Source organism: Adiantum capillus-veneris, chromosome 27 (genome assembly GCF_014529385.1).
Source record: "Adiantum capillus-veneris isolate H3 chromosome 27, ASM1452938v2, whole genome shotgun sequence".
NCBI lineage: Eukaryota > Viridiplantae > Streptophyta > Polypodiopsida > Polypodiales > Pteridaceae > Adiantum > Adiantum capillus-veneris.
In genome coordinates, this window is record NC_140957.1 from 110,367,348 (window position 1) to 110,511,526 (window position 144,179).

The 144,179-nt window shown below is 42.5% G+C and overlaps 1 protein-coding gene across 2 annotated transcripts; it reads left to right on the forward strand.

Annotated features, from left to right (window-relative positions):
* The first annotated feature begins 52,927 nt into the window (after positions 1 to 52,927).
* Positions 52,928 to 120,893, forward strand: LOC147422562 (uncharacterized). 2 transcript variants are annotated; one of them, XM_086502554.1, is made up of 3 exons: positions 52,928 to 53,350; positions 120,121 to 120,337; positions 120,420 to 120,893. In XM_086502554.1, exons 2-3 carry the CDS (start codon positions 120,274 to 120,276, stop codon positions 120,743 to 120,745), a joined length of 390 nt encoding a protein of 129 aa, XP_086358680.1. In that variant the 5' UTR covers positions 52,928 to 53,350; positions 120,121 to 120,273; the 3' UTR covers positions 120,746 to 120,893. The 2 variants fall into 2 exon arrangements, with proteins under 2 accessions (XP_086358680.1, XP_086358679.1); XM_086502553.1 differs by having other exon boundaries at positions 52,928 to 53,287.
* Positions 120,894 to 144,179: the final 23,286 nt, after the last annotated feature.

A 144,179-nucleotide genomic window follows, 5' to 3' on the forward strand; every position in this document is an offset into this window, starting at 1 on the left:
AAGTGACTATCTAAAGTTTTTTTAGCTCTGGAAGTGGTTATCGAAAGTGAGTACTGAAAGTGTATTGAAAGTGAGTACTAACTTTTGAATGTAAGTATTGAATGTGTACCTATTTTTTAGTACAAGAAGTGGGTATTGAAAGTGTATCTATTTTTTAAGTATTGGAAGTGGGTATTGAACGTGACTATTTTCTTTTGAACACACAATGCAATTCACAAGTATAGACAATCCAAATTTTACTTTCATATTGAATAAATGTCACCAAAAAAATCTCAATCTCATGTGGTAGCCATGTTATTCAAACCATCTTTGTTTCCTTGAGCATTGCAAAGTTTCATCTATCTCTAAATTTTCCTCTATCTCTTCTAATGTGCACATCTAGGTTGATTGTCCAAGCTCCTCTTCTAGCCCTTCAGATGTCTCGTCATTACCACTCACATCATATGTCCACTTTGGCATTTTCTCATTGTAGTCCTTGCTTTCAAGCCTGCTAATAACTTGGTGGTTACAATACATGTACACAAGCTTCTTAGTCCTTATGCTCAAAAGTCAATTTCTTGTGGAGTGCACATATTTGTATGTACTCTAATGCCTCTTTGAGCTTGAGTTTGAGGCACATTGACCTAGCACTCTTATAGCTAGGCAATGTAAAGTTGGTGCAAACCCTTCATTCAACACCCATCACTTCCATGCAAGCTGCTTGGTCACAAGCTTTTGCACAAAACCTAAGCTAAACCTTCCTTCCTTGAGTTTGTATCTTGTGAGCTCGTGACATACCAATGCTTGCTCGTCTAATTCATACTAAAATCTTCCAAACACATCATATAATTTGTCTAACATCTCTCGTCGAGCTCATTTGCATCCATTGCCCAATATCTAATATAAATGCAACACTATGAAGTGGACTACGCGCACCAACCCAACAAGCATGGACCAACTTACCCAAAGTATCTCACTTTGCTCTATTGAATGGAGCTTCCATGGTTTCATAATGCAATCTTTTGGAACCTATGGCTTTTGCATGATCTCTTGGATCCATCCACACATTTCCTATGTTTGGAAACTTGGAATCTAGTTGTTGCAAAGCAAGCATGATGGGCATCATGATGTGATAAATGTAACATTTTATGGTCTAGTAACTTGTGTGTAGCGGAAAATAGCATGAACATAGTGAGCATTTCATTATAATAGCTTCCTAATGAGAATAACAAGAGTGCTTGGGTGGAGAGAGCAACAAAAAGTGTAACACCTAGTTAGATAGCATGAACAATACTTCAAAAGAGAGATAAATTAAGCAATTGACAACAATTGAGGACCGGATTTGCATGGAGCCAGTCCCCCCTCCAAAAGGCTATGTATTATGGTTTCTCCCATCAAGAGAGACATTTTACAATACAATTCTTTGTGTTCCTTCAATACTAGCTAGTGCAATGAAGATGGAAACTTCAAGCACTAAGCAAAACACTTATCAAACACAACATCAATTCCCTCACGGTCTCAAACACAAGATCTCACACACCTTCAAAGATGGTGAGAGCTAGCGAGGTATGAGAGTAGATTGAGAGGAAGAAGGAGTAGTCTTACAAGATAGATATACATCTCCTCACATAATCCCTCAGATTAGCATAGCTTAGCTTAGTAATTAGCATGGTAGACGAGATGAGCATGCATTGAAGCTTGGTTCTTGGTTGGTGTGCACGTGTTGCACGAGTTAATGCAAGGAACTTGCCGATACACTGTGTGCGAGCCACAAATGGCTCCAAGCATGCAACTAGCATAAACTAGTAAGCTCAAAGATGGCGATGGTGTGTCACTCACCGCTCTACGCTTGCTGTCATGGAGGATTCCTCGCCGCGAAGAAGAAGGAGATGCCGCTACGCCGTGCTCAACCGCCTCGCCGCCATCGTACCGTCGTCGCAATGCTCGATCGTACTCTCTCTCTCTCTCTCTCTCTCTCTCTCTCTCTCTCTCTCTCTCTCTCTCTCTCACACACACACACACACACACACACACACACACACACATACACGCACACACAAGGAGATGAAGTAGAAGAAGATAGAGATGGAGCAAGAGCACTCTTCAATTGCACAAATGAGAGAATAAGTGAATTTTAGGTTTAGTTGACTTTTATATGACCTTGCCCAATTCACACGTGGGCGCCCATGCTTAGCCAACTAATCCCTTGAATGTTCCAGTTAGAGTGCACCTCTCATCGGCGATCACTCTTACCCTTTTCCTATTGGACCAACAAGCCCAATACTTGAATCTACCAAATAAATGATAGGAATGTGCGTGAGGGTTAACATGCCCCTCTTCCTGATGTAGATTCCGTCCTCAGAAGGTATTGAGTTGAAGCTCGTTCGTTGAGGTGGAAGAGTATTTGAGATGAATGTCCTTAGCCCTCTTCAGTCACTGCAAAATCAAACAACATTGGCACAGTAATTGCATTCTCATATACAATTAAAAAGCATATGCAGTTTTAGGCAGACAAATTGATTGGTAGCATAATTCTAAACCATTTGTAAGCAATAAACATTAAATTGCAATATAATCAAACGCATAACCAGTTGTAAAGGTAAAAAAATAAACAAGTCTGGGGTCGCTAATTTAACGATCGAAAGGAACTAAATATCGACTATTAATACCATGGGCAAGCTTCTCAATTTTCTCTGGTCAATTAAGTTGTTTAATTGCGAGAGCCAAGTATTTCATGTCCGAGGGCTGACTAGAGGCTATACCTAGATGACCTTGTAGTTAAGCTACGCTAAAAGGAATTTCTCATGAAATCATCGCTTGACTGATTACCGTTTCTTTGACCCCCCAAAGTCTTTTCACAGTGATTCAATTTTGATGTGTGTGTTTATTTTGTATGCCTTGGGTTTTTTGCTTTTCAAGGAAAAGCGCCCACACTGGGAACCTCTAGGGCTCTAGTACCATAGGTGATACATGTGAGTGGAGTACCAAATCAAGCTAAGGTTTCTCTTCCAGCTTAAGATTTTACATTGTGGCGCTTTGATTTTTTGTCTTGTTTTGTTTTTTCTTTTGGTTCATTTTCAGCATGTTAATTTTGTAACTTTGGGGGGTCATATAACACTGTTACACCTCCCCAAGCTCATCACACTAGTAAACTCCCTTTATAATAATTAAGCTAAAGGTCAATAGAGACTAAGCCCACTAGAAATCCCTAGTACATTTCACACAATGCTGTCTAAATCGGATTAAGAACCTAAGTAACCATTGATTATTAGGAAGGCATTCCCCATGGTATTAAGAGAAGATCTCTAACGCCTAACTTGGTCAAACTAGCTTAGTCGGACTGCTTGATTTTTAAACCTAGACAAGTGCTTATGACAAAAAATTACATTGAATTCAATGTTTGATACTAAGCAAATGCGTTGAATATTATGCTACCAATCACAATTAAAGCAAACAAACATGGATGCAAAAAGATAAGGGCAATGCTAATGGACAAGAAACACCTGTTTGTGTTGATGATCGTGCTTGATTTGAAGTGTGAACGAGAGAAAGATTCCATGAAGGTCCAAATCCTAACAACAGCAACACGTTCCTATACACACTAGGAAACACAAAGAATACCTCTAGGAGGCACATCAGTGAGAAGAAAGAACTTTGCTAATCACTAAAATCTAAAAGAAAAACACTCCTATCGTACTAATCCTACCTACCCTCCATCACTCTAGTGATGAGGATCAAAGGTGTTTTATGACATAGGTTTCTGTTTCAGTGTACCGGATGCGAATGTGTAGGTCTGAGTCAATGTTTTGACCTTTATTGTGCATACTCGTTTGCTAATTGCTCTTGCTCTTTATTTTTTTTTGTTTTTTGTGAGTATAAGGCTTTATATGTACATTCCCTAAGATTGGGAGATTGAGAGGTCAAGGAGGAAGGTTGAGAGGGAGTGAGTGAATGATGACTGTCAGCAAACACTCCCCCCTTCCTTGGGTAGATCATACCGTTTGAAATGTGCTCGTCACCCTTTGAAACCAATTGTTCCAGTTGGTAATAGGTGAGGATTTTTGCCAGTAGTTTTCTATTACCTTAGGTGCCTCGTCGAGTTGCAAGGGTGGTAAGGTATTCTCCCAGGATCGAACTTGAAGTGGTTCATCAGGCAATTCTTGAACATTGGGAGGTGTGGATTGCTTTGTAGCTTCATGGAGGTCCACTATTATGGGTGGAGGCTATGGAGAAGCTTTTACCTCTATGGATGCATTACATGAGGAGCTAGAAGCTTCATGGGACTCCCCCCTTCTTGAACTAAGTGGAACAAATTATTCTTTCTTCGGTACCCAAACTAGCTCTGGAGCGGGTGTGTAGCATTTTGTAATTTTTTTCTTTCCACGATCGTCAATTCGTTTTGGAGCTATATAATTGGGCTCACATGGGTCAGGTGATAGGTAAGAACACAATCTACGTTTTGGCACCCAGATTTGATCATTTCCTTGATAGTAGCCTTGGGCTTCCAATAGTCGTTTAGAAATCCACCGCCACGTTTCCTTACATTTCTTGGAGCGAGTGGGATGTTTCTTACATGGCTTCTGTTTTTTAGCATCAGCCCTGGTCACTAAAGAAGATTTAGAGACCCACTTGTATGTTTTCTTTGTTATATTAGGATGAGTCTTGTCAGAAGCTATATGCATTGCTTGTAGCATATTTAAGGGTACGGCATTTCATCCCCCTCAGGTGTTATCCAGGTCGTCCCCCTATTTCCCCAAGTGTCTATGGTTGTTGCTAGGTGGACCCAATCCACATTGTCCGATTCAGTCATCCCAGGTAGTACATCCATATAAGGAGAATCTTCCCCAACATCCGTGTCCGCTTTACACGTGTAATAATACTGCAATGGGGCCGAGTGAACTGTGGTGTCGGATCTATGATCGATTATAACCCTGTTTCCTAGAGGATGTGCTCGACCAGTCACAAGATCCACTCGAATGACAAAATCTTGGAACTGCAAGTAGACATGGTTTTTAAACCAGTCATGCACCATTTTTGCTTCCCTCATAAAAGGACTCCTAAGATCATCTCCGATGCCATAGTGTTTTTGGAGAAATCCATAACAATAAAGGTAATCCTTATTTTATGTCCAAAGACCTTGATCTTGAGATCTTCTAGCATCCAATAGGTTTAACAATAGACCCATTGGCCATCTTCACTAATATGGTGTGGTCGCAAGGTGAGGTATTCCCATAGTTTCCCAACAATTTTTAGTAACAATGCTAACCCCAGCGCCACCATCAAGGATTCCCTTCACAATTAATCCCTTAGTAGTGATTGGTATGGTCTCATTGGATTCATCACCCTCAAAGTATTGTCCCAACTTGTTAACAAGTATTTCTATAACAAGGTTCTCATCTAGGTTGGGTTATGGATCTAAGTGTTCCTCGTCTATTGGCATCTCCCCAGCTCTATCCATCTGTGCAAATTGTGGTAGCCCATAATTTAGTTCTTCATTGAGGAAGGCTCAAAGAGCTGAGACTAGCTCAGGGTCTTTATATAGTTTGGACATGATGGCGGTCCTAACTTCTGAAGACATGAAATCCATCAATTTGGCAATATTTAACGGCACCTTTTGGGATTCGGTCCCTTGATGTGGGGAAGATGGGATCTCCATTTCTTCTATAAGATCAAGTAGTCCCTCTGTAAACATTCTTTCCATCAAGAAGTGAGTACGACTAGTTTCCCATGACTTTAAGTCACTTTCTTCTTGGATGACACTAGGTATGGCTAAGGGTCTATGGACTTGGTGAGGTTGTTGTTGCGTAGGGAACACTGTGTCTGTAATCTGGATCTTCCTAGGTGCTGGTTCTAGATCCCTTTGGGTATCTTCTACCAAACTCCTTAATTGCTTGCCTCGCTCAATCTCCTCTATAGGGTTTGGATAAGTTCCTATCTTCTTCTTGGATCCTGGCCATTGTGGCTCATGAAGATCTTCCTTGTTGGTTTCTATCTTAGTGGTCCTTTTGGTCTTTATGACTTCACCTGAATCAGAATCCTCTTCAGTGTCGTTCATATATACGGGGTCGTCACCAATCCCTATGTTGGTCTATGAACTGGGCGCTGACTTCGCTGCTTTTTGTGATCTCTTCCTTCACGTTTTCTTCTTTTTTTGAGATTGGGCAATTGATGCCGTGTCTCTTTCCTCAAGAATATAATTTTGTTTTTGTAGCATCGATCGTGTGAGTACGTTTACTGGTACCACAGGTGTACTTTGTGATGGCTCCTCGATAACTTCAATCAAGTTTAATGGTGTGATCTTTGGTGCATTTGGATTATTTGGACATTGAGCAATCAAATGATCTATGCCACATCGATTACACATGAGTATCGGCATTGTAGACGTGCTCGCTTGGTTGGTTTGCATTAGTGTGGCGTTCTTTTGTAGCCTAATAGGACACTCGGATACACGATGTGGACCTCCACACTCATAGCATTGAAGAGGTGGTCTCTTAGCAGTGTAATTGATATTTTGGCCTCTTGCCGCAAGAGCATCTACTTGATAGACAGGTTTGACTTGTCCCCAATAGTCCTCCATGTAGTATTGTGGACTTTCTTCAAGCACATCCATGCCATAGGCAATATTAGGGTCCATATCTTCCTCACAGCCTCCCAAACAAGCAATAGATGACTCACAACCCACTTGATTCACAGAAGTGATTCTCGGATGTGGTGGTTGCGGTCCTAGCATTGGAGGTGGTAAGGGTGTTGTTTGAACAACATTTTGGGCCCTACGGACCATGTGTTGTGTTGTTTGTTCAAGACGTGGGGCCGGCATTAATGCAGGCACTCGAGGTGTGTCTAGCCATGCTAAGGTTGGTCTATTGGCAATCGCGCGCTTAAATACTATGCAATCCTTAGCTTGATGACTATACCTTCCACAGGCATTGCAATTCCCATTGAATTTTACTCTAAAAGTAGGGCATTCACTAGTACTATGCAGTCCATAGCATACTGAGCACCATTGTTGCTCCCTTCTTGGATACATATGATTGTTTTGCGGAGCACGATTATCTCTAAGACTCTCTTGAATGGCCTTGGTGAGATCTGCTAAAGTCATTTCAGATATCTTTGGCTCCTTAGCAATAGGCTTTAGGGTCATTGGTTGATGCCCCGATGCTTGCGAGCTAATAGATTTAGGCTCAACAGACACTATTTCTCCTTGAATCATTAAATTATCCTCCAATTGGATCGCATTGGTGGTGATTGCTTCCCAAGTGGTGATACCTTTAATGACTAGGCCATTGTAGATATCCCCATGTCGTAATACCCTAATGAATCTATCAAGCAATTGATTATTATTGAAGCGCTCATTTGGATTACAACAAGAATTCAAGTGCTTTAAGCGACTAATAAAGTCTCTCACCGACTCTCCTTCCTCTCGTTGGACTTTTTGGAGCTGAGAGGCTACACCCCAAAGTACTCCCTCTCGTATGTATTCTTTCAAGAACATTCTCCTAAGAGTAGGGTAAATCGTTTTTCCTTCCACCCTTAGGGTTCTATACCAATCCCCTGCCTTCCCACTTAAGGTTAGGCTTAAAGCATTACTCTTATGCAGGTCATTATGTTCTCCTAGAGAATCGCATATTTGTTCAAACACTTCGATATGCTTTCTCACATCCCCGTCTCCACTAAATTTTTGTATGAGCTCGGCTATTTGTACTGCCTTACTTCTAGGCTCTCTATCAGGCGTGTTACGCATATTCTCAACAATAGATCGACCAATAGCTTGAGCAAATTTTTCCAAGTCACCTAAGTGAGCAGGCAGCATGGGTGAAGGCGCTCCAGAGACTACATGTGGAGTAGGTATTGGCATTGGGCTTGGCGCATAGGAAGCCCTTGGGTTCCACGTTGGGTACGATGTTGTGCCATGTGGTGGCCCAAAGTTCATATGTGTGGCCCTAGGCATAGCAGACGTTGGATGTGACATGCTAATGCTAGCCGGTATAGTCCCATGGAAATAAGAACTTGGGTGTTGTGGTTGTGGAGCATAGGTTGTTGAAACAATGGGAGGGGTAGGAACTACATGAGTACGAGGACCCATGGGTGTATACGATTACACACTTGTAAGTACTCTTGCAGGCATTGAGCTACCATGTAGCGGTGCTTTACTAACAAATGAGTTCCATGGCGTGTTTCTTAGCATGCCCATCATTGGGGTAGGCATGGTAGCTGTGGTGTCACCAAGAGAAAGATGAGCTAGACTTGGAAAGGTAAAGCTATCACTTGTGGGCTCAGATTGCACTGAGACCCCTGGGGAAACAACATATGGAGGATCCATTGGACTTACCGAGGGAGTCTCCATTTGCAATAAGGTCGGTTGTTTAGCCTTTCCTGTATCCAAGAATCTCATAAGACCCGTTGAAGGCATGTGGATCCCCTTGTTCTGTCTCTCTAACTCAATGACTTTATGGATGACCTCACAAACTCTTTGTTGTTGATCCTCCACACTAGTAGCACCCATTGTGGATTGTAGGACATCTAACCTCTAACCAACCCACGTGATAGGTGTGACCTGTGTATAGGTTGGTTAGAGTTTCGGTTTGTAGTTCGTATTCCCAGTTCTCATTTAAGAATGCTCCATCTAGGATTGAGGTGCTAGGGGTGTCCTTTGAGCTAGATGCTATGTTGCTCTCTATGGGTTGACCCTTAGTGGTCACTAATTCAAGAGCACTCAATTGCTCTCCTAGTAAGGATATTGACATAGGAGCTTTTGATTTTAACTCTCTTCGTTGCTCCACCTTGCGTAAGCTCTCGATTTCCTTTTCCCTTGCTGTAAGAATATACCGCTCAACCTCTTGCACTTCGGCAAGGCTTCTATCATCAGGTAATATAACCTCAGAGGGGAATAGTTCTGAAGAGTCGAGGGGTGCAGTGAAATGAAGTATTCACGTGCACATTCTCTAAGGGCATAGGCTCTACATTGGTCATGAATGGAGAATTTACTTTCCCACCCCCTCATTTACATCATTAGCTCCATGTTCGGAGCGAGTGGCTGTACTAAAGGTTTCCTTCAAGCGGCTAAGCACGCTCGGCCTAGACCGCGGGCCCATGGCATGCATGTCTTGGCTTGAGCTTCGGGATTAGGCATTAGGAAACCCTCCATGACATCGTAGTCAGAGGAAGAGTCACTAGCCGCTATGTTTGGGTCTTGGTTTGTACTACCTTGGGTCCCCGCCAAGGGCCCGGAACCTAAGGTAGGTGGATATTGAGAACTCGCGTAAGTAGAAATTCTCTCTAGTTGCTCCGTCTCTAGCACACGACCAGAGCGTAGATGCATGTGCCTTTGGCACCCTACAAGCATCGGTGAATAACCTCGAAGGTTAACCGCTTACTTTTTTAGGCGTCAGTTTTCACTCGTTTTTTTAAAAATATTTTTTAATGTTTTTAATGATCGGTTTTTTTATTAAAGTGTGTGATAGCTCAAAACAAGCGTATCACTTAGAGGGTCACGGTGTGCTTTACAGCACAACGTTCGGTCACCTAAAGCTCCGTTGGTCCTCAAAAAAGTCGATTTTTAGCTACTTGTGAAGCTAAAATACGTAATTTTAAAGGGCGACTGAGGCCTGAGCCTGAGTGTGAGCTTGGGCTTGGGTCTGGGAGATATTCCTGATCCCGGTCCTACCTTTAAAAAAATAAATTTTTTTTATTTTTTATTTTTGGAGGATAAGGTCGCCGCGGCCTGCGCTCGGGCACACACACACTCTACCTACCTACTTACAATTAATACACCTATTGTTACACATTAACACACTTCATTAGCTCTCAGAGAACTACCATAGTACCTTTTTGCTAACTTAGCATAGTACTTTTGGTGTCCCGTAGGATTCTTGCCAGTCGCGTGCTTTAATTGAGCCTTGGGAAATTTGAGCGAGACCTAATCATTTAAAGGCTTGGGCTCTTCTGTGCTTATCCATGGATATGCTCTCCCATGGTAAATTAGGGATTGGAAAAGGTTGAAGCAATCCAAGTTGCTTCCCTCTATCAAACTTTGTCTTTTGGCATATCACACATTTAAAAACATACTCTTGTATGTTTTCTTTCATGGTAGGCCAATAGAAATATGTTTCAATCCCCTTTAGGGTAAACTGAATCCCGCTATGCCCTGCATAAGGAGGAGCATGAGATTCATACATTACTTTCTCACGTAGTGAGCTAGTAACGCATAGTCTATTGCCATGGGGAAGATAGCATCTTGTAAAGTAAATGGTTCCTCTTTCTTCCCTAGTGCAAGGGCTGAAATCACATCTCTAAAATTGGGATCAATAGCATACTCATCTATCATAGAAGATAGATCATTGTGAGTTGCTATGGAAACCGCATTCACTCTCGGCCGTCTTGAGAGTGCATCGGCTACTTGATTATGCTTGCCAGCAATGTGAGCAATATGAAAATGAAATTGCGAAAGAAAGTTTTCCCACCTCATTTGTTTGTTGGAGAGCTTGGTTTGCGTCATGAAGTACTTAAGACTTTGGTGATCCGTTCGCAAAATGAAAGGAGTCCCCAATAAATAGTGCTTCCATGAGTCTAAGGCATGTAGAACTGCAAGGAGTTCCTTTTCATATATGCCTAGATCTTGCTCAAGGGTCAAGCATTCGACTTTCATAGCCTATGGCGTGCCCTTCTTGGAGCAAAACAGCTCCAAGACTATCACCACAAGCATCACATTGGACCGCAAATGGCTTTGAGAGATCCGGTAGTGTAAGCACAGGTTGAGAGATAAGCTTTTCTTTAAGATTTTTGAAAGCATTGTTCTCCTTGGCAGACCATGTGTACCTAATGTTTTTCTTTGTTAGGTCATGTAATGGTCCTTCTATTAGTGAGAACTTTTCTATGAAGCGTCTATAGTATGCAGACATACCTATAAAGCTTCTTAACTCATGAAAACTCCTTGGTTTAGGCCATCCTTTTATTACCTCTAACTTTGATGGATCCATTTGGATGCCATCTTGAGAGATAATGTGACCTAAATACTGAATCTCTTGTAAGAAAAATTCACTTTTCTTTTTATTAACATAAAGTTTATTCTCTCTTAGAACTTGAAATATTACCTGGAGGTGTTGCTTGTGTTCGTCTAATGAATTAGAGTAGATAATGATATCATCAAAGAAAACTCCAGTAAAGGTTTGGTGAGGCTTGAATAGCTTCTCCATCAAGTGGTTGAATGTGGCTGGTGCATTGGTCAAGCCAAAAGGCATAACAATGTATTCGTAAAGACCAAACGTAGTGTGAAATGCGGTCTTTACAATGTCTTGATCAACTATCCTTATTTGATGATAGCCACTTTTTAGGTCAATCCTATTGAAGTAGGTGGACCCTTGTAGCTTATCAAATAGGTCTTCTACCTGTGGAACGGGAAACCTATTCTTGATAGTGATCCTATTTAGTGCTCTATAGTCGACACACATACGATATGTCCCGTCTTTCTTTTGCACTAGTAGCACAGGAGAACAAAATGGACATGAGCTAGGCCTAACCATGCCCTTCTCAACTAACTCATGCACTTGACGCATAATCTCCTCTTGTTGAGCTTGAGAAACTTTCTTCCACCCTTAGGGTTCTATACCAATCCCCAGCCTTTCCACTTAAGGTTAGGCTTAAAGCATTGCTCTTATGTAGGTCATTGTGTTCTCCTAGAGAATCGCATATTTGTTCAAACACTTCGATATGCTTTCTCACATCCCCGTCTCCACTAAATTTTTGTGTGAGCTTGGCTATTTGTACTGCCTTACTTCTAGGCTCTCTATCAGGCCTGTTACGCATATTCTCAGCAATAGATCGACCAATAGCTTGAGCAAATGCTGCCAAGTCACCTAAGTGAGCAGGCACCGTGGGTGAAGGCGTAACAGAGACTACATGTGGAGTAGGTATTGGCATTGGTCTTGGCGCATAGGAATCCCTTGGGTTCCACGTTAAGTACGATGTTGTGCCATGTGGTGGTCCATAGTTCATATGAGTGGCCCTAGGCATAGCAGACGTCGGATGTGACATGCTAATGCTAGCCGGTATAGTCCCATGGAAATAAGAACTTGTGTATTGTGGTTGTGGAGCATAGGTAGTTGAAACAATGGGAGGGGTAGGGACTACATGAGTACGTGGACCCATAGGTGCATACGATTGGTACGCACTTGTAGGTACTATTGCAGGCATTGAGCTACCATGTAGCGGTGCTTTACTAACAAACGAGGTCCATGGTGTGTTTCTTGGCATGCCCATCATTGGGGTAGGCATGGTATCCGTGGTGTCATCCAAGGAAAGATGAGCTAGACTTGGAAAAGTAAAGCTCACTTGTGGGCTCAGATTGCATTGAGACCCCTGGCGAAACAACGTATGGGGGATCGATGGGACTCAGTGGGGGAGTCTCCATTTGTGATAGAGTGGGTTGTTTCCCTTTGTCCGTGTCTAAAAATTGCATAGGACCCGTCGAAGGTATGTTCATTCCTTAATTTTGCCTCTCGGACTGGATAATCCTATGGATGACATTGCAGATCATGTGTTGTTGTTCCTCTAGACTAGTGGCACTAGATGTGGATTCTACAACTTCTAACCAACCCACATGGTATGTGTAGCCCATGTATAGGTCGGTCAAAGTCTCCATGTGTAGGTCATATTCCCAATTTTCATTGAGAAATACCCCATCCAAACTTGGTGTACTAGAGGTTTGCCGTGAGGTGGATGCAATGTTGCTTCCCGTGTTTTGACTTTTAGTCACCGCTACCTTAGAGGCGACTTTGGAAGGTGATAGCTCGGTAGGGCCCTCATTAAATGAGGTAGGTAGAATGTCCATGTGGACACTCTGAGGGAGTGTGGGGTCTACAGGAGATGTGAATGGTGATTCTACTTCTCCACCCCCTTTGTTTACTTCACTAGCCGCAGGTTCAGAGCGCGTAGCTCTACTAAAAGTTTCCATCAAACGGCTAAAAATACTAGTTCCAGGTTGTTGGGCCCAGCTAGGTACGGTTTCATTTGTTCCCCCGGGGCTTTGTGTAAGATGCTCTTCCATAATATCATAGTCAGAGGAAGAGTCGCTAGCCGCTATATTTGGGTCTTGGGTTGCACTACCTTGGGTCCCTGTCGAGGGCCCAGACCGTAGCGTGGAAGGATAGTGAGTACCCCCGTAAATCGAAGCACTAGCTAGTTGTTCGGACTCTAGCACATGACTAGAGCGTAGATACATATGCTTTGGGCGCCCTATAAGTGTCGGCAAGTATCCTCAAAGGTTACTTGCTTTGTTTTGTGGGTGTTTTGCACCCCGTTTTCTACTTGAATTTTTCTTGTTTTTGATGTTTTTTGAGGTTCGAAAAACGGATTGGGACGTGTGATAGCTCGAAACAAGCGTATCACTTAGGAGATCTAGTCGTACTTTACAGAACACTGTTTGACTATCGGAAGCTCCCAAAGTCCCTAAAACAATCAATTTCTCCTAGTTTCTACTTAGGCACATGGCTTAAAATAGAAAGTTAAAGGGTGACTTGTGGAGGGAAAGGTGAAGGCTTTGCCCCACATGCTTTCTCCTTTCACTTGAGCACTAGCCTATATATAGTGAATAGAATTTTCCTTATATCATAAGACCAAGACCAAGCCCAAGCTCAAGCTCAAGCTCATCAAATGATCCCGATCTACCTTTTTGGACAAACATAAAATATTCCCCCCGCCAATAAATCAAATTTATTTTTTAGCCATTGCATTTTTTACGTTTTCTGTCATTTTTGTTTTTTATTTTCTGTTTTTCTGTGCAGAAAACAAAATATTCTCTGTTTTTGGCAGAAATCGAAATGGACTAGCTGTGCAGAGAACGAAATGAACTAGCTGTGTAGAAAACGAAATGAACAAATATTCTTTGTTTTTGTGCAGAAACCAAAATGAGCTAACTGTGCAAAAAACGAAATGAGCGAACCCACGACACAGCACAACCTTCCTATTTAAGCTTGGTGTCTCCACAGGGTAGCACAGAGTGCTTCTCGGAGATTGGTGCAGGGCAACTCTCCGGCAGCGGCGCCAAAAATGTGCGTGTCTGCCACACATGTCGGAGCTAGGGACTTGCCGAGCACCGTGTGCGAGCCACGAAGGCTGCAAGCACACAACTAGCAGGCCTAGCAAGCTCACAGAGAGCAGGGGTGTGTCACTCACCTCCCTGCGCTTGTCGCCGTGAAAGATTCCTCGCCGCGAAGAAGAGGGAGCCGCCGCCGTACTACGCTCAACCGCCTCGCCGTCGCGATGCTCGATCATACACACACTCTCTCCCTCTCTCCCTCAAGCGCGCACACACACACACGCACACACTTGTGAGCACACAATGGAGATGGGGATGGAGATAGGGCAAGAGCACTTCTTCTATTGCACACTGAGAGAATAGGTCAATTTTAGGTTTAGGTGACTTTTATATGAGCTCGCCCCATTCACATTTGGGCGCCCATGCTTAGCCAACTAACCCTTGCGTGTTCTAGTTAGAGTGCGCCTCTCATCGACAATCACTCTACCCTTTTCCTATTGGACCGACAAGCCCGGTGCCTGACTCTACTAAATAAATAATACGGCGTCCGTCGTAGGCGATAGGGTGTCCGTGAGCCACAAGGGTTAACATAAGACTCGATACTTAGTATCCAAATGACGAGCCAAATGACAAATTTAATACCTAAGATTATGTCTGCAATGCTTTTATTTTCAGACTTCTCATTGTCTAGAGACTTTTTATCTTTATCTATTTCCATCATTTATTTATCCATCATGGTGTCTAGAAGTATATTTGGTGATAAATTTGACTCTCTGTATGTATTTTGTAGCTCTACAACACATGTCTCATTCTCCATTGCTCTATCTTGCTGCATTGGATGATATTCATAATCATCTTTTGAGAAGCTCTTGATATCTTTTTCCTATTGAATATCTACAATAGAGAATTATGGTAGTCAAGCTTTGTATCTTTTTCATGGTGACATGCAATAATACATCCACATTCTAGACAATTCATCTTCATAGTCTTTGTGATGCCTACACAAGGCACTTTTGGGTGGCCTAGGTGCCCCTCTAAAGCCTCTAGATATCAGGTCCATAGAATGTCATCCATGTTAATAAGGAACCCTATCTCCCTAAGGACATAGGGCGAGAAAGGTAACCTTTAAGAGCAGATTGTATAACCTATAAAGAGGACTAAAGACGGTACCTTGTGGCCCCTATGAAGCCTCTACGTATTAAGTTTTTATTTAAGATCAGATTGTATAACCTACAAAGAGGACTAAAGAGGGTACCATGTGGCCTTAGGGCCATAGGGCACCCTTTATGTGAAAAAGAAATCCTATGGTCCTAAGTCCAAATGGTGGTCAAGGTGCCTCTACCTTGGCACCCCTATGGTCGTAGGGCCATAGGGTACCCTCGTTGTGAATAAGGAACCCTATGGCGGGCCTATGGCCCTAGTACCATAGGGTTGCCAAGGTGCCCTAATAGAGCATCTACCTTGGCACCTATGGCCCTAGGGCCATAGGGTACCCTCTATGTAAGGCCATAAAGTGGCCAAGCTCCCTTAAGGTGCCCTCATAGAGCCTATACCTTGGCACTCCATGGATGCAAGGCCATAAGGTACCTTCTATGTGTTTACTGAACCCTATGGCCCTAGAGCCATAGGGTGATCAAGGTACCCCAATAACTAGGGCCATTGGGTGACCAAGGTACCCCAATAAAGCCTCTACCTTGTCACCTTGTGGCCCTAGGGCTATAGGGTGGCTAAGGTGCCCCCAAAGAGCCTATACTTTGGAACCCTGTGGCCCTAGCGCCATAGGGGACCCTCTATGTGAATAAGGAATCCGTTTGACATGAGGAAATAGAGTGGACAAGGTGCCCTTGTAAAGCCTCTACTTTGGCATCCTATGGCCCTAGGAACATAGGGTAGCTAAAGTACCCTAAACCACCCCAAAAGAGCCTTTATGGCCATAGGTAGCCAAGGTGCACTAAAGTGCCACCATAGAGCCTATAACTTGGAACCCTATGGACCTAGGACCATAGGTTACCCTCTATGTGAATAAAAAAATCATATAGCTCAAAGGCCATAGGGTGGGGAAGGTGCTCCTATAGACTCTATACTTTGGCACCCTATGGCCCTAAGTGGCCAAGGTGGTCAAGGCTCCCAAAAAGAGCCTCTATTTTTGCACCTAGTGGCCCTAGGACATAGGGTACCATCTATATGAATAAGGAACCTTTTGTCACTATAAGGACATTGTGGCCAGGGTGCCCTAAGGTGCCCCTATAGAGCATCTACCTTGGCACCCTATGTCCCTAGGGACATAGGGTACCCTCTATGTAAATAAGAAACCCTATGGCCTTAGGAGGGCCAAGATGCCTTGAGGTGCCCATGGGGTGGCCTAGGTGCCCCTGTGAAGCCTCTATATTGAAACGCTATGGCCCTATGGCCATAGGATTCCCTCCATGTTGGTTAAAAGATCCTAGGTTCCTAATGCCATAGGGAGGATAAGGTGCCCATTAGGATTAGATTGTATAACCTAGAAAGAGCACCCAATGGCCCCAAAGTCATTGAATAGATAGGTGTCCCTAAGGAGACTCTATCTTAACACTATATAACCCTACGGCGATATGGTGCTCTCTATAATAATAAGAAAGGCCATAGGGTTTCAAGGTGCTCTTTTATAAGTAGGTTGTATCACCTACAAGGAGGATCAAATGGCCCCTAGGGCCATAGGGTGTCATCCCTGTTAATAAAAACCATGTGGAGCCCTAAGGCCATAAAGTGTCCAAGGTTCCCTTTAATAGCAAATTGTTTAACCTTTAGAGAGCATCCAATGGACCCAAGGCCATTGGGTGTCCTAGGTGCCCTTGTGAAGCCTATATCTTGGCACCCTATGTCCCTAGGGCAATAGGGTGCCCTCTATGTTAATAGGAACCCTATGGCCCTAGGGCCATAAGTTTGCCAAGGTGCCCTTTTAAGAGCAGACTATATAAGATACAAGGAGAATCAAATGGTCCCAAGGCCTAGGTGCCCATGTGGAGCCTCTATCCTTGCACCATATGGCCCTAGGGCCCTGGGATGCCCTCTATGTTAATAAGGAACCCTATGGCCATAGGGCCATAAAGTAGCCAAGGAACCATTTAAGAGCATATTATGTAACCCAAAAAGACGACCAAATTGCCCCAATTCCATTAGGTGGCCCAGGTGCCCTCCATGTTAGTTAAAGAACCCTTTGGCCCTAAGTCCAGAAGGTGCCCATGGTGCCTTTTGAGAGTAGATTGTATAACCTACAAAGAGCACCCAATAGTTTCAAGGCTATTGAGTGGACTAGGTGCCCCAACAAAGCCTCTATCTTGGAACCCTATGGCTCTAGGGCCATAAGGTACCCTCTATGTGAATAAGGAACCCTATGGTCCTAAGGCCATAGGGTGGCCAAGGTTCCCTTTAAGAGTAGATTGTATAATTTACAAAGAGGACAAAATGGCCCCAAGGCCATTGGTGGCTTAGGAGCCCTATGAAGCGTCTATATTTGCACCTATGGCCCTAGGATGCCCTTTATATTAACAAGGAGCCTTATGACCCTAAGACCATATTTTTGTTTGGAATAGTAGTAGCAATAGCTGTAGCTATTAAAGGTCCAAGTCTTCTTTGGCCTTTTTTTAAAAGATAAAGTTAATCAAACGGCAATGGATGGTATAGTAGTAATAGTCATATATTTTACACCATTCATGGGTTGGAACTTATCCAACGATAATTTCAAGTTTTCATTGTCAGATATTAATGACTTCCCTTCTGAGGGGTGTTTAGGTGCCATTTAACAGCAGATTGTTTGACCTACAAAGAAGACCAAATGGCCCCAAGGCCATTGGGTGGCTTAGGTGGCCCTAAGGTCATAAGAAGCTATTACTAGGTTTCTTGAATATATTGATTTATATCCTATGGCCTAAGGGTTCTCTTATTAAGTGCCTTATAGAACACCTTGAAACACCATATTTCCTTTAGGCCATAAGACTCCTTGGCCTTTTTATGGCCCAAGGGGAACATAATATCTTGAATGTTTGCCATAAGACATATCCTATATTATATTTTTAGAGTCAAATAGTGCTTAATAAATCTTTGTGCATCTGTATAAAGACGTTGTAACATCTTTGTCATTGAACACGGAGGTGCTTTTTTAAAAATATTCTTAGTTTGTGATTGCCTACATTTTAAGACTTTTAAAGATTGTAAAATCTAACTTCTAAGGTTAGCATAGGGTGCAAGTGCTCATTTTTTAATATGTATAGATTGTCATGTCATTAGTTTCAATTATTTTTTTATCATGAAAATGTAGACACACATAGCATTCCTTAAAATATTGATAAAATGAAAGTATTCATTTATTTCATTATCTTATTCACCCGGTATGTAATTTTGGTTATTAGACATTTTCTTCAAAAGATATGGACATTGAAAGTTTTTATAAAAAATACTAAATTTTTAAGGGTGGTATATTTAACTACAACATACAAACATAGCCATGAAGCAAATCAAGGACTAACTTCAACAACAAAAAGAATTGCATTCACAATTTTCATTAATAGATCAACATTTTTCACTTCATTGTGGATAACAATCTTTGACTCAAAGCACTGATTATGCAGTCGACTACACAAACTTGAATAATCATCAAACATTACAATAAACCCTAATACAATTATTTTTCTATGAGATACAAGATGACGTGGAATGTACTTGTTGTTACATGACAAACTAAAAAAATTGCACTAGGCTTAGCTTTTCTTTCACTAAAACTAATTCCAAATTTCCATCCCAATTGTCTATATCATCCAAAAGAATCTTTTGGATGTTCCAAACAATGTTTCCATTTGGAAACAAACAGTGTTGCTCTTGCCAAGGCCTGTGCATTTTTTGTTGTTTAATAAAATCCTGTTGTAATTGATAAACTATATCTTCATGCAGACCACAAGACCAAAGGTCTATGAACCACTTGCACTCTAATACAAGATCTTCATTGCTTTGATAGATGTTTGACATTTATGACAAATGCTGGAAAAAAATTTGACTTTAGTTATGTGCAAATCCAAGATAACTATTTCAAATACTCACAGCATCAAATCACACATTAAGAAATCAACTTACATTGGAATTAAAATGTGATATAAGATAACTATGAAAATTATATAGTCATATCTCAACTTTTCAGGACATAGGGTGGACAAGGTGCCCTTTAAGAGCAGATTGTATAACCTATAAAGAGGACAAAATGGTCCCAAGGCCATTGGGTGGCCTAGCTTGGCACCCTATGGCCCTAGGGCCTAGGGCCATAGGGTGCCCTCTATGTTAATAAGAAACTCTATGGATCTAAGAATATAGGGTAGCCAAGGTTGCCTTTAAGAGCACATTGTTTAACCTACAAAGATCACCTAATGCCCTCAAGGCCATTGGGTGGCCTGGGTGCCCCTGTGGAACCTCTATCTTGGCATCCTAAGGCCATAAGGTTCCCTCTACGTTGATAGAAACCCTATGGCCCTAAGGCCATAGGGTGGTCAAGGTGCTCATTAAAGAGCATATTGTATAACCTACAAAGAGGACCAAATGGCCTCAAGGCCACTAGGTTGCCTAGGTTCCCCTGTGAAGCCTCTACATTGGAACCCTATGGCCGTAGGGTCATAGGGTGCCCTCTATCTTAGTTAAAGAACCCTATGGCCCTAAGAACATAGGGTGGCCAAGATTCCCTTTAAGAGCATAATTTAGCACCTACAAGGAGCAAGCACTGGCCCTAAGGCCATTTGGTGGCCTAGGTGCCCCTGTGGAGCCTCTACACTGGTACCCATGGCCTGTATAAAATTTAAACACTAATATCTTAACTCATCTATTTTGAAAATACTCTTATTCACAAGCATACTTAAACATTTTTTCAAAGAAAAGAAAATGAGTCAATCTTGACAAATGTCCAAGCTTACAAAATTTGAAGAAAAACAACGATCTAAACATCAATGGTCTAAGTGTCATGGGTGGATTACGAATAGAAAAAAAATGACCTAAACATCAATGATCTAAGTGTCACGGGTGGATAAGAATGGGTAGCTTAACCTGTTAATAGTAGACTTTCCAAAACGGCATCATCACTTGCATCCAATGGCTCTATAATTTTTTCTTCTTTTGATTCTATGCCATTATCATCGTGTGTAGTAGAGGCATCAATTTTCTCCTTGGTTTCCAGACTTGCCCACCTTCTAAGCTCAACATTTTCGTCCACCGTAGAATGGCAAAGAGTTTCCAAATCCATATGCTGGTCATTGGTGTAGGCTACTAATAGAACCCTTCGTTGTTGTTGAAGTGCCTCTCTATTCCCGTAGCCCAATAAACATATGTCTACCACTTGATCATCTTCTTTGACACAGATACACTTGATTGTGTGACAAATAAAAGAAGTTTTGGCCATGAGCACAACATCAAACTCTTCTTTGTCAACACAAAGAGAATGCATTGGCTATAAGAGAGACTCTTCAACAGTAGAGTAATTGGTGTATTGCTCTCCTTGACTAAAGAATGCCCAAATCCCAAAAATTACATCGCAAGAAGAGCACTAATTTGGACAATCTCTAATGCTATCAAAGAGCTAAGAGGCAAAGCATGCATTTCATACCATTTAGATTTTTCAAAAATTGCCTTCTCTATGGAAGCAACATGTTGATACATGACCAAGCCAGCAATTATAAATTTTGATGGTTGATGAGCTAACCCACTGTCTCCATCAATTACCTTACCAAACTAGATAGCACTCCAACCACTATATATCACATTTTTGTGCGTTGTATCTATGATACAGACACCAACACGCATTGTAGAACTGTTCTCACCACATAGAAACTCAATGCCCTCCAAATTCCTTCCAGTGCACTTTATTGTCTATGGTAAACTAAACTACAAATTTGAAGTACCATTCTTTTGGGCAATGATCCATTGCACATACCCCTTGGTGACTTTTGGAAGTGCCAGTGTCTCCTTTGTTTGTTGCAGCTTGAGATGTAGCCATTGAGTACAATTGGTGAAGAGAGATTTTTAGATCTCATCCATAATGTTATAATGAGACCTACATTACTCCCATGAACTATGTCAAGATCAGCCAGTCAGTAGCATATTTGGAAGGCCAGCATAGCAGCGATTCCATAGCATTTACAGCCAGCATACCCAACATTTTTAAGAGCCTTATTAGCATTTTTGAAGCAGTGCAGATCAGCATTTTGGGACAGCTTTAGGGCAGCGTTTTTGCACATGCTGTCTAGCATTTTCAAGCCATAAGAAAACAGCAATTTTAGCCATAGGAAGGAGCGAGTTCAGCCATCAAGTTCGCAGATCATCCTTCGACTTGGTGACACAGATACCGACTCAAAGCACTCAGTTTTCAGCCATGGTCTCGTCGTCCACACCGTCGGCCTCGACATAGCCCCATAGATTTGCATCAGCATCTTGTACTAGATTGTGCAATCAATCGTAGACCACTGTCGCCATCGAGAGTGGGGCCTTTGGAGGAGGGTTTTACAATGTCTCTAGTGTCATATTCTCTTTTCTCTCTATCTCTCAGTCTCATGCATCTTCACGCACAGTGTCTATTCACTTTGTTTGTGATCACTTGCACTCTCTCATTAAAGAACGGAAGGCTCTCCCTTCCCTAAGTAAAGGAACAAGAATGGAAAGCTGGTTGCGCAAGGAAAGAAGATGGGTAGAATGTTTACTCTTGATGTAAATGTGCCTGAGATGAATGCTGCAATGTTTGCACAAGGTTCAGGTGTTGTTGCAGATGTAGAAATCTGGCATAAAAGAATTGGACATGTAAATGTGCAAAGGCTTGAAAACAGTGCAAATCCGAGAACTTGTAACAGGTTTGCCCATGTTTAAGGTTGCTGATATGCAAAAGGTTTGTGAATCATGTCGGTTTGGAAAGGAATCAAGAGGTCCATTTCCAAAGGACATGCATGTAAGCAACAATGTGCTAGAGTTGGTACACTCAGATGTATGGGGTCCAGCAGCTAGAAATCTCGATAAGCTGCTTCACTTCAATGGTCGTTTAAAAGAGAAAATGCGCGTTGTGCCTCACGTAGCCATCACACTGTTGAGCACATCAAAGGACACTTATGCAATTAGGATCAGGATATATATATATATATATATATATTGCTTTTGAAGGAGAGAGAAGTCTTGTTGGATGTTTCGTATGACAAACCAAAATGCAAGTTTTGTAAGAGTCATAGGAAATTCCGTAAGCGAGCTATCAAATAAAAGAAGTAATTAACAAGAATGGAAAGAGTCGGAAGATGTGGATAAAGAACACTTTATCCCACCTACTAAGTTTTTGGGAGAAATGAGTATTTGTACTATGTGGGAGCAGAAGATTGTGTCAAGGACAAAGTAAAATGGAGATGTGGCTAGTGCAAAAAATAAACAAAAACGAGAGCAATAATCACAAAATGAAGAAAAAGAAAGTGAAGCAGCTTGAGCAAATCAAGATTTGTGTCTTGATTGTTAGCATTTTTGTAGTATTAATTTTCCAAGGTTGAAGGACTCTTCTAGATGTGTAATGTAATTCCCATTGGAAACTCTACACCTATCCTTCTTGAAATGATTTTGACTATCCTTATACAATATATATGTTGGGTCATCTAGTCGGACTTTATGCACAAGCACAAAACGGAAGGCTCTCCCTTCGCTAAGTAAAAGGAACCTTGAGCAAAGTTCAACATTCATTCCGTTGCACCTACATACATACATTTATATATATACATATACATACATACATACATACATACATACATATATATATATATATATATACATATATACATAGAAATATTTATTTATTTATTTATTTAACGTGTAAGGTTAAGGCTATGTCATTATAAATTGTATACTTTTTAAAGATACCATATAAAAAATAAAATTTAAAAATATTTTTATCTATATATTTAATTAATGTACAAGGTTAAGGCTTTGCCATTATAGTTTGCATTTTCAATAAAATAAAAAAGTAAATTTAAAATGTTTGTATCTTTATTGCGCTTAAAATTAAGGCTTTTCACTTAAAGATCACACTTGTTATTTTAATCAAAGTTATAGAGAATATTATATATTTTAAATCTAATCTTACGTCTTTGAGCATCAACTTTATGAGTATATTATAAATATAATTAAAGAAACCTTTATCTTATTGTGTATAGCATTAATGCATTGTGCTTGAAGAATATGTTCTTTAAAAAACCAATTTTTTAAAAATCTTTATTGTGCTTAAGGTCAAGGGTTTGCGCTTAAAGATTATGTTCTTTGATAATAATAATAATAATAATTTTTTAATGTTTATAATATGTAATGTTAATTCTTTTGCGTAAAGAATTAGGAAGTGAAGTATTAAAATTTAAAAAAATAAACAAATATGTAATATATATTTATGGTATATTTTGATAAAATTTTATCTTCGGGTTAAAATGGAGAAAGGTCTTGAGTGTTAATTTATGAAAACATCATCATTTAATAAATGGCCAGCTTGCGAGAAAAAAATTCATGGGAGTGCTATAAGAGTGAAGCTTTGGGGGTGCACCTTCAAAAATGTAAGTGTATCACATGATTTTATGAAGAGGGGTTGTTACATTTACAAGAGGGGTTTTTTCAATGCACTTTGAAAAAAACTTATAAGTTTCTTAAGAAAGAGGGGTCATGTTATTAATCTCTTGAACGCTTGTGATATGTAGTATTTTTACAAATACAACCCCCAAGAAAAGATACAAGATGCATTTGATAATGCATCAATGTTGGAGCTTCATCTAAAGTGAACACAAGGTTTTATTGCTTAGGGTATTTCATTCAACACAATTCAACATCCATTAAGCCAGGATCTACTAATGAGTACGACAAAGAAGGTATTTATGTTACTTGACTACAATAAAATGAAGACATAATACTTATAGAAAGTTAAATGTATAACACAATCGTTACTTAAAATGTCGAGTACTTGACTATGTGCTAGCATTTGGTTGTACAACTACCATGAATGTACGGACTAGTATACATAAGAAACCATTGATAAGTATTATGTGTATTTTTCCAAAAGGGATTGTATTTCTTGAGGATTTTTCAAAAGGGGATGAGTGTAAGTGTTGGTACATGGTTGGTTTATGCACTCAATTTCATAAGACTATCAAAAAAATTCATCATGCATCAAGTGCATTATCATCTAGCAAGATGAAGAGAGCTAATGAGAGGCTAGATGCATTTGAGATCAATCTTGAGGATGCATATGCATACTATGAGGAGCATGAGAGTAAAAGAAGAAAATATTGCTCTAATTTGAAGAAAGTAGGCAAATGCAAAAAGCATGTGTGAGGTTGAGGGAGAAGTATGAGGATGACTTTGATTCTAGTGATGATGATGATGATTTTTTCATATATTACCAAATGGAGATGCCAATGATTAAGGTGAAGGGAGTGCAAAAGGGAGTGGGCCAAGAGAGCCAAGAAGAGCCCCTAGATACCCCTAGCCCAACATTAGAGCTAGCTCATGGTGTGGTTGAAGATCACCTGTTAAATGACATAAATGATGAGGTTGTTGAGTTTGAGTTTGATGTTGATGATAAGCATGTGTGTGATGAAGATGATGTGGTTGACAATTTTCTACTTTGCCTTACAGATGATGATTTAAATTTTGATGTAATGGATGATGCAATTGGATATAATGATGATGACAATTATTGCTATTGGGATGGGATAGAGTTGTTGGGAAACGAGGGTGCAAAAGAGGACCTAAAGAGCCAAAAGAGCTAGACAGTGTCCCTAGATAACCCTAATGCTATATCAAAAAATACCCATCATGATGAGTTTCTAGATGGAAATCACAAAATTGGGAAGTGGAAGAAGGTGTAAGCCAAAAGTGTGAAGAAACCCTAAGTGCCCAAAGAGAAATCAGAAAGGAGAAGCATCTTGTTGTAAGAGATGATGTCAATGAAAATGATTTTTGCATTGTTACATGATGATTTGCACATGGGTAAGAGTGCTGGGAAATTCCATGATGAATCTAAGTTGTCACTGGGTCCCTTATACTTGAAAAACACAAAAGAATTTCAACAAGATACAACCAACATCAATCAGGTTGCATTCCCTGAAGTTTAGGAAGCTTGTAAAATAGTGAAATTGATATTATATAAAGAATTGAATGCTCAAAATAGTCATAATTAGATGCAAGAGAAGCAAAATTTTGCACCACTTGAAGGGTACAAAATTAGATCTTGTCATACTTGTTGAAGGGTACACTCTCTCCCAATGGAGATAACTGTATATGTACTTTTGATTATTAACTTATATGCCTATATGTATAATGTGCTTGATCTGTATGTCACCTTGGTTACTATCTAATACAGCTAGATTTCCATCAATCAAATGTGATCGCTTATTAAAAAAGGATAATATAAAATTTTGGGTCCAAATCATGTATTTTGCTGACACATTTTTTGAATCTACCTCACATAGTATATTATAAGAAAACCTCCCGCCCTTTGTTCAAGAACTCTAAAATTATATTTGTCAAGGTTCTTACATAAACACATTGCATTTTTTGGGGCTATGGGGTAGCAAGCAAAAAATTCCACAAAAGCATCTATAGGCATAGAAATGTTAATCTTTACAAATCTTAATAGATTTTTAGGTTTAAGATTTTTCTAAACCTCATTGAAGAGATTGCATCGAAAAGCTTCACTAAATATTTGAGCTAGGAAGGGGCCAAGGAAGTTTGGTAGGGCAAGATATTCTAGTTTCCCAGGAGTGAGACTAGCATTCACATTGTATAAATGATCATAGAAGAATTTACGTAACCTTGCTTACCCAATGTGTATCTCAACTATAAATGCATGAATAGCATTAATGACTCCCATAATAATTTGCACAAGCTACCATTATTCATACGAGGAAGGGTACATGTTTACAAAAAAAAAGACACAATTAATAAAATGCAAAAAATATGATTAATCTACACACATGTAATACTAGAGAAGGCCTAAGATACTTAGAATTTGGTTTGCGTTATGGTAATCCTTTTAGCCTTTTAGAGAATGAGAGTTCTTTGTGTATGTAGACATGCTACACCAAAACCTCCTTTATTGTCCTCTGGGTACCCATTACAGTGAAGCCCTCACTCTAGCCTTCCAATGACCTAAAAATTCATTGAAGCTAGGCTTCTTATGATTCCTTGTTTAAAGTAGAACCCAACTACCCTTACTAATATCTTCAATAGAGTCCAGTGATTGTGTTCATCTAAGTGTTTGCAATAGTTTTTGCCTCCATTTGAGAATAGGGCCTCCTAGACCGTTGCAATAAGACCATGGTGGCAGTAGAAGTGGATTTGATGCATTGAGAAATTTAATAAGAGATAATACATGGCAATAGTGTGAAGCTTTTGCTTTGTGAGGGAAAATGAGATTCAAGCATGTGAGAGATTATAAAGAAGAGGATTAGTCAATATTCTATGTTTCTATAGTTAGTAAGATTGCTTGTTCATTTTGTCTAATGTCCTTGTCAAAACAGGCTGCCTTTTTATTCCATTCCTTGCTTTGATGCAGCATCCATCTTGCAGCCACATATCTTTTCCAATGTATTTACAAATGATAAATTTAATTTCTTTCATATATATTTCACCAAATTTTTATTTTTAAGGCAAGTTTTTTCCCTTTTTACAAATAAGACATTCTAAATTTTAATGAGATGGAACATAATGGTAGCCTCTTTCTCATTGGAGGAGAGACTCTTTTCCAAACCCTTAAAGGCCCTCCAACCCCCTCTTGAATTCCCCAAATAAGTGCCCCCCTAAGGCTATGCAAAGTGTACCTTAGATTGCATTGTACTAGTCTAGGTAACTAGTAGTGGATTAGTGCTCATAGCAGTGGTCTATAAACCCTCCATGCATTGATGTAACTCGCAAAGAAGAAAGAAGGATTTTTTCAAGATAAAGGGCATGTCTTACAAGAATATTATCAATCTCTTCAGGAGGTACATCATTTGCATGTGTGTTCTAGGCACTAGGGTTGGGATTAGTAAAAATCATATCAAGGTCCTCATCCTCAACTACCAAAAAATCATCCTCGAAAACATATGCACCACTCCTTTGCTTGAGCAAAACTATTAGATACATGTAAATCAGGTTGGGTCTTGGGTTCTAGATCGAGCCTTCAAAAACACGAGCTTTTTTGACACTAGAACATAGAATAAGACTAGGTTTATGGCCTTTGTCTGTCTAATCAAATCTTTTAGATGTTCAATTTCCCTTTGAGTCTCATGCGTGAGCTGCATGTGGTGCTCATAATCCTCACTACCTCCACTTGAAGACATGCTTGCATGCAAACAAAACACAAAGAAATAGAATTAAAGTGGTGAGAGATGGCCAACTTATCTGTATGATATGGATATGGTCAACATAGTAGATAGAACTACACTAAAATTTGATTAACAATTGTAATGCAAACTAGAAGCACAATACTTAATAGTAGGCAATCACAAGTTGGCACACGTATGAAGACACACATGTACCCATTTGCGTAAGATTGATGCTTGCATGTGCTTCCATGCAGGTTGTAGTTGATCCAAATAGTATCTTGGCTTTAAAAAAGATCACCATATACTCCTATGTACAAACCACGGGTGCATAAGCATCAAAGTCTTTGAAGGGTGAACTTGGGCTCAATTGTTTCCAAAAGGGCTTATTTGTTTCCAAAACCATACACCAAAGAAATTTGTCAAGGTAAATCCGTTGAAACTTAAGGCATGCATCATCCACATGTAAATTGAAACTCCCTCTTTGCTCTCCTTGCTTTAAGACTTGAAGATTCAAGTTGGGAAGGAAGATAATTGATAGTTTTTAGTGGGAACCGACTTGAAGAAAGACAAGGTTTCAATTAGGATTTAGAAAAAGTTAAGCCTTTTTTAAAAGAACTTCAAAAAATAACTATGAAAAATGAACATGGGCAGAGAGAGAGAGAGAGAGAGAGAGAGAGAGAGAGAGACTTATGGTAGGCTATAACACATGGGACTGACTACTCTCTAGAAGCAAAAAAGTTGTAGCAAGATGGGGCACACCTATTTGGTACAACTCCCACCCATTTTCAGTGCCTCACGTCCACTTCCTCTCTTCTTTTCTTATTGGCAATGGTTCATGCGTGGCTCAAATGCTAGAAAAAGGCACCAAGGTTGCTTGATTTGAGCTTTGAGACCCTTCTCTTGAAGACAAGGAGCATCAGAGAGGAAGGCCAAGCTTTGATATCATTGCAAGGAGGAAAGGATACACGACCTAAAAACCAAAGAGGGAAGGATACAAAATATAACCCACATTACCTAGAGGGTCGGCTATAAGTAGTCCCTAGACCTAACCGTAGTGCATGACCACACTAGGCCAATTGGACACTACCAGTGCTTGGGCTACCCACATCTTTGTACCCTAGTGCTTGCATGCAAAGCCTCCCTCTACTCATACTTCAACACACTTGCTAGACACTTGGTCATTCTTGTGAGTTACTCTCTCTATAGTGTACATAAAAATAGGGGTTCACTTGGTCATTTTTGTGAGTTACTCTTATTGAGAGCTCTAGCTCTTGTAATCTCTTCAGATATCCATGCTTGCATGATCGTGTAACTTTTGGTTAATCAATCAATCTACTTCTCTCTCATTATCTTTAATAATTTAGGTGTATGTGATTAGCTTAAGATTGCCATTGATTCTATGCATGCTTTTATCTGTGTGTAAATGAATGGTTTAGCCCAAGACCTCCTCTTCTCTTTGCTTGAGCTTTCTTGTGTGTTAGTTAGTTTGAGATATGTGTTCTTGCTTATGGTTAATGGTGATTAATTAGTGGATTTAAGCACCATTCTTATGTTCCTGGGTTCATGGGTGTATTAGGTAATGTGTGCGCATTGCTTGCTTCTTTCTTCCATGCGAATGGAGAAATGTGTGTGTGTGTGTGTGCGTGCGCGCGCATGAGTAGAGATTATGCTCACATTATGGATGCAAACTCATAGCCTACTGATTGAGTAGTTAATTGAGAAGAGATTGAGGAAAGCTTGAGTAGATAGATCAGGTTAATGAGTATGCATTTGCAATAGCATGATATTGAGAAGACATTGAGGAAATCTTGAGTAGATAGATCAGGTTAATGAGTATGCATTTGCAATAGCATGATATTGAGAAGACATTGAGGAAATCTTGAGTAGATAGATCAGGTTAATGAGTATGCATTTGCAATAGCATGATATTGAGCATAGAGTTGAAAGTGGGTAGGTTTGTGTGTGTGTGTGTGTGTGTGACACTCTCTCATAAGGGTTAAGCCTTCATGCACTAATCGGGGTTAGGCTCCACAAGTTGACATAAGAGTAGCAATAATTTATTGATAGCTTGTGTGTAATCTATGTTATCAATGTATTGTAGGGACTCGAATAACATGTAATATATTATATCAAGACAGGGGTAGAGATTGTGGCAACAATATGATTTCCAAGAGTGCAGATTATCGGATCACTTGGAAAGGTATCACATACACTCAAACCCAATGGTTGTGGTAAGCAAGCTGGCATGGAGGTTTTGGTCTTGAGAGAGGTGGTTGCTAGCTTGAATCTAGTGATATCCAGGAGAGTGGTTGTGGTGGGTTTCAACAAGAGATCACCCCCAAGACTCCCTTCTTTTAGTATCATAATGTAGTGCCACCACCGATAGATACAAACAATACATATTGATGCTACCAATGGATATAAACATATGTATTGGTGGCACCTTGTCTAATAATAAAGCATTGGAAAAGATAAGGCTTCTTTAGAGAGTTTCTCATAGACATGTGGTATAGATTGTGGAGTAGCTAGAAACCCTATAGGATTATGATTTCTATTTGAAGTCTCTCACATAAAAAACTAGTATTTGTGGCAGTATTTTTGGCCCACGGGGGGACATTCGACAACATGGCCTTGTTGTGGATACATTTAGGAGACACAACCCATTGCATTTAGAGCATGATCATACAATAGATTTCGGGGAGCGTGCTCAGGCTTATGAATCCGTCTTTAAATGAGGGGCAATATCATGGTGCATTGACTCAAGGTAGAAGATGGGTATAAGATAATGGAGAAGAAAACAACCCTTTATTCTTAGGGAGACCGGATCACCACTATCATTTCCCCAAGATTTGCCTCTCTTAGCCATGGAGTAGTGAGAGAGGCAAGAGACTAGATATGATTGGTACTTTGGCTGCTTGGGATGTATAGAGAGTTGGATGTATGAGGATCTTTGAGACTCGAGCAATGCCAAAAGAATTTTGGTTTGAGCGCATACATACTTGAGGGATAGTTTGATAGAATTCTAGGGAGCTTAGACAAGATGTAGTGGTGTCCACAACTTTCTTGCGACTTTAGTGGAGGACCCTTTGTTACAAATACCAGTGGCAACATACACTAGCACTATAGGCCACATGGTTTCCCTTATGATAAAGCATAGAGATGGGATGGGTTGTGTTTTCCTAGGGATATCCCCCCTATTTTATATTAATCCCTATAGAGTGTGGGAGATTTTTAGCCTTTGGGCAATATTTTTAAAACTAATATGTGGATCTCTTTTAGGGAAAAAAAAATTACCGTAGTGATGCGACCCATGGATGTAACAATTAACTAGTGATGATGAAGCAAAGGTTGGGAAGCTAAAGTAAAACTAGGGTCTTAACATATGATTGGATTTGCAATTTCCTATAGATTATAACAAGACCTTTAAATATTGAAACTAGAAACTAGTTTTGTTGCAAAATTGGCCACATGAGTTTAAGTCATTTTTGTGACAAAATGATGCTCTTTTCAAATAATCAATCAACTCATGCTTCTGAAGATATGTGTAAGAACACTTTCCTAGATGTGGCGAGAAAAGTTAACTCTACCCTATGGTTGATGTCACGAGACAAGGAGACAAAGCTTAGGGATTATCTTTCCATGCTTCAATTTATGGGGAAAGACAAAGTTTTGAAAAATTGCCTCTTTGGGCCAAGTTGCAACATGTGGACTATCTGATCCTTGAATTTTTGGCATAAAAATTAAACATGACTCGTTGAAAATTAAACATGGCCAAGCCTAAAACACAAGAAAGTGACACTAAACATGGCAAAGTCCCCCAGGACACCCACTAAGCTGTGTGTGCTAGCCAACCCACCGGTGTGCCCATGGTGTTGAAGGCCACCTTGGCCATGTTTATTTCGACTTTTAACCTCCCTCCCGCCCAAACCCTGAAAACAAAGGTTATGGCATGATTGATGTCCATGTTTAGCATGACAAGACCAATGGTTGAAAAGAGGTGTTGCGTGTGTCAACGATTGATCCTCCTCTTAAACGAGCATGGTGTTTAAAGGAGTGTTAGGGTTGAAATACCTGTGGCATGACTAACTTAGATTGGGCAGGCTGAAAAAGGAGAAAGGAAAGAGAGTAAAGTAGATAGGAAAGAGGAAAAGGAGAAGAAAAAGGAAAAGAAAATTACATATGGATAGCTTGATTGAGGATAACACCATGAAGACTTCATTAGGTTGGGTTGTTGCATAAGTTAAACACCATGGTCCTTGGGCATTAAAGATGAGGATCAATTCTTGAAAAGACTAGGCCTTTGTTCAATTGTTGATCCTTGTGTTTTGCCTTAAATTCAAGAATCATCCATTACAAAGTTCACATTGGGCTTTATAGTGGCCGTAAAAATGATCACGGGCGTCCATACTATGGACACGGGTGCTTTTTGACACTAAATGGCGCTCATAGCTCACTATTTTGGCCTCGGAAGATGCGAACATGCCTCATGAATAATTGGCAGTGTTGGATTACATTTGTGAATAAATAATTATATACGAGGGCTTACTCACGAGAAAAAGTAGAAAATGGGAAAACTAAAAAATAGTGAAAATTACATCTAGTAGGTAACCAATGTTGATTTCACGAGGATTTAAGAAAGTGATTAAGAGCTTGATTAACAACTAATTACTTGCTTAATTATATTCCTAACTAAGAGTCCACACACACACACACTTAAAGGCTACATTTGCACAGCTTGTTACTCACAAAGTATAGACCCAAAAAGTGTTATTTTTTATTCATTAGAAGAGCCTTTAAATAGGTTTGTTATTTTTTATTTATTAGAAGAGCCTTTAAATAGGCTTTAAAAGTGACTTCATCACAAGGAATAATCAAAGCTAAAATCATGCAATCAATCAACTGCTTTCCACCTACTCTAGCTAACTCATGTAAGAGCTAGTTCTTGCCTACTAAACTTCTCTTACTCGTAGACCTCATTCATATGAGGTTGCGAGACTTAACCCCAACAATCCTCCCCTTAAGCCGAAGCTTATCATTCATTCATATATCCCTTACATGGAAGGGTCATGCATCATTTATTATATCATTCATAATCATTTATTACAAAGTTTAACAGATATCATCATCGATAGTTTCATTGTCGGTGTCGTTGTAATCTTGTATGTGCGAGTGGTCTTACCGAGACTCTCGGCAGTGCCTAAAACCCATTACAAAAAAGAAAAAAAAGACTTGTGGCTAGCCACTTAACATCATACATTCATAATTATTTTATCCGTCACTTCAAATACAAGCTTCGTGGAAGTCGGAATCGCTTCGTTGAGAGTAAAAAACTTCGAGAGCCGTTGCTTGTAGACCTTCCGGGAGCGGGAAAGCAAAGCTTGAATAAGACCTTCGGAAGCTTGAAAGGAAAAGGCTTACAAAACTTGTACTTGAACCATGTGAGTTCCCTCTAAGCAAAGTGTATAGCAAAAGTCTTCAATTAAGCTTCAAAAGAAGAAAAAGAGTGGAGTTGAATCAACGTGAGCCAATTGGAGCCATTGAAATTCCCATCACGTCTTTTCTTCATTGTTTGCCGCACTTGTGGGCTGTAGATTTTAAAGAAATTCGAGGGCAATCCATCCGCGGTGGTCGATCTTAGTGAAAGTGACCCACACTGCTACTATTTCTTGTGTATGAAGGAGTATTAGTGTTGAAGATTAGCTTCTAATCAACAAATTAAGGCATGAATTGAGCAATTGATTGCATAAAGGAAGCCTAGAGATGATTGCTACACACGCTCTGATACCAATTGTTGGGTTTTATGAGGATTTAGAAAGCGATTAAGAGCTTGATTAACAACTAATTACTTGCCTAATTATATTCCTAACTAAGAGGCCACACACACACACACACACTCAAAGGCTACATTTGCACGGCTTATTACACACAAAGTATAGACCCAAAAAGTGTTATTTTTTATTCATTAGAAGAGACTTTAGATAGGCTTTACAAGCGGCTTCATCACAAGGAATAATCAAGGCTAGAATCATGCAATCAATCAACCGCTTTCCACCTACTCTAGCTAACTCATGTAAGAGCTAGTTCTTGCCTACTAAACTTCTCTTACTCATAGACCTCATTCATATGAGGTTGCGAGGCTTAACTCCAACAGCCAATGCTTATGCTTGATGATATCCGATTTGTTGGTGTTGGTCTTGGTGATTTTACTCCGTAGCTTAGCACTGGTCCATATTCAATTGTTGATGGCCAACGAAAATGTCGTTATTTTAGTGGTGGCGAACGAGAATGTCGTTATTTAATGTGGCGAGTGAGAATGTCGTTAACCCAGAATATGGTTAATAAGTCCTTATGTTTTGTTGGTGTAGAAGGTTGAACCAATGATTGTTTTGGAAGACACTATCATGCTTTCTCTCCCTTAATCATATGAAGAAGTTAACAAGAGAGAGACATCATGAGATTATTGATTTTAGAAATCTTGAGCTTTTAATTGATTTTAGCCATCCTGTTGAACAGAAGAGTCCAAGGATTGAGGAATGTAAGCCCATTAGGATGACATCAAAAGACGTCGCTTGATGCAATCCATTGATTGGAAGGATATGTAAGATATGATGCTACTATGAATGGTAGTTTAAATTCTACACCATTAAAAGGAGGGCATTCATCTCTTGACACACGTATAACCACTCTTAGCCTCAAGAATAGTACCTAGGACTGACTCTACATTCCATAGTCTTGAACACCTCTTAATCACAAAAGACCATTTGTCCCTACATAGATATTGTTTATCCCTATAATGCAACAAAGAACGTATGGTCAATCACTAAGCATGTAATTACACGATGAATCAATTGATACATACATGTCTAACATGTAGTTGTTAACAAAAATAGGAACTAGGAATGTCAAGTGATGTCACTTGGACTTTTTGGATACAAATATTATAGATAAAATTATTTTTTTAGTATGTAAAGTGAAATCATTGGATCATGGATTCATTAAACAAACTTTGCTTGTACTGTTTTCCTCATTGTATAAACTTCAGCGATGCGTCTCAAGAGAAAAAGACAAGCTAAGAAGCAACTTGTCTTGGAATCCTCAACGGTGAGAACCACGATTGTTTGGTTTCATTTTCTCTCTCTCTCTCTCTCTCTCTCTCTCTCTCTCTCTCTCTCTAAACTTGTTCTTACATACTCATTGCCTTTTCGATCTCAAATGTAGCCAATAAACTAAGAAAATATTTGTGTGGACCCATCGGCATTGGATGACCACAGTGATAGTGATGACTTTATCACCTTGCAGGTAGTAGTATAAAGGATTGCTTTTTGGTATGACTATTATCATGGGTTGCTTCTTTACATTAGGAAGCAATGTTCATTAATTTTATTGTCTTTCAGGGTTCAAAGAAAAAACAAATTATAGATGATTCCATTGTAGAGCCTCCCCTCGTGGAAAATTGAGTCGAACCTAAAGAGGCACCCAAAAGAGGGAATATGAAAGCAAGGGAATCAAAGGATTGAAAATCCAAGGGCATTGAATTTGCAGAGAATGTTGAAGGTAGTTACATTTCTTATTAATGCATTAATAAAATAAATGTAGGCTGGTAAGTTCATGCATATGGGATTGATTAATGTGATGCATATGAGAGTGGTAGATTTTTGCATAGTATGGGGATCGACATTCGATGCCACATCATTGCTCACTATTTTTCTGAGGAGGCAAGGGAATCCAAGGTTGGAGAGGGAGAATCTTCTCAAGTTGATGCTCAGCATGGTGTTAGATTTATTAGGTGCTTCTTGAAGCTACTCTATCCTCCACGTGGTTTGGTTCTTGAGATAGGTTGTGGTATTGTCCCCTTGATGCGTGCATGCATGGATTTGGGTACCTTACTACTCCTTTGATAATGATCGAGAGGTTGTGGAGCACATTCTACAACCATTGGTGGCCAGTTTCTTGGTCAAAGGCATACATGATGCCACTTCTGACAGAGATACTTTAGGCAGTGATGATGATGCAGATGCTTATGATTGCCCTTTAGATTAGTATGCCATCTACTCTTGGGTGCTAGAGAGACGTTGGATTTATCTTTGGGCTCACATGTAGATGATACATTGAGATGTAAATATTTTGAATTGTATGTTTTGTGGTACTTGCGTTGTTTTCTTATGGTCACATTTTGGTATTGGTGGTCACGTTGGGTCTTATGGTGGTGTTCACGAGAATATTTAATGACTGAAACATTTTTGTTTTAGTGGCTACTGATACATTGGGACATGTGGATATTGGCTAGCATATTTATTGCAGTTCTTTTCATTTTTCTTTGTGATATTATTATGTTTTGGTAGTAATTTGTGTGATTAAGGTGGGCATGCATAGTATTTGTTTGCTTTATCATTCATTGCATTGCGATTCTTATTTATTTTGAGAATGGTGACTTAACTTTGTCAATTCTTTTTGTAGCACCCTACCTTGTTATGCAGAGAGTGTTGCAAGGAGAATGTGTCATGACAAGCGCTACAATAGTGTGAGGGTAGAAATCAGGGAGAGTGCTTCTAGATGCAAGTTTATTGATTATTAAGCAAAGGAGGTATAGTCATTGCATGTGCATTAGGACCTCTTCTTGTATTTTCTCCTATTAGTATTAGGACATTTTCAAATTCTAGGTAGCACACATAATGTTATATGATTATGTAGCATTTAAATTTAGATTGTTGAAAAGCATGGAAACTATTGTTTTGAACACAACCTTCAGATGTTGTGGAAATTTGAATAAATATTGTTTTTATCAGACATTCATATATTTGGTTGAAGTGGATTTTAATTTTACCTTTTTGTTAGGCCTAGAAGGCTCTTTTCAAGAGAGGTATATGATTTGTGTGGTGTTTGAAGACCAGCAATAAAATTAAGTACTATGTAGGTATTTAAAATTGTGCACCTTCCTTGCGTTAAAATTGTTTAATTTTAAGGTTTCTTGATCCTCCCTTGCTCAGTTTGGAGACCCGCTTAATCCTTCCTTACTCAATTTTGAGACCTGCTCGATCCTTCCTTGCTCGGTTCGTAGCTAAACCGTATTTGGGGTTGACTTGAGGTAGTCTCCTCCATTCGATCTGTGGTCACCAATGAGGGTACTCCACTCAGTATCTTAGCAATATCCTCAGATGCCATTTTGGGAAGGTTTTGTGGATCCAAAGGTGGTAGCTCAGGGATTGTAGGGAGAGTTGCCACCCTTTGGTATTCTTTCTCTCCTGCAGCATCATCTTTAGTGATAGGCTTTGTTGGGGCTACTCTCTCATCCGCACTTGAGTTTCCTTGGGTGTCAATTTCTTGAGAAAAAGAAACAATTTATTTAGACAAAACTGGCTATGGTAGAGTGATGGGAGATGGTTGAGGTTCTAGAGATTGATGTGAATTTTGGGGTTGTGGAGTTGGAGATGAGGGAGGTGTATTATGTGGTGGTGAAGATGGGGTTTGTGATTGTGTTGTTGGAGGTGTAGGTTCTGAGAGAGGCTGTGTGGAAGTAGGTGGTAAAGAAGTTGGTGTACTGAGAGATGGTGGTGTCATAGACATAGATGGTGGTGTGGTAGTCACTTTTTCCCTTCTTTGCTTTTTTGCTTTCTCTTGAGCTACAGCTTCCTTTCGGGCTCTGGCCTCTTCTTTTAATATTCTAGTCCTTTCTTCCATTTGGTTACGATCCTCCTCCATGGCTCTCCTTGTATCCATTTATGGGACAACATCCTTATCCTCTTCATCCTTTTGTTTTTGAGGGGATGGTTCCTTTTCGGACTCTGTTTCTTGTCCTTGCTCCGATCCTGTCTCATGAGACTCTGATGATACATCTTCAAGCTTGATGCCCTCCAAAACTTTCTTCTTATTTATATTCCTTGCTGATTTTTGAGGGCCAGCTAATATAGGTGGAGGCCTTGGCTCTTCTCATCTCTTCATGGAAATAGCTGCTAGCTACTCTGTGTCAGGGCATGGTGGTAAATGGTCAATCACTCCCAAACATAATAGATGATTCTAGTAAGCATCTGTCCTATTGCAAGGAAGGGGTGTTTGTGGATGCTGGTGTGATGGGCATATGCCTTGATATTCCTCAATGTGAAGTCGGCATGATTACCAAAGAGGTCTCTTTGATCTCTATAAGTGGTGGTAAAATGGTCGGCCACTGTCTTTGTTGGCTGGGTATACCGGGGAGCCTTTCCTTGCTCAAAGTTTTGGGTGAAGAGCCGAAGTGGATCTTCCACATCCTCGAGTTGTCCCTTTCCTGTCAGCATCTTAAATACCTTACTCCATTGGAAGGTGCTCACATGTGTCATAATGTCTCTTCTCATTTCCGGCATGTCAAAGGCTTCATGGATGGTCTCTGTATAGAGGATTATCTTTACTTTATGGTTTTGTAGGTCTGAAACCTCGGCCTCCCCTTTCTTTGTGATGGTAAGGAGCACTTCCCAACATCTCTCGTAGTTTATTCCACATAAGGGAAGTCTGAAGTAGGGTTCCAAACTGACTTTTGCAAAGACCTTCATATTATCAAGCATGTGTTTGGATGTTGTGGATTTTTGCAGGCATGATGGTGCTTCCCACCTTCACTGCATGCTCCATCACAATTTCCCTTTGATATACTCCCGTCTGATAGGCACCAAAAGTTTCCTTTGCCAAGTAACAAACTGGCATCAACCTGACTCTTTGCAAGATGTAGGGTTCTACTGTTGTCTCTTGCATTTTCTCCTTGCCTTTAGCAGCCTTGCTTGATGCCACACCTCTTGCAAGTGATATTATTTTAGACTTGTTAGCTTCATAAATCCTTGTCATGCATGTTAGCTGATGATACATCATGTTATGAGTGGAAATGTGTGTGTGTGTGTGTGTGTGTGTGTGTGTGTGTGTGTGTGTGTGTGTGTGTGTGTGTGTGTGAGCATGGTTAGTCTCCAGCAGTGATCCTATGGTTATATGGGTGATATGGTGTATTTGCTTGGTTATTATTACATTGAACCTGTAAATTATGCAGTAGTTTCTTGGATTTGAAGTCAGACTTTATTAGAATTTGGTTCTAGTTGACACATTTTTTGTTCTGATTGCACTAAATTGCTCTGCAGACTCCACATTTGACATAACTAGGATATGATACCGATCTTAAACCACTGACATGTGTACCTCTACTAGGTTAGGGGAACCCACTGGTGCCCTCAAAGGTGAAGAAACCTCCCAAAAAAAGTTGGAGCGCGCCTCAAGAGTTTTACATCTTTGTGGTGTTTTTTGATCTTGGTCCAAATTCGTTTCTGAAGGTATATTTGGGCTGCATGACCCTTGTATAGTCACCGTAGATACTTTGTGTCCAAAAAAGTTCATCCTTTAGTGATGGGAAGTTCGGGTGCAGCCCAACTTTTGGAGAGCTTTTAGTACTCAACTTGTACTCTGGGTTTCTCTTGCCTTCTTAGTGATATTCCCATATGTGGTTTAGGGTTTGGTAGAATTTTGGTGTCCTTAATGCCTCAGACATAAATTTCAAGCTTCAAAGTGATCTTTGAGTTATTAGACCACTTCCAATGTTTCATTCTTAATCTTTCTTGCATAGGGTTGTTGTAGGACTCCTAGTGAGTAGAATTGGGCATTGAAACCGTGTCATCATGAAGACAAAATTTGGGGTGCACCCCAACTTTTGGAGTGATTTCCAAGCTTTGAAGCATTGATTGCATAGCTGGGAGTATCCTAAGACCCTTAGGGTTGGTCTTTTTGGATTTGAACTCTCAAAGATGAGTATAGGCCCTTGATGGCAGTTTCAAAGCGGTTATGTCCCAGTTTGGGCATTGTTGGGGATTTTATAGTCCAAACTTGATGGACTTGCATGCGAGGCTTGTATATGATCATATGAATCCAGCTGGGTGGTCAAATGGGGTCTTTATGTGTAATGAAGTTGGGATGCACCCCAACTTTTGGAGTGATATTGGACTTGTGATGAGCTTGAATGTTTCCCTTGGTTTTGTAGGTCATAGCCATATATCCATTTTTGTATTTGAACTTTTAAAAGTCATCCTAGTGCAAAATGATAGTTTGCACTCTGATCTGTCGTATTTTTGAGTTTTCAAGTCCAAAATAGGTCCTTTTTTGGTCACTTTTGTCTTGTGGTGTTAGTAGTTAGTTGTTAGCTTCAGTTAGAAACCCCGATTTCATTTTTCGGATGTTTTCCCAAGAAACCCTAAAAGTCATAGTGTTGATCTAGGTCGGGGTGAAGCTTTTTGTAGCTCTTGATGGTTGGCCTAATGGGACTCTTGGAACTGTTTCCCAGCATTACCTATGTCTATGTTTTCCTATTAGGTAGTGTAGCTATTGGTGGTCCCAAATGTGTGTTTTGTTTTCTTACTACACTATGTGACCCATGTGTGTGTGAAGTGTATGCATGATGCTATGCATTTCTTTCTAGCTTAAAAGCATCATCAAATAGTAGTGAACTTACCCCTCATAGATGGCCTCCAATGGGTATGTGCATGTGTTGGTGTAGGATGCAGAAAGGTAGCTAGAAGAAGCTCTCAAGAAGCTCTCCAAAGGAAATGAGTTAAGTTTAGCTAGCCTTGACTATATGATCCTAGGGTGTACTAAAAATTTTGTGCACTCATGTTCCCATCCTACCTTAAAATATACTTACAACACCCACGATTTGAGTCGTTCGTGATTTGGACTTCGTATGACCCTGTTCGGCCCTTTTTATCAGATTCGACTGTCGGTGGGGTGGCCCAAAATTTTACCTGTTCCAAATTCTTTGAAACTTGACTCAGTCGTTCCAAATGTCTTTGAGATGAGGCATTTACAACCATAATGAAATTTCGAGTCAATTTGACGTGCTTTTAGATTTTTAGAAGTTTTATTGAAGGAAAATTAAGAAAATTAGGTAATTCAAGCAAGAAACAATCAAATCTGTTCTATAAATAGAAAATCATCATGTTTATTATGCATAAAATATTTGCTCATCATTGGAACCAATTTGGTGATGGTTTGGTCCCAATTAGCCTTATCAGGTGTTGAAATCGATAAAAAGCAAGCAATTTTACATTATTTACATTGTCTTATGGGACTCATATAAGCTTGGTTATCCCATTTTTATGTTGCTTATTAGGTTTAGAACAAAATCCTTGAAGGAATTATTATCAAAAAACCTAAAGACTAGCAAGAAATGGCCAAAATCATTAAAAAATTTGTCCCTTTGTCTTTTTCTTGAACTGGTATGTCTTTGTTTCAAAATATTCCCCCCCTCCTAAAGGGAGTCCTCCGAGACGACTGTGTTATGTGCATGGTCAAAAACAAAGTGCTATGTAGGCCTTGTAATGTAGCCCTATTATGCTCGAGGATATGCATGTTAAACCATGTGCGGTGCTAGAGAAGGGTCAGGGTGTCGAGGTTTTACTTTTTGACATCTTTTCTTCGCGTTGTCAAATACTTAAATAGACTTTGACTCTTATGCTCATCTATGCCAGCATAAGCGACATAACTTAGATAAGCTCAACTTACTACCTTGAACTAAAGGCTATTAACTACGACCTTAACGCAGAATTTAGTACAAATTTGAAGCTCTAGGACTAATGCTTTGCTCATTTAATGGCTGAGTTGCCCGATTTTGCCTATGCAAAGAGTGTTTTTTGCACTCTTGCAACTTGACTTTGATGGATTTGAGCCCAAAGTGATTGGGGAAGATTGAAGGTGACAAAGACACCGAGGTAAGACCAAACTATTGACATGTTGAGACCAATGGAAGAAATGATGAGTTTAGCTAACCAAGAAATTCTAATTTTTAGACGGCTATGGGAATTGACATGTTCGGATCAAGAAAGAGAGGGATGCACATGCCAACAGAGGGAGGACATGACAGTTCCTTGTGGAATTACTTACCTGACCTCAATGCCTCTGTCATGCGGGTTGGGCACATGGAGTAATATGAGCATGGGCATGTTGAGCTCTACAAAACAAAAGCCCTAAGTGCCATTCTCTCCAAGGACTCCCTCAAGTCCAATGCAAAAGAAATGCATTCTTTTAAATAGAGAGGTAGGCATGTATTCCTTTTGCGGCAAACATTCAAGTGTTGTGCTTGCACATTGTGCCCTAAGCTTGGGTGTAGGAATAGATGACACCAAAAAGATCAAGAAAATTAATATGTCACTTCATTTCAATAAATAAAATTTTGCCCGTTCAATTCTTATCTCCTCGTTTTATTCAATATTGTTTAAAATTGTCTTGCACAAAGTCTGTAATCAATAGTTACAAGTGTTAAGTCCGATTCAAATGCAAAAGTGTGTAAGATCAAACGTGGGCCCTTGTGATGTGCTTTTATAGTAAATGAAAGCAATTAATTGTTTTTAATTTTTTCTCCACATCCGCTAAGGCATGATGGGGCCACGTGTCCACAACGGGAAAAGCCATGCCATCATTACAAAGATTTCCTATTTTTTTATTTTTCCATAGGAGGCAGCAGATTTGTATTAATAGAAAAGGCAAAAAGTTACAAAAACAACTTCATCATCTAGCAGTAGTTCAGGGTAGTTCCATCTAGGTGGATTCTTACAAATAATATCTGGGTAACATGGATTGTTAATTACAAAAAATTTGGACCATATGCAGTTTGAGACCTAATCATCCAGGGAATTCAAGACATCATCCAAACTTTGTAGTAGCCTAACCCCATTTCCCCACAACCTCCTTGTAGTCTCCCCTTCAACTCGGCACTTAGCCATCATATCTCTAAGATGATTGAGAGAATCGCTCATCATTACTTCTTGAATTTGATTGATGCCAGCTTTCGTATAGTATTCCCGGCAGTCCAGCAAGACTCTATAATCAGCATTGTATAGAGTCATTCTATCAAGCTTGAGTTGGTTTGCCTGCAAATTCACAAAACAAAACTATTTTCTTAGACTTGGAGTCTGGTAAGCCTGGTCAAAAATTTCGTTGTTCCTATCCATCCAGATGATCCAGAAAAATTCGGCTCTGATTTTGCTCCAAAGAATAGAAAAAGTGCCTATGAAGTCAGCAAGCAGCAATCGTTTCCAGTTAGGAACAAACCCGAGAGCAGTAAACATAGGATTCAACACTTTGAGACTCTCAGAACAGTTACAAAAAATGTGCTGAATATTTTCTATACCCCTTTTGCATTTGACACACATTCCATCCCTCAGCCCTGCAACAGCTCTTTTCTTTCCAGTCCAGATGGCTTTGTGCATAATTAGCCGTAATAACACAGAGTGTTTTGCCTGAATACCTTGGTTCCAAATGTTGGAGAACTTAAATTCTCATTCTTTTTTACTATAGTTGACCCTCCATCTCTTGTTGAGGGTGACATGCAGAGGGGTGGAGACAAGAGGGAAGATCAAGGGGGTGATGCAATTTGCATCTTCCTTTCCAGTAGACACTTTTGACTGAGGGTGATTCATTAAGAGAGAGATTCCAGTTTTGCTCCTTGGGGAAAAGGCTGATCCTACTGTTAATGAGGATGAGTTCCCAAGGAAGTAAGTTAACTCTAGCAATGAGCTCTGTGCTAGTAGCCCATATGTGCTCTGTCTTTTCCCAGAGGTCCTGCTAGGTTCTGATACCCTTGAGATGCATCCTCCTTGCTGATCTGGATTCTCTTTATGAGACTGGTGGGATGGGGGCTAGAGGTAGCCATACTGACTCTATGCTTCTTATGGGAGCACAATGCTTGTTGTCCCAGTTTATTTTGATAAGCCCTCTATATCAGTTCCATGCTACCCACAGAGATTTAAGGAGGTCGGAACCTTTTGGAATGATGAGCTAAGGTCTGAAAAAGATAGTAAACCAGGGGATGTCCACCCACTTTTTGTTATCTTTGACGTGAAACTTTGAAATGTGTCTGAAGAGTAAAGATGCCCATTCCTGCTCAAGATCATCTAGGGCTCTTAAAATGGTCTTAATAGTGAGTTTGTCAGCCCGTTTGGTTATGTCAGTGATCCCCAACCCTCCAGATTCTTTTGGGAGGCAACAGACTGCCCACCCTACTTTAGTTGCACCCCTCTTGTTGGGGTCACCCAACCAGAGGAAGTTCCTACAAATCTTGGTGATATCTTTGAGCTGTACATCTGGTGGCCTCCAGCATGAAAGGAAGTATAGAATATATGCCAACAGGAAATGCTTCACTACCAGTGCTCTGTTGGAATTAGGGTTGCAGAGAAACGCACACAGCTTGGAGAAGACGAAGGAAGCTCAAGGCACACAATAGAGAGTGTGTTACTTAGTGTGCAATGGAAAGATAGATAGCCCTAGAGTGATGGGCGTATATACAATTCTCGGGGGGGAAAATCTCCTAAAGAGGGAAAAAGTGCCCCGGCAGTCCTAGTGTGTTCACACACATCACTACCACATGTATATGGTAACAAATCCCCCTTGGAGTGATGCGGTGAACGAGAGCTGGCACATGAGTAAAGGGAAGTGCCATGCCCTGAGGACATGATCAGTCCACAAAGGGGAGTAAGCCCAAAGCTTTGTGGAAAGATTCAAGCTTCTCACGAGACAATGCCTTTATGAAAAGACCTGCAAGGTTGTCCTGTGTTGGCACATAAGCCAAGTTGATCTCTCTTGCTGAGAGCCTCTCCCTGACATAGTGGTAATGCACCTCAATGTGCTTTGTGCGAGCATGAAAAACTGGGTTCCTCGCAACTGCCAATGCGCTCTGACTGTCAGTGTAGATAGTGTTGGCAGTGTCCTGTCCAACACCCAAATCAGCCATAAGGCGTCTGAGCCATACACACTCAACCATAGCTGTGAAGACTGCCCTGTACTCAGCCTCACAACTCGAAGTGGCCACAGTAGGTTGCTTCTTGCTCAACCATGATATACATGAATTTCCAAGCATGAAACAAAAACCACTTGTGGACACTCGCGTGTCAAAACAACCAACCCAATCTGAGTCCGAAAAAGCATGAAAGTCTGGCGGCAATGATCCCCCCTTGGGATAAAACAAGCCAAGATGTAAAGTGCCACTAAGGTAGCGGAAAATCCTCTTGACAGCCTGCCAATGCTTAGACCCTAGGCTATGCATAAATCTGCTGACCTGTTAGACTGCAAACTGAATATCCGGCCTCGTGTTGCATACATAAATGAGGCAGCCAACAACAGTTTGGTAAAGAGTGACATCAGCAGGATCGCCAGCATCATGTAGACTCAACTTCAAACCTGTTTCCATGGGAATGGCAATACGTTTGCAATCCTCAAGTCCAAACTTACATAGTAATGTCTCTATGTAACTTTTCTGACACAAGGCAATACCACCATCACATTGCTTAAACTGTATACCCAAGTAATGATGCAACAGCCCCAAATCTTTCATCTTGAAAGTAGCATTCAAATCAGCCTTAAATTCAGCAATATGTCTCTCATTTGGTCCAGTAATCAGCAAATCATCGACATAAAGAACCACAATGAGAAGTACATCATCCTCACGCTTTACATACAATGTGCTTTCTGTTGGACTGTTACGAAAGCCTCGTTTAACCAAATGAGTGTCAGCTTTCTCATACCAAGCACGAGGAGATTGCTTCAACCCATAGAAAGCGTTCTTACATCTGCACACTTTGTCCTCTTGTCCTTTTATGACAAAACCGCGAGGCTGCGTTACATAAACTTCCTCAAATATGTCACCATTCAAGAAAGCAGTAACGATGTCTGATTGATGTACATCCCAACCAAAATGAGCTGCCAATGCACATAGAAAACACACAGTAGTCATACGACAAGTGGGAGCAAAAGTCTCTTCATAATCTATGCCTTTTTGCTGTGCATAACCCATTGCAACAAGTCGAGCCTTATGGCGATCGATCTCGCCATCCGGCTTGCGTTTCAACTTGTAAACCCACTTCGTACCAATGGCCTTTTTGCCTGGAGGCAAATCACATAAAGTCCATGTGTCATTTTCTATAAGTGCATCATATTATGATTGCATGGTAGCCATCCAATTTTTTGAATTTTGTGCTTCATCAAAAGACAGAGGTTCCTCAACATCATGTAAGCTAGACACAGCTAAAGCATAACAATCTAATGCATAAGATGCATGGCGAGAGCCTGAACGAGTACGACTAGACAAAGGTGCATCCAATTTACTGTCACGCAAAGTGTGCACCAGCTATTTTGGCATACCTCTAGCCTGCTCATTTTTAGCCCTTTCCTCATCAAGTACATCATGTACATTTGCATCAGTAATAGGATGATCTGTAACATTTTCAGAAACCCCCATAGGCTGTACATTTGCCTCATTGGAACTTACATTCGTATTTCCACCATTTAAAAGAGGCAACAAAGTGTCATAAATGTCCTGTGAGCTTACATTACTGTCTCTAGTACATGACAGCAAGGGCTGAACAGAATCTTCCACAAACACTACATCCCGTGAAACCAGAATACGTTTTTTTTGCGGATGATACAACATGTAACCTTTGCTTTCAGCACTATAACCAACAAAGATACATTTGACAGCCTTATCATCCAATTTTCTGTGTTGTGTTTGTGGGACCAAAGCATATGCCAAATAGCCAAAAACACGCATGTGCTCAATAGAAGGTTTCTATCATGCCATGCTTCATATGGAGTAATAGACTGCAAAGCTTTTGTAGGACACTTGTTTAGTACATAAGTGGCACACATGATGGCCTCAAGACAAAAAGAATGCGATAAAGCTTGACATTTGACCATACAACGTGCCATTTCCGTAAGTGACCTGTTTTTCCTCTTAGCAACACCATTTTGCTGAGGTGTATAAGGCACTGTACATTGGTGTTTTATCCCACGACTAGCCAGAAATGCATTAAATTCATGAGACATATACTCCCCCCCTCGATCGGAACGGAGGGTGCCCATAGTACATTTCGAGACATTTTCAGCCATAGCCAGATATTGTTTGAAGCACATAAAAACTTCGGACTTCGCTTTAACCGGAAATACCCATGCATGCCTGGAGTAATCATCAATGAAAGTCACGAAGTACAAGTAATTGCCCAAGGACGGAGTTTGGATGGGCCCACAAACATTACTATGCACAAGCTGCAACCTGCATGTGGCCCTAATTGAACCATCCTTTGGAAACTTAGAACGATGCATCTTACCCAAAATACAGCCTTCACAAACATGTTTAACAGGTGCTTCAAGAGGCAGCAAAGAAGCAACCATATCAGATTTCTGCAAACGAAGCAAACTGGCAAAATTCAGATGACCAAAACGTGCATGCGAAAGTTTTGCATCTGAAATAGCCCTTGAATCTGCAACAGCATTTGCAAAATTTTGTCCACACTTGTCATACAAAGTGAGCTTATACAGCCCACGACACAAAAGGCCAGATGCAACAATTTCATCACCAAAACTGAGATCATGAACTGTATATCTGTCATCCACAAATTTGACTACAAGTCCAAGTCTAGCAAGTGCGGATAAAGACAAGAGATTCTTCTTGATCCGAGGTACATAAAGTGCATCAACAAGTGTGAAAGAACTGCCATTAACAGCAGTAAGCACAATCTTTCCAACTCCCTGAACTGGATAAGAGGCGTTGTTGGTAGAAGTGACTAAATTCCCATGAGGGACAGACTCGAGAGAGGTAAACAATTCATGATGTGAGGTAATGTGCTTTGTAGCACCACTACTGAAATACCAGACATGTGAATCTGCAGCAACTGACAAGCATGCATCATGGACAACAGGATTGTAAGTGCACTCTGCGCTAAAAGCCCATTCTGCATCAACATCAGCATTACAGTCTCCTTTCACAGAAGACTCAACAATGGTTGCATTTGTAGTGGAACCAGCATTTGCAGTGGAACCACCCTCTTTCTTCTTAGCCTCTTTGGCCTTCAACTTAGGACACGACTTGATCAAGTGATTATTAGCTTTACAATAATGGCAACGCATCTTCTTTTTGCCCTTGTCACCAGAATTGCCCGACGAAGTGCTGCCATCAGAAGCATTAGGAACATAAGTTTTGCCACTCGTAGAAGAACCATAAGAAGTGGCTACATTGCTGTTACCACCCTTTCTTTGAGAAGCCATAAAAGCATGTCCAACTGCACGCTGTCTAGTCCTGTTTTTTCTGAAAAGTGACTCTTGCAACAGCAATGTGCATAATGCATCAAACTTGATAACTTCTAGATTTCCTTGGGTCATAAGTCTCCAAGTACTAGCAAAAGTTTGGTAAGAATCTGGTAAGGCATCAAGAACAGTCTGCTCAAGGGAACTGTTTGAAATGACTTCTCCTGCAGAAATAAGTTGCTCATTGATATCCTTGACACTAGGAAGGAAAGTGTCCATATCATCTTCCTCATGCATAATCTTCGACTCCAGCTCTTTACGCAGCAAAGCAATTTTAGCCTCATTGCGACTTGCATAAAGACCAGCCAAAATATCCTAAGCGTGTTTTGCAGATTTCGCTGAACGGATGTGAGGAACAATGGTGTGCTTTATAGACAACACAATCAATGCATGAGCCTGCGCATCCTTAACATCCCAATGAGCTTGTTTTGCCGCAGGCAAAACAACTCTAATAGCAGCAATCCTTGCAGCTAGACCTGCAACATCCTCAACATCGCGTACATCCTTAGAACCAGGACGTACATCAATGGCCTGCACAATGTTCCAGACGCCCTTTGACACAAGAACATGTTGCATCATATAAGCCCACATAGGGTAGTTGTCCCCATCCAACTTGTCCTCAGCAGCAAACATCTTGAACACATCTGTGTTGTTGTTGTTAGCCATGGTAAATGCTGCACCTGATGTGAAACTGCCCGAAAATAGGAGAAATAGAGCGGGAACAACACGTGCTATATAGCACAAACCGTAGAAGACTATAAGGCACCTGTTATGCAGAAAACGGCACTGACAGAAATTATGCACAAAATGACAAAATAGCCTATGCAGTACTGCCTGTAGTGGAAACGGAGGCTGAAATGAGCCCGAATCAGAAATCTAAGCAGACCGAGCTCTACGAGTTTGCCCGAAGTATTTGTCGACCTGCGAACGCTCGCCAAAGCTCACAGAAATCGAAGAAAGTGAGCAAGCGTGTACTGGAGCAGCTAGCGACTAAGCCCGGGAGGATGCAACCTGCTCTGATACCAATTGTTGGAATTAGGGTTGCAGAGAAACGCACACAGCTTGGAGAAGATGAAGGAAGCTCAAGGCACACAATAGAGAGTGTGTTACTTAGTGTGCAATGGAAAGATAGATAGCCCTAGAGTGATGGGCATATATACAATTCTCGGGGGGAAAAACCTCCTAAAGAGGGAAAAAATGCCCCGGCGGTCCTACTGTGTTCACACACATCACTACCACATGTATATGGTAACATGCTCTCCCTGCTATGGAGGCTTGGAAGCCTAGCCACCTGTTGAGCTTGGTGGAGAACTGGTCCCTTACCCAAGCCCATCTTTGGGCTAACGTGACTTTGAAGACCATAGGTATGCCTAACAGTCTGAAAACTGTACCCTCCTGAATATATAACAGCCTTGTCTTAGCACCTAATCGGGGATAGGTGATTTGTTGGCTCGGATCCCAGTCTTGGCATGGTTGATTCTGGAGCCCGAGGCTTTGCAGAAGATATTCAAACATTCCCATAACACTACAAGGGAGGAATCTTCATTGAGCATTATTGCTTTTGTATCATCTGAAAACTGCAAAAGATATTGCTGCTTCCCGTCTGCCAGTGCTATTCCTTTTATTAGTCCTTTGTCTAGCCGATCTTTCACTAGGTAATTGAGCGCATCTGTTGAGATGGCAAAAAGAAGAGGGGCCAATGGGCAACCTTGATGGACAAATCTGGAGAGATTAAAGGGATCAGAGATATCGTTATTAATTGAAATTATGGCCCTTGCATTACCTAGAAGGGTTTCCACAAAGCTAACTAATATAATGCCAAAGCCCATCATCAAGAGACTTTCTATGATAAAAGACCACTCCAATCTGTTGTAAGCCTTGTCAAAGTCGATTTTGAGAAATACATAGTCCTGATCAATCTCTTCTGCATGGTCAATCCCCTCCCAGAGAGAGATGACAGCTTCCAAGATTTGTCTCCCCTTGATGACGCCTTTCTGCTCACTGCAGAGCCACTTCATGAGCGACGAAAATGAGTGTGGAAAATATGGCATGCACAAATTCAAAGGCTGTTTCAATTGCACAACTTTGACATGCACGTTTTGGTCATTTGAATTTTGCCAGTTTGCCGCGTTTGCAGAAATATGATATTGTTGCTTCGTTGCCCCCTCTTGAAGCGCCATTAAATGTATGTGAGGGCTATATTTTGGGGAAAATGCAGCTTTCTAAGTTTCCAAAAGATGGTACAATGAGGGCTACTCGCAAGTTGTAGCTTGTACACAATGATGTTTGTGGTCCTATGCAAACATTGTCATTTGGGAATCATGCATACTTCGTGACTTTCATTGATGATTACTCTCGGCATGCATGGGTATATCCGTTGCAAAGTATGAATTATTTATGCTCATGGCTGAAAATGTATCTGGATGTACTCTGGGCACCCTCCATTCAGATCGAGGGGGGGAGTATATGTCTAAAGAATTTAATGCATTTATGGCTGGTCATGGGATAAAACACCAATGTACACTGTCATATACCCCTCATCAAAATGGTGTTGCTGAGAGAAAAAACATGTCACTTATGGAGATGGCAAGATGTATGGTCAAGAGTCAAGGTTTACCACATGCTTTTTGGCTTGAGGTTGTCATGTGTGCCACTTATGTGTTAAACATGTGTCCTACTAAAGCTTTGCAGTCTATCACTCCATATGAGGCTTAGAATGGTAGGAAGCCATCCATTGGTCACTTGCGTGTCTTTGGTTGTTTTGGTGCCTATGCAACAACACAAAAAATTGGATGATAAGGCTGTCAAATGTTTTTTTTTTTTGTTACAGAGCTAAAATTAAAGGTTAAAGGTTGTATCATCTACAAAGTAAACGTATCTTAGTTAGCCGAGATGTTGTTTTTGTGGCAGATGCAATTCGGCCTTTGTTAGCATGTGTCAAAGAGATTGATATGAGCTCACATAATGTATATGATACTTTGTTGCCTCTATTCAATAATAATGGGAGTACAAATGGAAGTTTTAATGAGGTACAATTTTAGCCCCTGCAAGTCTCAAATGATGCTATGGATCAGCCATTTTCTGATGTAGACGTGCAAGATGCACTTGATGAGGACAGGTTTGAAAATGAGCAAGCTAGAACTATGCCAAAATGGCTTGTGCAGACTTTGTGTGATAGTAAATTGTATGCTCCTTTATCTACTTGTACTCATTTTGGTTCATGTGATGCCTCTTATGGATCAAATTGGTATGCTATGGCTATGTCTACCTTATGTGATGAGGAAGAGCCATTGTCATTTGATGAAGTACAAAATTCAAAATTTTGGTTGGCTACAATGAAATCAAAATATGATGCTATTATGAAGAATGGCCCTTGGTCTTTATGTGACTTGCATTTTGGCAAGAATTCCATTGGTACAAAGTGGGTATTCAAGTTCAAACGTAAGCCTGATGGTAGCGTTGATCGCTACAAGGCTAGACTTGTTGCAAAAGGTTATGCTCAATCAAGAGAAGGGAATTGACTTTGATGAGACTTTTGGGACAAGTGGGAGCAACCACATCACTTAATGGGTGGAATGTACATCAATTGGACATCAAAATTGCATTTTTGAATGATGACTTGCATGAGGAGGTATATGTATCGCAGCCTCATGATTTTGTTCAAAAAGAGCAGGAACATAAGGTGTGTAGGGTCATCAAACCTTTGCATGGTTTGAAGCAAGCTCCACGAGCTTGATATCAGAAGATACACACTTATTTGACTGCACAAGGTTTTTAGAATGGTCCTATTGAGAGCAGTTTGTATGTAAAACATGCGGATGATGTATTTCTGATCATTGTGCTTTATGTTGATGACATGTTGCTCATTGGACCAAATGAGAGACATATTGCTGATTTGCATGCCTCTTTTGAGATGTCAAATTTGGGGCTATTGCATCATTATTTGGGCATTCAGTTTAAGCATGTTGATGGAGGTATTGCTTTGTGTCAGACAAAGTACATTGAGACATTGTTGCATAGATTTGGCCTTGAGGACAGTAAGCCTATTGCTACTCCTATGGGAGACAAGTTTAAAGTTGAGACTTCATGATGCATTGATGTCACACTCTATCAGCACGCTATTGGATGTTTGATTTATGTATGCATTACGAGGTATGATGTTCAATATGCAGTTTCGAAGGTGAGCATATTTATGCATAGCCCAAGGTCTACACATTAGAAGCAGGTGAAGCGGATCTTTCACTATTTGAGTGGCACTACGCACCTTGGATTGTTTTACCCCAAGGGGGGATCATTCTCACCAAATTTACATGCTTTTTTAGAATCTGATTGGGGTGGTTGCTATGACACAAGAATGTCCACTAGCGGTTTTTGTTTCATGCTCGGCACCTCATGCATATCATGGTTGAGAAAGAAGCAACCTACAGTGGCCACTTCTTGTTGTGAGGCTGATTATAGGGCAATCTTCACAACTACAATTGAGTGCGTTTGGCTCAGACGTCTTATGGATGATTTGAACGTTGGACCGCAATCTGCCACCACTATCTTCATAGACAGTCAGACTGCTTTGGCCATTGCAAGAAACCCAATGTTTCATTCTCGCACAAAGCACATTGAGGTACACTATCACTATGTCAAGGAGAGACTCTTTGAATGAGACATTAGCTTGACCTATGTGCCTATGCAGGACAACCCTGTGGATCTTTTCACAAAGGCTTTACCTCATGAGAAGTTTGAAGCTTTTTGCAAAGCTTTGGGCTCACTCCCCTTGTGAACTGATCACCTAGGGTTTGGGACTTGGGGGTTAGGGTTTAGGGTTTGAGGCTTGGGGTTTAGGGTTTAGGGTTTAGGGTTTAGGGTTTAGGGTTTAAAGGTTTAAGGGGTTTAGGGTTTCGGGGTTGGGGGTTGGGGTTTAGGGGTTGAGGGTTAGGGGTTGGGGTTTAGGGTTTAGAATTGTTACTCTCTTTGCTCCACAAGAAGGGGAAGGGGATGGGAAGGAGGAGAGGGTAGCGTGTGTAAAGAAAGCGGGGGAGAAGAGGAGAGTCTTGCTGTCAACTTTCTTCTTCACACAAAGCAAAGAGGGGAGACACAAGAGGTGAAGGCTAAAAGTCTCTTCTTCTTACTTGCAAAGCAACACAACACGTAACATGAAGGAGGGGTTTATTCTATATCACTAACTATAAAATACATGGTCCATAGTATGAACACAAACCGTATATAACACAATCTAACTATGCCACAACTAGAGTAAACAAGAGTAGCTATCATATACGAGTAGAATAAACAAGAGTAGCCATCATACAATTGTTATTCGGTGGCAACCATGCCACCCCAGGGGTTACATACGGGTTCAGGGCTAGAAAAACACATTTTTTCTAACCGAAAAAAATTAAAGGGAAACTTGAAATTCTCCCGGTTTTCAGGCCAAAATTTGAAGCTTTTGCCGGTAATTACACTAAAAGTAGTGTAAATTTGCCGGTTTTCTTAAAGGCAAGCTCAAAATCTAACCGGGATTGTATAGTTTCAGCCAGGTTTTTTTCTAACACTGTTAAACGGGTTGAGCTTCACCTGAAGCTCAGGATTAACACACAAAGGCTTCAATAGTGTGCGCCATGGACGCGGCCATCGTGGATGCCTTCCTCAAGGATCGCCAATTTTCTTGTCCACACACACACACACACACACACACACACACACACACACACACACAGGATTACTAGAACTCACTTTTTTTGCGTTGTTGTCGACAGGTAGCAGCTTCACTACAAAGGAGCTTGGAACTGTTGTGCGTTTGCTCGGCGTGTATGCCACTGAAGAAGATTATTTGGAAGAAATGGCCAGCAAGCTGCAAACGCCTGAGTTCTTTGGTTGGATCGCCACAAAGAAGGAGGCAAGTTTAGCCCGTCCCATTGCTCAGTTCGGTTACAGATCATGCAATATTGATTAGATCCATGTAACATTTCAACACGACTTTACCATGTGATTGCATTAAGATCTGTTTGATTTGACAATCGTTTGGGGTTAATTGACAACGCTAGTCTGTCTCATTGCTCAGTTCGGTCACAGATCCATCATGAGACTTGTTCATGCAATATATTGATTAGATCCATTTAACATTTCAGCATGTGATTGCATTAAGCAGTTCATTCTTGTCCACAAGCCCAGCACCTGTCAAGCCACGTTGGCTCTTGGTCTGGGTCTTTATGATATATTCTAGTCTTACAAATGTATATATATGAACTTTATTTCCTTATTGTTTGAGGCTGCTTATCATATCAAGAATGATGTCATCCAGGGATTAGTAAATAACTATGCGGTCGCTATATAATACACATACAGGCAAGGAAATATGCAAGTGGCTGAGGCATTGGCTAGTACTTTAAGCCGGCTGACCGACCCTTGGCCTGGTACTCTTATTGAGAATGCTTGATGTATAATATGGAAATCCATAAAGTGCCACCTACTAGTAAAGGTTTGGAGTCTTTAGTCATCCTCCCAAAGCTACTGGCCATGTAGAGCCAGGTTTGCATATTAGCCTGTAAACTATTATATGTTACCTATCCAACCATGGCAAACCCAACCATATCAAAAAACCTTTACCAGGTTACCTTGATCAAGGAAGGATGTAACACCAACCAAAAACGAGGAAACAAGAATTAGCAATAACCCTGTCACTAGCAATTTCTGACAACATTACAATTATTTGCAGGTTCATTGATGTAGGCAATCTGAATGGGGATTTCCATATTAATTACTAGGGGCTTGGAAGGTTTGGGCTCATGCCAGTGATGGTAAACTTTCCTGCCATTGTCGTGATTGGGAGGATTTAGGGTATTCCTCTGTTTATTTAGCACTTCATAACTTGAAAACTTAGAAACTTGAAGTACAAGATTGAACTTGAAAGAGACTTCAGAGATTCAAACTGAGATTGCTTTGTATAATACGAAAATCCATAAAGTGCCATCTACTAGTAAAGGTTTGGAGTCTTTAGTCATCCTCCCAAAGCTACCGGCCAAGTAGAGCCAGGTTCGTATATTAGCCTGTAAACTATTATATGCGACCTATCCAGCCATGGCAAACCCAACCATATAAAAAATCCTTTACCGGGTTAGCTTGATCAAGGAAGGATGTAAACACCACAACCAAAAACGAGGAAACAAGAATGAGCAATAACCTTGCCACTAGCAATTGCTGACAACATTACGATTATTTGCAGGTTCGTTGATGTAGGCAATCTAAATGGGGATTTCCATATTAATTACTAGGGGCCTGTAAGGTTTGGGCTCATGCCAGTAATCGTGATTGTGAGGATTTAGGGTATTCCTGTGTTTATTTAGCACTTCATAACTTGAAAACTTAGAAACTTGAAGTACAAGACTGAACTTGAAGAGACTTCAGAGATTCAAACTGAGATTGCTTTGCATTACACAAGCCACTCTTATATAGACGGCGAAAGGTTACAATGAAGAGTTTTGCCTTTTAATGAATAGGCATGTTTTTTAAATGAAACATTGTGACTTTAAGCGAAAAGATGTAGCCATTCGATGAAGAGGTGTGACCATTCGATGAAGAGTTGTGTCCAATGACTCTTCACTGGTGACTCTTTATGTCCTACATACAAGCCTAATAATAATAATAATAATTATGAGTCACAAATTGTGACATTCCTTCCCGCTTAAAATAAGAGCCTCGGTCAAATGAAGGACTTTTGGTGCTGATAGAATTCTTGAAAGGAAGGGATTCTTCGAGAATCTTCAGTCTTTTGTTGATCTGGAAGTTTGGTCTTCATCTTTGACTTCTTCTTTCGATTGAATCTCTATGCTTTAGCAGTTAATCCCATGTCATGGCACTATTCAAAGATGTCTTTGCCATTTGTGTCTTCAAAAGAGTTATTGTGAAGATAGATTGCTCTGCTTGATGTGCCATTGTATTTGAGACCCCAAATGTGAAATCTGACATTTGAGAAATATTTGCTATGGAGACATGTCCTCAAAAGGAGCAGAGGAGCCTTCATTCATGTTGGAGGAAAAATTTCCAATTTTAGGATCGATAGTTGTTGGAGAAAGAGGGCTTAATGAAGAAGTTCCTAAAAAAGAACACCAATTATCGTCTAATAATGAGTCCCAAAATTCTTCAGAATCTGTTAAGAGTTCTATCTCCTGTGGGAAAGAGGTCTTATAATTAGATAAATAATTATCTTTTGTGAGTCGACCATTCCCTTTGTGAAACTATTTAAGCCCGCCATGTGCACCATTGTAAAACACTTCATAGTTGACAAGTCAAGCTGTTCGACTCTCTCTCTCTATGCGTGTGTGTGTGAAAGCTTCCGCAAGCGCAATCTTAACATGGCATTAGAGCTCGAGGCTCTGTGATCTCGGACACGTAGAGGAGAGTTGCAAGCAGTGGCTGGAGGCGATGGAAGTGGAAAACACGGTGGAAGTGGAAAACGCAACCCGCAGGCAGCCAATGGCTTGAGAAGGGAGGCAATGCGCATTCAGTAGCCGTGAGCACTTCGGGGGCAACACAAGCAAAGCACTTGCAAGAAATGCAAGCTGCAGGAAGAAGCACGTTGAGGATCAAGCACACAAGCAGGGTATCCCAAGCAATTTGACAACATTCAAATTTCATATGATCTTGGCAGATCATCGAAAAGTGTGTTAGAGCCTTCTTTGCAAAACTTACGTGCTTTACCATGGTGCATAAACAGAGACGATAACACTTGGCAGTTGTTTTTACTATTGGCTATGGAGGGGCAAGATTGTCCATACCAGTGGACAAGTAGACGCTACAATGTTGGTGATCTGGTTTTGGGATCTCGATCCGAGGACCATTATCCTCATACTCAAGCAGTTTCTCTTTGCAACGAGGACGTTCTTGCATCGAGCGGAATTACTGTTCCTACGTCTCCACGGGGCACGGCCTTTTTAACCATCCACCTAGTGCCACTACCCACCTCTACTAAGGCTAAACTTAATGGAAGCAACAACGAAGATGGCAACAACCAAAATAGAATATTATTTAATCATAGAAATGCCATGTCGGGTGCACCTGACCATGTCCACCATTGTAAACCACTTCATATTGATAAGTCAAGCTGTTTGGCTCTCTCTCTCTCTCTCTACGTGTGTGAAAGCTTCCGCAAGCACAATCTTAACAGAATCGTCATGTCACGTGACACATCCAACCCTGTGTGTCCGTGGACAAGCTACAGCATGATCAGGGTTCAATCAATCCAGTCAAGTCTAGATTAGAATTGATCTGGCACTTTTGTGAGTCTATTCGTAGACCGTGCATACCCAATCACTTAGTGTAGATGCATATCCTCTGGTTGCACACATCATGATCATGAGTATTCCCTTCAAAATCCATCAGATTCAGTCAGGGGAATTTTCCAGTACATTTAGCTTATTTTCCCTATTTTTGACATTTTTCACTTATTATTTTTAAGTGACTTTCCAACAAAAGTAGGTAGGGCAATTTTGCTAAGTTAATATATAAGCAAACCCAAGTTAGCACTAAATGGCAGAAGAGGCAACAGGAGCTCCCGCTCAACAGGCACCTTCTCAGCAAGAACCCATCAGAACCCTTGGCGTTTTGGTGTTCCCTCATCACCACAGATACCCTGGCGTTTTTGGACTTCCTCAGCATCTCCCCCATTACCTAGCGTTTGCAGATTTGCTTGATCGCCATCAACACCTAGCCCTAGCGTTTTCCAGATCATCGCCAGCAGTACCAGAATTTCAACGTCTTCAGTAACGCCAGCAGTCAGCCCCAACGTTTTTGGTTTCCAGCCAATCCGCAGCAGAGGCAGCCCAGCGTTTTGTATTTTCAGCCAATCAGCATCAGAACAGCAGTGTTTTCAGCATTAGACACAATAGCAGATTCAGCCCTTGAAGCATTCCAGAAGACCCCCATTTTCAACCATAAAAACGCAGCCAAAACAGTCATTTTCAGCCACCGAAACAGCCCCGAAATTCAGCAGTAGAAAGACCGCAGATTTCAGCCCTAAAGTCGTCGTCGTCGTCATCCCCGTCGTCGTCATCGGCATAGTCCCAAGTTGCATCAGTCCATTGCATCCGCATTGTACCACTTTGTGCAATCATAAGTAGACCACTCTCGTCGACAAGAGTGGGGCCTTCGGAGGAGGGTTTTACAACGTCTCTGGTGTCGTATCTCTCTTCTCTCTCTATCTCTTAGTCTCATTCACTTACACGCACGGTGTCCATTCACTTTCTTTGTGATCATAGCACTTTCCATTAAGAACGGAAGGCTCTCCCTTCCGTAAGAACTAAAAGGAACATTGAGCAGAGTTCGGAGCACTCATCTTGAGCAAAGCGCAAACATTCATTCCGTTGCACCTAACATTGGTATCAGAGCTTTGGTAGTGTTCTGTATCACTCAAGGAAAGAACCACAAGATTTTTTTGCTTGCTGCGGTCGCACGAACCCAAGTTCGCTTGGGCGTGTCGATTCCTAATCGTGTTTTGTTGAAGAGTGACAGGAATCCCAAGAAAGAAGGGCTTGTCTAGCTTTCCCTTGTGTCTCTTTTGACTCATTGAGAGCGGACCGTGCACGTAGCGGCCGGCCAATCGACGTGAGGTGGAAAAAAGCAACCTTGGTGTGAGCGCAAGGCCGCCAAGGGGTGTGCCCGCAGAAAGGAGTAGAACTCGGGTGAAGAGAAGATCCTTCTCAACGCGGTTTGCAAGCGAAAGAAAACCTTAAGAACCTCAAGACCCTCAAGAACCCAAAGAACTCAAGACCCGCATGAACCAAAGTTCCTCGTGAACTTAAGAACCCAAGACCATAAGAACCCACAAGAACCCACGACTTCAGAATGGTCATCACTCAAAGCGGAATGTATACTTCGCTTGGAGGTGATGAGCATGAGAGAGGAGAAGAAGAATTTTCCCCGCCAGGAGGTTTTTCTGACCCTTCCCCATCTACGACAAGGATTGCGCTAACTCCTATGGAGGAGTTGGACCAGGAAAGAAAGACAGAAATAGAGCGTGAACACAAAGAAAGAATGGCAGCCACAGAGCGTAACTACACAGAAAGAATGGTAGCCATAGATCGCGAGAACAAAGCATTAAGGCAAGAGATGTTGCGACTCTTTTCTCAAATGCAGGCACAGATGCAACAGGATCGGGAAAAGGACTCTCTCTGTCTCTTCTTCTCCCAAGCATGATACACAGGATTTGCATGATTGTGTGAAGCATGATGATGATTTGATTGACAATGACTTGCATGATGTTTTGAACGACAATGATAAGCACAATGATTTGCATGATGATTTGAATGACAAGCATGATGATTTGGATGACAAAGATAAGCATGATGATTTGAATATTAATGATGAGCATGATGATTTGGATGATCAAGCTAAGCATGATGATTTGCATGATCAAGATGTGATTTCTCACAAGCGTGATGAGTTGCATGAAGATGATGTGATTGTTCACAAGGATGATGTGTTAGTGCATGCTTTTTCTAGCGAAGCTAAGCTCGTTGTAGATTCAATCAATCACGAAGAACCGATCTTGGCTCTCGAGCCTAGGTCTCAAGAACCCCCACAGGACGATTCGATCATTCAGGAAGAACCGATCATGGCTCTGGAGCCTATGTCCAAAGGATCCTCACAGGAAGTATTATGTGTTCGCATGATTGATACGCACGCATGGTTCGAGTGTTTCATTCGTGAGGGTTTCCTGTATTTTAGTCAGCATTGTTATGTGGTCCCTTTTCCTAGGCATGACATATTGTATCTAGACGAAGTTGAAGCATCGAAGGAGCCACATAAGACTTTGTGTCGCTTTCGCCTCGGCCCAAAGAAGCAAGCGTTGCAAACCTTTATGAAGTTCAAGTACCGCATGACCCACACATTAGAGTGGGCCGGCGAAGAGTCCCTTCCAGGATTCCGGATGCTATCGGCGATCTCCCTCGATGCCATATAGTTCGGTACTAGTACCTCACTTTGAAAAGGAGGGGATGTCACGTGACATCCAACCGTGGACTAGCTACAACATGATCAGGGTTCAGTCAGTCTAGTCAAGTCTAGATTAGAAGTGATCTGGCACTTTTGTGAGTCTATTCGTAGACCATGCATGCCCAGTCACTTAGTGTAGATGTATATCCTCTGGTTGCACACAACATGATCATCAGTATTCCCTTCAGAATCCATCAGATTCAGTCAGGGGAATTTTCCAGTGCATTTAGCCTATTTTCCCTATTTTTGACATTTTTCACTTATTATTTTTAAGTGACTTTCCAACAAAAGTAGGTAGGGCAATTTTGCTAAGTTAATATATAAGCAAACCCAAGTTAGCACTAAATGGCAGAAGAGGCAACAGGAGCTCCCGCTCAACAGGCACCTTCTCAGCAAGAACCCATCAGAACCCTTGGCGTTTTGGTGTTCCCTCATCACCACAGATACCCTGGCGTTTTCATTACCTAGCGTTTGCAGATTTGCTTGATCGCCATCAACACCTAGCCCTAGCGTTTTCCAGATCATCGCCAGCAGTACCAGAATTTCAACGTCTTCAGTAACGCCAGCAGTCAGCCCCAACGTTTTTGGTTTCCAGCCAATCCGCAGCAGAGGCAGCCCAGCGTTTTGTATTTTCAGCCAATCAGCATCAGAACAGCAGTGTTTTCAGCATTAGACACAATAGCAGATTCAGCCCTTGAAGCATTGTAGAAGACCCCCATTTTCAGCCATAAAAACGCAGCCAAAACAGTCATTTTCAGCCACCGAAACAGCCCCGAAATTCAGCAGTAGAAAGACCGCAGATTTCAGCCCTAAAGTCGTCGTCGTCATCCCCGTCGTCGTCATCGGCATAGTCCCAAGTTGCATCAGTCCATTGCATCCGCATTGTACCACTTTGTGCAATCATAGGTAGACCACTCTCGTCGACGAGAGTGGGGCCTTCGGAGGAGGGTTTTACAACGTCTCTGGTGTCGTATCTCTCTTCTCTCTATCTCTCAGTCTCATTCACTTACACGCACGGTGTCCATTCACTTTCTTTGTGATCATAGCACTTTCCATTAAGAACAGAAGGCTCTCCCTTCCATAAGAACTAAAAGGAACCTTGAGCACAATTCGGAGCACTCATCTTGAGCAAAGCGCAAACATTCATTCCGCTGCACCTAATACGTCATCTCGGTTTGTAATATGTATTTGGAACATGAATGACTTCGTCCAACAATGAATCAACGAAAGCATAGTCATCTTCTTGTCCGTATTGTGCATCAAAAGCTTTGTCCAGTCACTATTGTAAGACACATCATCTTTGATTTATGTGTTTGATGGATAGAGAATCCAAAAATTGATTTTGCTTCTTGTTCCTTATCTGAACCTCCAAGGAGAAGACATTTCATCTTTGTATGAGAATGAGTTGATTGCACTGGGTGTTAGGTGCAGCGGAATGAATGTTGTATTTTCTCAAGATTAGTGATCTTTATTGCTCAAGGTTCCTTTTAGTTCTTAGGGAAAGAGAGAGCTTTCCGTCTTATGAAGAGTGCTATGATCAGGAACAAAGTGAATGGATTGTGCGTGCAAGTGAATGAGACTGAGAGAAGGAGAGAGAAGGGATACGACACCCGAGAGGTTGTAAAACCCTCCTCCGAAGGCCCCACTCTCGTCGGTGAGAGTGGTCTACTTGATTGCACAACGGTGTACAATGCGAATGCAATGGACAGATGCAATGGGACTATGCGGATGACGACGACGACTTGATGGCTGAAATCTGAGATCTTCTAATCGCTGAATTTCGTGACTGTTTCGGTGGCTGAAAATGACTGTTTTGGCTGCGTTTTCTTGGCTGAAAAATGAGGTTTCTTAGGGCTGAAAACTGATGGGTCTTTACGGGCTGAATCTGCTACACTTTAGGTGAATACTGCCGGTCTTAATTTGCTGTTGAAATCCAAAAACGCCAGGGGCTGAAATTGGTCCTTCTGTCGCCGGGGTTCCGCAAATGCAAAAACGCTAGGCTGATCTGCTATGTCGTGATGACGCCGGGGCTGATCTGCTGTGCACAAATCGCCAAGGCTGATCTGATGCAAAAACGCTAGGTGTTCTGTGGAGAAAACGCAAGAGTAGTCGTGGGGGTTGGTCTTGCTGAGAAGTTGCCTGTTGAGCAAGGTGCTCCTGCTGCCTCTTCTGCCGTTTAGTGCTAACTTGGGTTTGCTTATATAGAAACTTAGCAAAATTGCCCTACCTACTTTTGTTGGAAAGTCACTTGAAAATAATAAGTGAAAATCCCAATAAATAGGAAAACAGGCTAAATGCACTGGAAAATTCCCCTAACTGATGCTAATGGATTCTGATGGGAATTCCGATGATCACGCTGTGTGCAGCCGGAGGATGTGCATCTATGCTAAGTGACTGGGCATGCACGGTCTACGAATAGACTCACAAAAGTGCCAGATCACTGCTAATCTAGATTGACTGAACCCTGCTGTGGTGTAGCTTGTCCACGGACACATAGGGTTGGGATGTGTCACGTGACATCCCCTCCTTTTCAAAGTGAGGTACTAGTACCAAACTGTATGGCGTCGAGGGAGATTGCCAACAGTATCCGGAATCCTGGAAGGGACTCTTCGTCGGCCCACTCTGCTGTGTGGGTCGAGCGGTACTTGAACTTCATAAAGGTCTGCAACGCTTGCTTCTTTGGGCCGCGCCGAAAGCGACTCAAAATCTTCAGAATCTCCTTTCTTGCTTCAACTTCATCTAGAGTCATGCTTCTTTCGTCTTCAAGAATCTCCATGGCTGAAAATTCCTGAAACCATCTCCAACACAAAACCATGAACATACCTATTCCATGTAAAGTGAATGGAAAAAATCTTGTCTTCTCTAAAGACTGTGTATGCAAGGTAGATGAACATAGAGACGGAGTGACAACCCGTTCATCAAACACATGCAAACAATGAGGTCGAATCTTTTCTGTTTATCGAAATCAATCAACTGTGGCAAATCACAATGGAAATGCCCATGCTTGGTGCTCATACAATCATGTGCTCTTTCAGAAACTGTGTCATGCCAAGGAAGAGACATGGAATGCGACTTCCTTACATACAAACTTTTCAGCTTTTCATGAACAATCTGCATACATTCGTGCTAATCCATGAGAGAAACGTGCTCAACATACAATATGTCATGCCTAGGAAAAGGGATCACATAACGATGTTGACTAAAATACAGGAAACCTTCACGAATGAAACACTCGAATAATGCGTGCGTATCAATCATGCGAACACATAATACTTCCTGTGAGGGTTCTTTGGACCAAGGCTCAAGAGCCAAGATCGATTCTTCGGGATCTATTGAATCGTCTTGTGGGGAATCTGTGGACCTTGACTCGAAAGCCAAGATCGATTCTTGGTGATTGATCGAATCTACAACGAGGTTAGCTTCGCTAGAAAAAGCATCAACTAACACATCATCCTTGTGAACAATCACATCATCTTCATGCAACTCATCATGCTTGTGAGAAATCACATCTTGATCATGCAAATCATCATGCTTGTGAAAAATCACATCTTGATCATGCAAATCATCATGCTTGTCATTGTCATCCAAATCATTATGCAAATCATTGGCATCCAAATCATCATGGCTATCCTTGTCATTCAAATCATCATGCAAGTCATTATCATTCAATTCATCATGCTTCTCATCATGCAATTCCTGTGTGTCATGCTGTGGAGAAGAAGAGACTGAGTCTCCTTTTTCCGATTCTGTTGCATCTGTGCCTGAGCTTGAGAAAAGAGTCGCAATAACTCTTGCATTTGTGCTTTGTTCTGGCGATAAAATTCTGCTTCTATGTAATGCAGAACACTTTCAAAGCTCTGATACCAATGTTAGGTGCAGCGGAATGAATGTTGTATTTTCTCAAGATTAGTGATCTTTATTGCTCAAGGTTCCTTTTAGTTCTTAGGGAAAGAGAGAGCTTTCCGTCTTATGAAGAGTGCTATGATCAGGAACAAAGTGAATGGATTGTGCGTGCAAGTGAATGAGACTGAGAGAAGGAGAGAGAAGAGATACGACACCCGAGAGGTTGTAAAACCCTCCTCCGAAGGCCCCACTCTCGTCAGTGAGAGTGGTCTACTTGATTGCACAACGGTGTACAATGTGAATGCAATGGACAGATGCAATGGGACTATGCCGATGACGACGACGGTGATGACGACGACGACTTGATGGCTGAAATCTGAGATCTTCTAATCGCTGAATTTCGGGACTGTTTCGGTGGCTGAAAATGACTGTTTTGGCTGCGTTTTCTTGGCTGAAAAATGAGGTTTCTTAGGGCTGAAAACTGATGGTCTTTACGGGCTGAATCTGCTACACTTTAGGTGAATAATGCCGGTCTTAATTTGCTGTTGAAATCCAAAAACGCCAGGGGCTGAAATTGGTCCTTCTGTCGCCGGGGTTCTGCAAATGCAAAAACGCTAGCCTGATCTGCTATGTCGTGATGACGTCGGGGCTGATTTGCTGTGCACAAATCGCCAAGGCTGATCTGATGCAAAAACGCTAGGTGTTCTGTGGAGAAAACGCCAGAGTAGTCGTGGGGGTTGGTCTTGCTGAGAAGTTGCCTGTTGAGCAAGGTGCTCCTGCTGCCTCTTCTGCCATTTAGTGCTAACTTAGGTTTGCTTATATAGAAACTTAGCAAAATTGCCCTACCTACTTTTGTGGGAAAGTCACTTAAAAATAATAACTGAAAATCCCAATAAATAGGAAAATAGGCTAAATGCACTGGAAAATTCCTGTCACAAAGTGATGACGTGGCGGACAGCAAAAACCCTAATTTCTGCCAAAAACCCTAAAATTCTTGGAAATTGCAGAGGTGTTATTAATTTTTGTTTTTTTTTTGGGGAAATTTTGAGCGACGCAAATCTCTGCTTTTTCCTATGATTTGGGAGAAAGAGAGAGAAAAAGAGAACTTGCTTTTTTTATTGGCTCTCATTGAGAGAGAGAGAATCTGCTTTTGCTTTCAAGCTTTTGGGGCTCTGCTTTTGGGCATCCCTTGTAACCTTTAAATAAGTGGTGAGGGTCTCACTTCTCAGAGCATCTGGACGCAGAGTCTGAGAGTGAAACCCTAACCGCTCTCTTGTACTTTGATGATTGATTAATATAAAAAGAAATACCGAAAGGGGCGCCAGTCTTTGGGGCCAATATCTCTAGGCACGGAACTCCGCCGGGCGAGTGCAAATCTATTGTGATCTGTGAATTGTTTTGAAGTGGTTATTTGGTGCTGTCGCGATTGATTCTTGACTTGGAGTGTCCAAGTCTGTTACAGTGGTATCAGAGCACGGCCGATTTCTCTTCTACGGGAAATCCGATCCCCGAAATTTTTTCTCTGCGGCACCTATGGCTTCAGACAATGATCAGTCGACTCCCTCTGCATCTGGAGATGCGGGCAGGGATCACAACGAAGATTCCGGCAGAGAGTATGGCCCGCCTTGGCCTACTTAGGCGGAGCGGCGACAGATGGAGCGTCGCCAGTTGATCGACGATGCAACAAAGATGATGCTCAATTTTGCCAAGGACCCGAAGATGGAAAAATATATGAACCAGACCTCTTTGAAAGAGGTACAGATGGAGTGGCAAAGAACCACAACACCACTCCCGAAACCCGCTCTCAGGAAACCTTCTGCCTCCAAGAAATATACGGATAAGGAACTGGAGAACGTGGTTGATGCATGGATTGCTCAGCTTTTTGACGCGCAAAAGAAAGCCAAAAAGCACGGCAAAAAGCAGAAGAAAAGCACTGATCTTCCATGTTATTTGGGTCGTCAGTCGACTTTTGACAAGGCAAAGAAACAGAAGAAGCGTGTTCGATTTGAAGGAGTACCCAGTTCTTCTTCTTCTTCTTCTTCTGATAGTTCTTCTAGCTCGTCGGATTCGAGCGAAGAAGATAGAAAAGGTAAAAAGCGAAGCAAGAAACAAAGCTTCGGAAAGGGCAAGAGAAAGGCAAAGAAGGCTACATCTCGCCCAGAGACTGACAGGTCTACTGAGGACTCGTCTACAGATAGCTCAGATTCCGATGACGGAAAGTTTTATGCGAACAAGAAGAATTTTTACAAAGCCAACCAGTATGACTTTCTCGAAGATAAAAGCAAGAAAGTCCGAGAGTTTAAGGAAGGTGGCCACTCGATCAAGTTTGATACTTTTCAGGATACTCAGATGCTTCGAAGGCTTTGTCTTTTATACAGCAGTTTGACATCGCTTTCGCGAGAGGACGCTATTCAGAAAACTCCAAGATTCGGAGAGCTACCTCTTACTTTAAGGGGAATGCTCGTACTTGGTGGTCCACGCTTCTTTTAACAAGAGTGCGCCCGTTAAATGGCTGAAATTTAAGAACTTTTTTATTTCTTCTTGGTTGACGCAAGAATATGAACGAGATGTACGAGCTGCTTGGAACCATCTTCGGATGACCAAGAAAGATACAATCAATGCTTATTGTGAAAGATTTTGAAGCTCTTTTCTACCCGCCTCTTCATTCAAGAAGATCTCGTTCAGAGAACAGATTGAGTGGTTTACCTTGGGTCTACCTATAGAGATCCGAGATCACTGCTTGGAACAGAATTCAGCTTCTATTCAGGAGTTGATGAGTCATGCGAAGTGGGGCTTTGCCATTCACTCTGGCAGTCTGCCCTACCCCACAGATGAGGCCATGACACAACGAGCTGAACAGACTTCTTGGAATGAAAGTAGAAAGAAAAAGAGCAACCCAGAGAAAAATGATGCACGACCCAAGCTTACTCCTGAGGAGAGAGCTCGCTTCATCAGAGAGGGGAAGTGCTTTGGATGCGGGGAACAGGGACATATCTCCACGAAGTGCCCTAATAAGGCACAGAAAGAACAGAATGATAAAGATGACGACAGGCCTGAGAGTTCGAGAGCAGCTGAGGAACGTGGCAAAAAAGGCAGATAGAAAAGCAGAACTGGTACCACATGGCGTGGGACCTGTACCGAATCTAATGAATGAAAGTACAAACTTTGCCGCTTTTGGGGCAAAGTGAAGGATCAGGAAGCTCTTTTAAAGGAGCCAAGGCCAACTTCTTTTCACTTGGAATTGGCGGCTCGATTTGGAATTACGCCCGACAGACTGATGCCACAGGCGAAGGTAGTTCAACTGGCACCCGGATGGGATGTTGCCATTACACCGAGCATTGGCAAACTTCGTTTGCAATGACAGGGGTGTTCAGGGCATGCGAGTGACGTTCTACTCAGGATCCCTTGGTACCACAAGAACTACCCCGTGGTTGACTACCGGCCGAGAAAGCGACTTTGATAAATGAAGGGCTTAGAGATTGTACTTGATGAACTTCAATGTCTTACTCATTCTTTTGGGAGAGAACTGAACGATGGATAAAGGTTGAATATGTTTTGACCTGATCAAAAGAACGCCAAGATTTTTCTCCACACTCATGCCGATTGCTTTTCAGAGGCCCTAAAGATCAAACCATTGATCTGACACCTGGAAGCAGGCCACCGAATCGGCCACCTTACCGTGTGAGCCGAGTACAGAATGAAAAGATTATAAACCCAGTGAAAGACCTCTTGGAAAAGGGTCTTGTCCAGCCTAGTACTTCACCGTATTGCTCTCCAGTGTTGTTGGTTTTGAAGAAAGACGGATCTTGGTGAATGTGCATCGATTATAGCACTCTCAACGAAATCACCATCAAGAACAGATTTCCGATTCCTAGGATCGATGATATACTCGACAAGTTACAGGGATCCTCCTGCTTTAGCAAGATTGACTTGAAGAGTGGATATCATCAGATCAGGATAGCGCCAGGAGATGTCTACAAGACAACTTTTCGGACGACTTTTGGGTTATTTGAGTTTTTGGTGATGCCTTTTGGCTTAACCAATGCTCCTGCGACATTTAACCGGATGATGGACAGGATTTTTCGAGAATACAGGCTATTTGTTGGCACTTTCTTTGACGACACCATTGTTTTCTCCAAGAATGAGGCAGAACACAGAGATCATCTGCTTCAAGTCTTTGAGGCATTACGAGATCACACATTAGTGATTAATGCAAAGAAAAGTGAAATTTTCCTACCAGAGATACACTTTTTGGGACACATTGTGTCAGCAGCAGGAGTGCAAATGGACCCGGCCAAGATAGAGACTATCCGTGATTGGCCCGATCTGAGGAATGTCCATGAAGTTAGAAGCTTCTTGGGACTGTGTTCGTACTACAGGCGGTTCATTCGAAAGTTTGCAGAGGTTGCTTCCCCTTTGCATACCTTGACACAGAAAGGAGTACCTTTTTCGTGGGGACCCACAGAGGTGACTGCCTTTCAGACATTGAAAGAGAGATAGACTATGGGACCTATTTTGACTTTGCCGGACTTGCAGAAGTCATTTGAAGTATATTGTGATGCTTGTGGTCGTAGTCTGGGTGCGGTCTTGATGCCAGAAGGCCATGTCATAGCTTACGAGAGCCGTTTGTTCTCTAGGCCGGAGATGACAGCACAGATTTATGAGAAAGAGCTTTTGGTGGTTATCCATGCTCTTACTCAGTGGCAGCATTACCTACTCGGAGCGGATTTTACTGTCTTTACAGACCATCAGAGTTTGCGCTACTTCTTGTCACAGAAGCAGCTTTCGGAAAAGCAGATGCGGTGGGCGAACATCTTGTCACAGTTCCACTTTCAGATTGTCCATGTGCAGGGACAGAAGAATGTGGTGGCAGATGCTTTGTCTCGGAAACCATTGGTTCTGGCTATTTCCGTGATACATCATAGGAGCTTCGAGGATATGGTCGATCAGTATGCCACAGATACAGATTTTGCTGATATTTTCACACGGATACGGGATGGGGAGACAGTAGCTGGAAACTCCCTTCGGGAAGGCTACTTGATGAAAAAGACTATGTTGTGCGTTACACAGCCGTTGAGCGATAAGGTTATGATTGAATGCCACTGTCCACCTTTTACGGGTCACTGCGGCATTGCTACCACCATGAAGGGGGTAGAGAGATACTTCTTTGGGCCGAGACTTGAAAAGGATGTGGAAGAGTTTGTGCGCAGTTGCTTGGTATGCCAGAAGGTCAAGTTTGACAGGCATAAGGCACAGGGATTGTTACAGCCTTTACCCATACCCACCCACCCCTGGGAAAGTATTGCAATGGATTTCATTTTTGATCTCCCAAGAACACAGAATGATCACGATGATTTTCCGATTACATGACATGTCTGAGACGATTGTCTCCGACAGAGACTCCAGATTTATGAGTTTGTTTTGGAAGGCAATTTGGGAGAACATTGGCACGCGGTTGCAGTTCTTGTCATCGTTCCACTTGCAGACTGACGGGCAATTTGAGATTGCCAATTCAGTGATTTTAGATTTATTGAAGTCTTGTATCTCGGATCAGAAGACTCAATGGGAAAAGAACTTACCTTTGGTGGAATTTGCCTACAATAACACGATACACTCTTCGACGGGGAAGACGCCTTGTGAGATTGTTGAAAGTGCTACGAAGGTTCCATCCTTTCTGAGCACGAAAGATTAGATATTTGAAGCGGATGAATATTCGCGAGATTTGGATACGGCTTTTACCAAGGTTCGCGAGACTTTGCAGGAGTCTCAAGAACGACAAAAAAAGGCAGCGGATCGCCATCGTCGCGACTTGAAACTGAAGGAGGATGATTCGGTGCTCTTACTTTTGAGAAGGCACGCCTACGAAATAAAAAGGGAAAGGAGAGGCTTTTTCCAAAGCTTAGGATGTGATACTACGGACCTTTCCAGATTACTGACAAGATAAATGATGTCTCCTTCCGATTGAAACTGCCAGATACTTGGAGGATTCACAATGCATTGCATGTGAGTCTCTTGAAACCTGTTAAGGGTGATGTGCCTGATGATGGGGAGCTTGATGAGCAACCCAAAGTGGAAGAAAACGAGGAGATCCTTATTCTTGAACAGATTTTGGCACATAATGATACGAAGAAAGGTAAAGTCCGAAGGCGGTTCTTGGTTAAATTCAAGAACTTTCCTGCATTTGATGCGAAGTGGATGGAGGAGGAGGACCTAGCAGATACTCCTCGGATTGTGAAACTTTACCTCGATGTTTTGGTTTAGCATAGTCTACTCCAAACGGAACCCAGAAACTCAGCTTGGCCGAAGATCTGGTGCAGTGGGATGCACAAGAGGGGAGTTAGTCCGCTCCTTTGTCAACAGATGCCTCGATTTTGATACTAAAGTCACTGATGTCTCTTTGAGCTTCAGGGATACTAAGAGCTGACAGTATTCTGCTGGATGACTGTATGAAATGGAATTCCTGATTATGATACTGATTTGTTCTTGACTTCTTGTGAGTGCAGGAACTGATAGACGAAATGAGTGCAACGTTTTGGTCTGATTGATCTCGAATAGACATGGTTGCAATAGGGGTCAGTCAATCGGACATCGATGAGGTCCCGATTGGACCTAGATGTGATTGGTAGCTACATTGCCGATAAATCATGGTCTAAGATCCGAATGAATGTTGAATGTCATGTGATGTCCTGTGATGTCTGGTGATGTCCTGTGATGTCGTGTGATGTGACTGTCGATTTTGTACATGTGCTAGATGTGTGTTCCTAGTACGTAGGTATTAACAGTCAGTGTTTGCTAAGACGGTTTATGGCTTTTGTCGGTTTTGTAGGCGTAATCGCGGTCGATTACAATGCTTTCAAGAGGGGGGTATGTCACAAAGTGATGACGTGGCGGACAGTAGAAACCCTAATTTCTGCCAGAAACCCTAAAATTCTTGCAAACCCTAATTTTTGGAAATCGCGGAGCTGTTATTATTATTATTATTTTTTTTAAGGGAAATTTTGAGCGACGCAAATCTCTGCTTTTTCCTATGATTTGGGAGAAAGAGAGAGAAAAAGAGAACTTGCCTTTTTATTGGCTCTCATTGAGAGAGAGAGAATCTGCTTTTGCTTTCAAGCTTTTGGGGCTCTGTTATTGGGCATCCCTTGTAACCTTTGAATAAGTGGTGAGGGTCTCACTTCTCAGAGCATCTGGACGCAGAGTCTGAGAGTGAAACCCTAACCGCTCTCTTGTACTTTGATGATTGATTAATATAAAAAGAAATACCGAAAGGGGCGCTAGTCTTTGGGGCCAATATCTCTAGGCACGGAACTCCGCCGGGCGAGTGCAAATCTATTGTGATCTGTGAATTGTTTTGAAGTGGTTATTTGGTGCTGTCGCGATTGATTCTTGACTTGGAGTGTCCAAGTCTGTTACAATTCCCCTAATTGATGCTAATGGATTCTGATGGGAATTCCGATGATCATGTTGTGTGCAACCGGAGGATATGCATCTATGCTAAGTGATTGGGCATGCACGGTCTACGAATAGACTCACAAAAGTGCCAGATCCCTGCTAATCTAGACGGACTGAACCTTGCTGTGGTGTAGCTTGTCCACGGACACATAGGGTTGGTATGTGTCACGTGACACTGGGTGCTCTTGAAAACTTGTCGGTAAAGTCAGAGTTGGGTCCAGTAAAATTGTGTTCAATATTTATTTATCTGTATCTAAAACCAAGCAAGGAGTTTCTGATGAAGAGGCTTCGAGGTTAGAATTGTGCCAATTGTTATTGGCATTGGGTTGTTGCGGGCATTCATACCAACAATGATCTCGAGTGCAGATGGTACACAGTCCAAATTTTGTAGCACTGCATCTTGTATTTTGCTGGGAGTCATTGTCTCGGCGAGGCACGCGGGTGGAATCTCGTCCACGGTCACGGCCCTCACGATCGGGTGCATGGCCAGGGTCGGAGTTTGGAGTATCGTTGGACCGATGGGCAGAAGAGTCGCCAACACGGGATTGCCAGGAAGCTTGCGATGAAGGCTGTTGCTCGTTTATTCGAAAGCCTTGCTGAGAAAATTGAGGCTATTGAGGGTTATTAAAAGATGAGGTATTATTGGGACCGCCTGTAGAAGAACTTGGGCGACTGTGGAAACCAAAACGTCTGCTTGTGATTCAGAACGTCTGCCATGTGAGTTGCTAGAGGGTATATCATTGATGCGCTCCACATATTCGATTGCATCTTGGATAGTGGAGGGGTTATACACGACGGATCATCGGTTGCAACCCTTTCAAAAAATTGTGCAACTTATCTGTTGAGGTGAGTGATTCAATCTGGAGCTCAAGTTTGGTGAATTGTGAGATATAAGAGCTGAGGGATCCAGTTTGCGTTAGACATCTCAAGGTTGTGCACGCTTGGAATTCAACATTGGCGAGTTCAAATCGTTTACACAATGCACGTTGGAACTTTTCCCAGGTGGGTGTAGACTTACGATCTGCGATGCACCGTCGCCACCAAAGAAACGTCGCATCCATGAGGAGGGAGGAGGCAAAGGCAATCTTCTTTTGCTCGAAAAGGGTAAAGTTGTTTAAGTAGATATCCATTTGAAAAAGCCATTGATTGAGCACCCGCTCGTTCCTTTTGTCACTAGAACCCTAACCCTAACCCTAACCCTAATCAACAGGGTGGGAGCAGTAGAGGCACAACCATGCCGTTTTGCTGATGTGGCCGGCCATACAGTGCACTGACATGGCATGTGCGTTGCTGAGAGGGCCGAGGGCTGAGAGCTGAGCGCTTTTCTTTCTCTGGTTCATGGGCGCCAAAGTTCTCTCTCTCCATGCTTTATTTTGAAAGACTTGACTTTGTTAAAAGGGTTATGATTGGCCTGTTAAAAAGCTGTAAGCTTTTTTTGTTAGTATATAAGGGACACTTGGGGGTGCTTGTAAGATACACGAGAGCTTGGGTGAGGTCCTAAGTCAATAAGCTAAGGGTACATGTGTACCAGCTGAGTCCGCTAGAACCTAGCCTAGGCGTTGTAAGGCTACCGTGTGGTTCCATTGTACTCATCTAGCCTTGTTGAGGCTGAAACTTGAATTTAATAAAGAAATACCACGAAGGGGCGCCAGTTTGGGGGCCAAGACTGATGCGCGGAGTATGAATCTAAAGGGAAGAGGAGTGCGCAAAGTGCGTGCTATGCATGAAGGAGATGAATACCATAGATGCTCAAATGGTGAGGGTGAGTCTTGCCCTCTTGTACGCTCTACTAACCATACACATAAGAGTGCGAGATAAGCCTCTCCACACAACACGTATATGTTAGTAAGTGACTCACAAGTGTTATTAACTTATTTGTACACTTGAGGCTGAGAGTGAGTGAATGTGAGTTAGTCTTAGGCCGCCGGACACAGTCCATTAACCCAACATTTCTCCCACTTAATGACTAATGTGAGAGGGCTAAACCTGTACAATATGTACTAGAGTGAAGGATGTCATCAACTTCACCTTAAGTCCATCATCTCACAACAATGTGCAAACCTGTCATAGGAGAGACTCTTTGTAAGAGCATCAGCTGTGTTCTCAGTAGTGTGAACCTTCACTAGTTCCAGCTTCTTACCTGCAATGCTTTCCCCTCAAAATGATATCGCACCTCAATGTGTTTTGTCTTTGCGTGAAACACTGGATTCTTTGCCAAAGCAATAGCACTAGCACTGTCACAATATATCTCTGGCATACTTTGCATCTTGCACATATCTCCCACTAGACGAGCAAGCCAAATAGCTTCTTTGCATGCCTCACTGGCTGCAACATACTCTGCCTCAGTAGTAGATATAGATGGACAAACTTGAAGCATTGATCGCCAAGATATAGCAGAACCAACAAACTTGAAAACCCACCCAGTAGTAGATCTTCTGGTATCCATACAGCTTGCATAGTCTGAATCCTCATATCCAATAATGGCTGCATCTCCTCGACCATAGCACAACTTGCGATCCGAAGTGCCACTCAAATATCTGAGAATAGTCGTAACCGCATCCCAATGATTCTTTCCAGGATTTGACATAAATCTGCTGAACTCCCACTGCATATGCGATGTCTGGTCTAGTAGCTACCGTAGCATACATAAGACTGCCAACAGCTGATGCATAAGGAACCTTAGCCATAATAGCTTTTTCCTCATGTGTCTTTGGACAATCGGCCTTGCTAAGTTTCAAGTAGGTAGGTAACGGAGTACTCATTGACTTCCCCTTTTGCATATTGAAACGCTCTAGCACTCTACGCACATACTCTTTTTGAGATAAATGAAGCAATCGATGCTTCCGATCTCTAGTAATGCGCATGCCCAAAATATGATTGGCGTCTCCGAAGTCTTTCATGTCAAACTGTTCGCATAGGTTTTTCTGCAGATTCTTTGTCATTTTTATCATGTCCTGCTATAAGCATATCATTGACATATAGTATCAACGTGATGACCTGACCATCCCTTGGATGCTTGACATATAAGCACGGATCCTCGTCACTGCGTTTAAAACCTTGTGACTGCATGAACATGTCAAACGTATGATACCACAGTCTAGGCGCTTGCTTCAAACCATAAAGTGATTTCTTTAGCTTACAGACTAGACCTTCTTTGCCCTTATGCACAAAACTCTCTGGTTGTTGCATATAGATCTCTTCCTTAAGATCACCATGTAAGAAAGCAGTCTTCACGTCCATCTGAACCAATTCCAAGTCTTGTGTAGCAACAAGACCAAGCATAAGCCGTAGTGTAGTCATTTTAACCACAGGCGAAAAGATTTCTTCAAAATCTATCCCATACTGCTGCTTAAAGCCTTTTGCCACTAATCTTGCCTTGTACTTAGGCGTCATATCTCCAGATGTGACCTTACGCTCGAAGACCCATTTGCATGGTAATGCTTCCTTATCCTTTGGCACAGGGTTGTCAGTAGATTTATGTCAAATCCTGGAGAGAATCAATGGTACCAATTCCCATGTTCTATTCTTCTCAATAGAAGACAATTCACTCTTCATTGCAAGATCCCATTTACTACTGTCAATTGATTGCATCGCTTGTTTGTAACAAGTAGGCTCACCGCAATCTGTCAGTAAGACAAAATCAACACCAGGCTCAAAACTCAAAACGATCTGGCGGATGTGATACTCTCGTAGTACGTCTTGGCTGACTAACTCTGACCTCATCTTCATGTGGCTGCTCAATAGGAGCATTTATGACAATTGGAATCATACCATCACGTGGAGTTTCATCCACATCTCTGAAAGTAACCTTTCTATACTTATCTTCTTTGACTGGTTGTTTATGCATCCGTGACTCATTGAATAACACATCACTGCTACGTATGATAGCTTTACTCTGTGGATCCCAAAGACGGTAACCAAATGCACCATCTTGCCCATATCCAATGAAGATGCACTTCCTACTTTTAGGATCTAGCTTAGCGCGTAGCTCTTTTGGTATATGCGCATAAGCCTCACAGCCAAAGATTCTCAAACGGTCGTATGACACCTTCTGTCCTGACCACATCTCCTCAGGAATCTGAAGATCCAATGACACATGAGGCGTGCTATTTATCAAATAGATAGCTGAATACAATGCCTTTGCCCAAAAGCTCTGTGTCAATCCCGACTGCGAGAGCATAGACATCACCCTTTCCTGTATGGTTCTGTTCATCCGCTCGACAACACCGTTCTGTGCAGGAGTATATGGAGCAATAAATTCCCTCTTTATTCCCCTTTCAGCAAACGTCTCATCTTTAGTCTTTATAGCATATGCCCAAACTCTTCTAGTTGCATCGTCAATGAACGTAACGAAGTACTGTGCACCACCAAGAGACGTACTTGGCATGGGGCCACAGACATCTCAATGTACCAAGTCTAAGGGATGTCTCACTGTGTCAAACGTAACATACCAACATTCCTAGAAGCACGTGTTTGCTTCCCATACAAGAAATGCTCACAAAATGAAAAATCTGAGAAAGAAAAGGCAGATAACCCAACCGTGAAAGATTTTCCATTGCTTTCTTGGACATGTGTCCTAACCAGCTGTGCCACAAAGAAACATTTGGCAGCTCGGTAATTGACAATAAATCATTTTTACATGGCACATACAACGGATACAATGAGCCTATCTTGGATCCACTGGCATTAGTCAAATTGCCCTTGCTAATCTTCCATGACTGCTTCCCAAAGCTGACCTTGTAGCCAATGTCTTCCAACATGCCAACAGATATGAGATTTCTTGTTAGTTTAGGTACGTGGCGTACTTTCTCAATTACAAATTGAGTATCATTTGGCAACACCATACGTATATTGCCGATGCAAACAATGTCACACTTGTAGCTGTCTCCAAGAGACACTGTGCCATGACTCCCTGACCTGTAAGAAGTGAACCACTCCCTATGTGGTGTCACATGCAATGAAGCACCTGAGTCAATCACCCATGAGTGTGAAACTTCTCCACTGAGTAGAACCTCTGCTGAAAGCTTACTGTCAAGAAAGCATACATCTTGATCCAAAACTTTAGTAACCATATTGAGCTCCTTAATGACCACTGAACTCTTAGGCTTGTCCTCAATCGCTAAAGTCTCAGAGACTGAACTGGACTTTTCTTTGCCTTTTCCTTTCTCCTTCTGCCAAAGATAACAGTCCTTTTTGTAATGACCAAGTTTCCCACAATGATAGCACTCTATGTCGTTCTTAGATTGAGACTTTGACCTGTTACGACCCCTGGCATTCTGATCACGAGAACGAGATGTCCCACGGTTTCTGCCATGCTTTTTGACATAATGAGCTTCACCATGTCGTGAATGTCCACCCATTGACTTGCGTCTGATCTCTTCTGACAAAAGAGCTCCAGCAACATCATTGTAGATCAATCTACCATTTTGGGTGCCGAGTTACTGATGGCCGTACAAAATGTATCCCATGAGTCTGGCAATGAACATAACGGATGTATTGCCTTCATCTTGTCATCAATGTTTAGATCTTGTGCTCTAATCCTTGCAAAAAAAGAGCCAAACTCATTAAGGTGGCTTGAAACATTGGTATTCTCTTTCATCCTTAGGTTGTACAAGTTGCGTATAAGAAACACCTTGTTGCTAGCCGTGTTTCTATCAAATGTGTTGCATAGCTTTGTCCATACATCATGTGCATTCGCACATTCTAGTACGGTAAAGTACATTGAATCTGCCAAGTGAAGTCTAATCATAGACCTAGCCACTGCATTCAATCCTTTGAACTGGAATTCTATTAATCCCATTTCTTCTGTGTGAACAGGCGAGAGAATAGCATCAAGCTGATTTTTTTAGACCAAAACATCCTGAATCTGCTCTTTCCATAAGGTAAAGTTTGTACCATCAAACTTCTTGATGTCATACACATCTTTCTCTCTATTCGCCATGATTCTTGACAGAAAACGGACAGAGTTCCCTTTGTAAAAAATACTCTGGAAACCCAAAAGAACTCTAAAAAATAGCTTCAAAAGCTATGTGCCTCTAGCACCACCGGACTCTGGAGAAATTTTGGCAGTCTCCTTTGAAAAATGGCCTCAAAAAACCACAAAATCAAGAGAAAACTCAAAGATCTATCAATGAGTAGCACGGACACTGTCTCTCTAGCTGTCTCTGGGCATAAAAAATTGGCTCAAGCGAACTACTGTCACTGATGCGTCAACTACCAAATTTGGGCATAAAAAAACAATGCCTCAACGGCCTGTGAGCATAAGAATGCAATTCACAATGTACATACAATCCTAAGCTCGATGCCGAATGGGGTGTGTAGGAGGAACTTCAACCTGTATCACCGCAAGGATCTCACCTCGAGAATCCCCCAGCTCAAAGAAAACCTCACACACTCACAAGGCTTATGCACAAATTCCCACTATGTTTTTAGTTAACCACATCACAAAGTACATAAATCTCCAACCAATTTCTGTCAACCTCAGCGGAGGCTACCTGGTGCATGACTCAGCCACCAGATCCACATTCTTTATCATACATCAAACTCTGAATACATCTGAATGAGAGAATCCTCTCTCAAGTGTACCTGCAAAACAAGAGGAGGTGGGTGCAGTCTCACGTGATGCTTAACACACTGAACGAGGAGCCAAAAGTACGTGAGGGCCACAAAGTACGTAGTCGACACCTGTACCTGTACCTGTACCTGTAACCTGTGTCCTGTACCTGTGTCCGAACATAGTAGGCAAAGACCTGATGTTAGGTGTAGCGGAATGAATGTTTGAACTTTGCTCAAGATGAGTGCTCCGAACTATGCTCAAGGTTCCTTTTGTTCTTATGAAGGGAGAGCCTTCCGTTCTTGATGAGAGAGTGCAGTGAATACAAACAAAGTGAATGGACACTGTGCGTGAAAGTGTATGAGACTGAGAGATAGAGAGAGAAGAGAATACGACACCAGAGACGTTGTAAAACCCTCCTCCGAAGGCCCCACTCTCTATGGCGAGAGCGGTCTACTTATGATCTGCTGCGGGAAGGTGAGATCTGCGAGGTTCGGGGGTTCTAATGCGGGTGCTAACTGCTGAAAACTGAAAACGCTGATGTTCCTTGATGTTCCGTCGCAGTAAATCTGAAAAACGCCGGGGTTGATCTGCAAACCAAAAACGTTAGGGCTAAAAACTGATCTGCTGTAGCCGGATGTCCTGCAAATGCAAAACGCTAGGCTGATCTGTGGTTCTGTTGTCGCCGGGAATCTACAAATGCAAAACGTTGGCTGATCTGGGGTCTTGATGCAAAACGCTAGCCTCTCTGCTGTGTATCAAAAGCGCTAGGCCTCGTTGGGGGTTCCTGCTGAGAAGGTGCCTGTTGAGTGGTGCTCCTGTTGCCTCTTCTGCCTGAAAGTGCTAGCCTTGGTTTGTTTATATATCAACTTACTCAATTTGCCCTACTCAGTTTCCAACAAAAGTCACTTAAAAATAATAAGTGAAAAGGTCATAAATAGGGAAAATAGGTCTATGCACTGTAAAAATGCTATTGATGGGATCTGACTGGAATCTGATGGTCAAGATGTGTGCAACCAGAGGATATGCATCTAATCCAAGTATCTGGACATGCACGGTCTGCGAACAGACTCACAAAAGTGCCAGATCACTTCCTATTCTAGACTGACTGGACTGCACTGAACCCTTGTCGTGCTGTAGCTTGTCCACGGACACATAGGGTTGGATGTGTCACGTGACATCCCCTCCTTTTCAAAGTGAGGTACGGGTACCGAACTGTATGGCATCGAGGGAGATCGCCAATAGCATCCGGAATCTTGGAAGGGACTCTTCGCCGGTCCACTCTGATGTGTGGGTTGTGAGATACTTGAGCTTCATAAAGGTCTGCATTCTTTCTGCTTGTCTTGCTTCGCGTTCTAACTTCCTTTCCATAAACATCTGGTCCAAAGCCTCCATAGGAGTTAGTGCAATCCTTGACGTAGATGGGGAAGGGGGAGGGTCGGAAAAACCTCCTGGTGGGGAAAATACTTCTTTGCCTCTCTCATGCTCATCACTTCTAAGCGAAGTATCCATTCCACTTCGAGTGATGACCATACACTGTGATCTTGGGTTCTTAAGCTCACGAGGAACTTGGGTTCTTGTGGGTCTTGGGCTCTTGGGTTCCTGGGGGTCTTGAGTTCTTGAGGTTCTTGAGGTTCTTCTTTTGCTTGCAATCTGTGTTAGAGAAGGATCTTCTCTTCACCCGAGTTCTGCTCTTTTCCGCGGAGGGGTGGGTGCGGCCTTGCGCTCACACCAAGGTTGCTTTTTCCCACCTCACGTCGATCGGCCGGCCGCTAAGTGCACGGTCCGCTCTCAATGAGTGAAAAGAGGCACAAGGGGAGGCTGAACAAGCCCTTCTTTCTTGGGATTCCTGTCACTCTTCAAAAACACGATTAGGAATCGACACGCCCAAGCGAACTTGGGTTCGTGCGACCTCAACAAGCAAAAAAATTCTTGTGATTCTTGTGGTTCTTTCTTGAGTAATACAGAACACTGCCAAAGCTCTGATACCAATGTAAGGTGTAGCGGAATGAATGTTTGAACTTTGCTCAAGATGAGTGCTCCGAACTATGCTCAAGGTTCCTTTTGTTCTTATGAAAGGGAGAGCCTTCCGTTCTTAATGAGAGAGTGCAGTGAATACAAACAAAGTGAATGGACATTGTGCGTGAAAGTGTATGAGACTGAGAGAGAGAGAGAGAGAAGAGAATACGACACCAGAGACGTTGTAAAACCCTCCTCCGAAGGCCCCACTCTCTATGGTGAGAGCGGTCTACTTATGATTGCACGAATCTCTACAATGCTTGAACTTGCCGACGATGTTGACGACGACGAGACGGCTGAAATCTGGAAACTCTAAGGGCTGAAATCTGCAAATCTTCTATCTGCTGAATTCTGACTCTATGTCGGTGACGACGGTACGAGACGACGCGCTGAAAATGCAGATGCTGAAATCTGCGTTTTCCGGGCTCAAACTGTAAGCCTTGCGGAAACTGACCGTGCGGCAAGGATTTGTTGCTTTAGGTGAGATCTGCGAGGTTCGGAGGTTCTAATGCGGGTGCTAACTGCTGAAAACTGAAAACGCTGATGTTCCTTGATGTTTCGTCGCGGTAAATCTGCAAAACGCCGGGGCTGATCTCCAAACCAAAATGCTGCGGCTGAAAACTGATTTGCTGTAGCCGGATGTCCTGCAAATGCAAAACGCTAGGCTGATCTGTGGTTCTGTTGTCGCCGGGAATCTGCAAATGCAAAACGTTGGCTGATATGGGGTCTTGATGCAAAACGCTAGCCTCTCTGTTGTGTATCAAAAGCGCTAGGCCTTGCTGGGGGTTCCTGTTGAGAAGGTGCCTGTTGAGTGGTGCTCCTGCTGCCTCTTCTGCCTGAAAGTGCTAGCCTTGGTTTGTTTATATATTAACTTATCCAATTTGCCCTACTCAGTTCCCAACAAAAGTCACTTAAAAATAGTAAGTGAAAAATGTCAAAAATAGGGAAAATAGGTCTATGCACTATAAAAATGCTACTGACAGAATCTGACTGGAATCTGATGGTCATGATGTGTGCAACCAGAGGATATGCATCTAATCTAAGTGTCTGGACATGCACGGTCTGCGAACAGACTCACAAAAGTGCTAGATCACTTCCTATTCTAGACTGACTGGATTGCACTAACCTCTTGTGGTGCTGTAGCTTGTCCACGGACACATAGGGTTGGATGTGTCACGTAACACCTGACTATGGGTACCCCACAAAACATGTGGCAGAAGCCCAAAACTATGCACTCATCGCAAGAATGCACATAGGTCACCTTGTGGAAGGCCCAACAACTCTCTTGCAAAGAATCGATTGTAAGAGCTACCTGTGAGAAGAACCCACAACGAGTAGCTCGTGCTCCAAACACCTGTTCCTGTGCCTAAATTGAGTTGTAGGCTAGCTTATGGGGCTGCTATGCTTGTGGAGATAATCCCTCAGCACAGTTCAATAGGCTCAAACAGGCCACAAAACAAAAAACATCAATAACTCAATGTAAGGTGCAGCGGAATGAATGTTTGAACTTTGCTCAAGATGAGTGCTCCGAACTGTGCTCAAGGTTCCTTCTACTTATGGAAGGGAGAGCCTTCCATTCCTTTAGTGAGAGAGTGCAATGGACACAAACAAAGGGAATGGAAACTGTGAATGGAAGTGCATGAGACTGAGAGATAGAGAAGAGAATACGACACCAGAGACGTTGTAAAACCCTCCTCTGAAGGCCCCACTCTCTATGGCGAGAGTGGTCTACTTATGATTACACAAATCTCTACAATGCTTGAACTTGGCCGACGATGTCGACGACGAGACGGGCTGAAATCTGAAAACTCTAAGGGCTGAAATCTGCAAATCTTTATCTGCTGAATTCTGACACTATATCGGTGACGATGTCGATGACGACGATGCGACGACGACGCGCTGAAAACGCAGATGCTGAAATCTGCGTTTTCCGGGCTGAAACTATAAACCTTGCGGGAACTGACCATGCGGCGAGGAACTGCTGCGGGAAGGTGAGATCTGCGAGGTTCGGGACTTGATCTGCGGTGTCTAAGGGCTGAAAACTGAAAACGCTGGTGGTTCTTGATGTTCCGTCGCGATGATCTGCAAAAACGCCGTGGTTGTGATGCAAACCAAAAACGCTAGGGCTGAAATTGTCTTCTGCTATCGCCGGATGTCTTGCAAATGCAAAACGCTAAGCTGATCTACTGTGTTGTGTTGACACAGGGCTGATCTGCTGTGCACAAATCGCCAAGGTTGGTCTTGTAGATGAAAAACGCTAGGGTTCTCCTGCTGATGCAGAAAACGCTAGGCCTCTTGGGTTCTGCTGAGAAGTTGCCTGTTGAGCACGTGCTCCTGCTGCCTCTTCTGCCAGAAAGTGCTAGTGCTAGGTTTTTATTTATACAAACTTAGCAAAATTGCCCTACCTACTTTCCAACAAAAGTCACTTAAAAATAATAAGTGAAAAATGTCAAAAATAGGGAAAATAGGCCTATGTACTGTAAAAATGCTACTGATGGTTTCCGACTGGAATCTGATGGTCATGCTGTGTGAAACGAGAGGATATGCATCCAATCTAAGTGACAGGTCATGCACGGTCTGCGAATAGACTCACAAAAGTGCCAAATCACTTCCTATTCTAGATTGGCTAGACTGAATTGAACCCTGATTATGCTTAGCTTGTCCACGGACACATAGGGTTGGATATGTCACGTGCATCCCCTCCTTTTCAAACAGAGATATTGGTACCAAACTCTATGGCGTCGAGGGAGATCGCCAATAGCATTCGGAATCCTGGAAAGGACTCTTTGCCGGCCCACTGTGATGCGTGGGTCATGCGATACTTGAACTTCATAAAGGTCTGCAACGCTTGCCTCTTTGGGCCGTGCCGAAAGCGACACAAAGTCTTTTGTGGCTCCTTCAATGCTTCAACTTCGTCTAGAGTCGTGCTTCTTCCTACTTCAAGAATCTCCATGGCTGAAAATTCCTGAAACCACTTCCAACACAAAAACATGAACATACCTATTCCATGTAAAGTGAATGGAAAAAATCTTGTCTTCCTAAAAGACTATGCATGCAATGTAAATGAACAAAGAGACGGAGTGCCAAACCGTTCACCACACAAACGCAAACAATGAGATCGAATCTTTCTCTTCCTATCTAAATCAATCAACTATGGCAATTCACAACGGAAATGCCCATGCACTCGTGCTCATACTTTCTGGTGCTCGTTCTACGAATATGTCGTGCCAAGGAAGAGACATGGAATGTGACTTCCTTGAATGCATACTTTTCAGTTTTTCATGAATAATCTGCATACATCCGTGCTCATTCATGAGTGAAATGTGCTCAACGTACAATATGTCATGCCTAGGAAAAGGGATCACATAAAGACGCTGACTAAAATACAGGGAACGATCACGAATGAAACACTCGAACAATGCATGTTGACTAATCATGCGAACACATATGCTTGTGAGAAATCACATCTTGATCATCATGCAAATCATCATGCTTGTCATTGTCATCCAAATCATCATGCTTGTCATTGTCATGCAATTCTTCATGCTTGCCATTATTATTCAAACCATCATGCTTATCATCATGCAAATCCTGTGTCTTGCTTTGGAGAAGTAGAGACTGAGAGAGTCTCCTTTTTCTGATTCTGGGCAAACTGCGCCTACACAATAGAAAAAAGTCGCCACAACTCTTTCATGTGTTGGTCGCCCTTCTCTTGTCTTGCTTTGTTCTCACGATCAAATTCTGCTTGTCTTTCTTTGGCTTCCAATCGTGCTTCACGCTCTATGGCTGCCACTCTTTCTTCGTATTCACGATCTATGGCTACCCTTCTTTCTTCGTATGCGTTTCTTTCTGCTTTTCTTTCTTTGCGTTCTAACTGTCTTTCCATAAACAACTGCTCCAACTCCTTCATAGGAGTTAGTGCAATCCTTGGCGTAGATGGGGAAGGGGGAGGGTCGGAGAAACCTCCTGGTGGGGAAAATTCTTCTTAGCCTCTCTCATGCTCATCACGTCCAAGCAAAGTATCCATTCCGCTTCGAGTGATGACCATCTACTGAAGTCTTGGGTTCTTGTGGGTTCTTGCGGTCTTGGATTCTTAAGTTCACGAGGAACTTGGGTTCTTGAGGGTCTTGAGGTTCTTCTTTCGCTTGCAATCTGTGTTCGAGAAGGATCTTCTCTTCACCCAAGTTCTGCTCTTTCCCGCGGGCGCACCCCTTGGCGGCCTTGCGTTCACACCAACGTTGCTTTTTCCCACCTCACGTTGATAGGCCGGCCGCTAAGTGCACGGTCCACTCTCAATGAGTGAAAAGAAGCACAAGGGTAGGGTGGACAAGCTCTTCTTTCTTGGGTTTCTTGTCACTCTTCAAAAACACGATTAGGAATTGACACGCCCAAGCGAACTTGGGTTTATGCGACCTCAACAAACAAAAAAAAGAAAAAAAATTTATGTGGTTCTTGTGGTTCTTTCCTTGAGTGATACAGAACAGTGCCAAAGCTCTGATACCAATGTAAGGTGTCACAAAGTGATGATGTGGCGGACAACAGAAACCCTAAAATTCTTGCAAACCCTAAAAATTGCCAGAAATTCTAATTTGGAGTAAACCCTAATTTCGGGCTGAAACCCTAAATTCAGCAAACCCTAAAATTGCCGGCGCATGCTCACGTGGCAGCAGGTACGGATTTCGGCTTTTTGCGGCATAAATTATGGCAGCCAGAAAAGTTGCCTTTTTGCGTCAATTTTGGGCTACGCAATGAGAAAGAGAGAGAGATTGCTTTTGCTTTTAGATTGGCTCTTTGAGAGAGAGAGAGAGAGAGAGAGAGAGAGAGAGAGAGAGAGAGAGAGAGAGAGAGAGAGAGAGAGAGAGAGAGAGCACTAGCTTTTGCTCTCTTGCTTTTGATTTTGAAGCTTTTTGGGGCTTTGCTTTTAGGCATCCCTTGTAAACCTTTAAATAAGTGGCTTGGGCCTGAGAGCATCTGGACGCAGAGTGAGAGTGAACTTTGAAGTGATTAATATAAAAAGAAATACCGAAAGGGGTGCCAGTCCTTGGGGCCAATATCTCTAGGCACGGAACTCTGCCGGGCCAGTGCAAATCTATGTGATTTGTGAATTGTTTGAAGTGGTTATTTGGTGCTGTCGCGATTGATTCTTGACTTGGAGGAAAGGGCAAGAAAAAGGCAAAGAAGGCTAAATCTTGCCCAGAGCCTGACAGTTCTACTGAGGACTCGTCTACAGACAGCTCATATTCTGATGATGGAAACTTCTATGCGAACAAGAAGAACTTTTACGAAGCCAACCAGTATGACTTTCTCGAAGATAAAAGCAAGAAAGTACAAGAATTTAAGGAAGGTCCCCACTCGATCAAGTTTGATACCTTTTCAGGATACTCAGATGCTTCGAAGGCTTTGTCGTTTATACAGCAGTTTGACATTGCTTTCACGGGACGATGCTATTCAGAGCACTCCAAGATTCGGAGAGCTACCTCTTACCTTAAGGGGAATGCTTGTACTTGGTGGTCCATGCTTCTTTTAAACAAGACTGTGCCAATTAAATGGCTGAAATTCAAAAAGCATTTTATTTCTTCTTGGTTGACGCAAGAATATGAACGAGATGTACGAGCTGCTTGGAACCATCTTCGGATGACCAAGAAAGATACAATCAATGCTTATTGTGAAAGATTCTGGAGCTCTTTTCTACCCGCCTCTTCATTCAAGAAGATCACGTTCAAAGAACAGATTGAGTGGTTCACCTTGGGTCTACCTACAGAATTCGAGATCACTGCTTGGAACAAAAGTCAGCTTCTATTCAGGAGTTGATGAGTCATGCGAAGCGGGGCTTTGCCATTCACTCTGGCAGTCTGACTTACCCCACAAATGAGAACATGACATAGCGAGCTGAACAGTCTTCTGGAAATGAAAGTAGAAAGAAAAAGAGCAACCCATAGAAAAAGGATGCACGACCCAAGCTTACTCCTCAGGAGCGAGCTCGATTCATCAAAGAGGGGAAGTGCTTTGGATGCGGGGAACCGGGACACATCTCTGCGAAGTGCCCTAAAAAGGCACAGAAAGAACAGAATGATAAGGACGACGACAGGCCTGAGAGTTCAAGATCAGCTGAGGAACGTGGACGAAAAGGCAAGATGAAAACAGGACTGGTTCCAGATTGTGTGGGTACCGATCCCAACACCATGGATGAAAGTAAAGAACTTTGCCGAGCTTGGGGCAAAGTGAAAGATCAAGAGGCCTTGATTTTCTTTGATGGAGGAGCCAAGGCCAACTTCATTTCACCGGAATTGGCGGCGCGGCTCGAGATTACTCCCGATCGGATGGGACCACTTGTAGAGGCAGTTCTAGCGGCACCCGGCATGGACGTAGCCATTACACCTGTCATTGGCAAACTTCGGTTGCATTGTTAGGGGTATTTGGGGCATGAGGACTTCTTCATAATGCCTTTGGAGGGTTGTGATGTTCTCTTAGGGATTCCCTGGTACCACAAGAACAACGCCGTGGTCGATTATCGGGCGAGAAAAGCGACTTTGACTACAGAAAAGGGCAGAACAATTGTACTTGATATTAAACTGAAGGGCGAGTTTGTCCCTATTGTATCGGCTTTCGCCATTTCAAAATTAATGAAATCGAGTCTGTTTATTTACTCGATCTTTATGAAAGAATTGAGCGATAAGGATAGGACAAATATGTCTAAACTTGATAAAGAACGTCAAGATTTTCTCCACTCTCACGCCGATTGCTTCTCAGAGGGCCTACCAGCAGAGTTACCACCTGCTCATCCTGAAGTTCATACCATTGATCTGATACCTGGAAGCACACCACCGAACCGGCCACCTTACTGTGTGAGCCGAGCACAGAATGAAGAGATTATGAACCAAGTGAAAGACCTCTTGGAAAAGGGTCTTATCTAGCCTAGTACTTCACCGTATTGCTCTCCAGTGTTGTTGGTTTTGAAGAAAGACGGATCTTGGAGGATGTGCATCGATTATAGAGCTCTCAACAAAATCACCATCAAGAACAAATTTCCGATTCCTAGGATCGATGTTATACTCAACAGGTTACAGGGATCCTTGTGCTTTAGCAAGATTGACTTGAAGAGTGGATATCATCAGATCCGAATCGCGCCGGGAGACGTCTACAAGACAACTGTTCGGACTACTTTTGGGTTATTTGAGTTTTTGGTAATGCCTTTTGGCTTAACCAATGCTCCTGCGACATTAACCGGATGATGGATAAGATTTTTCGAGAATACAGACTATTTGTTGGCACTTTCTTTAACGACATCATTGTTTTCTCCAAGAATGAGGCAGAACACAGAGATCATCTGCTTCAGGTCTTTCAGGCATTACGAGATCACAAGTTAGTGATTAATGCAAAGAAAAGTGAATTTTTCCTACCATAGATACACTTTTTGGGAATCATTGTCTCAGCAGCTGGAGTGCAAATGGACCCGGCCAAGATAGAGACTATCCGTGATTGGCTCGATTTGAAGAATGTTGTCACCAGCGTGTGACTACTATCTATCCTTTTTGTTGATTTCTTTCTTATTATTTATTTACTTTCACTTTTTGGAAACACCCCTCGGGAAATCTAACTGCCTTGGATTGCATAGCTAGTGTGGAACTGTCCAGAGGGAGTCCAGGCCTGAGGGCAAGAGAGCACTAAGGTTGGACAAGGACTATGGTTAGCCAAATTGGGGTCATTGACTAGCCAAAGTGGAATCCTTTGCTACAGAGGCTACATTTCAATTCTGGGTGTGGCTGCAGTGTACAAAGGGGGTCAGATGACCTAGAAAGATACAATGGCAACATCTCCTAAAATTTAGGGAACTGCTATTTTGGGACCTGAAAATGTGTCCGTGTCATTACCTCTGGAATGACAAGGGGAACATTTTATTTCTCTGCAGTGAAGTCAACCGGGCAACCGGTCGGGAGATTTTTAGGCGGCAACCTTGAAACGGGAAATAGCTTGTAAATGTGCCAAGTGGCCATTTGTGTGCACTTTCCTCATGCAACAAGAAGTGGCGCTGAATTTATAGCTGGGAGGCTCATTTTGCAAGTTCTTGTCACAGGTTAAGAGCTATGGAGTGCTTCCTTTCCCTCCTATGTACAGTGTGGTGCCAGGAGTGATGCCCTGCATGCTACGCAGTGCCCTCTCTCTCCCCTATGGCAGTATGTTATGCCCCTCTAGTGGGCTTTTCAATTGACCAATGTACAGTTGTGTGGGTTCATGCGCGATTGCCGAGGCAAGAGCCTCTTGCATGGGACTGGATTAGCTAGCGGCTAATCCCCCGCAGGTACAAGTGATTTCGGAGAGGTTTCACGCCAGAAATCTCGTCCGATTCAAGGGGCAAGTAGCCCTACAGGTGCGGGAGCTCGAGGACTTGCTACGGATGCGACCGACACGTGAAACGGAGCCCGAAACAGTAAATTACAGCCTGCTGTGTATTTTTGCAGGTTTAGGGTTTTGGCCCTAAACGGTCCCTAATACCCCCAGGAGGTTTGGGGACGCGAGGGGACCGTTGTACAGGTGATCTGACGCATTTTCGGGACTGAAAACAGAGAATTCAGCGTGCTGCAGATTCTCGCCAGGTTTTGCAAAGTGCCCTTATGCATCGGGAAAGTCATTCAATGCGTGGGAATACTGATTGTGAAGGGTCCTAGTACAGTTATGCTGCCGAAATCGGGCCGGAACAGTTGAAATTCAGCCAAGCTTGTGCGGGGCAGCTTGTAGGGAACCACAACGTTTATTCCCTCTTTTGAACAATAAAGAAATACCGAAAGGGGCGCCTAAGTTAGGGGCCAATTTGGTGTGGGTCTTCTGATACAGGTGCATTCTAGCAGCCTGTATCCCTTGCCCCTTTGTTGTGTCTTGAAAGTACAGGTAAAGTGGGCGACAAATTAAATGGGTGAAAGCAAATAAGGTTTAAGTTTAAGGTCTACCGCCCTTTTCTAAAAGTACAGGCTGGTTTCATGGTTCCATCGCCGGGATCAAATCACTTTTTCCCATAGAAGTGAGCCTTGGTCAGTTTGGGCTTGAAGACAGAAGGGATCATAGACCAAACACAGGGAATTGCAATTATGGCTGACAGACTAGATGATGTGACTGAAGAGGTTTCCTCTTCACAGGTCAACAGACACATGAAGTGGGTGAGTCGTCAAGACCATCACAGACGGATGATGATATATTCAGGACCCAGTTGGCTACTGCTGTGGCTATATTCACACAAGTAATGCAGAACCTGAGGTTTTTAGCCTTTCTGCAACCTCCTCTTCCGTCTCAGCAAGTTGGGTCACTGGATCATATTCAAAAGCTTGTTAAGGCTCGAGCACAGGTGATTCATACTGCACAGTCAATGGAAACACCTGTACACTTGACGGAGAACATGCAGTCTCCACAACCTGTGCCTAAGGTGCAAGAACAGGTGGCTGAGATGCCAGTCTTTCAAGCTGTACCAGTTCAGCCAGCCACTTTTCAACAGCCTATAGCTGGTTCTAATGGGCAGGGAAGCAACCTACAGGCTATGCAACAAGTCTTCCCACCACCTTCAGTACACCTTGGCTATTTTGGAGGTGGATCGGTATTCGAGAGCATGGCTGGTCATGCACCTGGAAATCAGTTTTACACGCCAGGAACAGTGTTCGGGGGTGCTCAAACGATGATGCCTAACCCCATGTATGGTGTCACGGGCATGCTACCAGGGTTTCAAAGCACTCGGGGCCAATTTGGGATGCCACAGGCAAATTTTGGTATGGCTGGAATTACAAATCAGCAGCCAAATATGGCATTTCCAGGTCAACTTAATTGCGGTTAGGGAACACAAATGAACCCTAACAGTGTTCCCATGTTTCAGTCACTTCCATATGACAACTTAACGCCGCTGGAGAGGCCAACTCCGTACAAAGAAGGTGGCAAAGGTGTGACATTCATGACCTTTACAGGGTTTGATGACAGGAAGAAGGCTCTCTCATTCCTCCACTTTATAGAGGCTTCAAAGGTCCGCAAGACTGCCACTTTCTTGACAGGGAATGCGGGACAATGGTGGACAACTTTATTGCTTCAAGGGCAAGCTCCGTCCACATGGATTTACTTCAAGCAGATTTTTGCAGCAGCATGGTTATCTGATGACTTTGAAGCAGATGTCATGACAGAATGGCACCAGCTTAATGCTGCCACTTGCAAGAATCTCGATGACTACAATTGGAAGTTTTAGAAAGCTCTACTTCCAGTAACTTCCTATAGGTTTGTGCCATTGACAAAACAGATTGAAAAATACTGTTGTGGCCTACCCAAAGGATTGAGAAAGTACTGCACGAAGACCAAAGTCACTACTTTGACGCAGCTCATCGAGGTAGCAAACACTGGCAATGGTTTGCTCAAGGGAGAAGATTGTGAATTCAATACTGGCGTCAAGGAAGGATCAGCCAAGAAAAATTCAGCGAAGAAGCACGTTCCCAATGAGGTTCCTAAAGGGACTCAGGAGCCAGCCAACGTAGGGAAAGGTAAAGCTACCGCTGAATCAGAAAAGGGACCAGCAAAGAAATGGAAAAGACGTTTTCCTCGCAAGTCGGAAGAGCAAAAGAAGGTCCAGAGATCAGAGAACAAATGCTTCATCTGTGAGCAGCCTGGCCACATTGCTTACAATTGTCCTACAAAGAAAAGGCCGGCTGATTCTGAAGACAAGGAGGACAGAAAAGGAAAGAAGCCCATGGCTGGTCTAGTGCCAGATATGGTGGGCGACAAGCCAAATTCAGATGCAAGTGAGCTTTGCAGAGCATGGGGAAAGGTCAGGGATCAAACAATGCTTATCTTCTTTGATCCAGGTGCCAAAGCCAACTTCATTTCCCCAGAATTGGCTTCAAAGTTGGGAATCAGACCTGAAGAGATGGGGTATACAGCAGAGGCAGGTTTGGCATGTCCTGGCCATACAGAGGCTGTGACACCCATCATTGGAAAGTTGCGCCTACATATCCAGTCCTATGTAGATGCTGAAGAATTTTACATCATGCCACTGGACGGATGTGATGTGTTGCTAGGTATTCCTTGGTTATTTCGTGTACAGGGAATCATGGATGCCTACAACAAAAAGATCATTGTACAGAGCAGGGGAAAGACTCACATTCTGGATGTAAAGCTTAAAGGGGAGTCTATTCCCACTGTATCAGCTTCTGCTATTACTTCTGTAATGAAAAAGCATCTTTCTGCTTACTTGGTTTTTGCACGTGAAGTGTCAGATTGTGATGAATCAAATTTATTTGTGCTAGATAAAGAAAGGTCAATGTTTTTACAACAGTATAGTGACTGTTTGTCCGATTCATTACCGTCTCAATTACCGCCAGAGAGACCCAAGGACCATGCGATAGATTTGATGCTAGGCAGTAGCCCACCAAATAAGCCTCCGTACAAGGTTAGTGCGGCTCAACAGAAAGAGATAATGGGCCAAGTATAGGAGCTGTTAGAAAAGGGACTGATTCAGCCCAGTTCATCCCCATTCTGTGCTCCAGTGTTGTTGGTGCAGAAAAAGGATGGCTCATGGCGTATGTGCATCGACTACCGTGCACTGAACAAGAATACCATCAAGAATAGGTTCCCTATACCTAGAATTGATGATATTCTGGACAAATTAGAAGGAGCAGCTATGTTTAGCAGGATAGATCTAAAGAGTGGGTACCATCAGATCTGCATTAGATCAAAAGATGTGCACAAGACTGCTTTTAGAACGACGTTTGGTGATGCCCTTTGGTCTCACAAATGCTCCTGCTACGTTCAATAGGATGATGGACAGAATTTTCCGTCCACACCAGCAGTTTGTTGGTACATTCTTTGATGACATGATAGTCTACTCAAAGAATGAAGAGGAGCATAGGCATCACTTGGCCATTGTGTTCAAAGAGCTACGCAGTCATAGGTTGCTCATCAATGCAAAGAAAATTGAATTTTTTCTGGAAGAGATTCACTTTCTGGGACACATTGTCTTAAAGGATGGTGTCAGAATGGATCCTGCAAAAGTTGAAGCGATCAAATCATGGCCAGATTTGAAGACGGTGCACGATGTCCAAAGTTTCTTGGGACTATGCTCCTATTACAGAAGGTTTATCCGAAATTTCGCTGAGATTGCTTCGCCTTTACATGCTCTTCAAAAGAAGGCAGTCACCTTTAGATGGACACAGAAAGAGATTTCAGCTTTTAATCTCTTAAAAGAAAAGATGATTTCAGATCCAGTCATCGTGTTGCCAGATCTTAGGAAGTCATTTGTGGTCAAGTGCGACGCCTGCGGTAGTAGCATTGGTGCAGTGCTAATGCAAGATGGCAGGGTAGTAGCCTATGAGAGTAGAATCTTGCAAGGGCCAGAAAAGACTATGCAAGTCTATGAAAAAGAACCGCAAGCCGTGATTCATGTGCTCTTAAGTTGGAAACACTACCTGCTAGGTGCACACTTTGTTGTCCAAACGGACCATCAGACCTTGCGATACTTCTTGACACAGGCAAAGTTATCTGAGAAGCATATGCGATGGGCAAATATCTTGTCCATGTTCCACTTTCAGATTGTGCATGTGGAAGGCAAGAAGAACGTTGTGGCTGATGCCTTGTCAAGGAAGCCACAAATTTCAGCTGTGTCAATTCCTTATCATCATGAACTTGATGATATGAGGGAACGTTATGCAAATGATGAAGATTTTGCAAGGGTCTTCGAGCAGCTAATGGATGGACAACGTCATGAACACTATCTTCTCAAAGATGGGTTCATGATGATGCATGGCAGATTGTGTGTCACAAAGCCATTGCGACGCAAAGTTATGGAAGAGAGTCATGTCCCACCGTATGCAGGGCATCGTGGTATCGATGCTACAATTAAAGCGGTTGAGACATTCTTCTACTGGCCTACATCGAGAAGAGATGTGGATACCTTTGTGCGAGAATGCCTAATTTGCCTCACTTGGTGATTGGGTGCTTCTACGCTTTGAAAAGGCAAGGTTAAAGAAGATGAAGGGTAAGGAAAGACTGTTTCCAAAGCTCAACATGCGTTACTATGGGCCTTTTCAAGTATGCGACATATTCAATGATGTTGCATACAGGCTGAAATTGCCTGAGAGTTGGAAGATTCACAATGCGTTTCATGTGAGTCTTCTCAGACCCTATGTGGGTGATGTGCCAGAGGATATGCTAGCTGAAGATCAGCCGGAAGTCGAGGAACTTGACGAGATCTTGGTCCCGGAACAGATTTTGGCACATAAAGAAAGAAAAGTGAAAGGCAAGGTTGCTAGGCGTTACTTGGTAAAGTTCAAAAACTATCCACCAATGGATGCTAAGTGGATGGAAGAAGGTGAACTTGCAGAGTCACCAACTGTGTTATCACTTTACCTTGAAGCCTTCGATTTGCAACCTACCTTGACCCCTTGAGTTTCAAAGCTACATGGATTGTCAGTGTGACAATGGCTTTTGAAAGAAATGATGTACATGGTATTTAAAGTGAGCTCAAATGAAATACCGGTTACATGAATCTTAGAGTTGTACAGATTGTCAGTTTGGCAATTGCTCTTATGGAATGTCCAAAAGTTTGATTAGTGCTATAGAAGTGAGTATTTCTTGTCAGTTTGTCAAGGATACAGTAATTGCTTCTATTAAAGGGTACATGTGTAACTGCATTCTTAAACTGTCGGTTTGGGTATGCTCGAAAGTGTTACTGGGCCCAACGTGTACTATAAGACAGTGGCAAAATGTGTGCCTACCATTTTGTCATTGGAAAGTTAATGACTCAAAGCAATGGCACAGTGCGAAGCTACCACTATGTCATTGGGACAGGGTTCACACGCAGGCAATACATGTGTCGACGAGGTGTTGAATACACTAGGGTTGACAATGAGCATGTATGTGTCGTACATGTGTCGACAGTTGTTGAATACATCAGTGTTGACTGTGAGCATGTACGACATAGATGCAAACGAGGACGTTTGAGATTTCAAGAGAGGGGTATGTCACCAGCGTGTGACTACTATCTATCCTTTTTGTTGATTTCTTTCTTATTATTTATTTACTTTCACTTTTTGGAAACACCCCTCGGGAAATCTAACTCTCCTGCATTGCATAGCTAGTGTGGAACTCTCCAGAGGGAGTCTAGGCCTGAGGGCAAGAGAGCACTAAGGTTGGACAAGGACTATGGTTAGCCAAAGTGGGGTCATTGACTAGCCAAAGTGGAATCCTTTGCTACAGAGGCTACATTTCAATTCTGGGTGTGGCTGCAGTGTACAAAGGGGGTCAGATGACCTAGAAAGATACAATGGCAGCATCTCCTAAAATTTAGGGAACTGCTATTTTGGGACCTGAAAATGTGTCCGCGTCATTACCTCCGGAATGACAAGGGGAACATTTTATTACACTGTAGTGAAGTCAACCGGGCAACCGGTCGGGAGATTTTTAGGCGGCAACCCCGAAACGGGAAATAGCTTGTAAATGCGCCAAGTGGCACATTTGTGTGCACTTTCCTCATGCAACAAGAAGTGGCGCTGAATTTATAGCTGGGAGGCTCATTTTGCAAGTTCCTGTCACAGGTTAAGAGCTATGGAGTGCTTCCTTTCCCTCCTATGTACAGTGTGGTGCCAGGAGTGATGCCCTGCATGCTACGCAGTGCCCTCTCTCTCCCCTATGGCAGTATGTTATGCCCCTCTAGTGGGCTTTTCAATTGACCAATGTACAGTTGTGTGGGTTCATGCGCGATTGCCGAGGCAAGAGCCTCTTGCATGGGACTGGATTAGCTAGCGGCTAATCCCCCGCAGGTACAGGTGAATTCGGAGAGGTTTCACGCCAGAAATCTCGTCCGATTCAAAGGGCAAGTAGCCCTACAGGTGCGGGAGCTCGAGGACTTGCTACGGATGCGACCGACACGTGAAACGGAGCCCGAAACAGTAAATTACAGCCTGCTGTGTATTTTTGCAGGTTTAGGGTTTTGGCCCTAAACGGTCCCTAATACCCCCAGGAGGTTTGGGGACGCGAGGGGACCGTTGTACAGGTGATCTGACGCATTTTCGGGACTGAAAACAGAGAATTCAGCGTGCTGCAGATTCTCGCCAGGTTTTGCAAAGTGATCGGGAAAGTCATTCAATGCGTCGGAATACTGATTGTGAAGGGTCCTAGTACAGTTATGTTGCCGAAATCGGGCCGGAACAGTTGAAATTCAGCCAAGCTTGTGCGGGGCAGCTTGTAGGGAACCACAACGTTTATTCCCTCTTTTGAACAATAAAGAAATACCGAAAGGGGCGCCTAAGTTAGGGGCCAATCTGGTGTCGGTCTTCTCATACAGGTGCATTCTAGCAGCCTGTATCCCTTTCCCCTTTGTTGTGTCTTGAAAGTACAGGTAAAGTGGGCGACAAATTAAATGGGTGAAAGCAAATAAGGTTTAAGTCTAAGTTCTACCGCCCTTTTCTAAAAGTACAGGCCGGTTTCAAATGTCCATGAAGTTAGAAGCTTCTTGTGACTGCGTTCGTACTACAAGCGGTTCATACGAAAGTTTGCAGAGGTTGCTTCCCCTTTGCATATCTTGACACAGAAAGGAGTTCCTTTCTCGTGGGGATCCATAGTGGTAACTGCCTTTCGGACCTTGAAAGAGAAATTGACTACGGGACCAGTTTTGACTTTGCCGGACTTGCAGAAGTCATTTGAAGTATATTGTGATGCTTGTGGTCGTAGTCTGGGTGCGGTCTTGATGCAAGAAGGCCATGTCATTGCTTACGAGAGCCGATTGTTCTCTAGGCCGGAGAGGACAGCACAGATATATGAGAAAAGAGCTTTTGGCGGTTATCCATGCTCTCACTCAGTGGCGGCATTACCTACTCGGAGCGGATTTTACTGTCTTTATAGACCATCAGAGTTTGCGCTACTTCTTGTCATAGAAGCAGCTTTCGGAAAAGCAGATGCAGTGGGCGAACATCTTGTCAGAGTTTCACTTCGAGATTGTCCATGTTCAGGGACAGGAGAATGTGGTGGTAGATGCTTTGTCTCGGAAGCCGTTGGTTCTGGCTATTTCCGCGATATATCATAGGAGCTTCGAGGATATGGTCGATCAGTATGCCACATATACAGATTTTGCAGATATTTTCACATGGATACGGGATGGGGAGACAGTAGCTGGATACTCCCTTTGGGAAGGCTACTTGATGAAAAAGACTATGTTGTGCGTTACACAGCCGTTGAGGGAAAAGGTTATGATTGAATGCCACTGTCCACCTTTTACCGGTTACCGCGGCATTGCTGCCACCATGAAGGGGATAGAGAGATACTTCTTTTGGCCGAGACTCAAAAAGGATGTGGAAGAGTTTGTGCGTAGTTGCTTAGTATGCCAGAAGGTCAAGTTTGACTGGCATAAGGCACAAGGATTGTTACAGCCTTTACCCATACCCACCCGCCCCTCGGAAAGTATTGCGATGGATTTCATTTTTCATCTCCCGAGGACACAATTGTCACGATGGTATCTGGACTGTTATTGACAGATTTAGCAAACAGGCTCATTTCATTCTAGTGAAGAAAACAGTCAAGCCGGATCACTTAGCGAGACTGTTTGTGGCCCAGATCTTCAGATTACATGGCATGACTGAGACGAGTCTCTCCGACAGAGACCCCAGATTTACGAGTTTGTTTTGGAAGGCAATTTGGGAGAACATTGTCACGCGGTTGCAGTTCTCGTCATCGTTCCACCCGCAGACTGACGGGCAATCCGAGATTGCCAATTCAGTGGTTCTAGATTTATTGATGTCTTATATCTCAGATCAGAAGACTCAATGGGAAAGATACTTACTTTGGTGGAATTTGCCTACAATAACACGATACACTCTTCGACGGGGAAGGCGCCATTTGAGATTGTTGAAGGTGCTGCGAAGGTTCCACCCTTCCTGAGCACGAAAGATAAGATCTTTGAAGTGGATGAATATACGCGAGATTTGGATATGGCTTTTGCCAAGGTTCGCGAGACTTTGCAGAAGTCTCAAGAACGATAGGAAGAGGTAGCGGATCGCTATCGTCGCGGCATGAAATTGAAGGAGGATGATTGGGTGCTCTTACGTTTTGAGAAAGCACGCCTACGAAAGAAAAAGGGAAAGGAGAGGCTTTTCCCAAAGCTTAGTATGAGATACTACGGACCTTTCCAGATTACTGAAAAGATAAATGATGTCTCCTTCCGATTGAAACTGCCAGATGCTTGGAGGATTCACAATGCATTCCATGTGAGTCTCTTGAAACCTTTTAAAGGTGATGTGCCTGATGATGGGGAGCCTGATGAGCAACCCGAAGTGGAAGAAAACGAGGAGATCCTTGTTCCTGAACAGATTTTGGCACATAAGGATACGAAGACTAAAGGTAAAGTCCGAAGGCGGTTCTTGGTTAAGTTCAAGAATTATCCTGCACTAGATGCGAAGTGGATGGAGGAGGAGGACCTAGCAAATACTCCTCAGATTGTGAAACTTTACCTCGATGCTTTTGGTTTAGCATAGTCTACTCCAAAGGGAACCCAGAATTCAGCTTGGCCGGAGATCTGGTGCAGTGGGATGCACAAGAGGGGAGTTAGTCCGCTCCTTTGTCAAGAGATGCCTTGATTTAGATACTAGAGTCACTGATGTCTCTTTGAGCTTCATCGATACTGAGAGCTGACAGTATTTTGCTGTATGACTTTATGAAATGGAATTCCTGATAATGATACTGATTTGTTTCTTCACTTCTTTTGAGTGCAGGAACCGATAGACGAAATGACTGCAGCATTTTGGTCTACTTGATCTCGAATAGACATGCTTGCAATAGGGGTTAGTCAATCGGACATCGATGAGGTCCCGATTGGACCTAGATGCGATTGCTAGCTACATTGCCGATAAATCATGCTCTAAGATCCGAATGAATGTTGAATGTCATGTGCTGTCCTTTGGTGTCGTGTGATGTGACTGTTGATTTGGTACATGTGCTAGATGTATGTTCCTAGTACGTAGGTACTAACAGTCAGTGTCTGCTAAGACGGTTTATGGCTTTTGTCGGTTTTGCAGGCGTAGTCGCGGTCGATTACGATGCTTTCAAGAGGGGGGTATGTCACAAAGTGATGATGTGGCGTACAGCAGAAACCCTAATATTCCTGCAAACCCTAAAAACTGCCAGAAACCCTAATTTGCAGTAAACCCTAATTTTTGGCTGAAACCCTAAATTCAGCAAACCCTAAAACTGCCGGCGCATGCTAACGTGGCAGCAGGTACGGATTTCCGCTTTTTGCAGCGTGAATTATGGCAGCCAGAAAAGTTGCTTTTTTGCGTCAATTTTGGGCTACGCAATGAGAAAGAGAGAGAGATTGCTTTTGCTTTCAAATTGGCTCTCTGTGAGAGAGAGAAGGCACTAGCTTTTGCTCTCAAGCTTTTGATTTTGAAGCTCTTTGGGGCTCTGCTTTTAGGCATCCCTTGTAAACCTTTAAATAAGTGGCTTGGGCCTTCACTTCTGAGAGCATCTGGACGCAGAGTTTAAGAGTGAACCCCGAGTCACTGCCTTGTACTTTGAACTGATTAATATAAAAAGAAATACCGAAAGAGGCGCCAGTCTTTGGTGCCAATATCTCTAGGCACGGAACTCCCCCGGGCCAGTGCAAATCTTTTGTGATCTGTGAATTGTTTGAAGTGGTTATTTGGTGCTGTCGCGATTGATTCTTGACTTGGAGTGACCAAGTCTGTTACATAAGGTGCAGCGGAATGAATGTTTGAACTTTGCTCAAGATGAGTGCTCCGAACTGTGCTCAAGGTTCCTTCTACTTATGGAAGGGAGAGCCTTCCGTTCCTTTAGTGAGAGAGTGCAATGGACACAAACAAAGTGAATGGACACTGTGAATGGAAGTGCATGAGACTGAGAGATAGAGAAGAGAATACGACACCAGAGACGTTGTAAAACCCTCCTTTGAAGGCCCCACTCTCTATGGCGAGAGTGGTCTACTTATGATTGCACAAATCTCTACAATGCTTGGACTTGGCCGACGATGTCGACGACGAGACGGGCTGAAATCTGAAAACTCTAAGGGCTGAAATCTGCAAATCTTTATCTGCTGAATTCTGACTCTACATCGGTGACGATGTCGATGACGACGATGCGACGACGACGCGCTGAAAACGCAGATGCTGAAATCTGCGTTTTCCGGGCTGAAACTAAAAACCTTGCGGGAACTGACCATGCTGCGAGGAACTGCTGCGAGAAGGTGAGATTTGCGAGGTTCGGGACTTGATCTCCGGTGTCTAAGGGCTGAAAACTGAAAACGTTGGTGGTTCTTGATGTTCCGTCGCGATGATTTGCAAAAACGCCGTGGTTGTGATGCAAACCAAAAACGCTAGGGCTGAAATTGTCTTTTGCTGTCGCCGGATGTCTTGCAAATGCAAAACGCTAAGCTGATCTGCTGTGTTGTGTTGACACAGGGCTGATCTGCTATGCACAAATCGCCAAGGTTGGTCTTGTAGATGAAAAACGCTAGGGTTCTCCTGTTGATGCAGAAAATGCTAGGCCTCTTGGGTTCTGCTGAGAAGTTGCCTGTTGAGCGAGTGCTTCTGCTGCCTCTTCTGCCAGAAAGTGCTAGCGCTAGGTTTTATTTATACAAACTTAGCAAAATTGCCCTACCTACTTTCCAACAAAAGTCACTTAAAAATAATAAGTGAAAAATGTCAAAAATAGGGAAAATAGGCCTATGCATTGTAAAAATGCTACTGATGGTTTCCGACTGGAATCTGATGGTCATGCTGTGTGAAACGAGAGGATATGCATCCAATCTAAGTGACTGGTCATGCACGGTTTGCGAATAGACTCACAAAAGTGCTAGATCACTTCCTATTCTAGATTGAGTAGACTGAACTGAACCCTGATCATGCTGTAGCTTGTCCACGGACACATAGGGTTTGATGTGTCACGTGACGCTCAAAATCTGAGCCAAATCTGGCCTTTTTTACTGCAGACCTAGGTACTAAAGTACCTGCTTTTGTTCAGAGCAGCCGTTTTAGGTCGGGTATGACGTAACATCGAAATTTTTTGGTGAAGGAGAGTTTTCCTGTTGCTCTCCTGCAAATCTGCTCTGTGCAGAGCTTTCTTACTCTCCTCCTGCCCTCTGAACGACTCTCCTGCTTGGCTAAGTGCTCAGATCTGCACTCTCTCACTCTCTCACAATCTACTCTGCTCTGATACCACTTGATGCGCGAAGTACGGATTTAAAGGGAAGAGGAGTGCGCGTGTTGCTAATTGGACTATTGTCACAAAGTGATGACGTGGCGGACAACAGAAACTCTAATTTCTGCCAGAAACCCTAAAATTCTTGCAAACCCTAATTTTTGCCAAAAACCCTAAATTCCAGAAATCGCGAAGGCGGATTATTTTTTTAGATTTTTTTTTGGAAAATGATGAGCGACACGAATTTTGCTTTTGCTTTTTAAAAAAAAAAAAAAGAGAAAAGATTCTCTAAGAGAGAGAGAGAACTGATGCTTTTGATTTTAAAAGCTTTTGGGGCTCTGCTTTTTGGCATCCCTTGTAACCTTTAAATTAGTGGTGAGGGCCTCACTTCTCAGAGCATCTGGACGCAGAGTCTGAGAGTGAAACCCTAACTGCTCTCTTGTACTTTGATGATTGATTAATATAAAAAGAAATACCGAAAGGGGTGCCAGTCTTTGGGGCCAATATCTCTAGGCACGGAACTCCGCCGGGCCAGTGCAAATCTATTGTGATCTGTGAATTGTTTTGAAGTGGTTATTTGGTGCTGTCGCGGTTGATTCTTGACTTGGAGTGTCCAAGTTTGTTACAGTGGTATCAGAGCACGGCCGATTTCTCTTCTACGGGAAATCCGATCCCCGAATTTTTTTTCCGCGGCACCTATGGCTTCAGGCAATGATCAGTCGACTCCCTCTGCATCTGGAGATGCGGGCTGGGATCACAACGAAGATTCAGACAGAGAGTATGGCCCGCCTCGGCCTACTCAGGCGGAGCAAAGAGAGATGGAGCGTCGTCAATTGATTGGCGATGCAACAAAGATGATGCTCAATTTTGCCAAGGACCCGAAGATGGCAAAATATATGAACAAGACCTCTTTGGAAGAGGTACAGAGGGAGTGGCAGAGAACCACAACACCACTCCCGAAACCCGCTCTCAAGAAACCTTCTGCCTCCAAGAAATATACGGAGAAGGAACTGGAGAACGTGGTTGATGCACGGATTGCTCAGCTTTTCGACGTGCAAAAGAAAGGCAAAAAGCACGGCAAAAAGCAGAACAAAGGGACTGACTTCCCGGGATATTTGGGTCGTCGGTCGACATTTGACAAGGCAAAGAAATTGAAGAAGCGCGTCAAGTTTGAAGACCTACCCAGTTCTTCTTCTTCTTCCTCTGACAGTTCTTCTAGCTTCTCGGATTCGAGCGAAGAAGATAGAAAAGGTAAAAAGCGAAGCAAGAAGTGACGCTTTGGAAAGGGCAAGAGAAAGGCAAAGAAGGCTAAATCTCGCCGAGAGACTGACAGTTCTATTGAGGACTCGTCTAGAGACAGCTCAGATTCCGATGACGAAAAGTTTTATGCGAACAAGAAGAATTTTACAAAGCCAACCAGTATGACTTTCTCGAAGATAAAAGCAAGAAAGTCCGAGAGTTTAAGGAAGGTGGCCACTCCATCAAGTTTGATACTTTTCAGGATACTCAGATGCTTCGAAGGCTTTGTCTTTTATACAGCAGTTTGACATCGCTTTCGCGGGAGGACGCTATCAGAGTACTCCAAGATTCAGAGAGCTACCTCTTACCTTAAGGGGAATGCTCGTACTTGGTGGTCCACGCTTCTTTTAACAAGAGTGCGCTAGTTAAATGGCTGAAATTTAAGAAGCTTTTTATTTCTTCTTGGTTGACGCAAGAATATGAACGAGATGTACGAGCTGCTTGGAACCATCTTCGGATGACCAAGAAAGATACAATCAATGCTTATTGTGAAAGATTCTGGAGCTCTTTTCTACCCGCCTCTTCATTCAAGAAGATCTCGTTCAGAGAACAAATTGAGCGGTTTACCTTGGGTCTACCTACAGAGATCCGAGATCACTGCTTGGAACAGAAGTCAGCTTCTATTCAGGAGTTGATGAGTCATGCGAAGCGGGGCCTTGCCATTCACTCTGGCAGTCTGACCTACCCCACAGATGAGGCCATGACACAACGAGCCGAACAGACTTCTGGGAATGAAAGTAGAATGAAGAAGAGCAACCCAGAGAAAAAAAAGGATGCACGACCCAAGCTTACTCCTGAGGAGAGAGCTCGCTTCATCAGAGAGGGGAAGTGCTTTGGATGCGGGGAACATGGACATATTTCCGCGAAGTGCCCTGATAAGGCACAGGAAGAACAGAATGATAAAGACGACGACAGGTCTGAGAGTTCGAGAGCAGCTGAGGAATGTGGCAAAAAAGGCAGATAGAAAAGCAGAACTGGTACCACATGGCGTGGGACCTGCACCGAGTCTAATGAATGAAAGTACAAACTTTGCCGCTTTTGGGGCAAAGTGAAGGATCAGGAAGCTCTTTTGAAGGAGCCAAGGCCAACTTCTTTTCACTTGGAATTGGCGGCTCGATTTGGAACTACGCCCGACAGACTGACGCCACAGGCGGAGGTAGTTCGACTGGCACCCGGATGGGATGTTGCCATTACACCGAGCATTGGCAAACTTCGTTTGCAATGACAAGGGTGTTCAGGGCACGCGAGTGACGTTCTACTCGGGATCCCTTGGTACCACAAGAACTACGCCGTGGTTGACTACCGGGTCGAGAAAGCGACTTTGATAAATGAAGGGCTTAGAGATTGTACTTGAAGAACTTCAGTTTTCTTACTCATTCTTTTGGGAGAACTGAACGATGGATAAAAGTTGAATATGTTTTGACCTGAAGAAAAGAACGCCAAGATTGTTTTCTCCACGCTTATGCCGATTGCTTTTGAGAGGGCCTGAAGATCATACCATTGATCTGATATCTGGAAGCACGCCACCGAATCGGCCACCTTATCGTGTGAGCCGAGTATAGAATGCAAAGATTATGAACCCAGTGAAAGACCTCTTGGAAAAGGGTCTTGTCCAGCCTAGTACTTCACCGTATTGCTCTCCAATGTTGTTGGTTTTGAAGAAAGACGGATCTTGGAGAATGTGCATCGATTATAGCACTCTCAACGAAATCACCATCAAGAACAGATTTCCGATTCCTAGGATCGATGATATACTCGACAGGTTACAGGGATCCTCGTGCTTTAGCAGGATTGACTTGAAGAGTGGAAATCATCAGATCAGGATAGCGCCAGGAGATGTCTACAAGACAGCTTTTCGGACGACTTTTGGGTTATTTGAGTTTTTGGTGATGCCTTTTGGCTTAACCAATGCTCCTGCGACATTTAACCGCATGATGGATAGGATTTTTCGAGAGTACAGGCTATTTGTTGGCACTTTCTTCGACATCATTGTTTTCTCCAAGAATGAGGCAGAACACAGAGATCATCTGCTTCAAGTCTTTCAGGCATTACGAGATCACACATTAGTGATTAATGCTAAGAAAAGTGAATTTTTCCTACCAGAGATACATTTTTTGGGACACATTGTGTCAACAGCAGGAGTGCAAATGAACCCGGCCAAGATAGAGACTATCCGTGATTGGCCCGATTCGAGGAATGTCCATGAAGTTAGAAGCTTCTTGGGACTGTGTTCGTACTACAGGCGGTTCATACGAAAGTTTGCAGAGGTTGCTTCCCCTTTGCATACCTTGACACAGAAAGGAGTACCTTTTTCGTGGGGACCCACAGAGGTGACTGCCTTTCAGACATTGAAAGAGAAATTGACTACGGGACCTATTTTGACTTTGCCGGACTTGCAGAAGTCATTTGAAGTATATTGTGATGCTTGTGGTCGTAGTCTGGGTGCGGTCTTGATGCAAGAAGGCCATGTCATCGCTTACGAGAGCCGTTTGTTCTCTAGGCCGGAGATGACAACACAGATCTATGGGAAAGAGCTTTTGGCGGTTATCCACGCTCTTACTCAGTGGCGGCATTACCTACTCGGAGCGGATTTTACTGTCTTTACAGACCATCAGAGTTTGCGCTACTTCTTGTCACAGAAGCAGCTTTCGGAAAAGCAGATGCGGTGGGTGAACATCTTGTCACAGTTCCACTTCCAGATTGTCCATGTGCAGGGGCAAAAGAATGTGGTGGTAGATGCTTTGTCTCGAAAACCGTTGGTTCTGGCTATTTCCGCGATACATCATAGGAGCTTCGAGGATATGGTCGATCAGTGTGCCATAGATACAGATTTTGCAGATATTCTCACACGGATACGGGATGGGGAGACAGTAGCTGGATACTCCCTTCGGGAAGGGTACTTGATGAAAAAGACTATGTTGTGCGTTACACAGCCGTTGAGGGAAAAGCTTATGACTGATTGCCACTGTCCACCTTTTACGGGTCACCGCGGCATTGCTACCACCATGAAAGGGGTAGAGAGAGATTTCTTTTGGCGGAGACTGAAGAAGGATGTGGAAGAGTTTGTGCGCAGTTGCTTGGTATGCCAGAAGGTCAAGTTTGACAGGCATAAGGCACAGGGATTGTTACAGCCTTTACCCATACCCACCCGCCCCTAGGAAAATATTGAAATGGATTTCATTTTTTGATCTCCCGAGAATACAGAATGATCACGATGATTTTCCGATTACATGGCACGCCTGAGACGATTGTCTCCGACAGAGACCCCAGATTTATGAGTTTGTTTTGGAAGGCAATTTGGGAGAACATTAGCACGCGGTTGCAGTTCTCGTCATCGTTCCACTTGCCAATTCAGTGATTTTAGATTTATTGAAGTCTTGTATCTTGCATCAGAAGACTCAATGGGAAAAGAACTTACCTTTGGTGGAATTTGCCTACAATAACACGATACACTCTTCGACGGGGAAGACGCCATGTGAGATTGTTGAAAGTGTTGCGAAGGTTCCATCCTTCCTGAGCACGAAAGATTAGAAATTTGAAGTGGATGAATATTCGCGAGATTTGGATACGGCTTTTGCCAAGGTTCGCGAGACTTTGCAGGAGTTTCAAGAACGACAGAAAAAGGCAGCGGATCACCATCGTCGCGACTTGAAACTGAAGGAGGATGATTGGGTGCTCTTACTTTTGAGAAGGCACGCCTAAGAAAGAAAAAGGGAAAGGAGAGGCTTTTTCCAAAGCTTAGTATGTGATACTACGGACCTTTTCAGATTACTGACAAGATAAATGATGTCTCCTTCCGATTGAAACTGCCAGATACTTGGAGGATTCACAATGCATTGCATGTGAGTGTCTTGAAACCTGTTAAGGGTGATGTGCCTGATGATGGGGAGCTTGATGAGCAACCCAAAGTGGAAGAAAACGAGGAGATCCTTGTTCCTGAACAGATTTTGGCACATAATGATACGAAGAAAGGTAAAGTCCGAAGGCGGTTCTTGGTTAAATTCAAGAACTTTCCTGCATTTGATGCGAAGTGGATGGAGGAGGAGGACCTAGCAGATACTCCTCGGATTGTGAAACTTTACTTCGATGTTTTGGTTTAGCATAGTCTACTCCAAACGGAACCCAGAAACTCAGCTTGGCCGAAGATCTGGTGCAGTGGGATGCACAAGAGGGGAGTTAGTCCGCTCCTTTGTCAACAGATGCCTCGATTTTGATACTAAAGTCACTGATGTCTCTTTGAGCTTCAGGGATACTAAGAGCTGACAGTATTCTGCTGGATGACTGTATGAAATGGAATTCCTGATGATGATACTGATTTGTTCTTGACTTCTTGTGAGTGCAGGAACTGATAGCCGAAATGACTGCAGCATTTTGGTCTGATTGATCTCGAATTGACATGGTTGCAATAGGGGTTAGTCAATCGGACATCGATGAGGTCCCGATTGGACCTAGATGTGATTGCTAGCTACATTGCCGATAAATCATGGTCTAAGATCCGAATGAATGTTGAATGTCATGTGATGTCCTGTGATGTCGTGTGATGTGATTGTCGATTTTGTACATGTGCTAGATGTGTGTTCCTAGTACGTAGGTACTAACAGTCAGTGTCTGCTAAGACGGTTTATGGCTTTTGTCGGTTTTGCAGGCGTAATCGCGGTCGATTACAATGCTTTCAAGAGGGGGGTATGTCACAAAGTGATGACGTGGCGGACAGCAGAAACCCTAATTTCTGCCAGAAACCCTAAAATTCTTGCAAACCCTAATTTTTGCCAAAAACCCTAAATTCTGGAAATTGCGGAGGCGGATTATTTATAATTTTTTTTTTTTTTGGAAAATGATGAGCGACGCGAATTTTGCTTTTGCTTTTAAAAAAAAAAAAAAAAAGAGAAAAGACTCTAAGAGAGAGAGAGAACTGATGCTTTTGATTTTAAAAGCTTTTGGGGCTCTGCTTTTGGGCATCCCTTGTAACCTTTAAATTAGTGGTGAGGGCCTCACTTCTCAGAGCATCTGGACGCAGAGTCTGAGAGTGAAACCCTAACTGCTCTCTTGTACTTTGATGATTGATTAATATAAAAAGAAATACCGAAAGGGGCGCCAGTCTTTGGGGCCAATATTTCTAGGCACGGAACTCCGCCGGGCCAGTGCAAATCTATTGTGATCTGTGAATTGTTTTGAAGTGGTTATTTGGTGCTATCGCGGTTGATTCTTGACTTGGAGTGTCCAAGTTTGTTACAACTATTTTCTTATTTTAAATGATTAATCTCTTTTCTTAAGATATTTTATTATGTGCACTAAGAACTGTTAAAAGATTGTAGCTACAGGAACTGCCATTAGGAACGGACAACTCTGATGTGTCATTTGATGGGTGACGGTAAACATCGCGAAGGAGTTTCCGTAAGTTTGGTGGAAAGGGCCGGGTTACGAGTGCCCTTGATGCGTCACATGATGGGTGACAGGTGCATTAGTAAGGAGGCATCCCGTAGGCTAAGGAGAAAATCCGAATTGAGTAAGAAAATACGCGTAAGAACGCAAGCACAAGAATAAAGATGGCTTCAATGAAGCTTTTTACGAAAGGCAGGAACAATCGCGGGAGGACAGATGTTTTTCCGCGAGGAGTCTGTGTCTGCATTGCATCTGTGTCGTGTCCTGCACCCGGGGACGCTTGGAATGTGTCCGTGTAGCATTGTTTTCACTAACTGAGTGAGTTTTTAAAGTTTGAACAGGTTCACACTTTATTTTATAAAGTGACCGGTCACTTTTAAGTGACTGGCCCCTTTATTAATAAAATAAAGCAAGCAAGGCTCTTATAAAAAAAGCCAACGCTAATAGCTATGCAGGGGGGCTGAATTGCGATCTCTCTCTCTCTCTCTCTCCTCTCTCTAGGAGCGCCAAGCTCTGCTTTTGGACCCCTATTCTTGCCGGGTGTCAGACCCTATAAAAGGGTAGCCAGCGTTTCAGTTTGGGAGAGCCGGAAGCAGTAGAAAAGCACCAGCGCTAGGGTTTTGGAGCAGAGTCTGGCGACGGAAACTGCAAGTATTCGCGTGACGACTGAGTACGGAGGTCGATTCTCCGAGCAAGAAGGGACAGGTATAAGGTGTTGATACGCTTTGAGAAACCTACAACGGACGGAGAGACATCTCCAAAGCACTATCCTTCATCAGACAGTTTGAAGTTGCCTTTACCAATGGGCACTTCACAGAAAGATCCAAATTACGCCATGTGGGGATGCACCTCAAGGAAACGGCAAGTAATTGGTGGTTAGCCAAGATTCTGGAAGGTTCTCAGGCCAAAACTTGGGAGAGCTTCAAATCTGAATTTTATGAACAATTTCTTCCACCTGACTTCGAGCAGGACATACGGAAGGAATGGGACTGGCTTGCCCAGAAGGAACACGAAAGAGTAACGACTTATGTGGACAAGTATTGGTCGGTTCTTCTGAAGGTCACTCCCTTCATGAAGATTGCCGACGAGGAAAAGAAAAGAAAATTCGAAGCGGGTCTCCAACCGCAGCTTTGAAAGAGTATGAAGGTGTATCCGCATGATACTCTTCAAAGGATGATGGAGTCAGCAATCATTGCTGAGGATTTGCACTCAACTGGGACGCCCAGAAAGATGAAGCATAGCACTTACCGTGCAAGACAAAGAGGGGTCTACGATGACCATGGGAGCCAAGGAAGAAAACGTCCTCCATCTAGAGACGATGATCATTCTAAGAAGCCAGTGGGCACTGGCAAGCGAACTAAGTATCTTTCTCCTACTCAACTTCAAACTTTCAGAGAGGAAGGAAGATGCTTCTACTGTGGCGAGAAAGGACATATGAAACCGGACTGCCCGCTAAAGCAGCAACGGCAAGAACAAGCCTCTATGAGGCAAGAGAAAGCAAGGAAGGAAACCGCACCGCCAAGCTCGAACTCAATTCCAGATGTTCAAGGAAACACAGAAACGGAGAAAGGGAAGCGTCAACTTCTGAAGGGCTGGGGTTTTGAACAACCAGCGAGTCATCTCCTTGGACACTGCAGAACGTTTGTGCCTTACACCGGCTCAGCTTGGCACACCGGTTACATCAGGATCGGCATTTGAGGGGTTGACAACCAATGCAACTCTCGTGCAAGGACAACTCAATCTTCGGATTGGCGAGTACAAGGACCGCGAATCATTTTTGATGGTACCCATCGAGGGATGTGATATCATCTTGGGTATGCCATGGCACTTTCACATGACACCTATTCCCGATTATGTGGAAAAGACCCTCACTTTTGATCATGGGGGTAAGAAAATAAAGATTCAAGCTGATGCAGGAGATTGGCAGTTCCCAATTGTAAGCCATATCTCCATTAAGAAAGAAATGAAGAAGTGTGTTTCTGCTTACTTGATTTTTGCAAAGGATAAAACTAGTAGGGACTCTCTCTCTAGTCTGGAAAATTAAGCGTCTTCAATTTATTGAAAAGTACAAGGATTGTTTCACGGAAACACTTCTTGATGAACTCCCTCCGGTACGCCCGGAAGATAATCGCATAGATCTCATACCGGGTAGCTCGCCTCCCAATCAACCCCCTTATCGGGTAAGTCTTGCTCAGCAAGAGGAAATTTTGAAGCAAGTCAACGAGCTTCTAGAGAAAGGGTTAGTACGGCCCAGTGCTTCACCCTACTGCTCTCCAGTTCTACTGGTGCAGAAGAAAGATGGCACGTTTCGAATGTGCATAGACTATCGGTCTTTAAACAAGATCACAATCAAGAATCGCTTTCCGATCCCTCGGATTGATGATATCCTTGATAAGTTGCAGGGTGCAAGTGTCTTTAGTCGCATAGACTTAAAGAGTGGGTATCATCAGATACGGATCGCGCCTAAGGATGTCCATAAGACTGCTTTCCGCACAACCTTTGGACTATATGAATTTTTGGTAATGCCTTTCGGCTTGACCAATGCTCCTGCGACCTTCAATCGCATGATGGACCGCATTTTCAGCCCGTATCGAGCTTTTACGGGAGTATTCTTTGACGACATACTCATCTTCTCTAAGTCAGAAGAGGAACATTGGAAGCACTTGGACCTAGTGTTTTAAGAATTGCGAAAGCATGAGTTGCATGTGAATGCAAAGAAGAGCGAGTTCTTTCTCTCTGAGATACACTATCTCGGCCATATAGTCTCTCACAATCAAGTGAGTATGGATCTTGCCAAGATCCGAGTGGTAGAAGATTGGCCTATTCCCACTACGGTACATGATGTACGTAGCTTTTTGGGATTATGTTCATATTATCGAAGGTTTGTCCGAGGATTTGCTCATGTAGCAGGACCACTTCATGATTTGACAAAGAAGAAGATTCCTTTCAGATGGGCATGGAGACAACAAGGAGCTTTTGATCGGCTCAAGTACTTGCTAAGCCATGGACCTATTTTGATAGTGCATGACTTAAGGAAACCATTTGAGGTTCACTGCGATGCTTCAGGCGATTGCATCGGAGCAGTGTTAAACCAAGAAGGCCATGCAGTGGCTTACGAAAGCAGACGGCTTAAGGATGCAGAGTTGCATGCATCAATCTACGAAAAGGAACTCTCGGTTGTGATTCACGCCTTATCCAACTGGAAGCACTATCTTCTAGGAGCGGATTTTGTGATCAAGACTGACCACCAGAGTTTGCGGTATTTTCTTACGCAAAGGAAACTATCTGAGAAGCAGATGAGGTGGGCAAGCTTTTTGTCTATGTTTCACTTCCAGCTCCTTCACACGGCTGGGAGTAAGAATGTAGTCGCAGACGCACTGTCTAGGCGGCCAAGGGTGAACGCTATCACTTCGGTGTATCACCAAGAATTAGAAGCATTACCGGATTTGTATCCGAATGATCCAGACTTCTCCACCATTTGGGGAAAGCTACATCGTGGAGAGAATGAGTTTCCCTATTCCATTCGGGACAATTATCTCTACCACCATCAGGCCATATGTGTGGCGGAACCATTAAGAAAGAAGATCATGGATGAAGCACACGCTTCGCCTTATGCGGGTCATCCGGGTATTCTCCCTACAACCTTAGCAATGGAAAGATATTCCTTTTGGCCTAGCCTTAAAGCAGACATTGATAAGTATGTCAGGGAATGCTTGGTTTGCCAAAAAGTGAAGTATGATCAAAGACATTGATAAGTATGTCAGGGAATGCTTGGTTTGCCAAAAAGTGAAGTATGATCAAAGACGCCTGGGTTGCTACAACCTTTGCCTGTGCCTAATGAACCTTGGGAAAGTATTGCCATGGACTTTATCATGGACCTCCCTAGAACTCAGACTGGAAATGACGCGATCTGGACCATTGTGGACAGGTTTAGCAAGCAAGCACACTTTATACCAGTCAAGAAAACGATCAAAGCAGATCATATGGCTAGGGTTTTTCTAGCACAGATCTTTAAGCATCATGGAATGCCTAAGTCTATTGTTAAGGATCGAGATCCTCGCATGACAGGAAATTTTTGGCGTGCCTTGATGGATAATCTTGGTACAAAGCTGAATTTTTCATGTGCCTACCATCCTCAAACGGACGGGCAAAGTGAGATAGCCAATTCCACAGTATTGGATATGTTAAAAGCTTATGTGTCAGACCGGCAATCTGATTGGGAGAAGTATTTGCCCCTTGTCGAGTATGCGTATAACAATACCATAAACTCATCGACGGGGAAAGCACCTTTTGAGATTCTCTATGGTAAGCCTTTGCTTCCACCCATCCTTTTAACTAAGGATAAGATCTTTGCAGCAGATGAGTTTGTCCGGGATTTGGACACCGCCTACGGGCAAGTTAGGAGAGCTATTCTACCCTCTCAGGAAAAGCATAAGAAAGCTGCAGACAAGCACAGAAGGAATCTCGACTTAACAGTCGGACAGTTAGTCTTACTCAAGTTTGAGAAGGCAAGACTTAAGAAACAAGCGTCTCATAAGGGGAAAGTGATAACTTTCTACTCGTTATTATGGACCATTTAAGATTACTGAGCGAGTGAATGATGTCGCTTTTCGATTAGAGCTACCACCTAATTGGAAGATCCATAATGCTTTCCATGTCAATTTACTCCGGCCGTATGTGGGACCGCCTCCAAGCCAGCCTAGCGCTGAGGAACCTCCTGAGGTTGAGGAAACAGAAGAAATACTCCAACCGGAGCAGATAGTAAGTCATCAGGAGCGGTCTCTCAAATCTGGAAAGATAACACGGAAGTATTTGGTTAAGTTTAAGAACTATTCGAATCTAGATGCTCAGTGGATGACGCAGGAGGAATTAGCAGCTTATCCCGAGATACTGGAGGTATATGTCCAAGCACTACAGTTGAGGTCAACTGTTTAGAAGCCAGAGGGATGTTGCTAATTGGACTATTCTCTTTTCTTAAGATATTTTATTATGTGCACTAAGAACTGTTAAAAGATTGTAGCTACAGGAACTGTCGTCAGGAACGGACAACTCTGATGTGTCATTTGATGGGTGACTGTAAACATCGCGAAGGAGTTTTCGTAAGTTCGGTGGAAAGGGCCGGGTTACGAGTGCCCCTGATGCGTCACATGATGGGTGACGGGTGCATCAGTAAGGAGGCATCCCGTAGGCTAAGGAGGAAATCCGAATTGAGTAAGAAAATACGGGTAAGAACGCAAGCACAAGAATAAAGATGGGTTCAATGAAGCTTTTTACGAAAAGCAGGAACAGTCGCGGGAGGACAGATGTTTTCCGGCGAGGAGTCTGTGTCTGCATTGCATCTGTGTCATGTCCTGCACCCAGGGATGCCTGGAATGTGTCCGTGTAGCATTGTTTTCACTAACTGAGTGAGTTTTTAAAGTTTGAACAGGTTCACACTTTATTTTATAAAGTGACCGGTCACTTTTAAGTGACCGGCCTCTTTATTAATAAAATAAAGCAAGCAAGGCTCTTATAAAAAAAGCCAGCGCTAATAGCTATGTAGGGGGGCTGAATTGCGATCTCTCTCTCTCTCTCTCTCTCTCTCTCTAGAAAACGCGATTTTCTCTCTCCTCTCTCTAGGAGCGCCAAGCTCTGCTTTTGGACCCCTATTCCTGCCGGGTGTCAGACCCTATAAAAGGGTAGCCAGTGTTTCAGTTTGGGAGAGCCGGAAGCAGCAGAAAAGCACCAGCGCTAGGGTTTTGGAGCAGAGTCTGTTTTGTGACAGCGCGAGGTGCGTGCTGTGGATGAAGGAGATGAACACCATAGATGCACAAATGGTGAGGGTGAGTCTTGCCCTCCTGTACGCTCTACTAACCATACGCATAAGAGTTAGAGATAAGCCTCTCCACACAACACGTATATGTTAGTAAGTGACTCACAAGTGTTATCTGTACACTTGAGGCTGAGAGTGAGTGAATGTGAGTTAGTCTTAGGCCGCCGGACACATAGTCCATTAACCCAACAAATACTTCTCTGGGAGGAACTATGCCTCTCTCTTGTGTTGGTGTCTACTATCTTCAAGGTGTGTAAGTGCTGAAATTTGAAGTCTCTTGCTGAATTTCTCAAGTTCTAGTCATCTACAGTTCTACATCGCCTGCTGGAGTGTCTGGCAGCCGGTTTCAAGGTATCAGAGCCAAGCTTGTTTGCTTTTTTGTCAAGCAAGCATATCTTCTTCAAGGCGACTCACACCATGGAGCAAGCACTGAACCTTGTTCTCGAAGCAGGAGAGGAGTACGAGTACGAAGAGGTCAAAGAAGAAGTCGAAGTACCGGAAGACCAAGAGAAGGAAGAAACCCCTCATGATAGCGATCAAGAAAGGAAAACGGAGGTCGGAAATCTGATGGATCACCTTTTGGATTTCTCCGAGGATTCTAGATATGTGAAGCATATGCAAGATCAAGTCATGACCAAAGTGTTTCGGCAAAGGAAAGAGCAGAAGAATCCTTCAATACCAAAGAAGTCTGTGAAAGTTCCTAAGCCTCCCGGTAGCCAAGAGGCTAATCACCAGCAGATGCTTGGAAGTTATCCACAGCTTTTTCCCGGATTTATGGGTAACATGTCTGCTTTTTCCGGCAAGGGAGCACAAGATTTTCTTGGAGTGAACCCAGGGATGTATGGTGCTTATGGGGCAGCCATGCCAGGGTTTATGCCGGGATTTACTGGTGGGATGCAGGGCATGATGCCAAGCATTTATGGTTTTCAGCTTGGGGCTATATTCGGAGGGGTGCCAGGAACTTTTGCTAGGGGAAGAGTTCCTCAGTTTGGAACTGCTTTTGGCGGTTTGATCAGTTCACTCCTTTGGGTGATCAGACAGACTACAAGGAAGGAGGTCAAAGTGTTAGGTTTGACACCTTCCATGGAAACAAAGACAACATAAAAGCGTTGGCTTTTATCCAGCAGTTTGACGCCGCCTTTTCAAGAGGCAACTTCACCGAAGCCTCTAAGGTTTAGAAAACATGCTTCTTTTCTGAAGGAGAATGCACTTCAGTGGTGGTCTACTTTGCTACTTCAAGGGGCAGGCTCCAATGACTGGGTTGGAGTTCAAACAATTATTTTCAGCCATCTGGCTCACGTCTTTGTACGAGTCCAATGTGTTGTTTGATTGGAGCCAATTAAAGTTCGAAGAAGAGGATACACTGGAGACATACAACGAGAGTTTCTTTGCCAGTAGCATGTTTCAGGCTTATTACTTTACCTGAACAGATGTATTGTTGTGGCTTGCCGACGGAGCTAAAGCATTATTGCATCAAGTAGAAGGGTAGCAATATCCAAGAAATGATGGAGCATGCATGGGATGGTTATGCTTTATGGAGAGGAACCTTGACCGTTGGTGACGAAGACAGTTGCTAAGGAGGTTCCACCGAAGCAAGAAAAGCAAGAAGCAGTGCAAAGGAGGCACTAGTTCCAGAAAAGAAGGTCATTACACCTTTTTCGAAGTTGTTCGAGCAAAAGAAAGGATGGTACCAAGAGGGCAACTGTTTCTCGTGTGGAGAGACAGGGCACCTTCAAAGGATGCGAGCAAGAACGAGTGCAAAGGAGGCACAAGTTCCAGAAAAAGAAGGTCATTACACCTTTTTCGAAGTTGTTTGAGCAAAAGAAAGAACTGTACCAAGAGGGCGAGTGTTTCTCATGTGGAGAGATAGGGCATAAATCAATTGAATGTCCTTCAAAGGATGTGAGGAAGCCAAGGACTACGGAGAAAGCTAAGGCCAAGAGACAAACTTTAAATACTGGGCTCATTTCTGACATGCTTGGTGTCCAACAGGAAGAAGCAGCTTCAGAATTGAATAGAGCTTGGGGCAAGGTTAGAGATCAGGAGGTCCTAATCTTTTTCGACAATGGTGCCAAAGAAAATTTCATTTCACCATAGGTTGCCGCTAAGTTGGGTATTGCTCCGGAAGAGTTGGAGCCACGGTTGGATGTGTCTATGGCTGCTCTTACACGGGAGGTAGCGGTGACTCCATTGATTGGCAAGCTACGCTTGCATGTTCAAGGCTTCGTGGAAGATGAGGACTTCTATATTATGCCTCTGGAGGGCTGTGATGTATTGCTAGGGATGCCCTAGCATCATAAATATGAAGTCATGGTTAACTCTCGTGCTAGACTCAAGCACAGAGTTCGTGACATTGTCATTGATGTAAAGGGGAATGTGTTCCTATTGTATTTGCTTCAACAGTTTTCAAGTTAAGGAAAAGTCATCTTTCTTCGTATATTGTCTTTGTAAAAGAAAAGGATCCTAGTGTGGAATCTACAAATCTATCAGAATTGGACAAAGATAGATTAGACTTTTTGAAGGGTTATTCTGATTGACCTCTCCCAGGAGAGTTGCCACTACAGAGGCCTGAAGATCACTTTATTTATTTGTTACCAGGTAGTTCATTTCCAAACAGGCCTCCGTACAAGGTGAGTGCAACTCACCAAGAACAGATGATGAGTCAAGTGAATGACTTGTTACAGAAGGGCTTGGTACAGCCTAGTTCTGCTCCTTTTTGCTCTCCAGTTCTTTTGGTTTAGAAGAAAGATGGTTCATGGCGCATGTGTATTGATTACAAGGCCTTGAGTAAGATTACAATCAAGAATCGATTTCCTATATCGAGGATTGGCGACATATTGGACAAGTTGCAAGGATCATCGTTCTTTAGCTGGATTGACTTGAAGAGTGGATACATCAGATTCAGATTATGTCCACAAGGCTGCTTTTTGGACATCTTTTGGTCTCTATGAGTTTCTTGTGATGCCTTTTGGCCTGACTAACGCTCCGGCTACTTTTAACAGGATGATGGATTGGATTTTCCGTGATTATAGAGGGTTTGTTGGGACTTTCTTTGATGATATCATTGTTTTCTCCAAGTCGGAGGAAGAGCACAGGGAGCACTTGACAAAGGTTTCTGAAGCTCTCATAGAAAACAATATAGTAATCAATGCAAAGAAGAGCGAATTCTTCATGGAGGATATTCACTTTCTTGGGCACATTGTTTCTAAGGATGGTATTCGTATGGATCCCGCAAAGATTGAGGCAATCAAGAATTGGCCTCATTTGAAGTCAATTCATGATGTTCGTAGTTTTCTCGGGATATGCTTCTGTTTACAGGCGTTACATTCACTTGTTTGCAAAGATAGCTTCACCATTGCATGAGCTGACTAGGAAGGGAGTTCCTTTCAGGTGGGGACAAAGGGAAGCAACAACTTTTGAGAGGCTGAAGGAGAAACTTACTATAGGACCAGTTTTGATCCTTCCAAACCTTCAAAAGTCATTTGAGGTGCATTGTGATGCTTGTGGGAGCAGTGTTGGTGCTATGCTATAGCAGGATGGACATGTTATTGCCTACGAGAGTCAGTTTCTTACGAACACTGAGAGGACTCTATAGATTTACGACGAGAAGGAGCTTTTGGCAGTTATCCATGCCTTAAGTTCTTTGAAGCATTATTTGCTCAGGGCCGATTTTACAGTTTTCACGGATCATTAAAGTTTTCCCTATTTTCTTATGCAGACTAAGCTTTTAGAGCAGCAGATGAGGTGGGCAAACTTTCTTTCTTTGTTCCACTTCCAGATTGTTTATGTTGCGGGGAAAAAGAATGTGGTTGCAGATGCAAACCACACGTGGCATCGGTGTCTGCAATTTTCCATCATGAGCTTGATGAGTGAGAGAGCAGTATGGTCTAGATTTGGACTTTGTTGATATCTTTGACAGATTGAGCAGATGAGAGAATGTTCTCTCAAGGATGGTTTTCTCATGAGGCTTACACAGTTATGTGCTATCAGACAGTTGAGGGAAAGGATATTGACAGTGTCATCAAGCGCCTTATGCGGGGCACCGAGGCATTGAGGCTACTATTAAGGCTGTTGAGTCTTATTTCTTTTGGACAAGGTTGAGGGCTGATGTGGATACATTTGTGCACACTTTCATTGTGTGTCAGAAGGCAAAGCATAATCGTGGGAAGACTCCTGGATTGCTTCAGTGTTTTACCGATTCGAGATAGACCATGGGACAGTATTGCTATCTTTGATTTACCAAAGACGAAGAAAGGACAGGATGGTATTTGGACTATTGTTGATAGGTTCTGTGAGAGAGACCATCAAGGCGGATCATATGGCTAACTTGTTTTTAGCTCTCTTGGATAATTTTGGGACTATCGTGAAGTTTTATTCATCGTTTCATCCTGAGAGAGATGGTCAGTCAGAGATTACCAATGCGGTAGTATTGGATTTGTTGAGGTGCTATGTTTCTTATCAGAAGACAGAGTGGGATAAGTATCTTCCTTTAGTTGAGTTTGCATACAACAACACAGTTCACAGTTCAACTGGCAAGGCGCCATTTGAGATTGTGGAAGGAGGAAAGAAAGTGCCACTTATTTTGCACACAAAGAGTAAAATCTTCGAAGCAGATCGCTTTGTGTAAGATTTGGATACAGCTTTTGCTAATTAAGGGGGCTTTGCGGAAGTCTCAGGAAAAGCATAAGAGAGCAGCAGATAAACATAGACGGTCACTTCATTTAAAGGAAGGTGACGGGTATTGTTGAGATTTCAGAAGGCAAGGTTGAGAAAGATGAGGGCTAAAGAGAAGCTTTATCCTAAGTTGAGCATACTGGCAGTTTATACTGGTAGGTTGTTTATTTTATTAGACTGAATCTTGGTAGATTCCCATTCCAATGTCTTCTCCCAGCAAGCGGCACAGGAAGAAAAACCACATCAGCAGTTTTGAACTCAAGTTCTAAGGGTTGCGAAGAGGGTAACACAGCTAACCATCTCGCCACGCTGAGCTTGGTACCTCACTAGCCAATGAGGCATTATAAAAAAAAGTAAATTGCCTTTCCCTTTCTCCTGCGTCTCCCCCTTCTCTGCGTTTCGATGCGCATCCCCCTCCCCCTTTTTTTCTCTTACGCCACCCCTCCCTGCGTGTTGGCCTCCTCTTTTCCCTCTTGCGGCTCCATCGTTGATTGTATGAGATGAGAGGCTCACGAATGCAGCACCATCGCTGATTGTATGAGATGAGAGAGAGGGAATCTGCTTAAATTCTCCTCTCCGTTTCTTTTTCAAAATGTGTAAGACATACTACAGTCCTTTTCAGATCACTGAAAGGATAACTGATGTATCTTTCACGTTGCAGTTGCCTACTAATTGGAGGATTCAAAATGCTTTTCATGCGAGTCTTCTTCGACCTTTTAGAGGTGAGGTGCTAGAGGATCCAGTGGCTAATGAGCAGCCAGATGTTGAAGAGAGAAAGGAAATTCTTCAACCAGAGCAAATCCTAGCACACAAGGAAAGAAAGATCAAGGATAAGGCTCAGCAGAGCACTCTTGATAAGGTGAAAGGGAAGATGTTACTTGGTTGAGTCTAAGAACTGTCCACGACAGGATACTAAAAAGTTCAAGAACTATCCACGATAGGATGCCAAGTGGTTGGAGGAGGGTGACTTAGCAGATAGCCTCAATTGTTGTTTCTATACCTTCAGGCCTTTGGTTTGGAGCCTACCGTTCAAAGCGCTCTAGTAGGTTCAACAGTTGAGTCTTGCTGCCGAAGATGGGAACCACTCCACTCCTTTGTCATCAAATCAACAGGATTGAGAACATAGAAGGTCGCGTGGTTGTGTTCTCTATAACACACCCGAGGTGCTGGGCTGACAGTACTTTGCTTATGTGACATTTATGTATATATGTACATGTGAAAATCTATTGCAATAATGAGAAACTCTATGCTGAGTTGGATATGGAATTGGGACACTGGTTTCATATGTGTGGGTTTTGTTCTCGGGGACACTAATCAAGTATACCACGTAAATCGTAGTGGGGATACACTACATAGTACGTTGGAGTGTATATTGTGATTTGGTGTGAGAATGAAACAGTGTGATCGTGTACTCCGTGTATGGTAGCGGAGATGCACTGCAGCATACGAGGGAAGTGTATACATTGATCTTGTTTTTTGTTTTTTTTTTCTTTATGTGAGGGATGAATGGCGATACATCTGAACAGCTAGTCCATTTCAGTCATCTGAATGAGTTGGGTACGACATACTTGACCAGGATGTGATGGATAGTTGAGTCTACTATGCTATCGGGGCATGAGGACGTGTTCGGTATGGATCTTATTAAACCAAGGTCTTATGCAGGGATGGCTAGTAGAATGCATGATTGAATGAAGGTTTTCAGCTAACTTGATGAATAGATGGTTTCTCTCTTTGATTTCAGGTGTAACCGAGGGCGATTACGTTTGTTTTGAGACGGGGGGGGGGGGGGGGGGGGGGTTTGATGTCATCAAAACCCTAACCCTAACCCTAATCAGCAGGGTGGGAGCAGCAGAGGCACAATCAAGCTGTATTGCTGATGTGGCAAGTTGACGTGGCAATAGTTCATGAGCGCCAAAGTTTTCTCTCCATGGTTTATTTTTAAAGAGTTGACTTGTTTAAAAGACTTGACTTTGTTAAAAGGGCTATGATTGGCCGGTTAAAAAGCTGTAAGCTTTTATTGGTAGTATATAAGGGACCCTTGGGGGTGCTTGTAAGATACACCAGAGCTTGGGTGAGGTCCTAAGTCAGGAAGCTAAGGTACGTGTGTACCAGCTGAGCCCGCTAGATCCTAGCCTAGGCGTTGTAAGGCTACCGTGTGGTGCCGTTGTACTCATCTAGCCTTGTTGAGGCTGAAACCTGAATTTAATAAAGAAATACCGCGAAGGGGTGCTAGTTTGGGGGCCAATACGTCTCCGGGAGGAACTCCGCCTCTCTCTCATGTTGGTGTCTACTATCTTCAAGGTGTTTAAGTGCTGAAATTTGAAGTCTTTTGCTGAATTTCTCAAGTTTTAGTCGTCTACAGTTCTACACTGCCTGCTAGAGTGTCTGGCAGCCAATTTCACCGTTTACCGTCAAATCCATGAAAAACCACGAAAAGTAGAACTGCCAGCGCAACAAATTGTCAAATAATTAATCCAAGTGGTAGCTGTGAGATTTTGCTTTTTCTTAAAAAATGTATCATCCCATGCAAGCCATATCATCTTGTTTGTAAAATAATTGTCTTGATCTTGACTGGTGTCGAGTTCTCCTCACCGTGTTGTAACCTAATCTGTCTCTGTTGTCTTAGGTCATGGATGAGGGAATGACTGAACGGGTGACTGATGGTCTCTCTGAAGATATTGTGGATCCTAATTGGACCGACCGTCAAACTCAGTTGTTGAAGGAACGTCAAACTCAGTTGCAGCAGCTTGAGTTGTTGTAGGCGCAGCAGAGAATCAAGATATTGGAAGCTAAAAATATGGACACACATACGGATGTGGCAAGTTGACGTGGCAGGCCATACAGTGCGTTGACATGGCATGTGCGCTGCTGAGAGGGCTGAGAGCTTAGCGCTTTTCTCTCTCTAGTTCATGAGCGCCAAAGTTTTCTCTCCATGCTTTATTTTTAAAGAGTTGACTTTGTTAAAAAGAGTTGACTTTGTTAAAAGGGCTATGATTGCCGGTTAAAAAGCTGTAAGCTTTTATTGGTAGTATATAAGGGACCCTTGGGGGTGCTTGTAAGATGCACCAGAGCTTGGGTGAGGTCCTAATACGGGAAGCTAAGGTACGTGTGTACCAGCTGAGTCCGCTAGATCCTAGCCTAGGCGTTGTAAGGCTACCATGTGGTGCCGTTGTACTCATCTAGCCTTGTTGCGGCTGAAACCTGAATTTAATAAAGAAATACTGCGAAGGGGTGCTAGTTTGGGGGCCAATACTTCTCCGGGAGGAACTTCGCCTCTCTCTCGTGTTGGTGTCTACTATCTTCAAGGTGTTGAAGTGCTGAAATTTGAAGTCTTTTACTGAATTTCTCAAGTTCTAATCGTCTATAGTTGTACACTGCCTGCTAGAGTGTCTGGTAGCCGATTTCACCTTTTACCATCAAATCCATGAAAAACCACGTAAACTAGAACTGCCAGCGCAACAAATTGTCAAATAATTAATCCAAGTCATAGCTGTGAGATTTTGCTTTTTCTTAAAAAATGTAACCTAATTTGTCTCTGTTGTCGTAGGTCATGGATGAGGGAATGACTCAACGGGTGATTGATGGTCTCTCCGAAGATATTGTGGATCCTAATTGGACCGACTGTCAAACTCAGTTTTTGAAGGAACGCCAAACTTAGTTGTTGAAGAAACGCCAAACTCAGTTAAGGGTGCAGCTTGAGATGTCGCAGTTGAAGCAGAGACTCAAGACATTCGAAGCCAAAAATATGGACACACATACGAATGGTAAGTCTTTTATCAGATATGATTTTGGTGTGTCTGCTCTCTTTAAAATGCTATTTTAATAGCCTTGTGATCCTTTCTACAGTTCCTGCTACTGCGGTGGATCCAGTGGTGCTCAGTACTGTGTACCAGAGGCTGTCAGCTGCATGGCAGGACAAATACGTGGGCACTGAGGTCCTTGATTACTTACTTAAAAGTCTGGATGGATATGTTGAAGGGTGGAAGAATGATGGTGCATATGCAGCACCATGGACGTGTATTATTCGAGTTCAGGTTGGGGAAAGTCTAGATCTGTTTGTGAGCTCTCAACCAAGGGCGTGTACGTTGTCTATATTTCATTCAGTGAAAGAGGGATTCCTCATGGAACACCAGGTGCTAAAACTTATTTTACGGGTGTCCAAAATAACGTGAGGAGGATTGGATCTGCCTTTGTGGAGTGCCTGAATCACCTCGCCAGAGACATGGAGAAGGGTCAATCGCCTGAACAGTTGATAGCAAAACAGACTTCTCGAGGAGAAAATTTGTGGAAGGCCTATGACTGGGGCAGGGGTGAGACTGAGGTTACTTGTCTCCCCAGGTGCAAGTACACAGATGTAACTTTAGATGAGTGGGATGATGAGGACTTGACGGCATGGATGGAGATGAGGATGATGGATCTGCAAAAAGATTTGGTGGCAGAGTACGAGAGACTGGATTGAGAGTATTATTTTGCTTGGATGAAGCAGGTGAACTGTTTGGGGTAGAGCCCAAGCTATTCATGGTCATGCGCAGGGCTTTTTCCTGCTTCTCACGTTGGGCGGGAATTTTTGCAGTACTGATGGACACGTCCGCAAAATTGCGGATGCTTGCTCCGACCCGCATGGCAAATCCCAGCTTGAAGGGTAGCTTGCCTGAGACTAAAGTATTTGCCCCTTTGTGTATAGCAGGTGTCGCCCGCTTCAACTCCAATGACCTGATCTAAGAAGTGTGGTATATGTGGTTTCAAAGACACAGCAAGAGTACTGTTTTCAACCGGTCGGCCTCTTTGGGAGGCCTGCCTTCTGGACAAAGATGCAGTTACCATAGAGTATGCAATCAGGTATGCAACTCAAAAACTGCTAGGAGGAACCAGCTTGATTGATGTTACAAATAAGAAGACCTTGGACGAGAGTACAGCAATTGGCATATTGTCCGCTAGCATTGGAATTGAGGTGGTAGCTTGGTCTGAACTTGCACAGACATTGGTGGCGAGTCACATGAGAACTGCTGTTGTGGTGAGTGACGAGAGGGATAGAATATTTACAGCAGATGTTATTGAACCCATCCTTGGTGAGGCAGCTGCAAGATTATTGGTCGATAATCAAGTGCTTTTGAAGGTGTTAAACGTGCTGGAGCAAGTCTGCAAGCAAGCATTTGTGTTGGAAGGCCCCAGAGGAGAACTGATTGGGCGCATTATACTAATCTCGGCCATGTATAACTGCTTGCAGCAAGATATTCTCAGCCTGTTCCGCTGCATAAATTTTTGACCAAAGTTTGTGGGAAGGAGGTGAAGTGTGCCAAGGGTAATGTTTTTTTCAACAGGTGCTGTGTTGTTTCTGGTGACTTGACTCAGACCGTTCTGCTACAATGTTACTTGGGATGCTTTGCCGTGATACCCAGAAGGAACCAGTAGGGCTTTGACTTTCTCATACCTGTACTGTATGCGAGATCAGATGGGGAGTTTGAGCTGTCTGCAATCAATATGGGTGCCATTCCTTGTCAATTCAGGGATAGAGATTCTTATGTAATCAACTCGGCACTTTTGGTCTCATGGGCGAAACACTTTGAATTTGCTGGATACAAAATAGATGCAAGGAAGCGGCAACGTCTAGCAGGAAAATTCAGCAATGATGATTATGAGCGTTTGCAGCAGCTTCAAGAATCTAATCAGTTCCAAATGAAGCACAGTACAGGGTACGTTGAGCTTCTCATGCAAGATGTGGATGAAATGCACGAAGAGAGTGTGATGCAAGTGCAAGACAAGGTGTTGGCAGCCATGCAGGAATACAGTAATGCAAACAAGAAGAGGCGACGTGAGCTCGCAGGGATGATCGAGGATGAAGCAAAGCAAGAGGCAGAGGCACCGATGCAAGGAAGGAAAGATTCCATAGATCTAAAGAAGGCAATTGGATTGTACTTTCACCTTAATTCTCCAACCAAATCCAAGGACAAATGGGTGATCCAAATTGAAGACTGTGTCATTTTGCACGGATTACGCATTTACAGCTTTCTAAACCAAGATGTTGTCATAAGATTGGAAGGACTGAGGAGTGCTTATCATAAAGTGAAAATATGGTAAAATCAGATGAGGAGCTCTGCTGTCTGAGGCATTTGGTCTAAGGGCCATCTTGAAGGAAACCTTTCTGGTCTGGCCGTACTACCTTAGCCTTTCTGGTTGATGGTTAGCCTTATCATACATTGGAAAATATGGTAAAAAATACTGTCTGAAGTGTTTGGTCTGGCCATCCTTTGGCCATCTTGAAGGAAACTTTATGGTTGATATTGTTAGGCTTAAGCTGAGCCTTTGTTTTTTGAAGCTTAATGGCCTGTGTGACCTTGTTGCCCATCTTAAGCTCGGCGTGTTGCTATTGAATTGTTTTGTTTCTGCAGCTTTGTAGAAGGCATATGAGTATTCTGCAGTAACACCTGCCTCACAATCTCTGTTCTGGATCTGTTTTAAAAAACTCTGCAAATTTATTCTATAACAGAGCTTGAACTTTTGCTGCCTTGTGGCAGAAGCTCAATAAATAAGAAAGCAGACCTTAGAAAAAAAATTCAAATTTGAAGGTTTTTGTGAAGAAGCTTGTGGGTGGGCCTGATTTTGACGTTTAGTCATGAAAGAAAGGAGAGCGCAGTTATGCAGTGGAGAAGTGGAGCACCTTGAAGCATTGTCTGCTCTCTCTCTCTCTCTCTCTCTCTCTCTCTCTCTCTCTTAATTTCTTTTTTTTCTTTTTGGGGCTGCTTTGTATGTTATGTATTTATGTTTGTATGTGTGCGTCCAGGATTCCATAGTATATTTATTCGACCATAAAGCATGTCTACTATGTGTTCTTCTTTATCGAATGATTTCTCTTTGTCTGTGGTGATTTTGTTCCTATCACCATTCTCTGTTCATGGTCGAGCTAAAACTTGTGACAACCCTAGCTCGGACGCAAGGATATAATACCCAAAGCTACTAGGCATGTGTAGAGGGGTGCTGCCACTGCCATTGCCTGGTCCTTGCTGCGATCTTGAAGAATGTAGCATGGCTGCTCAGCAACAGCATAATCACCAGCTTCCTAATCATCATCAGCATCGTGAGGTGGAGGAGGACGAGGAGCATCAGCAGCAGTAAGAGGAAGAGGAAGAGGAAGAGGAGGAGCAAGAGCAGGGCCAGGAGGCATAATGCAGGACATGATAATGCATGAGAAGAACTCACAAAGTAAAACTGCCCACTGGCTATAAGCTGAATACAAAGAAGCTCTTAGATGAGCTGTTCAGCAAACCTGTGCCTCATTACAGGCTAGTCTTCAGCCTTCTTGTCTTCCTCATCCGGCTTTCTCTTTCTGCAATCTTTGATGATGTGACCATTCTTTTGAAAGTAGTAGCAGGTCCTGGGTGGCTTCTTATTCTCCATGTAAAAAACAATCTCGCTTGTAGTTGGAGTAGAAAGAATAGTTTTGTGCACTTCCAATCTTGTCTCTTCAAGGATGATGCAAGTGTAAGATTGGCCTAATTTGCGATACTATATACACATGATTTGTTCATAGGAGGAAGGCATACTTGCAAGCAGGACAAACACAACTGCTGCTTAGTGCCACTCAGTTGATCAATAAGGCAACGGATGTCATTGACATGAGTTGCCACACTAGTCTTATCATCCTTTTCCATCCGATATAGTTTTTTCCTTAAAAATACTATAATAGGTGTCACGATTTTCGAAAAAGAAAAGAAGAGAATCAACGCAGATTCTCCTCATGCAATCGTGTGGAGAGAGAGAGAGAGAGAGAGAGAGAGAGAGAGAGAGAGAGAGAGAGAGATGAAATGAAATGTTATATTAATGTCTTCAAAAGGCCAAAATGACCTATGAGACCAAAGAGTTACAATGTGGTGAATCTGATACAAAGTCAGAGTAACAAAATGAAATGACAAAATCATAAAATAAAAGTACTATGGGATCCTAGACTGGTAGGTGTGAACTAAGCAGCTAGCTAGGATTGTCCTAAGTCACAAGAAATCCGGCATCGGCTGTTGGCGGATCTCATCAATCTCCTCCATGGACAGTAGTCCGACCGGGCGTCGTGCAGGTCGGGCCAAAGTGATCCGAATCCTCTAATGTAGCCTTCGTCAATGTTGTGTAGTCCTCCGCAGTCGTGGGTGTCTGGATCTCCCCAGCTCAGTCGCTCGATCAATCAATGTGCCTCCGGTGTGAGGCGACAAGGTCTTCTGTGGTAGTAGCACCTTTGGGTGTCCAGTGTCTGCTCTAAAGAAGTCCGTGATGTGTCTCTGAGACTGGCTATCCTCTCCTCTCATCAGGCTCTCTCTCTGTGTCTGTGCAACTCGAGCAAGAACAAACCCAGGCATCTCTGATCCTCGTATCTCATGACTCTGGAGAGTGGTTCAAAGCCTTCTCTGAACAAGCAATGGAAGTGGCCTCGTATCTCGTAGTAGACGGGGCAGTGGCATGTGTAGTGTAACTCTGTCTCAGGCTCCATGTCACACAGGGTGCATGTCCTTGCTTCTACTGGCACTCCGCTGTATCTCCCAGTCTCGATTCGCAGCTGGTGTGAGGATGTGCGTATATGGCCAATGACACACCGTATCCCATGAGACAGGTGGGTGTCCATGTATCTGGGCCTCGTCACAAAACCGTCTGCTGTAAGCTGGAGAAGATGCTCTTTGTAGAAAGCCATCTTCGTGCCCAGCTCCTGTGCTGGTTGTACCCATGTCCTCCTGGTGTCTAGTTGAGTCAGGTCCTGGCGGATGAGCATGGTGGTCTCGAACTGTGTAAGAGTCAGAGAGGGTGCATCCAATGAGTACTGGAAGGGGGGCAATCTGTCTATACTGAATCCATGTGCTTGGAACCATGACGTCACCTCCCCATACCAACATGCTTTGTCTCCCTGCCTCGATAACTGTCGAGAGGACTCAAGTGCAAGGTGGACGTATCTGTCTCTGGGAAGTTCCCACAAGCGGTGTAGGAAGGAAACAAATCTGGTGAGTGCCTCAACTACTAGTGGGGGGGCAGCTAGCTCTGCTCGGATAATGGCACGTGGTACTGAAGCCTTGGCTCTAATGAGCCGTGAGATCATAGAGACCAAAGGCTTCTCCATGTCCCCCCCATCCATCAGTGCGACCTGTTCTCCCGTGATGATCCAATGAAGGCCCCCATATCTCGGCTCCGTAGAGCAATATGGAAGCCACCAAAGTGTCAAAGAGCCAGAGCTTCGTCCGAGGCTCCTGAAACTGAACCTATGAACACATCCTCTCTAGTTTCCCCAATGCCGAATGGGCTCTGGTCAATCTAGTCTCTGCTGCTCTCCTCAAAGAAAATGTTGCTCCATTGAACACCACTCCAAGGTAAGTGTAAGCATCTGTATATTCCACTGTCTCCTGGCCATATGTGAATGCGGGCTCTGACCTCCTGATCCACTATGGGGTGGTATTAAATACCATGACCTTGGTTTTACCAAGGTTGACAGACAAGCCACTCTCATGGGCAAACCTATGCAAAGCATTCAAGTGACATTGCATCCCCTCCGGAGAGTCGGAGATCAACACAATATCATCAGCATAACAATTGCGGAATCCATGTCCCTGCAATTAGTGCACCTCTATCACCATCTCTCTCAATGTAGTCAGAAACCTCATCCACATACATACCAAATAGAGTAGGAGAGAGCGTGCATCCTTGCTTCACCCCAATAGTGGAGTGAGCCGATGTAGATAGACCCTCTGAGGTGCGAACATGCCCTACAACTGATCTGTACAAAGCCATGATCCCCCAAATGAGCTCTATGGGTATTGCCATCTCCTGTAATCTGCGCATCAATCTAGCTCTGGGCACTATGTCAAATGCTTTGCGGAAGTCTACTAAGCTACAATAGATCCGTCTCCCACGGGATCTGCCTTCCTCGATGATGGCCCTTAGTGTCAAAATATGGTCAAGAGTAGGAAAACCTCTCCTAAACCCTGACTGGCCAACAACACACATTCCCTCCTCCTCTACCCATCTACTCAGCTGTTGCTCAAGAATGGATGCGTACAATCGTGCCAATGTGTGTCCAATCATGATAGTGCGATAATTTCCAAGCTCCATAGGGTCTCCTGACTTGAAGATAGGTACGATCATAGACAGGCTCCAAGTATCAGGCAAGCCCTCACACATGGCATGGTTAAACATAACTGCTAGAAGCTCTGCCAGCATATCTCTGGCATGCATGAAGTGCTCAACCACTAAGCCATCGTGATCATATGCTCTCCGAGTCCTCATCCTGTGAGAGAGTGTGCTTGAACAGCTTCTTGTGGAGGGCGTTAGGTGGCAGGCGAAGTGGAAAGGTGGGCAATTGTTTTTATTAATGCAATGGGCTGCGCAGAAGCAGTTGACGACCGCTGCACGAGTGGTTAGATGATAGGGTGTAAGGTCCATGCTACCCTTACGTGCAGGTTCGAGTTCTCGCTCTTCTGCCTTTTTATGAGGTAAAGGTGATATGGTGACCTTTCAGATGGAAGGAATGAAATCATAAACAATCTATGAAATAAATGAATAAAATAAAGGGAGAGCGAGTAGGGAAGTAGTAGTAGTAGCAGCTTTTGTTTAACCAAATATTGATTTCAATCTAGTCCATGCTTCATTGCATTTTTTAACAGAATTGGCTTGATGAATTCGTGATTTAGCTAGTCTAGAAATCTATGCTTTAGTGTCTTGGCACACCCATTTGTTGATTAAATCACAATCACTTGCTGGCTTCTTATCAAACCCATTGATTGTCCCAAAGATCTCTGTCAATCAGTCCATATTGCATCCTGATGCACCATGTGTGGTACTTGGTGCCATCAAACTTATCTATTTTATCTAGGATTGTGCTTCGAATACCCGCAAATGAAGGGAGGTATCCTTCATAATTTCAAGACACACAGAGCTTGGCTTTCACGAAGAAATCACTCACACACAACTTTGGGAATGCTCTTTACAATTGTAGGCAATTTTCACAGAGAACTCAGAAATATGCCAGAGAAGGGGAGATGCAACGAGTCTTTCTCTTTTGCAGTCTCTCCCTACAAAGAAGAAGATCTCTCACACAAAAGTAGAACAACCTCAGTAGTGTAGCTCTCAACAACAAAACAAACTTTCTCTTCAACTCACAAAAGAAGACTCAACCCAACCCACAGCCCACGGAAGGATGCTCTGAAACCATGTTAAAATCGTAGGATGCTATGGCTCTAATGAAGAGGAAAATACGATGCTTGGTTGACTAGAATGCAGAGATGAAATGTAACAATAGATATGCGACACAAGAGACGAGGATTTCACTTAGCAACACAAAGCTTTATTGATGGACACAAGTTTGGGCTCTCACAATCTCTCACATAGACATACACTCAAAGACATTAACCTCTAGAATCACACTATGAGACTCTCTTCAACCACATAGATGGCCACCTACACATCCACATGTCAACTGTGTCCTTCACCTAGATCCATGCAGGTTGGATGCTATGATCATCCATTTTTCAACAGTTTTATTGTTTCCTATACACGATTCTTAAACTATTCTTGATGCAATAAAAAAGCATGATGAACAAACAAGGTCTCATGTTCTTTTGTCACCCAAAATGTAGAAATGGTACACGTGTTGCACCATCTAACCACACCCAATGTTGTTTTATTGTTTCTTGTACACGGGGATCATCTTTTTTTAAACCATTCTTGATGCAATAGAAAAGCATGCTGAACAAAGGTGTCATATTCCTTGTCATCCAAAATGTAGAAATGGCATGTGCGGTGCACCATCTAACCACACCGAATGTTGTTTTATTGTTTCCTATACATGGCGATCATCTTTTTTAACCATTCTTGATGCAATAGAAAAACATGCTGAACAAACAAGGTGTCATGTTCCAAAATGTAGAAAAAGTATGCGCATTGCACTTTCTTGAACTCTTGTGAGTCAACAGGCAAACTGGCATCATATAAAAGAATCAAGCAAATGACTATCTTACTTTGTATCTCATCCTGTTTTTGAAATGAGTAATTTGTAGCAAAATCTATCATTGAGATTATTGTTGGCAAGGCACATCTTGAATTGCTTGTCTTGCCAACTAGCTGAAGCACGTATTAAATTGATCTAAGAGCGCTCTTATACAATAGGAGCCCTTTTTTTGGTCTTATCCTTCAACATCAACCATTTCAGATCTCCTCCTTTTGACAGTAACAAGGTACAAGCCTTCCCTCATTTCATTTGGACAAACATGTTGCTTGTCCTTCACACCACAATGTGGGCATGCACCACAAATGCATTCAATATAGTGCGACTTAGAATCTCTCGGCTGCCACATAGACCTTATGCTACAAAACTTGGTCTCCCTTGCAACAGATGACAAGGATCTTAGTGGGCTACAAATTGGGCAATCACTTGTTATACATTTGCATCTATCTCCATGAAGCAAGTCTCTAAGATGATTGCATCTCAAGTCATTCAAAGCTTGTCGGGCCAAGTCAAAGTCAGTATGAGATTTGCAACAACCCACATTCCTTTCTTTGAGTTTCTTGACGTACGAGGGCTTTCAATGCTCAAAGCTTCTTTGCCCAATTGAAAGATTAGGGTCCTTAGCCATAAATCTGAGGTACAACTCTCTTTGCTCATCGAACATGCAAGAAATAAAATATTGGGCATGTAAAGATTATTTGCTAAACTGTAACAAAATGTTGTTCCAACCACTGGGTTACTTTAAAACAATCACTCCAACCTAACCTGGTGTTTGACAATTCAGTGTCGGGACTTGAGACAACTACGTGGTTGGACAATCACATTAACTCCCAGTCTTTGACCTCAACCAAACTATGGTAGTGGACCTCCCAGTATTCGGATCACCAACCTAATCTGAATCCCAATCTGAATCACACCAACCAAGTAGAGCATACTGGCTAGCCCAACCACAGAAGCATCCATAGTCCAAAGAGGTCGATAGGTACTGAAATGTACAAATCATACACCGCCAATGTCGCTGACGAATTTTGGTGCAGAATGAGCTCAACATACTCACTTTATAGCACAGATCAGGTCTCAAGTAGGTAAGCCAAACAAGACACCCAACAACATTTGTGGTACTGAGTCTAATCACGCTGGGAGAAGGGTGAGCGTCTTGCCAAGGTCCAATGGAGTAGTGATGGATCTGTGCAATCTGTCATCCCAAATCGAGATAGAATCTCCTTGGCATTGTTGCAGGAGCAACGGAGAAAGCAGAAAGTAGGTTCAGAATGAAAGCGACAATGCGGAGGCGGTTTTTAAGTGAAGCCACGAGAAACTGCAGGATTCAAAAAAGAGCCCACTTTTGTAGAAAACCATTTTTTGCTTTGTAATCTCCTCTCTTTGTAATTTCAAGGAAGCCATGGGCTTCCACTTGTTGGGATTTCCCATGACGGAAGCACGTGTGCGTGAGTGTTGGAAGGAGGAGGAGAAGAAGAAAGCACACACAATTTTGGTGGAGCTCTTAGTGGTTCAATGTGACCCACACTTCTTATTTTATCTATATTACCAAAGAATGCTATCCGTTAGTGATGGGTTAGCGAATGGGTTACGGCCATGCATCCTTTATCCCAACAATCTCCCACTTAAAGGCTAGTGTGGCCATAAGTGACTTTGACTAGGGTTAGTCAGCTTCACCCTACACCCATCAACTCAATGCAATGTGCAAACCGCTCTATGGTCAAACTCTTCGTGAGAGCATCTGCTGGGTTGTCATCTGTATGAACCTTGATGAGTCCAATCCGTTTGTCTGCCAAGACATCTCGAATGAAGTGGTATCTCACTTCCATATGCTTTGTCTTAGCATGAAAAACCGGATTTTTTGCCAAAGCAATGGCACTCTGACTATTACAACGTAACACTGGAACCTGCTAGATATCCAAGTCTCCCACTAGACGTGCCAACTATATGGCTTCCTTGCTTGCATCTTACATTGCAACGTATTCAGTTTCTGTAGTGGAAGAAGAAGTACAATCTTGAAGACACGATCTCCAAGAGATAGCTGCTCTAGCAAAAATAAACACATAGCTAGATGTAGACCTTCTGTTGTCTACACAACCCACATAATCCGCATCCATGTATCCAACAATAGATGCATTGCTATTTCCAAAGCGTAAGCACTTGCTTGATGTACCCTTCAAGTACCTGAGGATATGCTTCACTGCTTCCCAGTGTTTCTTTTCAGGATCAACCATGTAACGAGACTGACTACTCCCACTACAAATGCAATATCTGGCCTTGAAGCTACCATTGCATACATGGGTCTGTCCACTGCTGATCAATATGGTACTTTTGCCATTTTTTCTCTTTCGGCATCAGATTTAGGGCAATCGTCTTTGCTAAGTTTCAAATATGATGGAAGTGGGTACTCACTGACTTTCCCCCTTGCATATTGAAACGCTGCAAAACCTTTTGAATGTAGGATTCTTTAGACAATTCAAAAAATGCCACGCTTTCTATCTCTCTTGATACACATACCAAGGAAATGATGTGCTTTGCCTAAATCTTTCATAGCAAAGTTATCACTTAACTTCTGCTTCAAATTGGCAATCTCTGAAATGGATTTTCCGGCAATTAACATGTCATCTACATATAAGAAGATAATCATTAGTGAACCATCACTAATTTTCTAAGTGTACAAGCAGTGATCCTCTTGGCTCCTCTTAAACCCCTGAGAAAGCATCAAAAATTTTAACACCATTGCCTCGAACCTTGCTTCAAGCCATACAGGGCTTTATTGAGTCTACACACCATGTTCTCATGACCTGGATACTCAAAACCTTCGGGTTGTTTCATGTAAACACCCTCTGTGAGATCTCCGTGAAGAAAAACTGTCTTCACATCCATTTGGACATGTTCCATGTCCTCCAAGGCTAATAAACCAAGAACAACATGTAGAGTGGTCATCTTAACAACTGGTGAGAAGATTTCTTCTCCCTTCTGCTGCTTGAAACCTTTAGCAACCAACCTTGCCTTGTACTTTTAGGCTTGGGATCACCAGATGTGTGTTTTAACTTGTAGACCCATTTGCATGGTAAGGCATGTTTTCCCTCTAGAAATTCAACTAAGTCCCATGTTTTGTTCTTCATGATCGATTCGTATTTTGATTGCATAGCTTGCTCCCACTTAACGCTATCATCCATGTTCATAGCTTCTTGGAAGCAAGTAGGTTCACCGCAGTCAGTCAGTCTGATGTAATCAATCCCCAGCTGAAACCTACCAGGCGCATGTGAGACTCTAGAAGATCGCAACGCTTGACTGCCGCTCTCTGCTCTTTCTGGAGCGACACTAGTGGAAGGAACATCATGATTTTGTGATGTCTCAACATCTTCAAATGTGACTCGCCTATATTCAACCTCTTTGGTAGGCTGTTTATGCATTTGTGCTTCATTGAAAATCACATCTGAACTACGAAGCACCTTTTTTGATTCCGGATACCAAAGACGATATCCCATCTCTCCTTCTGTACCATAGCCAACAAAAATGCATTTGTGTGACTTTGGATTAAGCTTAGATCTAAGCTCCTTTGGCACATGTGCATATGCCTCACAACCAAAAACATGCAAATGAGTGTAGTGTGCTTCCTTGCCCAACCACAACTGTTCCAAAATCTGAAAATCCAATGGCATGCTAAGAGATATGTTGATAATGTGCACAACTATGAGCTTCATCCAAAATCCTAGACTGAGATTGACCATAGAAAGCATAGAAGTAACTCTCTCCTGAATCGTTCGATTCATCCTTTCAACGACTCCATTCTGTGCAGGTGTGTACGGGGCAGTTAGTTGCCTCTTAATGCTTCTCTTTGCACAAAAATCTTGGAAATCTTTTGAGATGTACTCTCCACCGTTATCAGTCCTCAAGCTCTACCAGACTAATTTTTGACAAAAGCCAATAATTTTTGGAAAGTAGAAAACACTTCATCCTTATGACGCAAAGGATAAACCCACAACTTCCTTGTGGAATCATTGATGAAAGTTACAAAGTAACGACCCCCCCCCCCTAGAGACTTGACTGGCATAGGACCACAAACGTCGTTATGAACAAGCTCTAATGGCTGTAATTGCTCTCTCTAAAGCTTTGTGCACTGCTCTAGTCTGTCTGCCATAAATACAGTGTTCACAAATTGCGATAGGTAAGTAGCCAAAATGAGTGAGTACTTTCATTCCCTTTTGACTCATATGACCAAGCTGTTTTTGCCACAACTCAGAAGTCGGCATCTCGGCTATGCTGATATAATCTTCTTTTACACTCAACAAAAACATAGAGTACAAGTTTCCGTGTTTCTAACCTTTGAGAATCACAAGGTTTCCTTTCTTGATCATCCAAGAACCATTCCCAAAAGTTGTCGAGTAACCCAAGTTATCTAGTTGACCAGCAAATATGTAACTTTTGTAAGCTTGGGAACATGTCTGACATCACGAAGCGTGAATTTCGTGCCATTACGCATGCCTTAAAGCTCCAATTGGAGCAGCAGATCCTACAGGATCTGGTTGAAAAACATAAAGCAGTCTTTTTTTTAAAAAGGTAGTCTTTTGCCATATAAAATGGCTCATCTTGGATACTACTTGGGTCAACCTTAAAATTATGCAAGATTGTCATGAGCTGGCTCGTGATTGGTTTATTGTCGCCTTGATAAAGCAACTAACACTGCATATCAATTATTTGTAAAAAGCTCATTTATGAAGCTACCTTGGTAAGGTTGGGTGGAAATGAATTTGAAAAGGCGAATGAAACACTAAAGGATGTGGCCTTAGCCTTGCTAAGGGATTTGGACAATATGGGGTACAATGAAACTTCAAATAAGCTTCCCGTATTATTTCCAACTATTTAAAAACACAAACAAAAGTTCAGATGGATTTTCAATGCTTGAAACTGTATTTTTTCTTATGTTACAAAGATATTACTTCTTGCCTAAACCTAGTCATGGCAGAGGTCTGCAATCTTTGTGCAAAAAGGAGGACAAATCTTAAAAAATTCAGTGGTATAGATTTTTGTACTTTCTAGCTTGCTAGGAATTCATCAGAGGTGTTTATCAACCTACCTATGAATATCTACTGTATCTTCACTGCTGATATTACACAATGTTATGGAAATCTTCCTCTCTCAGGGAATGGTGGCCTGCTTGGAGTGCTTGTAGATATTATCAACATGGCTTTTTCCAATAGAAAAACACAAGGGTTTGAAAAGATCTCACTAGTTAGAACACCATGTTGGGTTAAAAGTTCTGTAAAAAAACCACCGTAGTGCTTTGACAAAACTGCTCTAATTATGGAAATTAAATGGATATTGCAGAATTGCTTTATCCAATTAGGGCCAAACTACTATAGAAAAAAGAAGGGAATACCTCTGTGGTTCTCCTGCTCATCTATAATGTGCATTCTATACTTATTATTTTTTGAATACAAATGGTTGTGTAAAAAAATGAAACATTATGAGGAGGCCAAACAACTTTCAGTCTTCAATAACACGTATAGATTCATGGATGATTTATTGAGTATAAACAATCAAAACTTCAAAGACTACCTGACTGAGATTTACCCACCTTGCCTCTTGATAGAGCCTACCTATCTAGAAGAAGTGGAGGTAGAAGGTAGAACTATAATTAAAAAAACCCGCTTTTTGAACATGGCAATTCAACTTCACTCTCCCTACATTGGACAATACAATACATGCTTCTTTTGGAAGCGGGATAATTTGTCACTTAATCCTGCTGAATTCGTCAAAAAGAAAAGTAACAGGCCTATTAAAAAATGCGCGTAAAACTTGCTTGGTTATTCTATCACTAATTATATACTCATTAGCGGATAACTTTTCCACCTATAAAGAAATCAACAAGTTCATATGTAAATTTTGTACTAATGCTTTCGTGCGGAGTGAACTGGTTGCTAGTATAACAAAAGCAATTTGCTTAAATAACTGGCCAAGAGCTAGAGTACATCCTGCTTTTCTTTGCAATCTAATAAGAAGGTAGGTCCATACCTAATGGGTCTACGAACTTATTAGGTATGTGCATGGGTATGGTGGACACACACACACACACAAAATTACATGAGTCCTTTCTCATGCTTCACTACTTAAATTGGACAGAAAAAGCTTGGCTTGTTTTTTTATAAAAAAAACCTTTCTTTTTTCACCTCTACATCTCTATTAAACCATCCATTACATGATCACACAAGCAGATGTCATAGTAATAACATGTGTTTGGACGCTCGGCCAAAGGTAAGATATGGTTAGCCAAAATTACACCATACTCCCTGGTGCGTGGTGTGCTGTTAAAGTATCCTTTGAGGGTCTGTCCATAACTGCGATACAAAAAAATCTTATGGTGTGGAAGAAACTGCGCTAGCAAATATAACCCTTCTGTAAACCCTCGCTTCATTGAATGTTCCATATAATATATTATGGCCCTAAGCCCATGGCTTCAGTTACGATCGCCAGACGGATATTGTTCCTAAAGTACTCTCGAGCCCAAAGGGTCACTTGCAGTGACCGCGTCACTCTGTCCTGATATGTCCACCACTTCTTCTGCGTAACCAATGTTCCTAATTGGGGGAATAAAAGACGCTCATAACGGAGTAGTGTGGTTCTCCTAGTAGACTCACTCGACTGCTAAAGATGTGCAATGGTTATGGCTAAAACCTGATCTTGATTATAAGTCATAGCATATAATGTGTGTGATACACCTTACGACAGAGTAAGCTGTTGGCTGTAAACTCTTTGAAAGTTACTCAAGACTGATACTGTGCACTCTGATTTTAAAAAAACACCCGTCTTTTATAGACCTACATTGATACCTGAACCAAATGGGTATTTGTACAAATTGCCCAAACTACTTGCCATCTCTTAATGGGTCCAATGTTACATTAACTCACCTCTCTGTGATTGGCATATGTCTCTTCTAGTAATTTGCCGAATTGGATAGCTTACTGATAATAGTCTCGTTTGATATGTTGATTTTATGGGTAACTGTTTGTTTGTGTCCATCCAGTGATAGGGGCAATATCTCTTAAGGAATTGTATGTACTGCGTATTGACCTTGCAAAAGCATTCGGGAAATGCCATACTATCTACTGCCATAATAATAATGATGCTCATAAAAGGTTTTTTTGGTATCCTCTTTTTACATTGGGCAAAAGCGTGTCTTTATCTATTATTTACCCTAAAAAAGCCTTACACCTATATTGCGTGGCGTCTGAGTATTCCTCTGCAAGACTTCTCTTGTATTTGCCTAGTCGTACGCTACCTTCTGCATACAGATAGAGTGTTTGCAGGCGAGTGTTGTAGCAATTGTGACTCGACACTGGCTTTTCTCATCCGGATCGTGTGCTGAGAGAAATCCCTGGAAATAGGGTCTTTAAGGGCGACCTTGATGACGGGAATACCTAATCTGGGTCCCTTCTACTACGGAGAGGCATCATCATCTATAAAACCCTCAATAAGGTGAGTACTTTACTCACTTAGCATCGTGTTCTGTGACTACACCTTGTGCGTTCAAATCTTGTATGCTGTTGTGACTTCAACATGCCAAAAAATATTGAGAAAGTTTTGGTGGGGTCGTCATCCTCTCCAAGTCTACACGTTAACTATTTGTTTGGCTCTCTTGTAGTCTTAAAAAATTGTGAGCTGGATTGGTTTGGCTAAATTGAAGGTGCTTAAATTCAATAAATCGTAATCTTTGTTTGTTTAAGCTCTGGCTCACTGGACATATTTTTTTAATGACGCTATGGTCCTAGGAAGTTTGTTTTTAGCTGGTATATTTGAAGAAATTGAGGAAATTTTTCTATTGCTCTGTCAATGAGGGCTGCTAGGTCTCGAAATTATTAATGAGGTTTCACTGTTGGTTACTATGGTAAGGCCAGATATGGAAAAATTGGTTGAAATTTTTGAGCATCTCATATCCGAAAGAGTAATGTTTCTTAGGTTGTTTAAATCTTGAATACTTTATGCCTGCATACATGATTTCCCCGATTGATCACTACTCGCAGTTTGTAACTTATGGATACTGGATATATCTTGCCTTTAATGGGTTGGGTCACCGGCCTTATAATATCCTAAGCATGGCTATGTCTAAACTTACCCTTACTTGCTCTCATTAGATCAGTGCATAGGAGAATGATTGCATACCTTCATGATGCTATGTGGAAGAATATAAAAATGTTATCTCCAGCTAAGTGTGTAGATTTCTATAAAGGGCTGATGGTATATTTAGTACTCGCTAGTATGTGAGATAGTCTTTTTACTAAGCCTGTGATGGTCTCTGCCCCTTTTTTTTGGGTTTTGGTTGATTGCCTATTCCTGGGAATTAGACCTTCCCGGCTGGTCTTGCTGTGATTGTATCAAAACATATTTGACACTTAAAACATGTGGTAATGATATTATGGTTACTCTCTAGAGAATGTGTGCTTGAGTTTGGGATAAAGTGTCGGCTGATCTCTGGTTTTATTATTTCTCTGGCTTGTATTGGTTGGGATATTGTTAGCCTGATGTTATGACCTGCCTTGCTGTGCAGATATTTTTTTCTGAGAATGGCATTTTGGACTGCACTATAAAAACAATTGCGTATTTGTCCGAGTTCTGTTTTTTCATAATAAAAGGAACAAATCTGTAGTTTCTGGTTCATTTTTGGGAAATTGGTTTATGGGAGTGATTTTTCAATTAGCGAGTTTAAAAACAGGTGTTTGGTACTGGCTATATGGAAGAATATGTCGACTATGACATAGGAAGAGATTGAGCTATTAATAAGGATGGTATTTGAAAGTATTTAAGTGGTTCTTAATTCTCATATTAGTGTAGTTCGTAAAAATCCAATCATTTGTTTTAGACTCCTTTGGTTGGTCTACTGGTTATGTTCATTAGTGTGCCGCTCTGATGTATATTGGTTTAGCTTTCGCTAATATACTACAGAGGCCCTTTTAGGCTTTGTAACTGAATAAAAATGCAAGCTCGAACTTTGTTCAAACATAAACCGGATGGGACTTTATCTCTTCAAGAGGGTTTTATCCTTTTAAGATCTAATGTCTAGTGTAGGATTACATGTCTCGAGCTAACTTTGGACTTGCGCCTATGGGGTTAAAATCTCCCCAACCTGGTTAAAGAATGTGTTTAGGGTCATTTCTAACCTGGTTAAAGAATGTGTTTAGGGTCATTTCTATAAAAACCTATATTGTTTTGATAATCTTTTTAAAGCTCTTGAAACTACGGTTAGGCATTGAATAAATCTGGAACTAACTTGATATATAGTAGCTTTGGGGGGGATTCTCACTCTCTTGGTTAGATTGGCTAAAAACCAAGGATTCTTTTTATGGTTTTTTAAAAAAAAAAAACTTGTAGAGAACTATTTGTTTTTTCATTGCGACATGGATAACAACTGGAATGCCCAACATCACCTGCGTACAGTCACGTGCTAACGAATTGTTTTCTTGTGGCTATGGGTGTAAGTGAGGGCTACCTTCTTTGATAAAAACATTCTGTTCTATGTGGTAGATGACTTATGGCGGATCTCTTACGTTGAAGCAACATCATCCCAGACTTTGGGATTACTCTATCCCATGTTATACTTTGTTATCTTCATTACCTTGTACAAAAAAAAATTTCAACTGCTTAGTCCCATCTTTGTTACTGCTCCCTCTACTCCTATAGTCCCTCCACCTAACAATCTCTTTTGTAGAGATGCTGCTGCATTGGAAGTTGTAAAAGAATTTTAGAAGGACCTTTGTTCACTCAATGAAGCCTTTTGAATATGGTGCCGCAAGTCTCTAGGGCCTTTCCTCTTTTACCATCACGACAGATTGAAGTAGAATCCTTGGGTGTAGAGCATAGGCTTTGGTTCTAGGCTCGGTAAATATTGAGTTTTGGCCAATTAATCTTAAAAGAAGACTCGTAAGTACTTTTAATAACTCGCCCAAGATTTTTATACTGTTCTATAAACCATGAAAGGTTGACCTTGTCTTTGGCTAACCCCTTGTTACGCATTATGTTATTAGATTCATCTAAGACTAAAGCATAGCATTTAGGCGCTAAGAAGTAACCCTCTACAATCTTGTGCTCTAGTTTAAGTTTTCCTACCTAAAGTTCAATAACTTACTTCATGAAATACACTGCAGTGCGGCAGACACCCACGCTATAAGATTTCTTCATCAGTCAAAGGGACTCAGTCAAAACCTATCCCATAATATAGTGGTTAAAAAAGAGGCATCAAGCTAAGGCCAGCCTTCGAATCGTTGCGAAACGAATAACGAGAACTAGGGAAAAAAGGAGGCGTAGCGGATTTACACTCAACGGAAGGAGGAAGATGGCCAGAGGCATTGACAAATGAAAGATGGCGCGTTGCGAAACTAAAGTAGCGAACCGAAGACAGACTCTAACAGGTCAAATCCAAGACCGAACCACGATAAATCGAAGTTTTACCATCCATTACAACGTGAACCACCGATTCCCTGCAAGGCAAAGGATGGAACAAATAAGATATTTTACCATCGCTGATTTTGTACGCTTTGAGGCCGGAGTGGTCGCTGATTTTGTACGCGTATGCTTTGAGACTGTATGCGGAGTGGTCACTGATTCTGTACGCTTTGAGGGCGAGGGATAAGGTCAGGTCAACGATTCATTGAATAGTTTACCGGTCCAGTTTTCATCATCGCGTGCTTTCTTCTCCGAGCCAAGGAACAGATGCGAGGCTCTTTGAAGAAAGCTTTAGAGCGTAGGATAGCAAATGCAAAGGACGATAGCTCCGTTGTTTCATGACTTACGCAAAATTCCCAAATAAAGGGTTTCTTGCACCCATTTCTATGGAAACTTGGGTCTTCCTTGCCAACCTAGCACCTGCCACAATTGAAGAATGCAAACTTAAAGTTCTTAAAGGGATTCAGCTCCTGGATAAAGGAGATCTGATTAAAGCTCCATTCAATATGAATTTCCTTGATGAAAAAAGATGCGGTTCAAATACAGGTTTATATGCAAGAACCAAAGGTGTGATGACCTTTAGTAAAAATAATGCTGATTACTACACTGAAACAGTATGGAATGTGTTCAAACCTTCCCTAAAGTGTGCATGCAGATTTTTAGATCCTAAAGCTGCTTGTGAGTCGAGCATCATTTGGTTTGACCATGCTATTTGGCACGCCCTCAACAATCTGCCAAGTATCTTTCCTGACAAAGCGAAAGAGTTTCATCTTTCCCTCTTTTATTCATGGCTTGGTGGACAAGCTAAGGATCTGGTCTTAGCTCAAATTGCCTTTATTTAGTACAGATCGATTATGTGTGACACCCTCCAAGAGCTTGGTTCTGATGGTTGTGGCACACTGCTAACCACTTATGGAGGTTATAAAGGAATCAAAAGTATGGTTGGGCAAATCAAGCCTAATATTGATGATGATGAAACTCAAGTTTCCAAACGCCCCAACACTCTCTTGTCTCCGTCTGTTTCTTACACCTCTTTCTTGACTCCCTCCTCAAGTGATTTTGTTTTTGGGAGAGAGAGAGCTAGAAGTTATATTAGATGCCGTGGCAGAAACCTACCAATCCAAAATCTTTTGGATATGTAATGTGAAGGTACAAAGGAACGCTTGTGGATGACTTTACCTACCTCCGAAGGAAGAAGCATGTAATAGAATATTTTCACACTGCTTGTTTACTAGCAAGATTTTGGATTTCTTTACTCCCCAATCTATTTTTACAGAATGCTTTAGACATGTTTCTGGATCAAATCTGTTGCTAAAAGATGTGATGTTGGATGGAAATACTTGTTGCCTATCAAAAATATTTTTTTTTCGAATGATTTCCTCCACAATGAAGAGGTTCTTGTCTGCTCTTGTCATTTATTTCCGAAGTTTTGTAAGACTTTTACTAACCTTGTCTTACATGTTTGTACTTCTAACTTAGAAATCATATCTTATTCTCCCATGAAGAGCCTCTTGAGTAAAGGCTTGAATCATATTCCTCCTTTTCCACTAAATCCTTAGCTTGCCTTATTGGCTCTACTTGAATGCCTGGCCGACTTGGCCTTAAAACTCCAACTGGAGGTGGATGTTCACATTCTACTTACCTCAACACTCAAAGAAATTTTCTGGAAAAAGATCAGCCTTATGCCGTAGGTATGGCTAAGTACTGATACTACCTAGCATACTCCTAAAATTAAGACTTTCATCTCTGACATTAAGGAGAGATGGTTCATTATTGGCCTTGATAAAGCCTCGAATACTGCTTCCTTTATATGTAAAAGATTAGCTTTTGAGTCTGCATATTCCAGACTCAATGGTATGGATTTTGTTAAACTTGATACCTCTCCGGTTAGTAGTGCTACACTTCTAAATAATGATTTATCAGGACTTGGTTATTGTCCTAACTCTCTGAAAATTCCTGTACTCTTCGCAACTTATAAAAATTGTAAGCATAAATTTAGATGGATTTCTGACACATCCAATAGCCTGTTTTCCTGTATTACAAATGACATCATCTACTGCTTAAATTTTATTCTACTAGAAATTGAAGCAATTTGCACCATCAAGTATAATGACCTTAGAAGATTCAGAAATTTAGATTGTTGCCCATTTTGGATCGTTAAAAATGCGGCTGAGGTTTCTATTAACCTCCCAAAAAACATTTTCTCTATCTTTACGGCAGACATAACACAATGTTATGAGAATATTCCTCTAAAAGGACCTTATGCTCTTTTTAATACTTTATCTATTCTTATAAAGTTAGCTTTTTCTCACAGAGCGAAATTGGGATATACATGTATCTCAACAAAAATGAATAAAGGTTTGGTAAAAAAATATAATAAGTCTACACCTTTCATCTTTAAAGAAGATTATTATATGGATATATCTTTGGGCTCCTTAATAATTGTTGTATCCAAGTAGGGGCTACTTGCTACAAACAAATTTTAGGGATCCCAATGGGATTTTCTTGCTCTCCGATTATGTGTAATCTCTATCTTTGTCACTTTGAATACCAATGGCTCTTAAAAATGTTAAGTAACCCTGCTAGTGCTTTGTTACTCACACACTTTGTTCATTCGTTTAGGTTTATGGATAACCTGTGTAGCCTTAACAATTCCATGTTCAAGGATACACTTAAAGATATATATCCACCTTGGTTTAATGTGGCATGATAAATGGATCATTTCTAGAACTCACTTCCTGAATATTGAGATTACTCTGACTCCCCTATTCTTGGGTAATTTTTATACTTGTTTCTTCTGGAAAAGAGATAATATCAAACTCGTATCCTCTGAATTTACAAAAAAGAAAAGCAATTGACCCTTCAAAAATTCATTACACACCTGTCTAGGAATGTTTTTTCTTATAATGTATGCCTCGTCGGACAGTTTTGTAGCATATGAAGAAATCAATACTCTTATTACCAAGTTCATTAATAATGGGTTTTCTAGAAAAGACCTTGTTGCTTGTATCTGAAATTCCTTAAAAAAGAACAACTGGGCCGGCCTTAAGTTTAACCTACAGAATTTGATAGTCTCTTTAAACTAGAATAAGATTCACTAAAGTATTGAATGTCTCACTCTCTAAAGGAAACCTCCTGTTTTCCTTCCGAATTAATAAAAATGTTTCTTGAGGTAGTAGGCCCATATTCTATGGGTCTACTACCTCTTAGAATATGGTGCCTAGGAATGGGTGGGTAGACACACACACATACACACACACACACAAAATTACATGAGTCCTTTCTCATGCTTCACTACTTAAATTGGACAGAAAAAGCATGGCTTGTTTTTTTTTTAATAAAACCCCTTTCTTTCTTTACCTCTGCATCTCTATTAAACCATCCATTACACGATCACACAAACTGTCACAGTAATAACATGTGTTCGGACGCTCGGCCAAAGGTAAGATATGGTTAGCCAAAATTACACCATACTCCTTGGTGCGTGGTGTGTTATTAAAGTATCCTCTGAGGGGCTGTCCATAACTGCGATACAAAAAAATCTTATGGTGCGGAAGAAACTGCAATAGCAAATATAACCATTCTAAAAACACTTGTTTCATTGAATGTTCCACATAATAATATTGTAGCCTTAAGCCCATGGCTTTAGTTACCATCACCACACGGATATTCTTCCTAAAGTGCTCTCGACCCCAAAGGGTCACCCGCAGTGACCGCATCACTCTCTCCTGATACGTCCACCACTTCGTCTGCATAACTAATTGGGAGAATAAAATATGCTCATAAGGGAGTAGTGTGGTTCTCCTAGTAGACTCACTCGACTGCTGAAGATGTGTAATGGTTATGGCTAAAACTTAATCTTGATTATAAGTCATAGCATATAATGTGTATGACACACTTTACGATAGACTAAGTTGTTGGCTGTAAACTCTTTGAAAGTTACTCAAGACTGATACTGTGCACTCTGATTTTAAAAAAACACCCGTCTTTTTAAGACCTACATTGATATCTAAACCAAATGGGTATTTGTACAAATTGCCCAAACTACTTGCCATGTCTTAATGGGTATTTGTACAAATTGCCCAAACTACTTGCCATCTCTTAATGGGTCCAGTATTACATTAACTCACATCTTTGTGATTGGCATATGTCTCTTCTAGTAATTTGCCAAATTGGATAGCTTACTGATAATAGTCTCATTTGATATGTTGATTTTATGGGTAGCCGTTCGTTTGTGTCCATCCAGTGTTAGGGGCAATACCTCTTAAGGAATTGTATGTACCGCATATCAACCTTGCGAAAGCATTCGGGAAATGCCATACTATCTACTGCCATAAGAATAGTGATGCTCATAAAAGGTTTTTTTAGTATCCTCTTTTTACATTGGGCAAAAGCGTGTCTTTATCTATTATTTACCCTAAAAAATCCTTACACCTATATTGCGTGGCATTTGAGTATTCCTCTGCAAGACTTCTCTTGTATTTGCCTGGTCGCACGCTAACTTCTGCATACAGATAGATTGTTTGCAGGCGAGTGTTGTAGCAATTGTGACTCGACACTGGCTTTTCTCATCCGGATCGTGTGCTGAGAGAAATCCCTGGAAATAGGGTCTTTAAGGGCGACCTTGATGACGGGAATACCTAATCTGGGTCCCTTCTACTACGGAGAGGCATCATCATCTATAAAACCCTCAATAAGGTGAGTACTTTACTCACTTAGCATCGTGTTCTGTGACTACACCTTGTGCGTTCAAATCTTGTATGCTGTTGTGACTTCAACATGCCAAAAAATATTGAGAAAGTTTTGGTGGGGTCGTCATCCTCTCCAAGTCTACACGTTAACTATTTGTTTGGCTCTCTTGTAGTCTTAAAAAATTGTGAGCTGGATTGGTTTGGCTAAATTGAAGGTGCTTAAATTCAATAAATCGTAATCTTTGTTTGTTTAAGCTCTGGCTCACTGGACATATTTTTTTAATGACGCTATGGTCCTAGGAAGTTTGTTTTTAGCTGGTATATTTGAAGAAATTGAGGAAATTTTTCTATTGCTCTGTCAATGAGGGCTGCTAGGTCTCGAAATTATTAATGAGGTTTCACTGTTGGTTACTATGGTAAGGCCAGATATGGAAAAATTGGTTGAAATTTTTGAGCATCTCATATCCGAAAGAGTAATGTTTCTTAGGTTGTTTAAATCTTGAA

What these genes read in the sequence shown, in the direction of transcription:
- LOC147422562 (XM_086502554.1), top strand. Translation starts at nt 120,274, where the DNA reads ATGTCGCAGTTGAAGCAGAGACTCAAGACATTCGAAGCCAAAAATATG. An exon ending in TATGGACACACATACGAATG is followed by an intron (nt 120,338 to 120,419) that starts GTAAGTCTTTTA and finishes TCCTTTCTACAG; the next exon opens with TTCCTGCTACTGCGGTGGAT.